We start from the raw sequence: 111,929 nt of genomic DNA, 5'->3' as shown, positions 1-111,929 counted from the left end.
CCCCGACCCCATGCCCACTGACTCATTTTCTGAGAACTTTTGGGAAGCTATGAGACAGGTACCAGGAGGGTATGAAAAGGGAGGGGTTCAGCCCTTTGCTGTGTGTGCCCACCACTGGAGGACTCAGACCACCAGACACACACACCCACCACCAGAGGACCCAGGCCACCAGCAGAGACTGCCACTGGATCCAAGACTGGTGATATATTTCTTTCTTCTCTAGCTTTCCTCTTTTTTTCTATCTTTGACTTTTTTGGCACATAAGGGTAATGTTGGTATAAGTTTGTCAACCCTACTATGTTCTGTGGTTTTGTGAAATCACACTGTTGAAACCTTGATGTTGTTGAAACCTTTTGCCAAGTCAATATGCAACCCCACTGCGCTAAAAGTAATTGTCTTTTGTAATTACACAAAACTTATGGAAGAGGGCTGAGACACATGCCCGGCAGGCCCCACCCCAGGCTATGCTTGAAATTTTAGATGGCAAGGCAAGCCAGCAGCCCTACTCTGTGCGCCTGTGCGAGCAGTGTCATGCGCAGATGAGGCTGAGCAACAGGTTCCAGGGTAGCCCCTTCTGGGTGGAGCTATGTGGACATGTTCGCACTTTCAGGCTAGTGCTATGGCAGGCCCCCTCAGACTACGTTTGAAGTATGAGGTGGCAAGGCATGCAAGCAGCCCCAGTCTCTGTGCGCCTGTGTGAGCAGTGCCATGGGCAGATGAGGCTGAGCAACAGCTTTCCAGGCTAGCCCCTTCTGGCTGCGAGCTATCTAGAGACGTACACACTTTTGGGACAGGGCTGAGACACACGCCCTGCAGGCGCCCCCAGGCTACGTTTGAATTTTCAGAAGGCAAGGCAAGAAAGCAACCCCAGTCTCTGTGCGCCTGTGCGAGCAGTGGCATGGGCAGATGAGACTAAGCAATAGCTTTCCAGGCTAGCCCCTTCTGGGTGGGAGCGATCTGGAGACGTTTGCACTTTCGGGGCAGGGCAGCGGCAGGCCACCCCAGGCTACGATTGAGTTTTGAGGTGCCAAGGAAGGCTCACACCCCCAGTCTCAGTGCTCCTCTGCGAGCAGTGCCATGAGTAGATGAGGCTGAGCAACAGCTTTCCAGGCTCGCCTCTTCTAGGTGGGAGCTATCTGGAGACGTTTGCACATTGTGGGCAGGACTGAAGCATGAGACAGGCAGGGATTCCGGGGGTACATTTGAAGTTTGAGGTGGCAAGGCAAGCCCGCAGCCCCTCTCTCTCACTGCTTGTGTGAGGAGTGCTGTGTCTACATGAGGCTGAGCAGCAGCTTTACAGGCTAGCCGATTCTGGGAGAGAGCTATCCGGAGACATGTGCACATTCAGGCAATGGGTGAGACACGCACCCAGCAGCACCCCCGAGGCTACTCTGGAAGTTTGAGTTTGCAAGGCAAGTACGCAGCCCCACTTTATGTGCCCCTGTGTGAGGAGTGCCATGGGCAGATGAGGCTGAGCGACAGCTTACCAGGCTAGACTCTTCTGGGTGGGAGCTCTCCGGAGACGTTGGCACTTTTGGGCCAGGGCTGTGGCAGACTGCCCCTGGCTATGTATCAAGCTTGAGGCAGCAAGGCAAGCACGCAGCACCACTCTCTGTGCGCCTCTGCGAGAAGTGCCATGGACAGATAAGGCTGAGCAACAGCTTTCCAGGCTAGCCCCTTCTGGGTGGGAGCCATCTGGAGACGTGCGCACTTTCGATGCAGGGCTAAGACACATGCCTGGCAGGGCCTGCCAGGATATGTTTCAAAATTGAGGTGGGAAGACAAGTTCGCAGCCCCACTCTCTATGCAACTGTGCAAGCAGTGGCATGGTCATATAATGCTGAGCAACAGGTTTCCAGGCTAGCCCCTTCTGGGTGGGAGCTATCTGGAGACGTTTGCATTTTTGGGATAGAGCTGTGGCAGGCACCCGGCAGGGACCCTCAGGCTATGTTTGAAATGTGAGGTGGCAAGGCAAGCACGCAGCCTCAGCCTCTATGCATCTGTGCGAGCAGTGCCATGGGCAGATGAGGCTGAGCTACAGCTTTCCAGGCTAGCCTCTTCTGGGTGGGAGCTATCCGGAGATGATCACTGTTTCAGGACAGGGCTGAGACAAGCGCCTGGCAGACCACCCCAAGCCACCTTTGAAGTTTGAAGTGCCAAGGCATGAATGCAGCCCCACTCCCTGTCACCCTGTTTTAGCAGTGGCATGGTGAGATGAGGCTGAGCAACAGCTTTCCAGGCTAGCCCCTTCTGGGTGGCAGCTATCTGGAGACGATCGCTCCTTTGGGACAGGGCTCAGACACATGCCCAACAGGGACTCCCAGGCGACGTTTGAAATTTGAGGTGGCAAGGCAAGCTCACAGCCCCACTTTCAGTTCGCCTGTGCGAGCAGTGGCATGGGCAGATGACGCTGAGCAACAGCTTTCCAGGCTATTGCCTTCTGGGTGGAAGCTATCTGGAGACAATCACACTTTCTGGGCAGTGCCGAGACACATGCCTGGAGCGACCCCCTCAGGCTACATTTGAAAGTTGAGATGGCAAGTTAAGCAAGCAGCCTTACTCTCTGACCACCTGTGCGAGCAGTGCCATGGGCAGATGTGGCTGAACAACAGCTTTCCAGGCTAGCCCCTTTTGGGTGGGAGCTGTCTGGAGAGGATCGCATTTTCTGGGCATGAAAGAAGAGGTTAAAAAGGGATTTTAGTAGAAGTAGCATTATCTGATAGTTGCGGTGCATTTAAACAGAACTGATAGTGCCTGTCTATTGTCTAAATTAACTGAAACAGAGAGTCTTGCATCTCCATACAAAGGGGCTGGTTCCTGATAGGGGCTGGGAGTTGCCTAGAACCGGTTAAGACCGACCCTGCTGTATGGATGGGAGCCAGAAGAGAACTGAGTTTATGCAGAAATAAAGGTCAATCAGGGAACACCGTGATGAAGAGGATGGGCCTTTGTCTTGGGACCCCTGACGACCACCACCAGGAGGCACTGCGCAAGTGCAGCCTGGAGGAGTCTATGGTAATTACTTCTTAGAACTATTTATAATATGGAAATTATTTATTGGAACTGATTTTGATATGAAATGGGGATAGATGCATATGTATAGGCGTATTAGGAAATCTAATGTATATGTAATATTTGATTGTATAAATTGAAGAGACAAGTTGCTGCTCAGCACGCACAACTTTGGTGGGACTACCCCACGTTCTGACCGGCGACAAATAAACATACGTTCTTTACAGTCTTACAGATTGTGGAGTCTGCTTTCCACACGTCAGGCAGGGCTGAGACACACGCTCGGCAAGCCCCTCAGACTACGTTTGAAGTTTGAGGTGGCAAGTCAAGCACGTAGTCGCACTCCCTGTGCACCTGTGCAAGCAGTGCCATGGGAAACCAAGGCTGAGCAAAAGCTTTCCAGGCTTGCCCCTTCTGAGTGGGAACTATGTGGAGATGGTCACTCTTTTGGGACAGGGCTACGGCAGACGCCGGGCAAGGACTCGCAGGCTACATTTTAAAAAAGAGGAAACAAGGCAAGCAAGTAGTGCTACTCTCTGTGCACCTGTGCGAGCAGTGCCACGAGCAGATTAGGTTGCATAACAACATTCCAGGCTAGCCCCTTCTGCGTCACAGTAATCTCGAGGGATTTGCACTTTTAGGGCAGGGCTTCGTAAGCTTCCCGTCAGGGACCACAGGGCTACGATTAAAATTTGAGATGGCAAGGCAAGCAAGCAGCCCCAGTCTCTATGCGCTTGCGCGAGCAATGGCATGTACAGATGAGGCTGAGCAACAGCTTTCCCGGCTAGCCCCTTCTGTGTGTGAGCTATCTGGAGACTTTAGCACCTTCGGGACAGAGCTGCGGGAGGCACTCGACATGGACACCCGGGCTACCTTTGAAGTTTGAGGTGCAAAGGAAAGCAAGCAGCACCATTGTCGATGTGCCAGTGACAGCGGTGCCATGGGCAGATGAGGATGAGTAACAGCTTTCCCAGCTAGCCCCTTCGGGGTGGGAGCTAACTGCTAATGTTTGCATATTTGGGATAGGGCAGCGGGAGGCAACCCGCAGGGACCCCTGAGCTACGTTTGAAGTTTGAGGTGGCAAGGCAACAAAGCAGGCCCATTCTCTGTGTGCCTGTGCGAGCAGTGCCATGGACAGGTGAGGCTAACAGCTTTCCAGGCTAGCCAGTTCTGGGTGGGAGCTACCTGAAGACGTTCGTGCTATCAGCGTTGTTGGAAGCGACTGGCAGGGACCCACGGGCTACATTTGAAGTTTGAGGTGGCAAGGCAAGCCAGCAGCCCCAGTCTCTGTGTGCCAGTGAGAGCAGTGCCATGGGCAGAAGAGGCTGAACAACACCTTTCCAGGGTAGCCACTTCTGGGTGCGAGCTATCTGGAGACGTTCGCACTATCGGGACATGGTTGTTGGAAGCATCCGGCAGGGATCCCCGGACTACCTTTGATGTTTGAGGTGGCAAGGCAAGCCAGCAGCCCCATTCTCTGTGTGCCAGTGAGAGCTGTGCCATGGGCAGATGAGGCTGAGTAACAGCTTTCCAGGGTAGCCACTTCTGCGTGGGAGCTCTCTGAAGACGTTTGCGCTATCGGGGGCAGGGTTGTTGAAAGCGACCAGCAGGGACCCATGAGCTACGTTTGAAGTTTGAGGTGGCAAGGCAAGCCAGCAGCCCCAGTCTCTGTGCGCCTGTGCGAGCAGTGCCATGGACTGGTGAGGCTAACAGCTTTTCAGGCTAGACCCTTCTTGGTAAGAGATATTCTGAGACGTTCGCATATTCGAGGCAGAGCTGCATGAGGCGCCCGGCAGGGAGTCCCTGACTACATTTGAAGTTTGAGGTGGCAAGGCAAGCCAGCAGCCCCAGTCTCTGTGCGCCTGTGCGAGCAGTGCCATGGACTGGCGAGGCTAACAGCTTTTCAGGCTAGACCCTTCTTGGTAAGAGATATTCTGAGACGTTCGCATATTCGAGGCAGAGCTGCATGAGGCGCCCGGCAGGGAGTCCCTGACTACATTTGAAGTTTGAGGTGGCAAGGCAAGCAAGCATCCCCAGTCACTGTGCGCCAGTGAGAGCAGTGCCATGGGCAGATGAGGCTGAGCAACAGCTGTCCCGGCTAGCCCCTTCGGGGTGGGAGCTATCTGAAGACTCACAATTCCGCGGCAGGGCAGCGGAAAGCAGCCGGCAGAGACCCCGGGGCTACGTTTGAAGTTTGAGGTGGCAAAGCAAGCCAGCAGCCCCAGTCTTTGTTTGCCTGTGTGAGCAGTTGCATGTGCAGATGAGTCTGAGCAACAGGTTTCCAGGTTAGTCCCTTCTGGGTGGGAGCTATCTGGAGACGTTCGTGCTATCAGGGGCAGGGTTGTTGGAAGCGACTGGCAGGGACCCACGGGCTACATTTGAAGTTTGAGGTGGCAAGGCAAGCCAGCAGCCCCAGTCTCTGTGCCTCTGTGCGAGCAGTGCCATGGGCAGATGAGGCTGAGCAACAGCTTTCCAGGCTAGCCCCTTCTGGGTGGGAGCTATCTGGAGAAGTTAGCGTTTTCGGGACAGAGCTGCAGGAGGCACCCGGCTTGGACCCCCGGGCTACATTTGAAGTTTGAGGTGGCAAGGCAAGCCAGCAGCCCCAGTCTCTGTGCGCCTGTGCGAGCAGTGCCATGGACAGGTGAGGCTGAGTAACAGCTTTCCAAGCTAGGCACTTCTGCGTGATAGCTATCTGAAGACGTTTGCGCTATTGGGGATAGGGTTGTTGAAAGCGACTGGCAGGGACCCACGAGCTACGTCTGAAGTTTGAGGTGGCAAGGCAAGCCAGCAGCCTCAGTCTCTGTGTGCCAGTGAGAGCAGTGCCATGGGCAGAAGAGGCTGAACAACACCTTTCCAGGGTAGCCACTTCTGGGTGTGAGCTATCTGGAGACGTTCGCACTATCGGGACATGGTTGTTGGAAGCATCCGGCAGGGATCCCCGGACTACCTTTGATGTTTGAGGTGGCAAGGCAAGCCAGCAGCCCCATTCTCTGTGTGCCAGTGAGAGCTGTGCCATGGGCAGATGAGGCTGAGTAACAGCTTTCCAAGCTAGGCACTTCTGCGTGGGAGCTCTCTGAAGACGTTTGCGCTATTGGGGGCAGGGTTGTTGAAAGCGACCGGCAGGGACCCATGAGCTACGTTTGAAGTTTGAGGTGGCAAGGCAAGCCAGCAGCCCCAGTCTCTGTGCGCCTGTGCGAGCAGTGCCATGGACTGGCAAGGCTAACAGCTTTTCAGGCTAGACCCTTCTTGGTAAGAGATATTCTGAGACGTTCGCATATTCGAGGCAGAGCTGCATGAGGCGCCCGGCAGGGAGTCCCTGACTACATTTGAAGTTTGAGGTGGCAAGGCAAGCAAGCATCCTCAGTCACTGTGCGCCAGTGAGAGCTGTGCCATGGGCACATGAGGCTGAACAACACCTTTCCAGGCTAGCCTCTTCTGGGTGCGAGCTATCTGGACAAGTTAGCGTTTTCAGGACAGAGCTGCAGGAGGCACCCGGCTTGGACCCCCGGGCTACATTTGAAGTTTGAGGTGGCAAGGCAAGCCAGCAGCCCCAGACTCTCTGCGCCAACAGGATTTGCCAGGTGGATAATGAGGATGTATTGTGGTAGTGCGTGACCTGAACGTGATGCAAACGGTATGGAATAAGGGGTGCAGAAAGTACTGGTTTTGGCTAGGATAGAGTTAAATTGCTTCACAGTAGCTTGTATGAGGTTATATTTTTGATTTGTACTGAAAACAGTGATGATAACACTCTGATGTTTTAGTTATTCCCAAGCAGTGCTTATGCAGTGCCAAGGCCTTTTCTACTGCTCACACTGCCCTACTCGTGAGCAGGCTTGGGGTGCACAAAATATTGGGAGGGGACACTGTTGGGATAGCTGATCCCAAATGGCCAAAGGGATATTCCACACCATATCATGTCACGTTCAGCAACAAAAACTGGAGGGGGGAGGCTGGCGAGAGGGACGCTTTCCAGGGACTGGTTGAGCATCTGTCAGTTTGTGGTGAGTGTTTGTTCTCATTCGTGTGACTTGTTGGGTTTTAATTTTCCTCTCCCTCTGTCATTGTTTTTTTTCTATTCTCCTCATAATTCTTTCTTTTTTTTTTTTTTTTAAGTATTAGACTGTTTTTATCTGAACCCAGGAGTTTCTTTCTCACTTTTACCCCTGCTATTCTCCTCCACTTCCCAACAGGGGGAGAGAGTGCATGACTGTGTGGTGCTTAGTTTCCAGCTGGTGTTAAACCATGGCACCTGGCCACACCTTAGGTAGTGTGTGTCTGTTTTGGAGATGGGCTCTGGTAAGGCTGAGGGGGTAGATGAGAGTTAGGTGGTAGAGCAAGCACATAGCCACAGTTTTGGTGGAGCTGTGAAGGGGCTGCCAAAGGAAGGTGAGGGCCACCAACAGCTTTCAGTCCTGGTGTGGGAGCCCTAGGTGGTGGTTGTCTGTTTTGGAGCAGAGGTCTGATGAGGTTGAGGAGGTAGCCGGAGATTAAGCCGTAGAGCAAACTCAGATCTCCAGTGTTTATGGGGCTGTGAAGGGGGTGCCAAAGGAAGATATGGGCTGCTAACAGCTTTCAGTCCTGGCCACTTCTGTGTCAGATCCATACCTGGCAACTGTGTGTTTGGAACCAGGGCTCTGGTTGTGGGGCTGGGATGAGGCTGCCAGTGGACGGTACGGGCTGCTGAAAGCTTTTAGTCTGGACTTTTTGGTATGGGAAGCATCGCTGTTGGCTCTAAGTTTTCTTTGTTTCTTGCTAAAATGAGGCCTTAGGTGAGGGTAAGGTGGTAGAGCATGTTCAGAGCTGCAGTGCTTGTGGGATGCAAAGGGGATATCACACGGAGGTGGGGGCAGCAAACAGCTTTACATCTAGGCCGCATGTGCCTGGGAGACACTATTTCTGCATGTGTGTTTGCCACCTGATCTCAGGCTTGAGCAGAAGGCACAGGTGAAATTCAGGTGGTAAAGCGAGCACAGAGCCCATGTTTCTGGAGCTTTGAACAGGCTGCCAAGAAAAGGTAAGAGCTATCAAAGTCTTTCTGTCCTAGCCACTTATGTGTGGGAGTTACAGCTGGCGTGTGGTCTGTTTTGAATTTGTCCTCTGGCTATTGTGAGAGTTTAGACCAGGGATGGGTTGCAGAGGAAGTGTAAAGACCCATTGTTCCTGGCTTCCAAGGGGCTCCTACGCAGAAGTGGCCACGATTGAAAGCTTTTGGCAGCCCTCACCTTTTCTGAGCAGCCTTTTCACATTTCCCGCTAACACTTGGGCTCTGCATTTTGTCTTGCACTTAACCCTAACACTACCCCTTTTTCCCACCCTCTTTAACCTCATGTCCATAACAGACCCTTGCCAGCTATGGCTCCCAGGAAAAAGTGGCCAGGACTGAAAGCTTGGGTAGCCAACCCTTTCCTTTACCAGCCCCTTTGCAGTCCTACAAACAGTGCGGCTCTGCTCTTTGTCCTGCACCTATGTCTAGGCCTCACTCTAATCCCAGCTAGACCCCAGATCCAGCAAGGATGATGCCAGCTATGGCTCCCAAGAAAAAGTGCCCAGGACTGAAAGCGTTTGGCAGCCCTCATCTTCCTTTGGCAGCCTTTTCATGGCTTCCCTAGCACAGAGGCTATAATTTGCCTTTCACTACACCCTAACCCTTTTCCTGACCCTCACCCTACCCTAAGCCCATCTCCAAAATGGAGCCTTGTCAGCAACGGCTCTCTGTCCTGCACCAAGTCTTAGCCATTCCTATCTTCATCAGTTAACAATACACTCAAAAAAGCAGTATAATTGAGCATTTCTCATGGAAGGACTCCAGCACAATTTTTAATAGGGTCGGAGACTTCATGACAGAAAAATAATTTAAAAATCTCTACAACTGACATACCAAAAGTATGCATACGCAACAAAAAGTAAAATGAAAGTTGATTCAATAAACCTTCCACAACCTCCCCAACTTTCCAGATTTTCTTGGTATATTTTGCTTTCTAAAACTCAGCTCCGTGTTATTTCCTCATAATCATCAGTAAAGCGTCCATAAAATAGTAAGGTTTTAAAATTCCACAGCAAAAGTCGGGAATAAGATGGGATCTTCTTCTTCAGTTTCAATTTTAAAATTTATATGTCTTAATAGTGCAGTCAAGGATGAGGTAAAACACAAGTGAGGGGACAGAAGTGATACAAAAGTGAAAGTGTACTACTGACTTCTTGTTTAATATGAAAAAGTGACTAGAAAAAGAGATGTAAATATATGTACACACAAATATGCAAAGATGGAACTAATATTTGTGTAGAGATTCCAAAGATTTAAAACAAAGGAGGAAATGAAGCCTTAACACATGGCATTACAAAAATTTCAAGAACATAATTATAATTCTAATTCCGTAACTTATAAGGGAGTATGACTTATTTTCAATGCTCACACTGCCAGTTCCTTCTTCAGTGCATGCAAAAAATTCATTTCTGGGCCTGTTGGGCAAACAAGTGTTTGCACACTCTTAGGGTCTAACACACTTCCTGATAATTTCAAGGTTAAAAACGGTACCTGCAATTCTAATGTGAGCTGGAAAACTAGGAGTTTCTTTTCCAGGAGTTTTGACAGATATTCTGAAAACATGGGGAAAATATGGTATGGCTTAAGCAATCATAGCTTACAATTTTTGCTAACCAAATAAACAGCCAATGCTGCAGTTTCATGAATTAAAGCATTCAGTTTGAATTTCCCAGTAACGTTTTTTTAAGTCCATTAATTTAAGTCTAATTCAAAGAATTTACTGTAGTTGAAAGTAGTTTAATTAAAATAGTATAACTTTTAATTATTAGTGCTTCTATTGTAGTTTATAACTGATTACATAATTGGATGGTCATAAGACAACAAGCAAGTCCGAATCGGCTTGCATGAATCCACAAAAGGTGCATTCAAATCCATAGTGAAATGAATAGAACAGATCTCCAGATAAAAAGGTATATTTACTCTTGCAGGTGTTGTATATATATGCTTTATCTCAAAAATAGCCTTCTTCAGTTGTTTTGAAAGAGATGCAGGTTGTACAGTAGGTGTTTCACCTTTCTAATACAGCACGTTAGGGTTTTTAGATCCTTTTCTTTAAAAGACTTTGAAGATCTGTCTCACAAGGTTTTTCAGAACAGTAGAAGATCAAATCATTAAAATCTAAATGAGAAGCTTTCCTAAAGCTTAATGTCATAAAGAGTGAGCAATTTTCACATGTTATACTGTGATTTGCAAGTTATCAGGCAAGGAAGAAACAGAAGTTTACCCAAATGAAGTGGCTGACATATCTTATTCATTGCAGACCCTCTGCAACAACCAGTGAAATTAAAAGTCAGTAACCAAAAGGGCACAAAGCAGTCTAACAGATGAACCAACTTGGAATAATGCAATTTTGTGCAGTTGCTCAGTGATCAATAGTGTAAAATCAGCTACAGTTCAGTGATTAATGATGAGATTCTCAAAAATGTCTAATATATTCAGAGTAAAAGTTCCAAGGTCACATCAGTGTTTCTGGAAATGCCATCTCTAAAACATTTGGGTTTGTTATATGATTTTTGTTCTCCATACCACTACCCAGCCACTTTATACATCAAAGGGTATACTGTTAGCATGAGATATTATTCTTTTGCATGTCTGGGTGTAACTCCTAAAGAATACTGTGAAAATAAAAATCGAAACTTAAATAAAATAGGAAACTTACTGATTTCACCTCAAACTGGTGTACTTTAGAAGATCCACTACTACTTATGTATCTGAAGTATTATTTTTTTTCACAACAGCTTCTATGTCTACAAATGTGGAAACCACCTACAGTCTTGCATTCAAAAATCTACTACTCAACCAGCAGCTTGCAAAGAAGTAACAGTTCATAGTTACTCTTTCTGATCCTAACTGTCCATATTATCCACTGCTAAGAAACTACAACACAACTCCAAATGAAAGGGCATATGTTTCAAATATAAAATTATATTTAATCATTTGTGCAGATGTTTGGTCTATAGATGAAAACAGTTACAGAATAAATACCTACATCTTGTTCATAAACGTTTCAAGAAAAATACAATTTTATCTGAGACATGCCCTGAGCTAGCTAGACTCGGTAATAGTGCAAACAATGTTGCAGTAGCCTGGTTTCAGCCTGGTTTTTGCAAAAGAAACACAGTAACTGCCCGCAGAGCTCCTAAATGGCTGACACACTGAGGCATTATGCCGACTACAGCAGTTCCTGCAGCTTTGCTAAGTTCCTGTCCATCCAATGGATATTGAGCTGAATTGTGTCAATGGCCTCTTTTACACAACGCAGTTGAGAACTCTCCTCTGATTTTGACTCAAAAAATGACTTCACCTGCATTACAAAAGAAAAGAAATAAAAGGAAAATTTTAATGAAAATCATCAACACTGGCCACACAAATAGGTTCAGAAGCAAAGACTACACATACGTTGCAGGAAATCCATTCCTGAGAAGCGGTTGTATCTGTGCAGTAAGCAAACCTTTCAAAGGAGTTCCCAAAACACAAATAAAGCATTTTTCACTGAAATTTCAGCAATAACACATTTGGTTTCTATATATTATTTCATTAATAAACAGACATCCGCTTATCATATTCATCACAGAGCAATCACAGAGCACTCAAAGTTCTGGAATAGCAATCTTGTTCTGAGACAAAGAACTGCTTGTTACAAGCAACGCTCTTCAGTGCTCTGGAATGACGCCCACACTCACTCATCATTGTAACTGTCAATGCTAACGCTTCAGACACTATAGATCAAACCACAAACAACTATCTTTACCAAATTCTCTGAATGAAAACATTTCACTAAATCATAAACCATTCTTGAGATACTAACTTCAAGGCCTTGTTAGGCAAGACAACAGAGATGTCTAACAGCTATCAACTAGCTCTGAACTGATGCCTGACCTCCACACTAGCTCCTTGGGATTGTTCACAGCAAAAATAACATGAAGCAATATTTACAGGACTCCATTGTACTCCAGAGATGCAGAAAGCATCCCTTACTTACAAAATCTAGACCAAATTTCTATCTAGACCAAATCACTATCTTTGGGAGACAATGTGTTCCAGTGAACAGGAAACCAAAACAGTAGAAACTGGGTTCAACTCTGTACGCAACTATGCCACAGAGTCAGCATATTATCTTCAATGTGTTTATGTATATATTTGCCATGTGTAAAATAAGGAAAGTAACAGATCTACATCCTTGCAAAAGGGACCTCAAGAACAGAAATAAGATGTGATTTCCTCCTCCCTCAATTAAATGAAAACAGCATAGGTACTAGAAAATATCTCTTTCTGGTAGATTAAGCCACCAACCTCAAGTAGATGCGCCTTCGTTGCAAACTGAGAAGTTGAACAGCTAATGATATTCTGGATAGTATACGAGCCCAGGTGAAACCTGAAATACAAACAAAGAAGTCATTTTTAACTAGGAGCCACTTTAAGATGCAAGTTCAGTACATGTACACATTCTTCTTTCTACATTTTTGGTTTAGTAGTTGGAAATCATTAAAAGCACTTAAATTCAAGTTCATGTATCTCATTTTTCAGAAGACACAGAACGTCTTAGAAGTCCAAGCCTCTAGTTCCCTAATACCTCTAAAAACTGAACTTCAGAGCAAAGACATGGAAATTTTCAAACTTCTTTCACAGCTCAAATACTAAACAAATGAGGATACCACACACTGAATACCAAGACCTGTGTTTGTGGTATGTATTCCAAAACTCTAGAGTAACTGAATTTACAACAGGTTTCACTTCAAGCAAAGTAATTTTTTACTATTGCTTATGAAGAGCTTGTCAGGGCAGGATTTTTCATCCAGAAGAAGCTTTTTTAGCAATGTGAAACCGTTCCAAATCCAAACTAGGATTTAGAAATACTGTCTTCCATGTATTATTGCTTTTTTGAGACTTGCAGGCCAGCTCTCCTGCTGGGTACCCTTCAAGGAATGTTAAGGAGAACATATAATTCTAAAGCAAGTGGGATTTCTTTGTTATTTGGTTTTGGAATTGCTGTAAAAAGGCAGAAAAAGTAAATGCTGAATGAATTCCCTGGGTCTGCTTTTCAATGCATTGACTTGCATAAGTATCCTGCATCTGCAGCGATCATCTTAGAGACAGCATCGTTTTAACAGAAATTAACATCAAGAATTTTTAGAATTGCTACGAGGCTTTAGAAGGCTCCAAAGTTCCATGAACTATTGGTTGGACTTCGAAGTTTATGTTTCAAGTTATTTTTGTAAAATCAGATTTTAAAACAACATTTACAATTTAGATACAAATCTTCTTATACAAATCTAACTATTTATTATCTTGTGCTTGAAAGAAACAAACAGGTTCTTTTGTCGATGTAGGTGTGAAATTTCAACTACATCAAAAACCTTACTTTCGTGTAAGCTTTTCCCAGTTCTCTTTGACAAAGTCCCAGGCCAGCAAATATCCGGGCAAACTCTGGCTAACAGTTGCTACAATATGTGTAAGCTCCTGTGCCCTGATGACTTCTCCTTCAAGGCTGTTCTGCATTAACCTAAAAGACAACGCATATGAAAAGGGACAGGAAAAACCATCTATTCACGTCTTCACATGATTCTCCTGATACTCCTGAAATAGATGGAAAAGACTATATAATATATCAAACAGCAAGCAACTTCTGCCATCTGGAACACACCAACTCTCTATTTTAACCATTTAATTAGCTTTTGTTGCCAAGTATCAGAGTGACCTTAGCTCTAAACCAAGTACCTGAATTTTCATTGTTGCTGGAAAAGATTAAGTAAATGTTAACAACTTGTAAAGGAAAACATAATACATGGAAAAGTTAAGAGACGAAAGCTGTAACAAGAATCACCTAGCAGGACAACCTTGGTATCCTCCATGCAGTACTGAGATTTGGTCTATAGAAAGGTGTTGGAGCATAATGTAAGGTGAAAATTTCACCCAAAGAAAGAAAGAAGAAAAAAAAAAGCACCACCCAAACCAACCCCCCCAACTAGTTATTATCATGTTTATAAAGATCTATCAATCTTTTCAGACTCCATAGAACAATCTGCAATTTTTTACTTTTGCCACAAGATCTGCAATTTTGTGCAACCAGTAGTGCAAAGCCTTTAAGTTGTTTTCTCTTTATGCATATTCAGAATTTGGCTTTTTGAACTACTCTGTTAAGTAAATTATTGTAAGTGAAAAATACCAGGTTCTTCATGTTTATGGAAGCCTGTGTAGTCTGTTGAACTCAGTATTATATAAGTATGCATAGTAGGTCAGTCTGACCTAACTATTTAGCTATAATATGTACTCTAGATTTAAGAAAAGGCCAAGATGTTGACAATAGTGGCTGATAAAGGAACGTCTAATGAGGAACTACTGTCCTTGGGAATCAAATATATCTTAGAGAGATATGCAAGCTGACTAAGGCGGTTTTGAACAAGTTACAACTAACAGCAGAATAATGATAAAGACTGCACTTAAATGAACTACCCTCACCGTAACAGTAAAAAATCACACTGCTTGACCTGGAGACCCTGGACTGAGCAGAGGCCCCTACTTACTGAGCGTGCATAGTAAATTTTAGGGGTACTGAATCTTTAAATGGAAGTAAGAAGAGAACTAACCAATCATAGTCAGGACGGTATGGCTAACAGATGGAACTGACATTTTTAACTGTATAACTACGCAATGTGATTGTAACCAGATGCGCTAGCTTTGTGGAGTTATCACCTAGCACCCATCTCTGTGCAGACACAACATAAACTGATATCTCAGCTGTGTGTGTGTATTGGATGTTGCAGATAAGGAAAGCAACTCCATTTGTGAGACAACACCGGTGCAAAACCCGAGGTCAGATTGTCTTTAATAATCAGAATTTTTTTCAATGGTAGAAATAAAGGCAATACTTCTTTTCAAAGAAGATTTTAACACTTTTAATTTACACAACATACAACTTCTTGACTCCTTCATACCAAATCAGCTTTCTGACATCTTCTGTGCTGGCCAAGGCTTCAATCATTTTACTTTTCTCTGCTTCAGAAACTGAAGAGGAGTACATCTTGAGGAGGAATTCCCAGCCATCACTAGATTTGGCTCCAGCTATAAATATGGCTTTCATAACATCACTAGGCAGACTACAGGGAAAAATAAAACCAATAACAAAATAAACCAACAACAGCAAGAACAAACAAAATGGGGACATAAAGATGCCCATGTGAGAAAAGAAAGAAGTCACAAAATAAAAAGACTAGCTTGAATGAGATGCCTCTCTTCTGAGCAATTTAATTCTGTACCAATCGTAAGTTTACTAGACTGAATTCATGCCATTCTGATACTTTAAATCATTGCGCTAAAACAAATCATATTAGTCACAGGAAAGCACAGTAAGATGTATAAATACCTAAGTAATTTTCTGCAGCTCAAAATACACGAGTCCAGAGCAGAACAAATTTTGCAAGATAAAAAGTTTGACGGTGCTACTAAGTATTCCTCCTTGAGCATGTAGCTTAGGAAATGCAGCTGGAACCAATTTGAGGTTTTGCAGTCACAGTTAATGAGACTGCAGACAAAATCTTAATTCTAGCACAGTTCCTCTCATCTTAAAACAGCAATTACTTCTACATGAGGAAGAGTAAAAGACAGAACGAAGTGCTATATCAATATTCAGTTGTTGGTGGTGTGGGTTTTTGGTTGGTTGGTTGTTTCTTTTGTCATTTTTTTCCCCTCAAAACAATGGTGGCAAGGTAACAGGTAGATAAACAGGTAGATAAAAGAAGTGGACACCTAGTTTTTGTGGTACCTCATTGTTCCATTAGACTTCATCCATTTCTCAAACATCTCAGTGGCTGTTGTTCTACAGTTTCTCATATCATGAGTGCAGGCAAAAGCTAGCAGTGTTGACCGGAGCTCTCGTTCAGAAAGCGTCCCATCATCTGACCAACGCTGTTGATCAATTTTATCTCCAAGTAGGTGCTCTATTCTATGCTAAAGGAGGAAAAATTATTAGCAATAACTAAATCTTCCCAAAGGGATTTTCTATATACAAAATTTGTTTAAAAAAAACAGAAGAAAGTTAAGTTTTAAAATTGTTTTTCATCTACCTATTCCAATTTACGTATACCATTTCTGCTCTGTATGAATAAATACCAAATACCACATAGAGCTGAAAGGTGCGTCAGGTCTACATCTTCAATTGCACATGGCTATGTGTTTGGCTACGTGTTCAGACTTCTATGCAGTCAGCTTACTACTTCAGCTAACTACAACTCCTGCGTGTTTAACTGGTTTTAACACCATCAGGTGATAGTTAATACACCTTAGTTTAGCACAAATAAACAAACCAACTCCTGTTTATAGGTTGAACACCCTGCATATTTGTAGATTTGTAGCTTGCCAAAACCAAGGCTAGATGCCTGACCAGCATCTTAGCTGAAACACTCGAAGTTGGGTATAATCTTATAGACGTTGCATTGCAAACCACAGCTTGGGCTGTTTATTGCAGAAGATCTGTAAACTCACTAATTATCCTTACCTAGTATAAAGAAAAATATCTGCTATTTTATCTGATTATTTAATAATTTTCCTTCTAGACTAAATCCCTTTGCAGACATTCTACAACATAAAGCTGCAAGGATCATTTCAAACCTGTAGATTAATATAGAGAGGAGGCTTCATAATCAGAAGGTAGACAGAGAAACAAAAGACATTTCCTCAGCAAGAACTGAGGCTATGATGCTAATTTCTTTGCTAAGTTTGTAGCATCTTATGGTGTTAATCTATTGCACAGCTGGAATGGGACAATGACAGCCATTCATGTGTTCCTATTTGTACACAAAATACTTCTGTGTTTTTTCCAACAGCCCTACGCAAAGCAATTAGATCTATGATCTTTAGCCACTCTAATAATTTGGAAATAACTTCTCTGTACTAGAAAAATGTCTTGGACTCTGCTTAATTACATAACTTTACTATGTTGACCTTCATAGCCACTATAGCAAATCCCCAGACACCTTTGTGTTCCCACTGCATTACACTTCCTACAAAACATTTCAGGTGGGAATTCGGTCCAAAAAGTTAAGCATTTCAGTAAGAGATCATTATTACTTAACAAAAGCAAGCAAGCCTGGCAACTATCTAGAATCCTCACCCAGCTCAGTGAGACTACAGAATATATTCAATAGTCAACACTTAAACAGCTAGTGTAACCGTAAGGAACATTACTGCTAATTATTTCAGATTATAATTTACAGAAAACTAAGACATACCATGACTCGTGCTGCCAGTTGTTGTTCACCCTTTTTCTCTAAAAGGCTGTATATAAAACTCAGCTGAAACAAAGCTTGAGTGAGTGGTGCAGTGCTGCTCTCTTTGTTAAGGTAATCAATCAGCTGAAAGGACTTTTCCAGAGACTCTTTTCCTAGACTATAGGTCAATGAATAGAAATATTAAAATGGTTTCCAAAACAAAAGCACTCACTGAAACAAGATCAGAAGTGGTGCTCTCCATTACACTAACAGAGGGATAGATGAATAGAGGGAGTAACATAAGAAACACTTCAGATGTAGAGATTTTTATATTGTAATATTAGTAGGATAGCAACAAAGCAACAATGGCCACTAACATGCCTTCAATTAACAAAAACAATAACAGGTAATTGAGCGTGACAATGATGCCTGAAAATATTTATCATAAATGAGCCTACTTACAAGCTGACAAAAGAAGCAGCTAACAAAGAGGCCATCCAGAACTCTCAGCCTTCTGGGCTTGTTCTGATGGTAGTGGTGAAGGACAAGATAGGGAGCCAGTAAAAATTTGAGAGGCAAATAGCTTGCTTCTCTAAAGCGGAGCACTCAGTGGCAAAGTACAGGAAAATAGTCTGCTAGACAGATTATCAGACACTAAATAAAATAGTGTCTTCTAGAAAAGGAAGCTATGATGTGGCTCCTCCTGATGCAAATAAATAGATGCTGCTGTAAAGAACAGGGAGATAACATCTAAAGCCAATATGGAAGCATCAGTGAAATAATTTTTTTTTTAAAGTTAGTGAATGGCAAACTGTTTCAATAGGTTAACAAAGACTAAATTAAAAATTTTCTGAAGCAGTCTTCTCTAAAATCTAAGTCTGATCTTAGACCTGGAGAAAAATTTAAACACATATTAACTAGGTTTTCCAATATGAAATCATACCCTGCAAGTTTGAAGATATTATTGATCAAATTGGCTCTGTCTTTAGGACTCAAAGCAGTGTGGTTTTTTCTCAACAGATCAATCAGCGTTTTCCAGTCTTCAGCATAGTGTACTATGTAATAGCCATTCATGTCCACATTGAATTTTATCCATTCCACCTCTTCTGGAAGTTCAATGACAGCTAATAGACAGACAATCAGTTAGCAGCAGAAACAAACATTTGGCAGTTGTTCATTGAAATCCAAATCTATGAAGTAGACTGACTCCAGAGGGTCAATAAATTCTTTTCTACTCACTAGTTCCTCCTACTATGAAGCAGGAATAGGCAGCACAGAAGTTCCACAAGAAGGCTCAGAAATTTCAGATTGCACTTCTTTGTCCTTCTTCCAACTTCTGATCAAATGAACAGTATCACAACCTGCCCTGAGTTGTACCTATGCTGCTAATTACTTCATGCAGCAATTTTTCTCCTTCTGTCCAGTTCTCCTTTCAAAAAACCCTGTCTCCTCTCTGCCCACTTTCATATACATGTAAAGAGCAGTTACACACATGATATAAAGAAATAGAGAAATGGAGATGGCATTAAGTAGATGAAAGGCCACATTCTAGTTTCAAAGTCAACTAGATACAACAAGAGAGGGGAAAATGTTCTTCATTTCAGTTGATTCTACAACTACCGACAAAAACATCAATTTGCTTAGCACCTACAATGCCTTTGAAATTTAGTAAATATTCTACCCCAAATGCATTTCTACATCTCTCCTACTCTTGTATTCTCCACATGCAAGTTTCTACAGTGAGGGAGGAATTAGTATAATGAACATGAGATCCACCTACAGGGTCTTTTAAGGTGAAAAAGGTTACTTACCTATTCGTTCAAGAACACATTCAATTAAAGAGCTTTAATTATCTATTCTGATAATTCATAATATTTTTTTCTAAAACTCCACCTCACATGAAAAAAGCCAGGAATAACTTGAAGGCTTTGTAAAACCAATGTCAGAATGACATAAACTAAAAGCATTTACTTTCGTTATAATACTTCTAAAGTCATTTTAGAGGGGTGGCAGTACATAAAAATCATTAAACTGCAAAAATGTCCAGATTAGCTCTAAGAATTTGATTTTAAATTTATATAGTTTTATTTCTAAGGGCAAGTGCAGGGTCCTGCACCTGGGGAGGAACAATCCCATGCACCAGTACAGGCTTGGGGCAGACCTGCTGCAGAGCAGCTCTGTGGAGAGGGACCTGGGAGTGCTGGTGGATGACAGGGTGACCATGAGCCAGCAGTGTGCCCTGGCTGCCAAGAAGGCCAATGGGATCCTGGGATGCATTAGGAGAAGTGTGGCCAGTAGGTCGAGAGAGGTTCTTCTTCCCCTCTACACTGCCCTAGTGAGGCCCCATCTGGAGTACTGTTTCCAGTTCTGGGCTCCCCAGTTCAAGAAAGATGAGGAACTACTATAGAGAGTCCAGGGGAGGGCTACGAGGATGGTGAGGGGACTGGAGCATCTGTCCTATGAGGACAGGCTGAGGGAGGTGGCAGAGCAACTCTCCTATTATTCACTCTCCAAAGGACATGCAGTTTGAGAGATTTTGTGCATGCATTGGGATGAAAAGAACACATGCTTCTGCAAATTCCAAACCTGTGCTTCTGCCCCACCTGCTACCATTTATCTGTACATATAAAATCTATAGGGAACCAACTCTCTAAAGATGACACCACCAGCTGTTCTTGGCTCCAGATCTCTCTAATTTTTTTGTACTACATATGCCTTCATCTTCACATCTTAAGTATGTGTGCGCTCAGAAAGATCAGTTATCTATAACATTAAGTAACTTGCTACCAAAGATTTGGGTCACTTACCTGACTTTTGGTCCAGTAAAAATGCATTAGTACAATGGATAAAGTTGCACCTACTAGTTATGTAGGTGAGAGGAATATGCCACAAATAACTGTAAAAGAAAGCGCATGTTTACTGACATATACACATATTATTTGTCTTGAAGGCTTTGATTTTTTTTTTTTAATTTAACTATTTTACTGTATCAGTTGTATTAGAAACACTGCATGCTGTGTAAAATAATGAAGTATAAATCTCACTCATATAATCATAACACACACAATTAAAGAACAGATGTACAGCACATACAGCAATTATCTTTTATTCCACCGTGCTGGGAAGTGGGAAAACTTCATGGAATCACAGAATGGTTCGAGCTGGAAGGCACCTTTCAAGGTCATTTAGTGCAACCCCCTTGCAGGGGACATCTTCAACTATATCAGGTTGCTCAGAGCCCTGTCCATCCTGACATTCAATGTTTCCCGGGATGGGGCACCCACAACCTTTCTGGACAACCCGTTCCAGTGTTTCACCACCCTCATTGTAAAAAATTTCTTCCTTGTATATAATGTTAATCTACCCTGCTTTGGTTTAAAACCACTACCCCTTGTCCTCTTGCTACAGGCCCTACTAAAAACTCCATCCCCATCTTTCCTTTAAGTATTGAAAGGGTGCAATAAGGTCTCCCAAGAGCCTTGTCTTCTCAAGGCTGAACAACCCCAGCTCTCTCTGCCTTTCCTCATAGGAGAGGTGTTCCAGCCCTCTGATCATTTTTTTGGTCCTCCTCTGGACCCACTCCAACAGGTCCATGTCCTTCTTGTACTGGAGACCCCAAGGCTGGACACAGTACTCCAGGTGCTGTCTCACTGGAGTGGAGTAGATGGGCAGAATCATATCCCTTGACCTGCTGGCCACATGTCTTTTGATGCAGCCTAGGATGCGATTGGCTTTCTGGGCTGTGAGTGCACACTTCTGTCTCGTGTCCAATTTTTCATTTGCGAGTACCCCCAAGTCCTTCTCTTCAGGGCTGCTCTCAAACGCTTCAGCCGCCAGCCTGTACTCATATTGGGGGTGGCCCCTAGCTAGGTGCAGGATCTTGCACTTGGCCTTGTTGAACCTTCTTCCTTCATGAGGTTCACACAGGTCAGCTTCTTGAGGTTGTCCAGGTCCTTCTGATAGGCCTTTCATCCGTCAGGCATGTCAACTACACCACTCAGCTTGGTATCAGCTGCAAATATGCTGAGGGTGCACTCCATCACACTATCTATGTCACTGATGAAGGCATTACAGTATTAAACAGTACTGGTCCTAATATAGACCACTGAGGGACACATTTGCTGGTACCTCTTCCTCAGTTCCAGCATACTAAGTAGCTTGTCCAAAGTCGTATGGACAGGAAATCTCTGTCTGTATCAGAAAGTCAGCCCCTATTATTATCACCTCAATCCCATGTCCTGTCTTCCTGAAATTTTAAAAGTTCGGAGTTTTTTTAAAAGCAATTTACGTTGATTAAAAGTACAAGACTCGCATTCCAAATCATGGTAATAGAAACCATAACAGATTGCATATCACAAAGATTCTCCCTAGTGAACTGCAAGCTGTAAGAATAAATGATAAGGTGATTCATAATGATAATAAGGACTTGACTATCTAGAGAAAACACAGCTTTGAGGGAGATGAAACAAGTTGCACATATTCATTCCAGTTTTGACATGGACCCCTGCTGTGTAAGACTCACACAGAGGGCACTTCTTCAGAAGCTTTTTATCCACTTCCCAAATTGATATCAACTAGAAACAGAGGAATAATGAAGCCTAACAATCCTTCCTTTACCTTTCAACCACACATAGCTTTCCTTCCTCCACATAACAAAAGCAAAACAAAGCCCTGTAACTTCCAGCATTTCAACAGAAAAATTCCTTTCACAGGCCTGATTCTGCAAGATGGTGCAAAGTACTCCGTTCCTGTTTAGACTTCAAACAACTGAATAAAACCACCAAAATCTCAAAAGGATTGAAAGTCACACATTTTGGTTTGTTACAAAATACAGTAGGGCTCATAATTTTGGACATATCTGCAGTAAATTCATTTTTACAATTTGCATCTTCCACATCTTTGCTTCTTCAGCATTTGCGTATGTACTTCCTGTTAGTTTTTGGTACAATGGATATTGCATCTCTTATATATTCAGCCATTTGCTCTCATGCATGAGCGCCATCTTAAAACTTTTAAGCCAATAAAGCTTTGATTCTAGTTTCTCTGCTTTCCTCTAACAAAGACCAAGATGTACATTGAATTTTGGCAGGAAGGAGCAGAGGCTCTAAAGAAAGACATATGCATCTGTAACTTCCGCACACTTCTGCAACCTGCCTTTCTTCAACTTCTCATTAACCACACAAAACTTTCTGAAATGAAAACTCTATCTGTGAGATCTGCCTTTTGGTATTAGAAAGCCTGAAGAATTCATTCTACTATTTACCACAACTCATCTCAAGCTTGAAAGCTTCAGAAAAGGATGCAAATAAGAAACTTAGCTTACAAAGGACGCCACAGATTTTTACCAGTTGCTTGGGTGGAAATAGATATGGATCTTCAGGAAGGTATTAGATGTGTGAATTTCTGTGTCAAAGTCTCTGTTACTATCTGCCTTCAAAGAAAATACTAGAACACCTGAATACAAGTGAGAAAGAAGAAAGATATCTGCAGGTAGATTTTAATGTGTAAAATGTCTTAAGAAGGTAATAACCTTGCATCTGATGTCCAATTTTCTGGTTCCATACGATATGAAAATTTCTCTTGTTGTAGAGAAATAATCTTTCCATTTCGGACAACAGTGACTAAAGGAAATCCTTTATGCAGAACCCAAGTTTTCATCAACTTTTTTACATCTAGTGTTCCATTGGTAATCTGTAAAAAACGATCATAACATAACAAGAAAAGAGCAAATGAAGAACATTTTTAAACCTTCCTCCTTCATTTACCAAGTAAGTAGTAGCATAATTCTGCATATGTAAACAACCACTTTGACACTGATCTTGTAAATTTCATCAGCAACGATTTAGAGGAGCAAGTGGTTTTTATATTCTTAGGTGGAGGGAATCCTAGCCAAGCAGTGGAAAGACAAATAAGAAACATCAGGTATGTTGAACTGGTATGTCATGAAAGTGGAGAAGAGAGTGTTACAGAAAAGAAAGTTGAGGTAAGCTCCCAAGTGCCCCCCCACCCTTTCTCTTTCCTTATTGGTATTCTGACACTATGCGGGTGTCTACGGTTAAAGAGCTTCTTTTAATTCTGAAATGAATATTAGAAATTGAATTAAAGTGACAGTGTTTGTATAAAAAGCCCAACATAACCTTTATCTTTTTATTTCCTCTGTCTTACCAGCCTGTCCTGGGTTCGGCCAGGACAGGGTTAATTTTCACCAGAATCCAGGACGGAACACACCTGGGCGGCCTGACCCAACCTGGCCAAACAGAGCAGGGTATTCCATACCATGTGCCGTCATGCTGGGTTCCAATTAGGGGGAAGCTGGGCGGCGGGAAGGCCGTCACGGCTCAGGAATGCATGCAGGTGGCGGCAGGTGGTGAGAGTGGCTCTGTCTGTTCCTGCTGTTTGTGTTGTGTATTCTCCTTATCTGTATCGTTGTTGTTGTTCCTGTTCCCTTTGTTTGCTGTTCTGTTAAACTGCCCTTATCCAGACCCACCAGTTTCTGCCTGTTTCTTTCCATTCTCCTCCACACTCCAGCGGGAGGAGGGGCGGCCACGTGGCACTTTTGTTGCTGGCCACAGCTAAACTATAACACAGCCTTTGCATAGCTTAACCTCCAACCTCTCCTAATCTTTCAGGAACTGTTGGTACTGTTGAGGGACAAGTACTTTATAATGTCTGCTCATCACTGTCTCTTTATTAGCAAAGCTGATCATCCAACCTGAAAAAGACAACAAGTCTCCTAACTTATGAAAATATGTTTGAGGTTGAGCGATCAGGAACATAAGAAAATTAATATACCATTATTCAAGTTACGTTTAACTTTTACCAACCTATACTGTGGCTTTCTCCAATTCACCTCATCAGCATCTTACTATCCACTCTTCTCTGTTCAAGGCAATAATAACAAGCATAGTTCACCCTCATGGGAAAATACCATATTATTTATGTAGAGCATGGCCATAAACTTCAAATAGGGTTTTCAATACCAGGGAAGTAATTCTCTATCGAAAGCTGAAAATTTATAGGATTTGAAGGCTACACTTTTTTTACTTTTTACATACTCCCAAAAACCACTCTTGGCTAAATCCTTTTTCTCTGTGTTGTTATCACAAGCTATCATTGTTACTGCAATGTTGTGTTATGCAATCCCTTCATAAATTTCCCAAGATGTGCTGAATGCATGCTTACACTTTCTTTTGCTACTGTCTTTTCCTTTCTTTCTTGTTGCACTTTGAAACAACCAAGAAATCTATAAGATCAATGCCAGCCAGTCAAAAAAAAAAAAAAAAATCAAAAAACCCCAAACCCAAGATGAGAAGAGTGTTGAGAGGTCAGGAACCTAACTGAGTCTAATACTTGCACCCTGTCAACTTGGCTGTTTTGCATCTCAGTCTTTCTGTGCTAATGTTATAGGCCACCCAAAGACTGGCAGAAAGATTTCTGTCTAATCTGTACAGAGATATGAGTAAATTTGAAATTTGCTCCACTGAAATAGTTCTGTTCCAAAATAAAACCCTCCCCAATCACCTGAAATTAAACCAATTTATTATAAATTATACGCTCATAATTTCATATCAAAAATTTTATTGACATTAATTGGTTTTATTGATACATGTTCTTTGAAGAGCGGCTCCTAACTCCAGTTAAAGCAATGCATGGAAAATTACTTCATCCTTCTTCCTTCTATGCAAGGTATACAAAAATTTGGCTTGCTGTGTTACAGATTTTTCTTTTAACTCACATGCAGTTTTCTCATCTTCACTCCAACTATGATTGTTGATTTCAACAGAGAAGTTAAGACTTAAGAAATGATTGTGCATTTTGCTGTGCGGACAGCGAAAACTTAAGATCAAAGAAAAGGCCACTTTTATGATTGGAATTTTCAGACACATTCAGCCTAGGCATAATTAATGGGAAAAAAAGCAAGTCAATTTGGTGAATATCATAGATTCATTTTTACTATTACCATAAATATGGGAAAGAACCAAGAAGGATACCAAAGATCTCAATACATGATAATTCTAACAACTTAATTGTCAATAAAGGGAGACCTGGTGAAATAGTTCCCTTCTAAAATGGGGAAGAATCAAGAGGTCCAGACAGAGATATGACCTCTTGTATTATGAAGATAAACGTTGAATGAAACTTTCACCATATCTGGGCACTGGTTAGCGTTCAACAACACTAATAATGGTATCATTCAAAGATCAGAGAGGTATACAATATTTTGTGTGAGCTACTCAGATTCATCTAATTCATATAGTTTTGATTATTCAGACATCTACTCGGGGAAAATAATACTGAGCAAAGTCTTTCCATCAAGTTCCTAGAGTGGATAAACTTTTGATACAAAGGGAGTGCAAGTAATCAGAGATGCAGCCTGTCTAAATTTGACTGTTAACCAACAGTCTGGCTAAGAATCTGAAGGTGAAAGACCATCAGAAAGCAAGAGAAACTAAGAATTCAAAATACAAAAAGAGAAATATTAAGACAGAAAGAATACGAAAACTAAGGAAACTGGACACAAGGACAGTATATTTCAGTAAATTCAGAGAGGCAATAGGTGAAAATCAGCAGAAAGAAAGTAGTGCAGAAAATACGATACCTGCTCTGGGAAGCAGCATTATAAAAGCTCAAAGCTAAACTAATTCATTGCAATACCAGACTAGTCCAGCTAAGTCACGAGTCTCTGGAGAAAGGGAATATGAAAGTGTATAAAAGTGCAGCAGGCTATGTGAATATACAAAATTAACAGCATTAACACTTATACATAAAAAACCACAAAACAAACCAAATACTCAGGCACAGAATGAGCTGCAGCTAGAAACGGACACAGTGGAAAATGCAACCTTTGAAACCAGCATCAGAAAACAAGGGCAACTTGTGCCAGATAATGCTGTTAAATACCTGGCGTCAGCAGGAATTTGGTGACTACCAAACTAGCACCAAATACAAGGGGTTGTTCCTCATTAAAATAGGAAACACACACTGAGTTCTGACATTAGATGTTACTAACTTGGTTGGATGCAATTCACTTAATAATACTTGTACAGGTTGGCCACCTGTGACAGCTGACCGTAACTAACAGCGGCTCCAGTTCTGCAGAAGTTCCAGTATCAGAAGGTAGATGCCAAGAACCAAAAGTAAACATTAAGTTAGTATCCTGCCTATCACTCAACTTCTGTGAGGGCCTCTCACATGTATTTCAGAGACTTTAATACACAGCATGCAGTACACACAATCACGGGGAAATCTGTTTCCTTTCCTTACACAACTACCTTGACACTCGCTGGAGATATTCAGCAGCTCTTTCTTCCTGGGATTACCCTCTCTCTTACACTGTCTCTTGCACGAACTGCCTCCCTCTCGCACGCTCCTTGCCTTGCACTCTCCTTCCCACTCTCTCCCCTTCACGTGCCCTTGGGAGCATTCCAAGCATCTCCCTTGCACTCTTCCAACATCAACCCTTCCTTGCTCTCCCTCACTCCTTCTCCCTCTCTTCCCCCCCCTCTCCTTCCTGCCAGCTCTCTCCCCTCCTTCAGATGCATCCTCTCGCCCCCACCCCACCTGGCTCCCACAGCCTTGCCAGCTCTCACCCTTGCTCTTTCCCCCCCATGCCCTTGCTTTCTTGTGCCCTCATTCTGTCTCCCCACACCCACACTAATCAGACACAGCCTCATGACTGCCTTACGATTTGAGAGCTGTTGAATTAAATTGTCCCCACAATCTGTTTTCCTCCAATTCCAGCACTGCATTGAAACAAAGTTACACTAGTAGAGAGTATCCCAAGACCCCTACAGAGGTTGAATTCAGCTATTCCTTGGAAGTAAAGTTTTGTCCTGCATTTAAGATTACTATTTTTATCCTAGTCTTAACATGCTAACATTGGAACTCTAGAGAGGATATGTATGCATTGACGTGTGAACACAATGTAGATATGCACGGTAGTGCTTACCCCTTTCCAGTGCTTTTTTGGGATTGCTGTAAAATAGGATGCATGATGTATAGGAGGGTATGTGATGTACAAGGGGGTACATGGTGTATAAGAATAATAAGGAACTTCACAAAGATTAAGTAGAAACAAAGGACTGACTATCAGAGGCCTCAGGTGAAAATACACCCAAGAACATGCAACAAGCACATCCTGAAGAAACACATCCTGAAGAAATGCAGGCATGCCAGCAGACACCAGTTGAAACCAAGTTAAGTAACTTGAGAAATCCACAAACTGCTCAGTGAGCCAACTCAGACTCAGAAGACGTGTAATGACTATGCAAATATGATAATTAGTTCCAGAAAATAGAATAAGTATGTATGAACATTGCAGAAAACTTCATGCACATGTATGTAACAGGGTCAAATAAGCTTGCAGTGAGGCAACATACGGCACGCATGTTAGGCAGAGCGATCCCCTGAGCATCCGGTGCCATAATAAAGAATTCTGCTTTTTAACGCCACATTGGTGTTAAGAAGTTTTATGCCCGATTTCGGTGACAGACTGAGGAGTCCTAGAAGTTACAGGAATCTGCATATCTACATGACAGAATTTTGGGCTATGATGAGCAGTAACTTCAGAGTATTTACCTGAAGTGTATTAGCTTATTTCTTTCATAAACAAGGAAATAAGTAAAAATTTACAAGACACTTAGAGAAGTGAAAATAAAAGAACAGCATATCAAAGATGGATACCTCATTCATGCTGTCCCACAAGTCATCACTCTGGGCAGATCCATAGTTGTGATTATGCAAGTATACCTCAATGCCAGCTTGGAAAATATCCTTAGTGAGAAAATGCTTCAGCATGAAAAGAAGGGAAGCCCCCTTTAGGGAGGAAAAAAAAGAAAGAAAATTGGTAAAGTTACAGAACTCGTTGAAGCATATGCATATTATAGCTCTTCCACAGTGCAAGAATAACTCAGAAGCTGTCAGATTTTATCCCAGACACTATCATCTGAATACTTACCTTACCACTCATTGGTTGGAAAAAGAGTTTTTTTAACGTATCATAAACTCCAAATACAGTTACAAAAAAGGCTAATACAGTTTGATTTTTTTTTTCCAGCTGCTTTGGAAAAAAGAAAAATTAATATTTCAAAGGCTTATCATGCAGTTACAAAACAGTCTAATAGATTTTGAAATTTTTTCCAATTAACATAATCTAAAAAATATTGCCTCCTTACTCATAAGTCTCTACTGGCTGCCATGTTTCATTAGCAATACTCTGCTGAATGGTACAGAACTGCACTTGTGAGACAATGTTTAACAGTCATACGATTTGCAGCTATATCAAAAACCTAAAAACAGAGGAAAAAGATGAGGTACACTTAGTAGGCTGGAATTGACTATAGAAGGACAAGTGCATTTTGACAGTGCTTAAATACAGCCATGTTCTTGTTAAAAAAAGTAGTAACTGACTAGGTCTACTACCAAAGTGGCCACGAATATGCAGCCAGACAGTCTTAGTTTTTGCTTTTTTTAAACATAGCTGAAAGCCATTTTCTTTCCATACAAATGCTTCTGTGTCACAGGAACCAATAAATAAATTGCCTGAGGACTTGCATACTGTACAACTGAATGCAGATGAACAGCCATAGACAGTGCAAAACTTAGAGGTCCACTTTGTATTTGTGGTAATATTTCCGAGAAAGGATCAAGAAAAAATTAAAAGGAAGATTTCAATGAGAGCATGTGTGGCTCTTACACATTCCAAACTCAAGTTTTGGAATTTAAGTAGCATCTCGCCTGAAACTGAGGGCTGTCTTGTTAGTTTAATTATTCATGAAACTGCAGGAATACCCCTTACTATACTTACGAATAATATGGTCATAATCTTCTCTCTTACATGCACCCATACCTAAGCTATGGCTCTACTACTTTGTTTTTCTTACTGTCATGTCCTCCCAAACACTCAGTTGTTGCAGGTGGATTATAGTCCCACCCCTGGTTGTTTACTTTTACTGATAGTCTGGAAACACCCAGCCTAAAAATAATTTTGTACAATAACTCCTATTCCAGACAGTAAAAAGTAGAGGCCACCTACTAATCTGTGTCAGTTAGTAGTACAGTAAAACAAATTAAGTTGTACAATTCAATAACAGACTACGCTTAGTTGATTAGGGATCAGGCTGCAATGTCTTCCCACTCAAATTGCCAGGAGATACAGGGCCAAGAGTAGCAGTATACAGAGACTGAACGCCTGAATGAAAAGCTATGCAATAAAAGTCTCTAAAACACAGAAAGCAGTTATGAAAATCTGTTTTTTGACAAATCAAGGGCAAAAATTCTCATTTGTTGCCTCCTAAACTCAAAGCTGTAGGTTGCCACATTTGTATTGATAAGGTGCACATACTTGTTAGTAGCAGTAAAGTAATAAAGTAATTTTCCAAACATAAAGCTTTACACATTGTCTGAAACTCCAGCCCAACAATTTATGGAATATGTCCATTAAAATTATATAGAATTGTGATCAGGCAAAGAGTGACAGAATTGTTATCTTTGAAGTTAGTTGGCTACAGACGTGATTGTGCATGATGCATGGCTTCCAGAAGCTCACCAAAAAGGGAATTGCTTGAAACAGCAACTCTGAAGTATGAAACAACAGCCAAACCTTTTGATATACAGTTTAGGGAAAGAAATCAAAGCCATCTGACAACCAAAGGAAGCTGAAAATCACAGATCTCTGTTCTTGACCTTTAGAAAACATAGACCAGAACAGACGGAAGCACATCACTACTATAGGTCCGTTTGGCATCTCTGACTACTCAAGGATGCTAGACAACACGTGTTGACCAGTTGTGACTTGCAAAAAGAAATCAGTGGAGACAAACCAAGACAGCTGTGGGAACTGCATTCCACTGAGCAGAGGAAGATCTAGTATTTGACTGTTTTTCAGAAATCACTAGCTGTCCCCATAGTTTCTTATTAGAGGAAAGTACAAGCATATACAGTTAGTGCAGGGAAAAAAACAACAGCTAATCCAAAAGGTATAAAAGACGTTCCTCCAGCACTACCAAAATCATGGGACACAGTACCTACAATCTGACACAACACGAGTACAAAAATTGGCAAATACAGCTCTCTCATGCTTCTTCAGGTGAGGCACTGTGAGGCTTTAAAAACACAAACCTCACACACAACATTCACCAGACTTTAGAAACAATCAAGTTGCAGACAACCAGGATATGCAGTGAAATAATTTTACATTCCAGATGCAAGCTTCCATCTCAGGAAGTCTCTAAAATGTTGTTTTCAAGAAGCAGAGAGAGTATAATAAGGAGCGATTGCTTCAGTGAGTGCCTTGTTGTTAATCTTTTCTTAAGCACTTGTTACAGTCTGCTATCAGAAGAATATATGCCTAACTGGATATTTTGTTCCACCTGCTGGCTCACCTCTTACATCTTTTTGTGTATTTTACTTTGTGCTGAAACATGCACCAAGCGAAAGGATGTTAAGTAAGGACACAAATACACATACATCATGTTTCCTAATTAAAAGCTATGTAGATGCTCAGAAACTCTACTGAGATGTCATTCATTGTTTGTGCTAGGTGTAAATTACACCCAAACAATCATAAGTACAAGCCTACTTAATCATGATTCCACATTCATGTTTTCAATAGCTAGTATATTACTTTCCAAATATTTTAACTTTTTTTATAAGTTACCTTGATATAAGAAAGTGCGTCAAACATTTCTTCAATTTGCTCTGATGACTGAACAGCAGAAGAGACTGGATGCGAAGAATCCAAGGAATCCTTCGTCATAGCCTTGAAAATCAAATTAAGGAAATCTTCATCCTAGAAGAGAAACATTTGTAAGTGTCTGAGAATCTAGAACATATATGGCAAGCAGAATAGTAAAAATTTGTCTCTGGTTTGCTCTTCCATTTGTCTAACATGCCATTGCTCACCTTCCTGCCAATGGAGGCAGCAAAAGAGTGGTCAGGGTAGCACCTGTAAAATCTACTCTTTCGCTGCCATGTTTTAGCAGAGGAATCTCACTCTTGAGTTTGCATCATTATCCAGACACCTAAGCTCCCGCCTCAGGTAAATGCATCACCAGCACTAGAGAAAAACAATGTACCTGTGAAGTAAGTATGTGTCACATTTCAGATTTGGCTTATCAATGTTTTCGATTCATTTAAAGGAAGAAGGGAACACAAAAGTATGACTTCTTTAGTATGTTTTAATATTAAAGCATGAGGTCTAGGGAAATTACTCTCTACAGTGATGTTTGTGTGAATGTAAACATAATCTTCTCTAGTGATCCTAGTACCATAGTCTCTTCCTTCTTTTATTCTAGAATGAAGATATTTGAATTTAACAAACTGTTACCAAAGTGAGACAACCCAAACACCGAAAATAAACTGTTTGTATTGCTATTTGTCCATTTCATTTCATTCAGACTTGAGCAAACAATTGTCTAAACAGCATCCTCTATAGAGTAGAGAGTTAAAAAAAACAAAACAAAAAAACCCGGTGTATGATACAACAAAGGTACCCCTCAAATTTAAAACTTTAAAGCTTTTCTTCTTGAATGTGGAAGTTCCGAGTGATTTTTTTTTATTTTTACCAAAAAACATTTTGACATCACCAACTGAAATGAGATGTTGGTGAAGGCATCTTGTCAGGCATCTTTCAGAATGAAGTATGCAAGTGTTAGACGTGTCCTTGTTAAAACATTACACTAGTTTCGTGTCCTCCTCTCACCTCATATACACCCAACAAGCAGAGTGGCTATACAAACATACATTCAGTGGCCATCCAACTCCACAACCAAGCTAGGCCAACTGAAAAGCTATTTAAACACCCAGCTGCCAGGACAGATTTCTACTGAACCAAGTTAGCAATCCATGTTACTTAATGCAGTAACAAGGGTGCATTAGGAACTCCAAACTCACACTCACTCTGAACGCTGAGAAGAACACAATCCAGCAAGCAGGAAACAGTCAATATGTGTCAGGTTTTTAAATCCATGACTAATGCAAGTCACTTAAACACTCCTGGAAGCTGGTTCCGGAGCCCAGTTATCTCCTCTCCTAGGAGATACTTTCACCCAGGATGCAAAAATAATCTTTCTCCACTGCCCCCTCTGTCTAGTTTCACTAATCTTTATTTCTCTGTCTGCATTCAGTGACAGGGATGGTTTACAGCAGTAGCTGGTATCGCTTTCTTGGAGAGGAAAGATCAAGTTTGAATCCTTGATGTTTTCCAGAGTCTGAAAAGCTAGGTCACTTAGTACCTGAGTGAGTTTTTAAATGATCAGTAGGTTATTACACCAAAAAGATTCTATCCTTCAGCCTTATGTGTAAACAGAAGTGCCTGTGGGAGCAGTGCTTTTGACTATTAGTGTAACTCAATGCTATCAGAATCCGTTGGGTGGGACCATATGCTAACTTTACACCAAGGCTCCTGATTTGTGATTCCCAGACTGATTCAGACAAAAGGAAGCACTACAATGATGGAAAGACACAGGAGTTACTCCAAGCGTAATTACTAACCTAAAGCTCTGGTGCTTCCTAAGTCTACTTGGTCAACAACACTCCTGGACTTTCGGTATAAAGATTTTAAGTTGTAATTGGATATATAAACTGCTACACATTTTAACACCTGCCATTTTGCACAGAATGCTTTAACCTACACTAAACACAAAGACTGCATGTAGACTACTACCAAAAACACCCACAAAAACAAAAAAAAATACCTGCACTAAGCCAACATACCCTTTCCAAAGCCCACCCTGCAAAATCACTTCCAGTATCATGAAAGTGCAAGAGTAGAGGAGATATAGTATAATCTCCCTGGTGCGCAAAGTGAATGTCAACGTTTATAAGTATCAGTCGTTTATGGTCAGCATTAAAAAACAGATCTTAGTGAAGGTACAGTAAGTGTAGTTACAGAAAGTACTTACTGCATGCAATTCTGGAAAAATCTCTTCCATGGCAAAGTACTCCATTAAAGTGGCAAATCCCTCGTTCAGCCAGAGATCGTTCCACCATTCCATAGTTACTAGATTGCCAAACCACTATGAAAGACCAAAACCATCATTCTTTTTCAGAAATAAAATCAAAAGAGTATAGTAGTTCTCCTTCCATTGTCAGCTTTATCTTGTGGCAAAATCAAGCTCAGTCAAAACAACAGTAACTTTTCTGCATGAACAACTCCCTAAGTATGTCATGATGGAGTTGCACTCTGCCTGTCGTACTAGAGAAAATACGCCTGCAGGTATTCTGTACAATACAATGCACAACCCAGTCACAGTAAGGGCTGGGGTGAATTTAAGGACAGAGTTGCATTAAAAAAAGAAACCACTACATTTAACAATGACCTCCCCAATCTAGTACCTGATGGGCAAGCTCATGTGCTATCACTGCAGTTATTAACTTTTTATCCCTTGCTGAAGAAGTATTACTGTCAAACAGAAGTGTTGTTTCTCGGAAGGTGATCAAGCCCCAGTTTTCCATTGCACCGGACTGAAAATCAGGAATTGCTACCAGATCTGGAAAAGATTTGAAAGATGCCTTTGAAAACTGCCAGTTACAGTAATTCTGTATTTCAATTCTACCTATTCTATTACATAATCCCCAAAAACCTTATTATTTAAATCCTGTGATGTGGACATGAGTTCGCACCTCAAGCATAGAAGCCCCATAGATTTATGGCATGTTTCTCTAGTGGCACTCTTACACAAACAATTTAAAGCCCTACACAGACGCTGCTTATAGATATTGCATGCACACAAGTAATGAGGAAATGGGGCTGCACCTACTGAAAGTAGTGTCTTAAAGGACAGCATTTCATTGTCTTTCCAGTCAAACTAATACATGCATAGAAGTCAGGCTGCAGATTTCACACTGGTGAACATGGTTCACAGACTGAGAATTCTGTATCTCCCTACCAAGGCACATCAGCTTAAATTTACACTGAATCATTTCTTTGATGTTATGTACAACTATAAGCAAATCAGTGTCAAAAGCTCACAAAAACTTTCCAGCTTGGGAATTACTTAATACTCATACTCAGTCAAACACATAATGTTATTTTTAAAATAATTTTGGGGGAACCTTATTTCACAGATATTTTAGGCTACCTCTTTTTTTTAAAGCTCTTTTTTTCCAGAACAGAAGCTCCTCTGCATTTATCAGAATTTATTAGGCCTTCTTCTTCTGCTTAAAAGAAGTTCAATAGAACTTACCTAATTTTTCAAGAGGGTAGTTTATTAAAAAGTACTTTTGATAAAATTCCAGAAGTTTCACTGCTGTGTTTAGTGCATACCCAACCTGGTTTAGATGCTGCTGTGTGGCATAGACAGACACCTAGTCGAAACAGAGAAGAGAAAATATTTTGAAACATACAACTACAAAAGCTTGAAAAGTACAAGGAGAGTTGGCAGAAGAATCTGAAACAGACAGGACATGGTTTTGGGAGTTACACGCATAAGTTACAAACACTAGTTATAAAGCTGTCAACAAAGAGTTATTTTTTTTGCTACAACATATTCACTAGTCATAATACAGACAGACTACCTAATAGACCAATGTGTATGCAAGAACAGTTGAAGTCTGACACCTTTTAGGAAGGTGTTCAAGAATGGTCTACATGAACAGAAATTGACCCATTTCCTTTTTTACTCCCTCATGAGTTACTAAGTGACCCTCCCTGCATACCTCTGGTAATCTATAACTAAGTAGGCTATCAGTATGAGAACACTAGTATCATGTGCAAGATATTCTCTCAAGAAATAATAACTGCCACAAAGCTCATCCATTCCACTTTCTAAGGTGGGGTGCCACATTAGACGTGATGTAAGAAGCATTCATAAAAATTGGGAGGATACAGTCTCCCTCTATTCATGTTGAAGTGGCTGTGTCAAGAAAATAACTTTGATTAGGTTATAGGTTGCTCCAGCTTAAGGATGTTCTTTCATACACAAACACAAAATATGTTGAGACTAATTCTACTGTTCTATTTAAAAACAGAAGAAAGTCTCTCTTACTATGCTACAAATAAGTAAGTAAATGACATTTCAAATAGATGTATAGAGTGACCTTTTAATTTTTGAATTTGAACCGAGCACATAGCAGTAAGGATCTAATCTAGTCTTTCTGGAAGTACAAAAGTACTATTACCTGCAAATTTTGAGCTTAAAACCAAAACATAAAAGCTCCCCGGGATCTTCAGGAGTTGAGAAAAATCTTGTGTTATGAAAATAAAGGATTTTTACTTCAATTCTAAGCTGTCTTATAACATTCATCACACAGAATCACAGAATAGTGGGGGCTGGAAAGGACCTCTGGGGATCATCTAGTCCAACTGCCCTGTCAAAGCAGGCTCACCTACAGCAGGTTGCATAGGACTTCATGTAGGCGGGTTCTGAATATCTCCAGAGAAGGAGACTCTACAACCCCTTTGGGCAACCTGTTCCAATGCTTTGCCACCCTCAAAGTGAGGAAGTTCTTCCTCCCATTCAGCTGACACCTCCTATGTTTCAGTTTGTGCCCCTTGTCCTGTCACTGGGCACCACTGAGGAGAGTCTGGCCACATCCTCCTTACACTCACCCTGAAGATATTTATGAGAATTTATAAGACCCCCTATCAGCCTTTTCTTCTTCAGGCTAAACAAGCCCAGCTTCCCCAGCCTTTCCTCGTAAGAGAGATGCTCCAGTCCCCTAATCATCTTCGAAACTCTCTGCTGGACTCTATCTAGTACAATAACAATAAACTCTTTCTCATATCCGTTGAATCGCCCAGCCGCAGATGGCTGGAAGCATTATGAGAACGTGATTCTTGGAAAATGTCTTTCTGTGCTTTCTTCTTACAGTCTCCCTTGGCCTACCAGACACTGCTGGCAACAGAACAACCAACTAGCTAGACTCTGGCCTTTTTTGGTATGACCATTCTTAAACTTTCTCCATTTAAGCTGGCAAGTGCTCATATATTGCTAGATCCTTTGTGTCTGGTGCCTTCTAAAGGTATGCCAGACTTCCCTAGCCTGGCCAAATCTTGCTTCATGGTCAGAATGAATGAAGAGCATAGTTAAAAACCACTTTCCTTAGTTAGAACAGATTACTCAGTCTTTTTCAGCCTTTTTCTCCTCTCCTACATGCCTCTGCCATAAAATAACTCTGAAGTTCTGACAATCCATGCAAACTAGTCTCACTATTGTGAACAAAGCAAGCTTTCTGTCTGTTAGAGATGGGCTATAAGGTTTTACCAGAATACTGTTCAAACAGAGACCTGAAGAGTTACCATAAGAAAAAGAAAAAAAAAAAAAGAAAAAAAAAGCAAGCAGTGGTCTAACTTTTCAGGTTAGAAGGTTAGACCACATGTCCTATTTGGCTATAATTAGAAATACTTGTCCAAGTCAGAATCAAAAGACCAGTATCTTTACTTGTGCATATCATATTAACGAAAGGGCTGCCTCTCCTTCTGCAGTGCTACTAGCACTGTTCCCTCTGGCTCTTTCTAGGTAGGTACTGGCAGTTCTGACATTTCACCACAACGGGGCAGTTCCTGATAGAGTCATGAAAATCATTGCTCCCATGAAACTTCTGCACCTTCTAAAATATGATTAAGAAGCATCTCCTAATATTACCAATTTTTTTCTTTAGTTACTTTAACTGCACACATTGTAGGAAATGCTCACTGACCCTGCAGGCCATAGTCCTGCGAAGGACAAAGATCATACAGTACTAACTGCACACATTGTAGGAAATGCTCACTGACCCTGCAGGCCATAGTCCTGCGAAGGACAAAGATCATACAGTACTAAATGTTTCATTTTTGGAACCTTCGTAAAAACAAAAACCCCACAATTAAATCATTGTGTTCAAATGACTAAATGCAGACTTCAAGTTAGTCTAAATTTGTTTTACTGAAGGTTTGTCCTTCTTTTAGGTGAATTATCTTTGCAGGTATAGAACATATTTGCAGCACTGCTTGAAATAGTATGTAGGCTTCCCTGGGAGCTGGGGTGTTTTTGTACATTATCTGAACAATTCTTCATCTGCATGACATCACTCCTCACAGATGAAGCATTAAAACTAAAAGTTTAAAGCTTCCAGCTCTGAAAGCTCTCTGGAATTTTAGATTTTGTAAATTTCCACTGTTAACAAGACTTCCTGCTGAGTCCCTTGCTGTAAAAGTCTTCTCCATCTGGTGTAAGCCCTGAAGTCAGACCAACCTGTAGCTTATGCCTTTTATCCCCTACCTGTCACGAGTACAATAAAACCAAGAAAATAAATAAATTTTAAAAAGACAGAGTTTGCTTGCTGGTTTGGGGATTTTTTTGTTTTGTTCTGTCTAGCTGGTTGTCTTGGGAGTGCTGAGAGAGACATTAAAGCAGAACAAACATACCAGACTTCCATTACTTTCCCTGCTGATGTTTTTCAAGTCTGCAACAACAAAGGCTACTAGGTAGGTGCTCATCTTCAAACTCACAAAAAACTCATCTTGAACAATCCCATTTGTCACAGAAGTTGTGGCTTTCTGCAGGTGAAAGGAAAACACTGTTCTTAACAGAAAAAAAAGAAACTAAGACATGCAAGGAATCAGTGTTAAATCAAAGAAATACTTCACACTAGGAAATTTATAAGCAAACTTGCAGATCATTTTTACATTCTGGTTCTGTTTAGTGCGATAGATGATATTCACAATGTACTCATGATGTAACGTAAGTTAAAGAGACACGGAACAGTTAAGCTGATACACCCAAAAATTATTTGTCAACCTTTATTACGCAGTATTACCAGATAACTACATTATTGGAGAAACCATGAATCTAACTTACTTCACACTTAAACGCCCAGTATAATCCAAAGTCAACATAAAATTTAGCATTAATTCAAGAGAGCCTTAGACTAGATCAGAGACACAGTTCAGCATAGCCTACTAAAAATACTGGTACTGCGTGAGCTAAATATTTATCTCGTCCCAGAAGCCTCCTCAAAACTATGTAGGCAGACACAGTCATTATCTTAAAACAACAGAACAAAACCCTCCTCATACACCCTGGCAACTCAAAAGAGATTGCATCTAAAAAAGTGAAGAAAACCTAAGATTTCAGTTAGTTCAAAGCAAAAACGTGTCCAGCTTAAACACGCACTCCCAAAAGTAACTGTCTGCTTGGTCTTCTGAAGTAAGATACCATGGTGTATCTTAAATCGCTTTTAGTGCAGAGGTTTTTCTTTAAGTTTAGTTCTGGAAAGGCATGCTATATGCCTAAAAGTGCTTTTCTGTATAGTCCTTTACACACATAAATTACATAAAGAATAAATTGAAATGTTTAAAACCAATGTAGTGCAGAATAGTAAAGGTCTGGAGACAGGAATGGTAGTTAGTGTGCCTTCTGAAAGTTCATAAATAAATTTGTTTCCAGAAACCACAAACATATAAAAAACAACTATAACCTTAGTTTTAGACAAGATAATTTCAAAACAATGATTTAACTGCCACTGAAAATTTAACTGTCAGCTTAAAGGGGAATAGATTTTTAACCCTGCAGATATAATCAGTATAATGATCTAGTCTGACCATTGCCTGTAACAGAATGCCATTGTTGAATTCCTGCAGTGAATTAATAGATTTCTGCCTTTACTACAGCTTCATCTTCATGAAGAGGTGAGATCCTATTAAGAAAATTTGCTGTAGCTGCAGATAAATTAGTTCAAAAATCAGTTACCTCCATTTAAAAAAAAACCAAGCAAAACCACAAAAGAAAACATGACAAGCTCCAAACACACACAGTTTATTTCTAGCTTTCTGTGTCACAGCCACTATATATTGACATATGAGCAATGTACATGCTAGTTGAGAAGGCCTGCTTGAGATCTCTTGCCTATGTAGGTATTCATAGAAAATGGCAGAGTTCACATTTAACCTTCTCATGGATAAACTAACAAGTCTCTCTGTTCAGCATAGCTTGTTACCAAGACCTGCTGTTACTACAGAAGAATCCATACCACTTCTTTTCCTAACAGGTGTTTGTTTAAATGTTTATTTTCATAAGAGAGCCTACCCTAGTGCTGATCTCACCAACGCAGTATACTTCTATCTTATTCAGTTTTCAGTTTTCTTTCTTTATGCACACAAGAATCAGCTCACTAGTCTGTACTTACTGCATTGGGAGCCTACACTACCTAACAGACTACCTAATTCCAGCTACGTCTAAAATGTAAGAAATCAGCATGTGCTAGAGCACTTGTTAGATCAGGGGCAAAAAACATGAAATAAATTATAAAATCATGCCAGTTAAAAGAAGCTTTGCATATAAAAAGAAGTACCATTATGAAAGAAATCACTGATACAAGAAATGCTCTTTGAGATAGCATACTATCTCGCAGAAACTCTTATGTCTAATTTCTGTATTTGTACAGTCACAAAAATAAGGATTTTATTGTAACTCACACATGAAAGTTATCTTGACAAATCACAAAACCCAAAGGAACCACTCCTGAACCCATTAACAGACTACATGTTTGGATCTCTTACAACTCCAAAAGAGGAATTACACAGTATCAAATTATCAGGGCATAACATTCAGGGACAAAACAAAAGAAAATAATATTTTTTTCAGTATAAACACAAATTCATAATTATCTTGGAGATGTTGTCCATTACTTGCTCTGTATGTTCTTATACCTTCTTGATAAATTCTAATTAAACCTGACCTGTTCTTTTGAAATAAACTCACATTTGGTCCCCAGCACTAAACGTACAACTTCTCTGCTTTTAATGTCTTTTTATTTTATATTATCTTTGTTCCATATCTGGAAGCTTTCTCAAATATTTGTTAATCGTACAGATGATATTACAGTCAAGTTTTAAAATAGAGATGGGAACAAGAGAAGAAAACGCAGATGAAATTAACATGCTTTTAAATACATGCTCACTACAAGAAGCTCAGTAAACATTACAAAGAGAAGAGTGGACAAACAGGAAGTTCAGTGAAAAAGGGCTGATACCAAGAACAAATGTAGCAAGACAGAGAAGGTGGGTTAAAAAGTAGAGAACCAGATGATGAAAAAGTCCGACAAGAAGGGAAGGTGGGAAAATTCTCAGCTTGAAGGAACTACAGGACCTTCTGCCTCTGGCATCTATAGGTAGCTGAGCAGAAGACACGTAGTACTACGCAAGGCAGAAGAGGAAGAAGTAGATCTGAACATAATTCAAGTGGCATGACAAACAGTAGTGGGAATCCAAACTCCAACAAGAGAAGCAACAGAGGCATGATGCAATTTAAATGGTAATTCATTATGCAGGAGCGGCACAAGTCATTGTAAGAACAATTCAATATAGAGAAAGATGAATAGGAAAAAGATGGGTTTTTTCTGTGCAGTACAGGAACAGCCAAACAACACATATCTAATGTGACCAATAGGGAAAATTCATAGCATCAATGTTCAGGATGACACAAATGTGCAATACTAACGCCTTTTTCACTGCAAGTAGAATGGGTACAAGGTCACATATGTCAAATGTTATTTTTTCAAATGTCTATCTCCTTGAAAAATGAGCAATACAATGAATGTTACTGTAGCAAGAAAGGCTAGAAACTTAAAGGTAAGTGGGTCCTGAAGTTAAGGAGGAAGAAAGAGATGCATTAATGACCTCATGGTAAAGGCAGTTCATCAGTGTGTTTTCTCCATGTGGATGATTCCTCATCGTGCATATACATCAAGTACACTACATTTGTATACACAGCACCGAAAGAGCTACCAGATGCTTTGTAACAACACTCAGAGTTGAGTAGGGACACATGGGATGGGGAGCAGCTCCTTCCTAAGCACAGAATCCCATAGACATATACTTTGCAGGACTGCCAACGCCAGGCAGAATTTATGGGACGATGCAAGACTATGGCACATAATATTTTTCCTTTTCCTGATTTAATACACATGTCCTGAGGTGTGACAGTCGGTTATTTCCAGACTAATTGGAGGAAGATTCTCTAGAAACAAATAATAACTCAATAAACAAGAAATACAGAGTTGTCCTTTCAGGGCATGTTGTTTGGACCAGTTAAGTCGCAATTCTTGGCAAGACAGAGACTGAGCTCTAAGTAGCTTCTCTGAAGAATCTCTCAGAAAGGCTGAAAAGTCTGCTTATATCTACTGACATTCACTGTTCACTGCATTAAGTGACCCACTTACATAGTTTGCAGGAATACACAATGTGACATCTCATAGTCTTGCCCAATGCCACAAACAGATGCAGCAGTTTCCCAGATTACTTCTTCCTGTCCATGCAAAGTTGCATAAAACTCTTGCACAGAAAAGGTGAAATCTGAGTGAAATAGTAGAGGAAAGTAAGGAAGGTGACTGAGGCTAGATTAAATGACTCAAAAAAGCATTTATTGAAGAAGGCAGCTTGGAGGTGCTGCATGACCACATATGGTGGGAAGAAAACAAAGAAAGTAGGTATGCCTGCTTGGTACCATGAGGGCTCTTGCTTATTCTTCTGGAGAACTCTATTACCACAACGGGCATCAGCAGAAATACTAAAGAACAGCTGACAGGACATTGCTATGGAAATAGCAGCACCTAGCAACCCCAGGAAACACCCTCCTTGCTCTTGAATTGTCCCCAAGCATTTTATTTCAATAGCCAACCACAAATGACAGTGAAGAATGGTTGATGGTTATTTTGCCTCCACTCCATCTGCCAATCATTATCAGCCAAGCTGGCAATGAAGATGCTAGATGTCAAACATACATCAGATAATTCTGCCTCAACTAACAGGGATGAAAATTGTCACAGAATATCTTTTTTCATCTTCTTTTTAATGGCGTCATCAGCAATGAGCAAGAGAACATACAGTATATACCAGAATTAGAGTACCAGTAAACATTCTACGCTAGTGTGGTGCAGTAGAAGAGCTGAAAACAAAAGTACCCCTGGTCTTCCAGAGAACGTTAGGTTCTTTCAGAGTACCCATCATCTGTGGAAGGTACACTGAAGAATATGACAGATTTTTAGCAACTACATGGAATTAGCTCAGCAATGTCTACTGCACACATGCAGCAATGGTAAACCATAGTTTACTTTTTACATGTGAAGAACTATGGAAGCTGTATAAATCTGCCTTAGCCACTTGTCCAACTCCTAGCAGAGGATAGTGAGTGAGCACCCTTTCTTGTTTACATAAAACACTTGTTTCTTCTTTCAGTCAAGAAAAGAGAAGCTAATAAAGTGCTCTTAGGCCTAGATGTAAAGCGCTGCAATCCTGTTACAGTAAAGGTTGAGAATCACTAAAGATCCAGGAACATAAACATTCATGCACTGTGAAAAAGATTATTTCAGAAGTTTGCAGTTATTAACTTGGTTCTCAAAAGCAGGGTAGCTTCATCAGCACCTGAGCTTTTGACTACCTTCTGGAACCCAAACTGCACAGTGTACATGTGTGTCCCACCAACACCAAGGGTGTAATTTTTTTAATTACTGGTTAAATCAATGTTCTGACCTAGTACAGACACAGACTAAGTAGTAAGTTAGCCTTGCTGGTCTGTCTGAGTGAAATAGGCTTCTACAAACGTTTCTCCAGAGGTTTAACGGCATAAAGCACCACTATAAAATGCAGATATACTCTTACAAGATTTTGCCTGCAAAACTCTAGCTGAAGGAATTTCAGATCCCTCATTCATATTCTGGGGCTGACTCTATTTGCACCCTGCTTCCCCTCATTTAGGCTCAAAAACACATCCTTCAAGATCAGGCATATCTTTCACTGAGACTGTTACTCGTTATACAAAATATTGATAAAGATAGTCCAGTATTCTGCACACGTGCAGTACCAGTAGACATAGAAAACTCAAAAGACAATTTTAAGGGCTGTCAAGACAACGTGTAGCCAACAACAAAACTCCTGCAAAATAGTGATTCATTTAAATGAATTCAACTGCCATTCAACTGTCCCCACAATCACATTCTACACTGTACAGTGCATTGAACAGTTGTTTTCTCTACAAAGTTACTAAGTTCAACTCTTCCTCAAAGAGACAGTTATTTTATTATAAAGTCATACATTTTATAGCTTATCCACTCATGTCAATCCCCTGGACATTAATGCAACAAAAACAAAATACAAAGCACTTTAACAGATTACTTAGGCAGCAGCTCTACTATAATTCCTCTACAAAAGCAAGTACCTTTGGCATATTTGACAGAGTGGAAAGTTTCTCATCTCTTATGATCTTGATTAAAAAAGTAGCTTTAAATGCTGGTTCGTCAAAGCATGGAAAAGCAGACCTTGCTGCCAGAGGTTCAAACTGAGTTGCTGCAAACCACCTAATGGGGAGAGTACAGAAAAGTAAATTCAGAATTACAAAAAGGAGAAAAATCAGCTTACTTATGACAGAACAGTCATTTTCACCCCAAACCATGTAACAGCTTGTTATAGGAGAAGCTTTCTGAGCAGTAGATGACAAGGCTGGTTCAGTCGAAATAAAAGTTTCATTGACAAAAGGTGTTTTAAAACCCCTCAAATTTATTCATTTGAGGAGTAATCTGCTTGATTGTTTTTTGCTTTCTTAACAAAGAAAAATCCTCACCTGGAATAACACAATTACAGAGCAATCAACAAAATACAAGCCAGCCAGTTTCCAGTAACAAGGAACAAAAAGGAGACTGAAAAATTAGATTAGTGAGTACGCCCACTAAATAAAAACTTTGAAACCTCAGCAGCAGATGGGTCTACAAGGAAGCTTTTTCACCTAACTGTCATGCCTCCTCCTGCAGATGCTCCTACAGTCCATGCAATCCTATGCCTGCTCCATTTATTGGCTAGTAGATGGATTCATGCACTGTCCTGTCTCTAATCCAACAGCTAGTCATCTCACAAGAGAAATCCTCTGAAGTCTATGTTTCTCCTCCAGTATTTTGATACTAACTAGCTGCAGAAATTACAGCTTTTTTTTTTCCTAAATAGCATCTCTGACTTGTATTCTGCTCGTACAAGACAGCCCTGGGAGCTCTACAAGAAGTTTGCGAATTGAAGTCTTGTATTTACTAAGCTGAAGAGTGGAGAGAACAGTGGTTTGCATCAACTTTTTTTTTTTTTTTTTTAAATGCTACTGTCAAGCCACCTACAGTTTTCTGGAGTTTTTATTTTCTTCTGCACCATGACTCCAACATTTTTGGACCTACAGCTTTTCTGAGGAGGCACACAGCTGACAATTCATAAGATTAATCTCCATGCCTGCTTTCATTTTCTTATTCTTCTCTTCCCCCTCACTAAAAATCTTGATGTTAGTGCAGTAAGGTTCTTTTTTCCTTCATCTCAGGATTTTACAGAAGAAAAACAAATAATAAAGAACTATTCTGCATAAAAACATAAAAAAGAACCAACTTTTTTTTTTCTCTAATATGCACCTGGCAACAGTGAGTTATTTTGATATTTGATGATCTTAATGGTTCTGTGGCAATACAAAAAAAGAAAAATCTTCAAAGGAAAAAAAAAATAAACTAGAAGACAAAACATTTTCTTGCAAAAGCAGCTCAAGAACAGCCCTTTTCATAAGAGGCTTATCAACTGCATTTTGCCTGAGAGATCTAAACAGTCATTTACATTTGCACCTCCGTAAAGCACACCCACTTTCATGAAAGATGCAGGCAAATTGAAACAAATCAGCAATCATTTAACCTAAACTTGTTTCTTAAAATTCTTGGTCACTTAAAGGACTACTTCACAGGAGGACAAACAGGAACACATGGTGGTAAAAAGGAGAGAGTTCCTGATCTCAGCTGCTGACTGGTTCAAGAATCCACTTAATGTTCCGCAGTTCATCTGAATGTGCCAGGTTTTGCATATATTTAAAAACAAATGTTGCAGCTAATGTATTTTCTTGTACACTTCGTCACTATGTCATATACTCACTAGGATCCAGATAAACAAAGTTTTAAAGGCAAACTGGGAGTAAACTTTAGAAAAATATAAGAGTTTTTGTCTAAATGTCTGTTGTTAATGCTCAGAGACGTGTGCTGAATCTGAAACAAAATATCTCAGTTTTTTGTTTAGAGAATAGAATAGAAATACATCTTTCTTACGTTATGCATCTTCCCAATAGTCTATGAAATTATCTTTACACTGAGTATCGTGTTTTGATTATTTTTCTAAAGATGAGCTACAGTTGAGGGACTTAAATAATTCAAACATTAGCCGTGTATAGTTATCATGTGCCACTGCAGATAGAAAACCATGACCTAGTTTGCCATACTCTGTTTTATTCTTTAAAGAATCTTGCTGAAAAAGTTTGCAACAGCTCAGTGAAGGGTCTTCTTTTACTAAAATAAATACAATCTCAGCGTTGCCTATATCGTCAATCTGTAAAAGGTTGGGTTGGTGGTGCCAATTATAGTTCCATCCTCCCCTTTCAGGAAACAATATCTCCTTATTAATATTTTTAGAATTTCCATACAGACTCTCTGTCATTGCAAATATTTGTAACACTGATAAGCTTTAAACCTTAGCTTTTCTTAGGTCAAGCTGGTAAGTGTTTTATGCCTTTACCCTATTTAGTAGTTGTGTTCTGTGCCCTTCAAAACTGCTTTCCTGTTGCCTCGTCTTGCACTGATTCATACCGCTCTTTCCATCTTTTATTTTTTGCACTGCTTTCTTTCTAGAAAACCTGTATGGACAATTTCATGCCATGAACAGTACATGACCAGTGTAAGGCCCATTTGAAGTGGGTGGTGGTGGTCATTAATCTTCCTGGTAAAAAGCACAGATTTACCCTTTTTGAGTGTGATGTTTCCTTTTTCTCCAGACCTGGGGACTTTGCCTGACTGCCACAAGTTTTCAAACATGGTTAGGACTGGCTTGACAATTACATCTGCTAGTTCCCTTACGACTGTGGAATCTCATCAGGTCCCATGGACTTGTGTATGTCCAGGTTCCTCAGATGGTCTTGAACCTGATCTTCTCCTGCTATGCTAAGACTATGTTCCTTCAATCCCTGCCAGGAGACAGGGACTTGGGAGTTGTGGGAAGAAATTCCAAAGAGAGAAATTAAAACTGAATAAACAAAAAAACACACTATCGCTACCTACAACCACTATGCTGCACTACATTTAACTGACAGAGAGGCTGCCCTGACTTAAACTCATCCATGAAAGACATTTTTCAGATCAATAAGCAGATTAAAGATTGATTTTGCTCAATAGGAATGAGTTGTATGAAACATGCAATAAAAAAAGCAACCCTTGTTATTTCTATTATCAAAGCACAATCTAGAAATGACAGAAGAGAGAAGCTGCATTTGTGGGCATACCTTTGCTTATAATTTTCATCCTTGTAAGAAATTTTGTAAAAGCCATAATAGGTATCTGCTAAATTAGATGAATATTCTATGTTGACAGTGTAATTGTGTCCTACAAGGAAAGCCTCAGGAGCCATGACTGCAATCTGGTCATGCAATGGATATTCCAGGAATTCAGCTGGCTTTGCTTGATGTCCTCCTGCTGAAGTAATGGTTGCCTTGGTGATATTAAGTCCCGAGCTGTGAAGTACAATCTTCCAAGTTACCTGGACAATGCTAACAACTATCTTTACAGAGCCTGCAAATTTCAGAGTAGTTAGGTTTGGCTGCAAGATGAGATCATAATGCAGTGGTACAACATCAGGAGGAAGTCTAATTTTTGCCCATGGAAATAGTTTTCCATTGGTTGCCAAAGGGTATATGAGTTCCATTGTATGATTTTTTAAATGGCAGCCTTCTCTGGTAAAGGTACATTTGGGAAGCAGATAAATTGCCATTATTAATGAAACTGCAATCACAAGAACAGCTATGCAAACCACCACAGTCCTCGTAGAGGGCACCAAACATGATCCTTTTGGATTTTGTCTGTAGACAGACATGTTGTTCCGGAGACTCGAGCTGCTGTTCATGAAGGACATCCCCAGCAAATTTGCTGATGACTCATAATCCTCTTCATCATCATCCATCTCATGCTCTCCAAGGCCACGCACCAAAAGCCGGGAGCTCCTTGGTTCATATTCCACTTCATCAGGCTCCAGGGGATGTAAACAAGGCTCTTTTGCCAAGTCAACTACATCAGGCTCTTCTTCAAACATACTGTTTTCAATCATATTCCTGGGTAAATGAATTCGATCTGCAAAAGAAAACACCAGATATTACACGATAAACAAAAGGCATGATTATAATACCTCAAATATAGTTTACTGAATTACAGAACGAGAAACACTTTTACAGCACATACAATTAAGAGCTCTTTCTCTCACAGGTTTCTAACCAGGAAACATTTCTGTGCTTTCCTGCCTGCTGGAATTTTTTGTTCAGTACCTTCAAAGTGATACTTCTATTGTGCATACTCGATCATGTCTTGCACCATAACTGGGAATCAGCTGCATCTCTGTATAGCACTCCCAGTTCACTGATGTCAGTGTCTTGGCTACATTTTCTCTACCCTAGTAAACTATATTTGTGTTCATCTAAACTAGTTAAGCTCGAATATTCTTTATGTTGCAAGGTAAAGCACAGCCAGCCAAGACAGTTCTAAAGGTGTTTCTAAATGTGTTAGTTACTGAGTTCTTAATAGGGGGGAAAATCTGTGTCCTGGGTTTGGCCAGAACAGGGTTAATTTTCACCGGAATCCAGGAAGGGGCACAGCCGGGGGGTGGGGGCTGACCCCACCTGGCCAAACAGAGCCCGGTATTCCATACCATGTGACGTCACGCTGGGTTCCGGGGGGGGGGGGGGGGGGGGCGGTGCGGCGGGAAGGCACTCGCGGCTTGGGGCGGGCGCAGTGCCGGTCCGGTTTCGGGAGAGCGGCTGTTGTACGGTTCGTGGTTGTGTTTTCTCCTTATTTGTATCGTTGTTGTTCCTGTTTTCCCTCTGTTTGCTGTTCTGTTAAACTGCCCTTATCCCGACCCACCAGTTTCTGCCTCTTTCTTTCCATTCTCCTCCGCACGCCGGCGGGGGGAGGGGCGGCCGCGTGGCGCTTTTGTTGCCGGCGGCAGCCGAAACCAAAACATTTAATTGGCGCCCAGACGTGGGGCAGGGATAACGGCAGGGCTGAGCAGCGGCTGTTAAAACTGTTTTCTTAGATTTGCTTAAATTTTGTTATACGCATTTTTCTGTGTTAAGTAGTCGCCGGTAAAAAAGGAAAAAAAAAAAAAAATGTTTCTGACTTTGATCAAGTGGCTCTGCTATGTAAATCCGTACTTGCATTATGTGTTCATTGCCATGCTGTTCATCATCACTGGAAAAAGGATTAAGATGATGATTTTGCTGTACTGTACGATATCGACTTATGATATGATAACATCACTGTGCATGAAATTAGTCTTGTATTTGCATGCGGCACTGCGGTCATTTCCGTACCTCGGATCCTATGTCTTAGATTTTGTTAATAATCAAACCCAGTCTGTGGGGAAAACCGAAGGGGATACCTTCCCCCACTCTTTCGCCCCCCCTCTCTCCTTCAGGCCAGTTCTAACGGCTTTTGAGAATTTCGAGTACCCGTGGGATGCTCAGGGCAGCACTCTCCTTTTGTTATGCCTCCTGAACGGGTTTTGGTTTTTGTTTAGGGCTAAGCAAGTCGTTAAGAACATCGTGCAGAGACCTGCCCCGGGGCTGGATAGCTGTGAGTGGCTGGGTGTGTGGGACAGCATGGGCAAGTACCTAGGGCAGTGGGCACCTCCGGTGTTTTTTAAACTCACACCTGAGGAAGTACAGGATCCGGACAAACTAGTAAAGTATCTGCAAAAAGTGTGCAGCCACCCTGGGAACTCCAGAGAGACACAGATCACCGCAACGTGCTGGGGTCTGGCCCACGCCTACCGAGCCCTGTTCAACACTGTTCAGTGCCTTAGGAGGGAAAGGGGGGGAAATGAAGCGGCAGGCACTGCAGCTGGCGCTGCCTCCCCAGCCGGCCCTGCAGCCCCTCCAGCCCAGCAGGCAGTCCCAGCCCCCCCGACTGGCACCACGGCTGCTGCAGCCACAGCTGCAGGGTCTGCCTCGATTTCCCCAGCGGGCACAGCAGCTGCTCCAGCCCCAGCTCCAGCCACAGGCACAGTGACTGAGCCCAATGACCAACCTGTGCAGGTAGCAGTCGCCCCTGTAAAACTAAAGAAAGACGCAAAGAGAGCAGATCGCTCCGGGAGGGATGATGATGAGCCAGGGTCATCACGGGAGATAGAGACAGAGATCATCACCCGGTCCCTGTCCCTGGGCGAGCTGCGAGACATGCGGAAAGATTTCAGCCGCCATCCAGGAGAGCACATTGCCACCTGGCTGCTGCGGTGCTGGGATAACGGGGCCAGCAGCTTGGAGTTAGAGGGCAAGGAAGCCAAGCAGCTGGGATCCCTGGCCAGGGATGGGGGCATTGACAAGGCCATTGGGAAAAAGGAACAAGTCCTCAGCCTCTGGAGGAGACTTCTCTCAGGGGTGAGGGAGAGATACCCCTTCAGTGACGATTTTGTATGCTATCCTGGCAAGTGGACCAATATGGAAAGGGGTATTCAGTACTTGAGGGAATTGGCTGTGCGGGAGCTGGTTTACTGTGACACAGACGATGAGCAGGTACCTACAGACCCAGATGAACTCCAGTGCTCACAATCCATGTGGAGGAAGTTTGTGCGGAGCGCACCCTCCTCATATGCCAACTCACTGGCAGTTGTAAACTGGAAAGGTAAAGACGTACCAACAGTGGACGAGGTGGCTGTCAGACTCCGCCAATATGAGGAAAGTCTCTCTTCCTCCCTTGTCTCAGCTGTGGAGAAACTGGCCCGGGAGGTGCGGCAAATCAAAGAGAACATGTCCTACTCGCCACCTGTACGGGCCAGTGTCTCAGCTATTAGGGGCAAGCGTTTCTCTGCTCAGGAGAGGGAATACAGAGGCTATACACCCCGGGGCACCCTGTGGTTCTACCTGCGTGACCACGGAGAGGACATGAGGAAGTGGGATGGAAAACCCACCTCAAGTCTAGAGGCCCGAGTACGTGAGTTGCGAGGTAAAACAATCACAAAACGGGACTCTGTTAGGAAAAATGCCGCTCCAGTTTCCAAAAGCCAGCTCTCCAGACCACGTAGACAGTTTGACCTTGATTCCGATCCTCTGGAGGGGACCTCCAAGTCATTTTTACAGCAGGTGAGCAGCAATTTCTCTGACGAGGATTAGAGGGGCCCTGCCTCCAGCCAGGTGGAGGAAAGGGACAACCGTGTCTATTGGACGGTGTGGATTCGGTGGCCTGGCACGTCAGATCCACAAGAGTATAAAGCTCTAGTGGACACTGGTGCACAGTGTACTTTAATGCCATCAGAGTTCAAAGGGTCAGAGCCCATTTGCATTTCGGGAGTGACAGGGGGGTCCCAAGAGCTGAGTCTACTGGAGGCTGAAGTGAGCCTCACTGGGCAGGACTGGCAGAAGCACCCCATTGTAACTGGCCCCGAGGCTCCGTGCATCCTTGGGATAGACTATCTTAGGAGAGGCTATTTCAAGGACCCAAAGGGGTATCGGTGGGCTTTTGGCATAGCTGCTGTGGAGACGGAAGAAATTAAACAGCTGTCCATTTTGCCTGGTCTCTCGGAGGATCCTTCCGTTGTGGGGTTGCTGAGGGTTGAAGAACAACAGGTACCCATCGCAACCACAACGGTGCACCGGCGACAGTATCGTACCAACCGAGACTCCCTTCTCCCCATTCATCAGCTGATCCGCCAGCTGGAGAGTCAAGGAGTGATCACCAAAACTCACTCACCCTTTAATAGTCCCATATGGCCAGTAAGAAAATCTACTGGAGAGTGGAGACTGACAATAGACTACCGTGGCCTGAATGAAGTCACACCACCGCTGAGTGCTGCCGTGCCAGACATGCTAGAACTTCAGTATCAGCTGGAGTCAAAGGCAGCCAAGTGGTACGCTACAATTGACATCGCTAATGCATTCTTCTCCATCCCTTTGGCAGCAGAGTGCAGGCCACAGTTTGCTTTCACCTGGAGGGGCATCCAGTACACCTGGAATCGACTGCCCCAGGGGTGGAAACACAGTCCGACCATTTGCCATGGACTAATCCAGACTGCACTGGAAAAGGGTGAAGCCCCAGAACATCTGCAGTACATCGACGACATCATTATATGGGGCGACACAGCGGAGGAGGTTTTCGAGAAAGGGGAGAAAATAGTTCAGATCCTTCTGAAAGCCGGTTTCGCCATTAAGCGAAGTAAAGTCAAAGGACCTGCACAAGAGATCCAGTTTTTGGGAATAAAATGGCAGGATGGGCGCCGTCAAATCCCAATGGATGTCATCAACAAAATAGCAGCTATGTCTCCACCAACCAGCAAAAAGGAAGCACAGGCCTTCCTGGGTGTTGTGGGTTTTTGGAGGATGCACATCCCAAATTACAGCCAAATTGTGAGTCCTCTGTACCACGTGACCCGGAAGAAGAATGATTTTGAATGGGGCCCTGAGCAACGACAGGCATTTGAACAGATTAAACGGGAGATAGTTCATGCCGTAGCCCTTGGTCCAGTCCGGTCAGGGCAAGATGTTAAAAACGTGCTCTACACCGCAGCCGGGGAGAATGGCCCAACCTGGAGTCTCTGGCAGAAAGCACCAGGGGAGACTCGAGGTCGACCCCTGGGGTTCTGGAGCCGGGGATACAAAGGATCCGAGGCCCGCTATACTCCCACTGAAAAAGAGATTCTGGCAGCATATGAAGGCGTTCGAGCTGCTTCAGAAGTGGTCGGCACTGAAGCACAGCTCCTCCTAGCACCACGATTGCCGGTCCTGGGCTGGATGTTCAAAGAGAGGGTCCCCTCTACGCATCATGCCACCGATGCTACGTGGAGTAAGTGGGTCGCTCTTATCACCCAGCGCGCCCGAATGGGAAACCCCAGTCGCCCAGGAATTCTGGAGGTAATCATGGACTGGCCAGAAGGCAAAGATTTTGGAGCATCGCCAGAGGAGGAGGTGACACGTGCTGAAGAGGCCCCACTGTATAACAAGCTGCCAGAAGATAAGAAACAGTATGCCCTGTTCACGGATGGGTCCTGTCGCATTGTGGGGAAGCAGCGGAGGTGGAAGGCTGCTGTATGGAGCCCTACACGACAAGTCGCGGAAACTGCCGAGGGAGAAGGTGAGTCCAGCCAGTTTGCAGAGGTGAAAGCCATCCAGCTGGCTTTAGACATTGCCAGTCGAGAGAAGTGGCCAGTGCTCTATCTTTACACTGACTCTTGGATGGTGGCCAATGCCTTGTGGGGGTGGCTGCAGCAATGGAAGAAGAACAACTGGCAGCGCAGAGGCAAACCTATCTGGGCTGCCCCATTGTGGCAAGATATTGCTGCCCGGCTAGAGCAGTTGGCTGTAAAAGTCCGTCACGTGGACGCCCACGTCCCTAAGAGTCGGGCCACTGAAGAACATCAAAACAACCACCAGGTAGATCAGGCTGCTAAGATTGAAGTGGCTCAGGTGGATCTGGACTGGCAACATAAGGGTGAACTCTTTATAGCTCGGTGGGCCCATGACACCTCGGGCCACCAAGGAAGAGACGCGACATACAGATGGGCTCGTGACCGAGGGGTGGACTTGACCATGGACACTATTGCACAGGTTATCCATGAATGTGAGACATGCGCTGCGATAAAGCAAGCCAAGCGGGTAAAGCCTCAGTGGTATGGAGGACGATGGCTAAAATATAAATATGGGGAGGCTTGGCAGATTGACTATATCACACTGCCACAGACCCGCCAAGGCAAGCGCTATGTACTCACAATGGTGGAGGCCACCACCGGATGGCTGGAAACCTACCCTGTGCCCCATGCCACCGCCCGGAATACCATCCTGGGCCTGGAAAAACAAGTCCTGTGGCGACATGGCACTCCTGAAAGAATCGAGTCGGACAACGGGACTCACTTTCGCAACAGCCTCATAGACACCTGGGCCAAAGAACACGGTATTGAGTGGGTGTATCACATCCCCTACCATGCACCAGTCTCGGGAAAGATCGAACGTTACAATGGGCTGCTAAAAACCACTTTGAGGGCAATGGGGGGTGGGACTTTCAAAAATTGGGATACCCATTTAGCAAAGGCCACCTGGTTGGTCAACACCAGAGGGTCCACCAACAGGGCTGGTCCTGCCCAGTCAAAACCTCAGCGCCCAGTAGAAGGGGATAAAGTCCCTGTAGTGCACATGCGGAACATGTTAGGGAAGACGGTTTGGGTTAGTCCTGCCTCAGGCAAAGGCAAGCCCGTCCGCGGGATTGCCTTTGCTCAAGGACCCGGGTGTACCTGGTGGGTAATGCGGAAGGATGGGGAAGTCCGATGTGTACCTCATGGGGATTTAATTTTGGGCGAGAATAGTCCATAAATAAATTGTATAAAGTTAGTTGTTAAATAACCCTGTCACTGTCTGTTATCACTGTTATAATTGTTATATTTTGTACCAGTAGTAGCATAGTAAGAATCGTCCAGATTAAAGAAGGATGGACTTTTTCGATGAAAACCTAGCAGAGCACAGCGATGATGGAACTGGACCTGGTTTTCAACAACTAGCATCCAGCAACTTCATCAAGATCAACATCTCCTGCAGACTGTGGGCACGGGCCGCACCAGATACATCAGCCGTGAGCTCCGGATGCAGCAAGTGACCGCCCATCACCACACATCACCTCCCCTGCCACGGAAGACCATTACGACAGATGGAGCCTGAAGTCATGGATTAAATGAACTCAATGGACACTTTAGAGTGATGATCCATAGACTAAAGGAATGATATCTGGAGACAGGAGAAGTGGTGGTGATCAACTGGACAATGGGGGACCTGGGCATGACGTAGATGGTATGGAATAAGGGGTGGATAATGTCCTGGGTTTGGCCAGAACAGGGTTAATTTTCACCGGAATCCAGGAAGGGGCACAGCCGGGGGGTGGGGGCTGACCCCACCTGGCCAAACAGAGCCCGGTATTCCATACCATGTGACGTCACGCGGGGTTCCGGGGGGGGGGGGGGGGGGCGGTGCGGCGGGAAGGCACTCGCGGCTTGGGGCGGGCGCAGTGCCGGTCCGGTTTCGGGAGAGCGGCTGTTGTACGGTTCGTGGTTGTGTTTTCTCCTTATTTGTATCGTTGTTGTTCCTGTTTTCCCTCTGTTTGCTGTTCTGTTAAACTGCCCTTATCCCGACCCACCAGTTTCTGCCTCTTTCTTTCCATTCTCCTCCGCACGCCGGCGGGGGGAGGGGCGGCCGCGTGGCGCTTTTGTTGCCGGCTGCAGCCGAAACCAAAACAATCTGGCAATGTGCTGGCAGCTGTACAAGTAAAGTATCTATTTGATATTTTTAAACTTATTTTTTCACACACTCCCCCAAAAAAGCTAAAAAATATTTCTCACATAAAAACGGCAATATAAAAACTACAGTTCCAATTGACATGTTCATTTAAGATCTAGCTCATACAACCCTTGAAACAATCCATGCAGGTAAGAAGTTAAATCAGTGCCAATCAGACTGTTTGTCTCCATAAAATTTATCTTTAATAAATAACAGATCACCAAGCATAAAAGAAGGATTGAAATTCATACCAAATTTTAAAAGTATCAGATAGTCTCATATACTACATGCAGTTATATTTTAATCAAGCTTCTGGTCATGTTTATAACTGTTAATGTAAAAGTTGTATTTCTGCTAACCTGCCCAATGGAAAATGGAAAAAATTAAAAAACACTGCTGTAAAGAAGTATATACAGGGACTGGGACATTCACACACAGAAGTAGCTAACTTAGGAGCAACGAACTTCTTGTCATACTGTATTTAATCCAAAGCATTATAAATAACGCAGAAAGGATGTTGACTGACTTTTGTCAGGAGACCACAGGGTTGTCTAGAAAACAAAACAACTCAAATGGAAAAGCCATCTATACAGAGATTGCTCTCCAAAAAGCCCAAGAACTCCCATTACCAACTTTTTAGGGCCTTGAATTACAGTGAATTGGAATTAGTCCCTTGTCACAGTTTGTATCTAAGGAACTAGACAGAACTTCTGTCCAACTGCAAGGCTTTAGAAATGAAACTGATATGTTTCAGACATGAAAGTCTGCTGGTAACTGAACAATAATCACATCACACCTCTAACGTCCACATTCTATGTTTTCAGAATGAGAAAGATTAATTTTTCTTTGGATTTAAACATACTGAAATGTAGGTTGACTTTCATTAATTTATGACAAGAATATGCATTTTGCCACTCTAAACACAGCCTAGAACATCAATGTTTCTATAATACATTATGGATTATTGTCTGTATGGCTAAGCTACCATCCAATAATTCAGTAGAATATTATATAGAATTTAATTACACTAATGATTTCAGGAATATAACTATATATATGATAACTGTAAATGTAACAAATGTAACATGTAGGGGATGTTATCACTTCAGGTGGTCAGAAACAAGTCTTGGTACTTTGTGAATAATTCGGATGGTTGCAAGACAAGGGACTCCTGAATAATCCCTTTAGGCGCCTGGGCCTTGGGAGAACAGGTATGCAAACTACAGAGATAAGGAGGCTGCAGGATAATCTGAAGACCCCTGCCGAGAGATGCCAAACAAACATGTGCGATGGACATTACCATATATTAATGAATTCTCGGAAAAGCCATTACTATGATAAACATTTCTTGGAAATGTAATGAATATGTATGTTAACATAGCATAAATACCTAGTAACTGTGTCTCTTCGGTGCACACGTTTGGAGGAGAGATCCCCCGTGTGCCCGGCGCCGCAATAAAGAATACCTGCTTAATAGTCTGCCGACTATTGAGTCTTCAATTCTGGCTTTTCACGGCATCATTTCTGGCGACCCAGGTGGGACCCGCTCTGCTCGGCTGCAGGACCCGCTGAGAACAGGACTCCCTAGGGTACCCCTGGGATTTCCCGGAGGGACTCCTCGCCTCACTCGGATCACTGCGGGAGCAGACAAGGACCATCTAAACGAGTAAAGGTATTCTTTTTTTTTCCTTTCTTTCTCTGTTTTGGTATGTGAGACCGGTCATTTGGAGAGTTCTCATAAGTCGTAGGAGACGTCCTACGCTGAGCGCTGTACACCAGGCTACTAGTGCCTGAGGGTGTACGTCTTGGTACTTTGGTGCAGGCACGGGTTAAGGTTTGCACTTCTGTAATAACGTGCTTTTGGTAATTGTGCGTTGGTACAAGCATGGGTTAAGCTTTGTACTTCTGTAATAACGTACTTTTGGGTATCGGTGCGTTGGTGCAGGCACGGGTTGTGCTCTGCACTTCTGTAATAACGTGCTTTTGGTAGTTGTGCGTTGGTACAAGCATGGGTTAAGCTTTGTACTTCTGTAATAATGTACATTCGGTATGGTACACTTAGGAAACCCGCTTAAGTTGTACTTCTGGCGATACGGATTTGTTGGTATTGAACTCGGATATCAGATATCTCGGATACTGGCTTGTTAACATACCCATCAGGCATCGTAAAACCAAAAAAAAAAAAAAAAAAAAAAAACCAAAACAAAAAAAACCACCTTGCACGGTGAACCTCTTTTCTTGTGACACGACAGATTAAAATTGTTAAGATAAAGACTAACAGAGGTACAGAATCAACAAAGTAAAATGCGGGACAGCAAAGCAGTGGTATTTTAAAGAAAAGCCCCTTAGGATGTATTCTAGCACATTGGAAAGCTTGTGTGACTGTATGAAGCCTCTGTGTGAAAGACAAATAAGTCAAAAAGAAAAAAAAAAAAAAGAAAAAAGAAAAAAAAAAGAAAAAAGAAAAAAAAAGAGAAAAAAGATGGTGAAGAAAAAAAAAGAAAAAAACACCACGTACGTTTGGTATGTTCTGCTGATTTCCGGTTTTTGACTTGGGACTGTTGTATTTGAACTCTGAGTCTTCGGGGCCGTGGTTTATGATTTCTTAAGTATCAGTGCAGGGTCTTCCCGTGGGGGGGATTTTGAGAGCCTCTCCCAGGATCTAGACGGCAACATTGGGAAAAGTAGGGGGAGACCCCTCACTCAACAACGTCTTAATAATGTATGGGGTTTGGTTTGCTTAAAGAAAATCGGCATGATTTAGGAATTGAATTGGGAATTTGGGGATTGGTTTTAAAATACAAGTTGGTATATATTGTGGGGTTACAAGTTCTCTAGTTATTTGGCATTAATCGATCATTTAGGGACTCTGGTTTTGGGGTATGTATTAAATATACTGTATATATTGTTTTGAAAGAGCTCTATGTATATAAACATGTTAACTGAAGTTGTTTGCCTGTATATATTGTTGTACTTAGGTGATACAGTTTGTAAACAGAAGGATTTTAAAAGATCGCTTCTAGGTTGTGTGTGTGTGTGTGTGTGTGTTGTGTTAACCGATTGGCGGAGAAGTTGAGAAGTTATTTTATTGTAACATGAGCTTCGGAGGGAGGTGATCCCCTCACAAGGAAACAATTAATTGAATTATGATATGTTGTTAGAATTGATGCGGTTTTGTGGACAATTAAAAAGTATAGGAGATGAAAAGTTTAACGCGGTATTGAAAAAAAAAAACAAAAAAAAACCCAAAAGGAAAACCCGTCTGGATTTTCCGAAGGGTTGTGTAAAGTGATTAGAACAGAAAGGTATCAAGTTACAAGCTGCTTTGCTAGCTGCTGCTCTAAATGAAGAAAAAAAAAAAAAAAAAAAGCAAAGTTCTTAGAAGTTAAGCAACAGAAAAACGAAATGAAAAAGAGGGGAAACAAGGTAACTTTTTACAGTATGGACTACTAGTGCAGTGTGAATCAGAATACAATACTCCTGTGTTACCACTAAAAAAAAAAACAAAAACAGGTGGAACTTACTGGGTAGTACAGGATTTAAGAGAAGTGAATAAGGTTGTTAGGGGCATACACCCTGTGGTAGCAAGTATGGTTTACGGTATTGGATTTAAATGATGCATTCTTCTGTCTGCCTTTAGCCAAAGAGAGTCTGAATTTATTTGCATTTGACTGGGAAAATCCTACCACGGGTAGAAAAACCCAGCTTACCTGGACAGTGTTACCCCAAGGTTTTAAGCATAGCCCAACGATCTTTGGAAATCAACTAACACGAGAACTTGAAGCATGGAACCCGCCCTCCAGAGATGGAACCCTTTTACAGTATGTAGATGACATTAATAGCAACTGAAACAAAACCTGACTGTATACAGTAGACTATCAGTTTGTTAAAGTTTTTGAGATTAATTGGGTATCAAGTCTCTCAACAGAAAACTCAGATGGTGCGGCAACGGGTAACCTACCTTGGATGCAAGCTGTCTGGACAAAGAGAACTAGGAACAGAACAGAATGAAGCCATCTGCAGGACTCCCCTCCGTCAGACGGTAAAAGAGCTCAGGACCTTTCTGGGACTGACAGGTTGGTGCTGGTTATGAATTTATAATTATGGAATAATAGTGAGACCCTTATGTGAACTTTTGAAAAACAACCCCACTCGATTGATCTGGTCCAAAGAAGCTCAAAACGCATTTCAGACACTTAAGCAAGATCTAATGAAGGCCCTGGCTCTGGGCCTGCCTGATGTTACTAAACCCTTTTGGCTGTTTTCTTATGAGAGACAAGGCATAGCTCAGGATTCTAGCTCAACAGCTGGGACCCTAGAAAAGAGCTGTGGCCTATTTTGCTAAACAGCTGGATGGAGTAAGCAAAGGATGGCCAGGATGTCTGCAAGCTGTGGCGGCGGTGGTCTTGACTATTCAGGAAGCCCGAAAATTCACCTTGGGCAAAAGATCAAACTACTGGCTTTCCCCATCCCAATTTCCACGATACCAGGCAGAGGATATTAATATTGTAGTAACTAATATTACAAACCCAGCTTCTTTTCTCAGCGGGTCAATCTCTGAATCATCGGTACATGATTGCTTAGAAACCATAGAGACTGTGTACTCCAGCAGACCAGATCTGAAAGAGGAACCCCTGGAAGATGCACAGGACTCCCGGTTCATGGACGGAAGCAGCATTGTTGGACAAGGTATTCGAAAGGCCAGGTACGCAGTGACAACAACAGATGAAGTAGTTTAGTCTCAGTCACTACCTGCTGGAACATCAGCTCAAAAGGCTGAAACTGTTGCCCTAACTAGGGCTCTGGAGTTAACAAAAGGAAAAAGATAAACATATGGACAGATTCCAAATATGCCTTTGGAGTTGTCCACACTCATGGGACAATTTGGAAGGAGCGAGGACTACTAACTGCGCAAGGGAAGCACATTATATATGCTGAGGAAATCCTTCGACTATTAGAAGCTATTCAGCTACCAACAAAAGTTGCCATCGTGTACTGCCGAGGACACCTGAAGGGTAACACTGACCAGGAAAGAGGTAACAGGTTGGCTGACTCTGAAGCTAAACAGGCAGCAGAGAGAATGTAAGAGATTTTAGCCTTAATTCCAGATTATAGAAATAGAAACCTGAGTGACCAAGAAAATGTTGAGTATTCTAAAGCTGATGAAGAATTAATAGAGGGATTAGGGGTCCAAGTTCCATCCCAGGGGTGGGCCTACTTAAGTGATGGCAGAATTATAATCCCTGCTAAACAGATATGGGGGGTGGTTAAAGAAGAACACAATAGGACACACTGGGGAGCGGACTCCCTGTACAAATTTTTAAATCAGAAATTAATAGGGAAAAATTTGTATACTACAGTCCGACAAGTAACCCAACAGTGTGAAACATGTTTAAAAAATAACCCAAATACAGGTAACCGGGTACAATTAGGAAGTATTGGGAAGGGAAGTATACCTGGTGACCATTGGCAAATTGATTTCTCTGAACTTCCAAGAAAAGGAGGGTACAAGTACTTATTAGTACTTATGGATACCTTTTCAGGTTGGCCAGAAGCATTCCCTTGTAGAACAAATAAAGCAAGGGAAGTAACTAAGGTATTATTAAATGAAATAATACCTCAATTTGGGGTACCGACAATTATCTCCTCAGATAGGGGGACGCATTTTTGTGCAGAAGTAGTGCAACAGGTCAGCAAACTGTTAGGAATCAATTGGCAGTTACATACGCCCTACAGACCACAAGCCAGTGGGCAAGTAGAAAAGATGCAAAAATATGCCAAAAAGCAAATCTATATTGGTACCAAGCATTGCCTATTGCACTACTTCGGATACGTGTAAAACCTAGGGCCAAAGAAAATTTGAGCCCTTTTGAGATACTATATGGGAGACCATATCAGGCTAAATATCAGGGGGAAGATTTGAACCAGTTGGGAAATCAGTATCTACAGAATTATGTTATATCCTTAGGAAAACAATTAGAAAGGATTAGTAAAAATGTTTTGGGTACCAGGGCTAAAGGGGTAGATCACTCGATCCATCCATTTAGCCCTGGAGATTGGGTTTATGTTAAGAGAATTTTTCAGGTGATCCACTGAGAGAGAAGTGGAATGGACCTTACCAGGTATTGCTGACTACCTTCACTGCAATCAAGATTAGAGAACAACCGGCCTGGATCCATTATTCCCGAGTGAAGAAGGCTCCTAAACCAGGATGGATGGTCGAAAAGGCTGGCGGTTTGAAACTATGATTGCGGCGGTAACTTTGTTAAACCTAGGCTTTTTAGGATACTGCGATCATGACAACTCGAACTACATGACTGGACCAAGATGTGACCTACAGATATTAGATAACAACACCCAGATATTGGTCAGCAATAATAGCTGCCTATGGAAAGCAAGATCCAACACTTGTTCGTGCTGACCCCCTTCCATACACACAAAAATTGTACTTGCAGAGATGGGTGGAATGATTATTTGATCAACAAAACTACAGTAGAAGTAGGAACTTGGGATTTGAAAGGGACAGGCGCGATATATATAGATTTTTGTAACAGAACCCAATTAGAAACCTATAGCCCCTCGAACTGGGATTATTTTAGGAATGCACCAAATGGCTGGGTAAACCGCGGAGCATTTTGCAGAGCTAATCTCACAGCCACTGACGGGGCCCTGTAAATTACACAACACGTATTGGTGGCTATGTGGTGATGGCATTAGCAGAAAGCGACTCCCTGCGGGTTGGAAGGGAATGTGTACCATAGGTCATCTAGTCAGCCAGGACCGAATATATAATCAGTCCCAAATACCTAAAGGCATATTAAGAACATCATGGAGACAAGCCAAACGGGAAGACAACCCACTTGTAAGTAGGGGAACAAAATTTAACCTCTTGGCTCCCCAATTTAGAGTGATTGAAACAATTGTTCATGGGAATGATCACACTGGTGGTTTTGGGAATACTTGTTTGCATGTCTCTCAAATGTTTCCTTTGGTGTTGTCAGGGCTCAGTTGAGACATACAGTGACTGGAAAAGGAACAAGATTAGGCACCAAGTAGAAACTGGAAAATACTTTTCCCAGAGCCTTGGCGTGAAAGACTAAAGGAATTTGAAAATAATACCTACAAAAAAGAATAGTGAGGATTCATAGCTTTCTAGCTACAAATCCTCAAAAGAAAAGGAGGGATTGATAACTGTAAATGTAACAAATGTAACATGTAGGGGATGTTATCACTTCAGGTGGTCAGAAACAAGTCTTGGTACTTTGTGAATAATTCGGATGGTTGCAAGACAAGGGACTCCTGAATAATCCCTTTAGGCGCCTGGGCCTTGGGAGAACAGGTATGCAAACTACAGAGATAAGGAGGCTGCAGGATAATCTGAAGACCCCTGCCGAGAGACGCCAAACAAACATGTGCGATGGACATTACCATATATTAATGAATTCTCGGAAAAGCCATTACTATGATAAACATTTCTTGGAAATGTAATGAATATGTATGTTAACATAGCATAAATACCTAGTAACTGTGTCTCTTCGGTGCACACGTTTGGAGGAGAGATCCCCCGTGTGCCCGGCGCCGCAATAAAGAATACCTGCTTAATAGTCTGCCGACTATTGAGTCTTCAATTCTGGCTTTTCACGGCATCATATAGCTACTTCATAGGACTTTAAATGTTGAAACAGACTAACAGAAGATATTGGGAGGGTACAGATTTATGGTTTGGGCCTTCCCCCCCACCTTTTTTTTTAAGCCAGGTTCCCATATGACTGAAATTCTCAAAGGTAAAAATAAAACATCTTAAAGAAAAGATGGCAAGAATCATTTCAAAACAGATATATCAAACTCCTCAATATTACGCTACGATGTATCAAGACTTCCTGTCTCAAGGCCACAAAGTCAGAAAATATAGTGTCAGCAGCCATACTCTGAAAAAGATGGAGCAAGGATTTTTATTCTAGCCTGTGTTTTACCAAGCTTTTCTCTTTGTGCGATGTCTGTGTATCAGACCTCCAAAGACACTTGCCTGCCACTTATTTCAGAGTTAGACTGACAGATCATTCAGATACTTTAAAAACAAATAATAGCTTCATGAATCAGCACATTGCATCTCCAACAAAAAACTAACGCGTTACTTAAAAAAAAAAAAAAAAAAAATCAACTTTAAACATTTCACTGCAAAGGCCTTAAAATAAGAAAAAAGAAAATGAAAATTCCTGCCCCGGAAAAGTCAGTAAGAGAAAGGTGCACTGGTCAGTCTGAACAAGGAATACAGAGAGGGATGAATGCAGGGAGTTTGCTGGTATTTGGATCTACCTGTTCACCCTTTGTCCCTCTGTAAACACGCTGCTCTGACTAAAAATAGCATCATAGGGTCACAGGATACCTGAGGTTGGAATTGACTTAGGACGCCATCTACTCCAACCTCCAGGCAAAAGCAGCTTCTAAAAGCTTCTGTCCTTATGGCATTTCCCAGTAAAGTGCTCACGTTCCAGCCTTCAGGCTGTGGTTGCAGTTCAGTAGTCCAGTACTACGGTCTCTACGTTGGAGCATGTGCATGCATATATCAGATATACTCAGAAGAGTAAAGAAATAGGATAGAAAGCTAAGTTACAAGTGAAAACACATAGACAGACTAGTGGAGAAAAAAAAGTGCAAAGATAAATTATTGTGCAACAGAAGCTCTTTACAATTCCTCTACCTATGAATAGTTTATCAAGACTTCACAAAACTACTTCTAGCAGAGATTCTTGTTGATTTATCCCTCAGCTGCTTGCTTTTCAAATCTGCTGGCTAGCTTCAATCAAATTTAAAACCTTACTCAAAATCAAATTTCTTCAAGTCTCAATGCATTCCCACGTCAAATCAACCAGCTGCTGGTGGAAGACACCCAAATCAGTATCTGCTATGTAGAGAAGGCAGGTATTAAGACTCACATCTTAACCACTCCAAAAGGTATCAGCCAATCAGTACACAGCTCCAACCCCAGCCATGGCATGTGCTGCTGCATGGCCAGCAAGAGAGGCAGAAGACAGAGGAGGCACTGCAGAGGGAAGGAGGAGAAAAATAAAAAGCATAAATCTGGCAGAAAGTAGGCTTCATCAGCTCTGCTGCTAACAGAACAATTTGCTTTTTGAAGAGCTTATTCTCTAATAAGTGTCTTGTAAGGTCAACTATCTTAATATTTTCAAACTTGCATGCAGGCACTAATAACTCTTTTAGTAAAAAAGAATTATACAAAAAATCTTGAACTGAAACCAAGATAGATAAGATAAACAGACGTTCTTACCAAGACAATTCACAGTATTAATACCTAAAAGACATTAATATCTAGGACAACAAGAGTTAAAACCAAATTCTAAGGAAGTATTTGAAAAAGTTAGAAGCAATCAAAGTCTTGATTGTACTGTAGTGCTGAAAAACTGTAAGATCAGAACTTTACTGAAGATCCACAGCATCACCAGACTATTATTCTCCACTGGAAAGCACACAGACTAAGTATCGAAAGGTTACTGCAGTTATTTATGCTGACATAGGCATTCACAGAAGCATGGAAGTCAGGCTACTTTTTGGAGAGGAATCATTACAAATGTGTTTAAAGCTTTTGCATTCAGATAAACTCTGGACTTTTTGCTTCATGGTGGTTCACTGGAATTTATAACATGATACTGTGAGTCACCAAACGTGTGGATTGAACTCTTGTGACCTTACAGCTTTAACCCATGAACTACTACAATACGAGCTAAAAAGCCCATAGGAAGGACAAAAAAAGGTATTCTTAAAATGAAACAAGCCATTAGGAATAAAAGCAGCAGCTTGAAGAATAAGAATGCAACCACCATATTTCACTATTATCTTCAGCACAAAGTACGGCCAAGAGGCAAATGTTCCCATTGTAAAACATACTAAAGGCACATTAATTCAGATACTCAAGCAGATTAATTCAGATTCCAAATATGACTCAGTAAAAATTAGCACAACTGCAAGACTAGAGAATTTTAACTTGTAAAGAAGTTGCATGGTTTGAGTGAACTACCACTACCATGCCAGAGGCTGCAGGTGCACTACAGGTATTTGTAGTCACACTGCCCCACAGTTAAGGAAGTACTGATCTGAGCTGCTAAAATGTGCTACAGAAATTATCTGTCATCAGGCATGCATGGCACTTTAAATCTAAATCTTTACTAAACATAAGCTTAGTGTGAGAGTGAACAAGCAGGTGGAAAAAAGTCATGAGGCTGAGTCTTGTTACTCTCTAATTAGCACTAATGAAATGATGCTAAAAGCTTTAAGCTTAAGCTTTTAGCTACAGCAGCTAAAAGCTGAAACACACCAAAGTAAAAGTGATTTTACACAATTCATCCACAAGTTTGTAATCTGAAAATTAGAGATATTCGACACCTTCCTCAACACATGATCTATTATAACATCTAGTAGACAACAATGTGAATACTCACAATTTAGAAACAATCTTGAGAAGAGATGTGAGGTTAAAAACTAAATATGATAGACTAATCCAGAAAGCCAGTCCTTCTAACATCGCGAATTTGAAAAAGGCAGACATTTTCTCAAAATCTGTGGTTTTAAAGATTTTTTTTTTTACAACTGCCTCCGGCAACTCAGATACCCAAAAACCTATTGCAGCATATCTCCTTATTACAATATTCAGAGGACCACAACAAACCCTGTCTGTTGTTCTCTGTAAAGAGGACACAATGCTTGGACATGAACTTCAAATGCAGCTTACATCAGGACAAGCCAACAGTGCAGTAAGTTTGCTGTACGTACTGCATTCTGTATTAATATGAACAAGTTAGTCATATCTAGGTGGTAAAAAGTGGCATGACTTAAGGACACAGAAATGAGTGTCAAAAGGAGGTCCATTATATTGTTCCTATAAGACATACACCTTTCACTCCTATACACTTTGGCAAAATAGTCTTTTAACTTACAAAGCAACTTTACTACAATACTCCAGTTCAGTATAAAACATGATCATGCAGGGACAATCAGGGGCTGCAGTAAAACTGTCTATCATTTGCTCCAAGTATTTATTTTGTCTGAAGAGCTCCATTCCCTTTAAGGAGGGGAATGTAAGCTTTCCCCTGAAGTGTAAACCCTCACCTGACACAAGTAATGAAACTCAGTGTGTGCAACAATGAAGTATCTCACAAAGTTTTGGTTTTGGAACCCATTACACATATTCTGCAGAATACAGAAAGTCATTATTCCTGTTTTTTTCAGAGTCAGTATCTTCCTGTAATGCTACTGACGCCTCTTTATGATGCTTGAAGTATGTAGGTTTCCCTTGTAAAACAAAATCAATTATCTCTTAGTTATCAGGATTCATGTCTGGATATTCTATTTCAGAACTAAAATCTCAACAAAAATCTCAACATTCAAAAGTCTTCTGTGAATCTAAGTGACCCATTCCTCAAGTTCTTGTCTTTTTAAAATGTAAGCAGAAAATGTTCAAAGGCATTAGTTCTTTTTTCAACTTTCCATACGTGAACTAAGAGGTTAAAATTTAAAAACTGCACAATTCAAACCCAACAAATCCTATTGGTAGAATCAGGCAGATGGTTGCCATTTTCTGAGACTGAAGTTCAGCACATCATCTTTAAATAATGAGCAAGTATCACACAGTATTTTTACTGAAATAAATGCTAAAAGAATCGCAGTAACACCTGGCAAACAAACCCACACTGCAGAGATAAACATGGGAAACTTTATATTATCCTGGAACAACCTAGAAGGCAAACAACTACTAGGTAGCATGTTGTCACAGACCAGCAGATGTAACAAAACCCAAGGCCAGACAAAATGTCCCTGTATAAAGTGTGCCTACTAGCTGGAGTAAAAACTGATTCCCGCAATATGTAAACTACTTCAGTTGAATTTCAGTAATGGGATAGAGGGTGCAGAGTTACTGCTACCTAAAAATGGGCATGTACTAATGTGTTCATAAGTTCTGTGCCTGGTCTATTAGGAAAGAATGCACAAAAACTATGACAAAGTACTTGCTTGGCTACCTGACGTGCTACCAAGAAACTCACTGATATTATGTCAGAGAATAATTCTGTCCAATGATTTCAGGAATATCTACAGGTGTTTAACAATGCAGTGAATTATTCAGGGCCATAATACTGTTTAAATGCCCAACTTTTATATCCATTCGTGAAAGCATTGGCCTTTTCTTAGCAGAAGAAGCTGTTGTGCAAACAGCAAATTCCATAGACAAACCACATAGATTTTGTTCCTACTACAGACTGGTTGCATTTGCTAAGACCGTCCCATGGGGCAAAAAGCAACTTTGAGGTGTTTTCTTCCTTTTGAGGATCTTTTTTATGTTCTATTTTGTGTTTCTGTATCTGTCTAAATGTCACCTTTTCTAGAAGTAGTGGCAAAAACACTACTTGGATTTTTGCATAAAGAGTAAGCTCAGACTGTGTGATTCCTAATACATGAATGAACCTGGTACCATGATGGTAAAGTGAGTATGAGAAAAAAATGCCAGCCATACCACACAGTCTAACATGAAAAGAGCAAAGGCTCCACTGTTCTTTAAGCAATGGAAAATAAGTTTCACACTCTTTAAGTTTTGGCAAACAGCATGAAACTATTTGTTTACAGGACTTTAAAAAAGATTCGAAGCACTTACAAGCACTTGCAAATACAGTCTGTATGGAAGGTAAGCACATTTCAAGCAGACAGATGTAATGTCATAAAAATAGTAACATGAGTTATAGTACATGGAAGCCAATCTTCTCTCCTTTGTTTGGACTTCGGGACTAGTAATAAAGGAAAGGAATGTGACAGTGAGGGGTAAAGCAGGTCACTGATAAATAGCCATAGATACAAAGACAGCACTTGCTGCTGCTCTTTAAGTTATTTAATCCTTGTCAGTAACTAATATTATGTCACACAGAAGAGCCAATGAAGAAACTTTGCAGAAATAATACAAGTGAAGTCACCGCATTTATATCGAAAGCAGTATACTTAATCTAACCATGTTCTGAGCAAAAGTACAAAAAATGTTGAAAATTAGATATCAGAAGAATGTTTGCATTAAAAGGCAAGATTCGTATTTTGCTTAGTGAAATAACTGTTGGTCATTGCATCTGGAAAAAAAAAATATTGAAGCACTCCACAATTTAAAAAGAACCTATTATAGCCAAGACAAATGTATTAAATACTTGTGAAGCAGAACTCCCTTTCATCTCTGCTGAATCAGAGAACTAAACAGTAGCAATACGCTACTGACTGGAGCCAGTGGAGCTATGCAGCCTGGTTCTTGTTATCACAGACAATCAAAACAACTGATGATCAATCCAGACAGACTTTACATGCAATTTTCTTCTCGAAAAAAGAATCTGTAGAAATATGAACCTGAACCCAAGTACTGCAACTCCTTTCCCTTACGTTAGCACCATCTTCTGTCTATTTCACCAATTACTCACTGCCTCAAGGAAGAAGTCTTCAGCATAAAAACAAAAAATCAGTGCAGTGGAAATGAAATATTTATTCAGTAGTGCACTCTCTTGGAAAATTTCTGTAGTCAATTTGCTAGCAATATTCCGTGTTTGGTATGGAATTATTCCCAGAACTGCAGGTTTCCTGTCACTACCTAGCATCCATCCTTCCAGGATTAGATTTGCCATTTGTATCAAACCGTTGATTGCTATGGTCGAATGTGTAATCTTTTCTTGATGAATTGTATAAATTAGGATACTCAAAATCAGTACACAATGGTTGCTGCAGATTGCTTTATAAATACCCCCCAAAAATTAGAAATTTGGAAAAAAAAGACAGCTGTTTTACATATTTAACAGAAAATTGTCATAAGAGCAGTTCATCAGACCTGTCCTTATAAACAGTTAACAGAAATGCAGTATGATTTCATCTGAGAGGTATTCATATTTGAAAGAACATTATTTTAAATTCTTCATACATTGTTTGCTGGTAAACTTTTCTGGGCAGCGCTGGGTGAGCAGCATTCTATAAATCTGTGTCCAAATGTCCAAGAGTATAAAATTTTGGAAAAAAGTTCTGACCAGCTCAAAAAAAAAAAAGTTATTTCGTATGATTTACAGACTCTTTAATCTATTTAGGAATGAGATTCCTGCTTGAAAGACTTTTGCTTGTATTTTAACTACATTGGGAAATAGAAATTGTTCCAAGGGAATTGGCCTGAAGGTTTACTATGGCCTGTAGGTTAGTCTATAGTGAGAGTAGATCCCTTTAGTGACACCTGTAGAGACAGAAGCAGGATTTTAAGGTTTGAGTAAAAGTTAACTAAACACAGATGGTTTCTATCAGCTAAACAGCTCTTGAAGTTGTAGAGTAAGTATTATAAAGTTGCCTCTGCCGAAGTGTCTACAGTATGATTTCTGAAATTGCTGGTGCAGACAACAGGAAAATAAAATGAAAGGCTTTGATTGGCAACAGCTGTCTTATGTTACCAGCTCTATTAAAGATACAGGCCTCTCTCCTCTTCTGTAAAACAGAGGTTTAAAAAAGAGATAGGGGTGTTACTTGATAGCTCAGCAGCGATCTTTTCTGACACGAATTAAGTCTCAGCAGCCAAAGCAGAAACAGTGTCTCCTTCACACACACCCCTCTGTGCAGCATTTTTAATACCCTTCAAATTTCTTCTGAAAGAGTAATGCAGTCTTGTGTTTATTGATCCATTTTCCCTGTCCCATAGTGCCATTTTTTTAGTTTCATAGTATTTGAATTTCAACTAAGGCAGACGAACAAAAATACAAAGAAGACTATTTGTTACTGACTTTTCCATTTTTCAGCTTTTGTAGCTGTTCAGTTTAAAACTTGCATGAAAATACCCAGGGCTTGTTCATACAGATTTCTGCTTTTATCAGTTAAAATCCATCAAAAATGGGAAAAGAATGTGTTATTAAAAAACAAAAAAAAGAAACAAGCAAACAGAAGTCTGAAATTACCTTGCTGCTGAAAAACAAAACCCACAGATTAGAGGCTTGACAGATAACTTTGTCATTTTCACGCCAATACCTAGCTTTCAGAGTCTGACTTACTGTATGAACTTAGGGTCAAAACATCCAAACAAGTGCAACTTACACGTTCATTTATTGTCACAAAATTTTTTCTGGAAAAAAACATGATTATAAGTAAGAATTTTATTTTCATAGGAATTACAACAAAGAGTTACTTTTATTCAAGTTACTACCTCCATCAACTTACAAAGCCACTATTGTATGTTCAAGATGAAGGAACCCAAGTCAGTATATGGATTTAATGTTTTCTTTCTACGAATTAAATTCTGATTTGGTTAAATCCCTTCTATCTATTTACTTGCTGACCTATCAACAGGTAAATTAGTCTAAATCTAAGGCAGCTGAAGCAATGGGGACAAATTTAGAGCCAAAATGCTGAGTTATTTAATTGTATGACAGTTCACATTCATGATAAATAACTTCCAGTTTTAGATCAAATTTCAGTTACACATTCTGGAGGAAAAAAAACCCAAAACACCACAAAACCAAACCAACAGTCCATTAAGAAAGAAATTTTCCAAGTTATTTAGCTACTGAAGACTGAGAGGTGCAGTCATATCAGACGTGATGACACCGGGAAATAATGAACTGTCCTTTTTTCAGTGAGGGACAGAAATCAATACAATGTCTTCTGAACAAAAGACTCTGTTTAATAATTTTCTAAAAATATAATTATTAAATAAAGTTAGATTTTTCTATAAACAAAAGATATTTTGATGCTATTTAAATGTAATTATATAACTGTAATACTAAATGAAATTAGTCACAATTTGCTCTCATGATACAGTGAGTCAGGAAAGTTAGAAAGTTTGAAGAAAAAAATCAGTTAAAATACATAATTTTGAAGAATTTTCCCTCTACTGGTTTCTTAGATAATGAAAACTATCAAAATATAAGATACCGGAAGCATGTCCTGCTAACTACCAGGATCTGGTAGGGGTGACAAAGATGACAAGCAGGTTGATTCTTCTGAATGACTTCCATGATGTAGACTTGCAAAAGGCATGGCACTGTGTCTTCAGAGGAGGCAGTGTAATAAAGCCTCCTCCCTGCACAGCTGACAGGCAATATAATGGTCTTGTGAAGAGGTATGGTCTGGCTTCAGCTGAGCTTCATAAATCCTGCTGGCTTCATAATCCAAGGATGAAGGATTAGCGATCAGCTACACACAAGTCTATAGGGCCAGATGGCATTTACCAAAGAGTACTGAAGGAGCTGGCAGACATGCTTGTAGCACCACTTTCAACAAATTTATCAGCAGTCTTAGCTAACTGGGGAGGTCCCAGTTGGCTGGATGTTAACAAATGTGATGCTTATCTACATGAAGGGTCAGAAGAAGGATTCAGGTAACAACAGGCCTGTCAGTCTGACTTTGGTGCCAAGGAAGGTTATAGAGCAGATCGTCTTGAGTGCCATCACATGGCACATACAGAACAACCAACTGATCAGGCCTAGTCGGCACAGTCCTGCTTGACCAACATGATCTCCTTCTCTGACCAAGTGACCCACCTAGTGGATGAGGGAAAGGCTGTGGATGTTGTTTACCTGGATTTTCGTAAAGCCTTTGGCTCTGTTTCCTCACAGCATTCTTCTGGAGAAACTGGCTGCTTATGGCTTGGACAGGGGTACTGTTTACTGGGTAAAAAACTGGCTGAATGTCTGGGGCCAAAGAATTGTAGGGAATGGAGCTAAATCCCGTTGATTGTAGGTCACAAGTGATGTTCTCCAGGGCTTGGTTTTGGGGTCAGTCTTGTTTAATACCTTATCAATGATCTGGATAACGGGATTGAGTGCTCCCTCAGTAAGTCTGCAGATGACACCAAGTCGGGTAGGATATTGATCTGCTTGAGGGTAGGAAGGCTCTGCAGAGGGATCTGGACAGACAATCAATGGGCTCAGGCCAGCTGTATGGCATTCAACAAGGCCAAGTGCTGGGTCCTGCACTTGGGTCATAATAGCCCCATGCAAAAGTACAGGCTTGGGAAGGAGTGACTGGAAAGCAGCCCAGAGGAGAAGGACCTGTGGGTGCTGGTTGACAGCCAGCTGAATATAAGCCAGCAGTGTGCCCAGGTGGCCAAGAAGGCCAAAAGCATCCTGGCTTGTATCAGGAATAGTGTGGCCAGCAGGAGCAGGGCAGTGATAGTCCCCCTGTACTCGGCACTGGTGAGGCCACACCTCACTATGTTCAGTTTTGGGCCCTTCACCGCAAGAAAGATACTGAGGTGCTGGAGCACATCCAAAGAAGAGCAATGAAGATGGTGAGAACAAATTGTATGAGGAGTGGCTGAGGGGACTGGGCTTGTTAAGTCTGGAGAAAAGGAGGCTGAGGGAAGACCTTATCGCTCTGTATAAATACTCGAAAGGAGGTTGTAGCATGGTGGGTGTCAGTCTCTTTTCCCAAGTAACAAGTGAGAGGATGAGAGGAAACAGCCTCAAGTTGCCCCAGTAAGAATTTTCTGTATCAACATGGTTGCCAGGCATTGGAACAGAGTGCCCAGGGAAGTGGTTGAGTCACAGTCCCTGGAGGTATTTAAAAGACATGTAGACGTGGTATTTAGGGACACAATTTAGTGGTGGTCTTGGTAGTGTTAGGTTAATGGACAGACTCCACGGATCTTAAAGCTCTTTTCCAACTTAAGTGATTCTATGATTCTGTAAATTAATTGCTTACCTTGGGGATTTTTAACATCAGGTATAAGTCTTATAAATCTGACTTGATTAAGTTAATTGCTCAATAAGCACAGACTTTCTTGATTTATTTGCAGATGGCATACTCTATTCCCAGCTAGTAAAGCTGGTAGAACAGCACATAGTGAACATCATTGTGCTGATTCCCTCTTCTAACTCACCACTTTCACCTCTAACAGAAAGATACCTCATCCTCTTACCACATCCAGCCATCCTTTCCCAAACGCCCGTGTCCAAGATAATGCAGAGACAATTCTGTTTTCCATTCCCCTCTTTGTTCCTCTACTCATTTCAGAGTAGCAGCTCTTGGGCTTCCTACTGCTGCTACCCAACAGAAGATGAAATTATTAAGAACGTGAATAGGCTCTCCCTACTTCTCCTCTGATCACTATGTCCACAGGTTCACTACAAAGACTGTGCACCTATTTCCAGGAGCATTTAACACAGAAATTACCTTCTGATTCCTTAATTAGGAGCCTGGCATGGTCACAAACTCTTAACTAGATCTGCCTTCCTTTAGTTTCCAAGCAAAGACATAGGATTCTCTTTAAATTCTAATTCCTCCCCTCTCCAACTGCCAGCTCTCCCTCTCTGTCACAGTATGCTTTGCCTTGTCACAGCTCGGGAACAAATGCCTCAAGACTTTGGAGGAAACAATAAAAGAAATTAAAGTGGAAAAAAAGTGCTTAAACATGAAACATTAATTTTAAAACCTCCTTTGTTGTTCTTCTAAAATACCACCCAATGGAAGTTACATATGATGTCTTACATTTTGCCCATGGACCATTGATTTACAGCATAGTCAGTAAATAAACCCTGTTGCTATTTTCATGTGCAGTACATAGACACAGCTCTCTGGGACACAGGAAGTCACTTTCAGGAAGACTAGAAGGGCATTGGCACAGACCTTTGATGTTCACATGCAAAACCACTCAATATACTGTGAAACCTATGCAAAATTCTAATCAAAACCTCATGCCTCGGCAGGTCAGGCAAGCAGTAACACTTCTGGTTGTGTGTCCGTCGTGTCGTCCGTCCCCCCCCCCCCCCACCCCCCCCCCGAGAAAAGTGAATAGGAGGGGGAACCTCAAACAAAAAGTTCTGTTTATTTAGAGTCTGCCAAAAAGTAAATTACTCATCTTAACAGATTTCTGGCCATTAAGGTTACAGAAAAACTCCACGCACTGCATGGATCCTCTGGAAGACAAGTGGAACCTCTTAAATTCAAGACATGCTCAAATCTCTGAGTGCACACATTTACAAGAAAAAAAAAGAAAGTGAAAACTTAGCTAGGAAAACTGATTTTTGAAAGATACAACACTTCGTTAGTGGAACACCATGTAAGCAAAAAATAAATGTCCATATTTTCAAAACTCTTGTTGCATAACTGCATGTTGCTATAGCAGTAATAAAGGTCGCTCTGTGTAATCACTTCAGTATTGCATATCAGTATGTCTTCTTGTGGATAAGTATCAACAGGTACATCATATATTCAAAATTATAGAAATCAGCAAAGAAGGGATTTTTTTAAAATGCAGGCTTTTCATTTTAAAAATCTTTTCAGCTTGCTTTAAACCAGGTACTTCTTGCTTTATGCTCATTATTTCTTATTCAGTTCTTTCTTCTACAATGCAAAACACTTCCTGCACTGTTATGCTTTGGGCTGTCTCCAACTCATGCATAAAAAGTTTTATTGCTTTTTTGGAGGGGGAAGGTGGGGCAGGAGGTTGAAGGGAAGAGCTTCGTTTATCTAATAAGCTTGTTCAGAAAACAAAGCCTACATTAGCAAATATATTAGTTATGCTAAGATTCTGCCTGCAGGTTTCCTTCTTTTCTATGTCTCCCTAAAAGTTCTATGCATTTCAAATTCTTTCTAAGCAAGAAAATAATTAAATTCTATACAGAACAATTATTTATTTTTACTAAAGAAGGAGACTACACAATGCCATTCATGTAATTTAAAATCAGCATCTATCCACTGTAAGAAAACACATATTTATAACCTTTACTCAGCTTAGAAACACGGAGACAACTAGCCAGTGGAATGTCAGGGAAATCAGAAATCCTGCCTGAAAGTATTTTGCCTTTATTTCACCATGATTTCACCTACCACCTCGGACCTGGGACACAAGGACGACAAAGGGAATTAAAAGTCTCAATCACAAAAATCAAGTGAAGCAGGGAACACCTGAGAAAAAACTTGGAATCCACAACTCCAGAAGTTACGTGTCATCTTAGAAAATCCAATCTGCCATCAAACTGCAGTTCCCAGCACAATCAGTTGTAGATGCAAAAAGATGCAGTCAGAGGTTCCAAATGAACTCACATGCAACAAGGTGTTTGAAGTCCCCAGTTACTATGATATTTCCACAGGTACAACTAAAGGTTCAGTGGCTATATCTGAAACATCCCTCTCCAGACAAGTAGGATCCAACAAACCAACCTACGCTTCCTTTATAAAGGCATAGGAAAAGCCTGACAGATTTCCTAGTTCTGTGGCTCATCTATTACTGCTTCATTTGGATGCAGGGTCACGCACACATCTTCCAGTTGTGGAAAGAAAATCTTAAGCCAACAGAATCTTCTAAGAAATGTTTTTTACCCAGACAGAAATACGATCAAAATTAGAGCTATGTATAAGATTGCATGGGGTCCTTGAAAATGCATGCCAACTGATGGCTGTAAATACTTGCTTAGGATGGAAATATCTATGGAAACATTACATGGACTATTCTGAATATTCAAGCTATATGTGTTTTCAGTCACAATGCAGAGAAGCAGGAGACACTGGAATTACTCAGAACTGGACGTTACAGAGTGAACTCAAAAACTTTCAAAAAAGCTTAGGCATTTTACTCACTCAAAATAGTGGCTTACATGTATTCCATACTCTCTTACAAGTATTTTTAGTTAACTCCACCGGAATTAATATCTACAATCAAGGGTTGTTGATACAGCAGCTCATAAAACAACAAAAATTACTAGTTCAGTTATAATGCAAAATTAACATTCAAATAACAAAACAGATATGCAAGTACCTCCTGAAAACAGTAATACAAGACAGATCCATAGGAATCTAGTATCAGAAGAGCAGAGTCAGTTTGCAAATGTCCCCCTTGATTTGTGAAGGTCTAGTGAAGACCCCTAAAGTTGATTTAGCACAAGTTTCTCTTGTGCTGCGAACAATTAGCATGAGTATCCAGTAGCTATGCCAAGACATTTTGCAAAAGAGCCCTGAAAGTTTAAAAGGAAAAAAAAGAATCAAATTAAATGCAATGTACTTCGGTTCCGTCTTCCAAAATTGTAACTGATGTTTTTCTGCTTTCACCATTTGGGATTTGAAGAGTTTTAATCTGAAAGGAAAAATTGCACATTTTTAGACCTTGCCAAAGCAGTGGACAGATTTTGATTCACTTGTCCTGATGACCATGAGAGCTGTGCTGCTAAATTCCCACCTGTCTGAGGATTATATATACACCTCACTACGTTTCCTACTGGCCTAACAGCTACACTCTTGCAACTGTATGTTGGAAACTCACACCTTCGTAATCCACCAAAGAAAACAGTCATAAAGGCATGAACATTATAGTTAGAAGTTGGGAAAAGCAAAAAAGAAAAAAAAAATATTCCCACAAGGAAGTAACCAGGAGACATGAGAAAGCTAACAAGCACATGCTTCCTCCCTCCTCCTGCCCCTCCTTATTGCCATTACATAGCTTCAGACCTAATTCAAACCTCTACATTATTATGACTGTATTGCTCCCCTTGCCATTTTAAGAAATTTGCAAAAGGGCAGGCTAGTACAGTCCTAAGGAGAACTACATTACATTAAACCAGACTAAGAGAGACAGCTCTTACAGAAAAGCTAGTGCTGCATTTTTTATATATGCTTGCAAGTGTTTTTTCATCATAACACAGTATGACAAAATACAAAACCATACACAAATGAAAGGATGATGGAGCATATAGAGCAGCAATATACACACAAAGCACTTCAGCATTAGCTCTGAGCATCACATAAATATTACTAATATCTTAATTTTTTTTTTTTAATTACAGAATCACAGAATGTTAGGGGTTGGAAGGGACCTCCGTGGGTCATCTAGTCCAACCCCCTGCCGAAGCAGGGTCACCTACAGCAGGCTGCACAAGACCTTGTCCAGGCAGGTCTTGAACGTCTCCAGAGAGGGAAACTCCACAACCTCCCTGGGCGCCTGTTCCAGGGGTCTGTCACCCTCAGAGGGAAGAAGCTCTTCCTCATGTTCAGATGGAACTTCCTGTGCTTCCGTTTGTGTCCGTTGCCCCTTGTCCTGTTGACGGGCACCACTGAAAAGAGTTTGGCTCCATCCTCCTGACACCCACTCTTGAGATATTTATAAGCATTTATAAGGTCCCCTCTCAGCCTTCTCTTCTTCAGGCTAAACAAGTCCAGCTCCCTCAGCCTTTCCTCATAGGACAGATGCTCCAGTTCCCTCACCATCCTCGTAGCCCTCTGCTGGACTCTCTCCAGTAGCTCCTCATCTTTCGTGAAGTGGGGAGCCCAGAATTGGACACAGTACTCCAGATGGGACTTCACTAAGGCAGTGTAAAGGGAAAGGAGAACTTCCCTCAACCTACTGGCCACACTCTTCTTAATGCACTCCAGGATCCCACTGGCCTTCTTGGCAACAAGGGCACACTGCTGTCTCATGGTCAACCTGTCGTCCACCAGCACTCCCAGGTCCCTCTCCGCAGAGCTGCTCTCCAGCAGGTCCGCCCCAAGCCTGTACTGATGCATGGGGTTGTTCCTCCCCAGAGCCAGGACCCTGCATTTGCCCTTGCATTTGCCAGGTTCCTCTCTGCCCAACTCTCTAGCCTGTCCAGGTCTCGCTGAATGGTAGCACAGCCTTCTGGTGTATCACCCACTCCTCCCAGTTTTGTGCCATCAGCAAACTTGCTGAGGGTACACTCTAACTCTTCATCCAGGTCATTGATGAAGAAGTTGAACAAGACTGGGCCCAGTACTGACCCCTGGGGGACACCACTAGTTACAGGCCTCCAACTAGACTCAGTGCCGCTGATAACAACCCTCTGAGCTCGGCCATTCAGCCAGTTCTCAATCCACCTCGCTGACCACTCATCCAGCCCACACTTCCTGAGCTTCCCTAGGAGGATATTATGGGAGACAGTGTCGAAAGCCTTGCTGAAGTCAAGGTAGACAACATCCACTGCTCTCCCCTCATCTACCCAGCCAGTCACACCATCAGAGGAAGCTATCAGATTGGTCAAGCACGATTTCCCCATGGTGAATCCATGTTGACTACTCCTGATAACCTTCTTTTCCTCCACTTGCTTGATGAAGACCTCTAGAATGAGTTGCTCCATCATCTTTCCCGGGATGGAGGTGAGGCTGAGTTAAAAAAAAGTGGGGAACACCAACTGACAGACTTGAAAGTTATGGCCTCACAATCAGATTAAATCTGAATTGAAGGTCCACAGAGAGACATTTTAATCAATATCCAGAACATTTTACCCCTTTAAGAAGCGTTTACTTATCTTAGTATGCTCCTATATGGAATCCATTAATTCAGAGCCCCATGTCAGTAGGGAGTACATTGATCACTGCTAAGGTGCATAAAATGTATATATGTCTATACAGTAATTAGTCCTTGTTTATATCGAAAAGGCAATTGCACTGCAAAATTGTAACTGTGTCATTTTGCAGTCCACTGTTTCCTCTTGCTCTGTTCTGAAGTCAGTTTTGGCCTTTAGCAGTGTGCTGTGTTTGGCTGAGATAGAGTTAATTTTGTTCATAGTAGCTGGTATAGTGCTATGTTTTGGATTTGTGAAAAAAAAAAGTCTTGGTAACATTCATTTTTTAGCTATTGCTGAGCAGTGCTTGCACAGTGTTAAGGACTTCTTTTCTGCTCGCATTGTTCTGCAGTGAGCAGGCTGGGGGTGTGCAAGAGGTTGGCAGGGAACACAACTGGGACAGCTGAACCCAGCTGACCAAAGGGGATATATCATACCCAACACATGGTGTCTGGTGTCATGCTCATTGGTAAAAGCTGGAAGAAGGAGGAAGGCGGAATGTTCAGAGTTACAGCATTTACTTTCCCGAGCAACCGTGGTGCATGACAGAGCCCTGCTTTCCTGTTGATGGCTGAACACCTGCCTGAAGATGGGAAGTAGTGAATGAATTCCTTATTTTGCTTTATTTGTGCCTGCACAGCTTTTGCTTTCCCTATTAAATTGCCTTTATCGCAACCCACAAATTGTCTCATTTTAACCTTTCCAATTCTCCCACCCACCCCACTGGGTGGGAACGAGCAAGCAGCTGCATGGAGCTTAGCTGCCTAACAAGGTTAACCCACAACAACAAAGTTTAAGCAGATTTTTTATTTACTGATATAGCCAGTGTATAGGTGCAATGCATAGCCCCCTGCAGGAAACCACAAATCCTTGAATTCAGAAATAAAAGTTTTCATGCTTGTGGTTGTTTTAAATGTGATAAATCTTATTTTTAGAGCTTTTGGATGCGAAAAAATTTCTGAAAAAAAAAGTAGTTCGGCTTCTACGGGACAGATGTTACTCCTTGCTCTCTTAAATTACTGAATTCAGAAGAGACAAAGTGAGGAAGAGATGTCCCTGGTCATGGCAGGGGGATTGGAACTAGATGATCTTTAACGTCCCTTCCAACCGTTACCATTCTATGATTCTAAGGGAATAATCCAATGGAAAAAAGCACAGTCAAGAAATATTAGGAAAAATGAAGTATAGCTACAAAAATCTCTGTATCATCCATGTGTCTTACCTGCTTATCAGAGACAACAGAAGCAATAGGTAGGCTAACAGCATGTCCTGAAATCCCATGATGCTCCAAGATTACATATGCACATTTTTAATAGATTGAAAACACATATATGCATATATACTTTTATATGCTGAATGCAATCATTTAAAAAAGAAACAGAAACATTAAAGTCACTTGTGTTTCCTGAGGATAAAGAGCCTAAACCAGTGTTTTCTAGTCATCTTAATATTACTTACGTACAAAAAACCAAAGAATGGTGCACATTGACTCAGGCAGAACAAACCCCATAAAGCCTTACACAAACAACAAGCTTGCTGGACTAAAGCAGGAGTTTTTCTGTTTCAGGTAAGACGTCACTGTCCTTCACTAGTACAGATGACAGAACTTCCATTTGGTGTGGTGATAAAAACCAAGACAGGTTCTGTTGATTTTTGCAGTGTCTTTACTTACATACAAACATATATGATGACTCTCTGTACGATTTTACTGTAAGCTCTTTTCAAAAGGCAGGCATTACATGAAGTCTGTCTATGACTTGAAGCACATCTTAGTGACAAATGGCACTTTGCAAAGGTTTTGTTTCAGGAGACAGAAAAGGTTGTAAGGCTAAGTGCAATCGAACTGTAGAGGTTTACATAAATCTGTCTAGTTAAGCACATACTGTGGCCTCCGTAAGCAATTCACGATGGACAGACAAAAAGCACACAAAACAGATGCTGGTACAATTTTTGTACCATCCTAACTTGAAAATGCATAGTTTTCCCTGTGTTGCAAAGGAGGAAAAATACTGCTTTCCAATCCAAAATGGGCAAGAGAAGGTAAGTTCCAAGCCGTACAAGGTCACTCCCCTACTCTACTTTCTCTCCTTCAGCCTATATTGGAAGGTCTACTTTTTCTGTTTGTTTGATTATTTACGGAGGTTTTTTTAATGAATGTGAGATCAAATATTGCAATAGCAAGCTTCTGCACACATACTGGAGCAAAATTCTGCTGATCGGGTTGTATAATGGAAATTAAAACAATACACGACTGTGTATTTTAAGACCCTCTATTACTTTAAGTGGCCATAAGAAACAGGAGCTAAGAGTGTAATCTTATGTAAGTCACTGTCTATTAGTCTTGGGTGCTTCTAAAACATTTTCTGAAGATCTCTTCCTGATTTTTTAGGAAAGCACAATTGCATTTTCTTCAGCAGGACCTCAGGCTGAAGAACCACATAAATCAATTACATTTTAACATTTACCAGTTAAGTTTTGAAGTAGATTATAAGACTATTCCTGATATGCCTTTTCAAATCTTTACTTTCATGTCATCAACAAAAAGAAAGTACCATGGAAGTAGAAGAGAGTGTTGTTCATTTACTGAACACTCTACCTACTCAACTGACAAAAAAAAATCTGTCACTTTTTTCATAACTATTATTCTGGAGGTCAATGAAGTTAACTGGAGAATTTAAGGCTAACCAATACAAGCTTAGTCTGGATTTTGATATCCAACACAGGTATATCATGTGCATTCACATCTTACCAAATTTTTTTCAAATTTCTACCTACAGTTTAGGTTTCCACAGTGAAAAGGGGGGGAAGTGACGGGAAGGGAAGAGGAGGATGTTGTTTTAAATGACACTTTACTCTTTGAGTTTGCTCTCTTTACTGAGAGAAAAACCCTTCTACAAGTCCCAACAACATTAAGCCAGTGTTCCATCCTCAGCCATTGGTTGCGCAAAACACAGGATAGGAAAGAGGGCTCTGAACTTTAATTTTAGAACACGGGGTTTTAGTTTCCTGTTTCAAATCTGATCAAGGGTATGTTCTACAATTAAAATGATAGAAGATGTTTAAACCTAGGGGTCTAATGAAAAGGTTCTGAGTCTTAGAGACAGGCAGGAAGCCGTCTCTCAAAGTTCTCAAGCTACTGAACTCCCATATTCAGAAGCACCAACTATCTTATTTACTATCTGTCCATCAACTTCATGGCTGATAATACCAGGCTCGTCGCAACTGAAGTTACACAAGATTTCTCTGCCAGTATCAGTTGTTCTGAGGAAAAATTTTAGAAAACTTTGCAAAACATCTAACGGACTGTCAGACACACAACTTGACAGACTGTATACAAACTGATGCTTGCCTAGGATTTTTTAAAGCTATAAAGTTGAATTATCACACCTCCTCATGTTGAACAGTTTCTAAGAAAACCACCCAACGTGCCTTCCACACTACTATTGTAACTTCATACACACTTGACAAGTCCAGTGCTAGTACTATACAAAACCATTTGTAGGTCACAAGCAAGAATTGCATGTTCACTGGTTCATAACTGGTATTTCAGGTCACAGAAGCAATAATGTCTAAAGGTTATTGCCTATGACTCCAATACAGTAAATTTTGTAAGGTCTTAACAGAGCAACAATACACCTCTTTAAATTTTTGTCAGTTTCATTACATAACAAGACAAAAAACCTTGATAGAGAAAGAAATATTGAGATCTAAATTGCTCCAAAACCCAACCCATGTATCACATATCAGCTTTGAAATCAGCTTCATTACAACCACCACCATGGGGGCAGGGCAGCTCAGATACCAGATCCTGGGGTCACCTCTTTCTCCAGTTCTCACCATGGAAAAAGTAGGTGGGAGAGCTAGAGACGGCACAGAGTGCCAGACCAACCTGTATAGCAGATGAACATGCCCTGCAGGGCTTGCAAAACTTTTCTGCAGAAACACCAGCAAGGTTACTCTAGAGCCAACCCAGAGGGAGCTCCAGTCAACAAGCTGGGCATAAGCAGCTATTTGATCTTGCGAGTACTCTGGGTTGCTTTGCCCAGCAACCTACACATTCTTGGCTGAATCACTGTTACCAGAATGTATATACATTTCAGAACACATATGCTGCTACCAGGAAAAGAAAGAAAATTACAAAATGAAAGGAAAAGATATGACAGAAATAGTAAAGACAACCCTTGGTTCCTTTCTTGACAAAGCATATTTTTAATCACCAATTTTTATTTAGAAGTGAAGAAAATCTGTAGATCTCAGCCCTGCCAATGATATAATTTCTCATAATAACAGTTCCGTTCTGCTCCACACATGACCTTTTTGTCTTCATTGATCTTAATCCCAGAATCAAAATTTTTACAGATGAAAGTTACCACAATAACTCTGCCTACTCTTCCTGTGAAAAGCACCCAAGTTTGGCAAAGACAAGATTTAGAATCTACATATTGTTCTTTTAGATTCTCCACACAAATGGCTTTCAATGCTTTATGGATAGATAGTGGTGGTGGGGGGAAAATCACAATGAGCTTTTATGTTTTAAGGCTATTGACCCTCCTGCATTCTAATATTTAGTGTAGCCCCTTCTATTTCACGCACCACTCCTCAGCGCAACACTACCCTGAATCCACAGAGTTGCCAACAAGTCACTTGCTGTGGTGGAAGTTGCTAGCCTCATCAGCGTACATAACACAAGGCAAGCACAGAATTCCTACCACTGCAATACAGACCAGCATCATAGTAGCATCACAATATTATAATCACAGAAGACAAATATGAAGGAAGATTTAGTCTGTTTCCTCATGTTTTGTTTTTCATTTGTTCCAAGTTTAACAGGATTAAACAGGTTAAACATTGTTAGTTCTTATTTTCTTCTCATTTGTGTTTTTAATTGCTAAATGCAGATTTTGTAAGGGCTCCTTTAATTATTTTCAAGCTGTTTGTAGAATAGTAGTTTGCATACAAGTATTGACACAAATATTCATTTGTACCAAAAGAGACACTGAGGCCTCATTAATATCTCTGTCAACTATAAAACCCAGAAATTTGGATAAGTAAACTGACAGTTTATATGTGCTATATTCATGGGTCCATTTTCTGAAAACCTGGCCTTTGTCTTTCTCTTATAATGGTTTACAGCTCAGAAGTTTCGCGGCTTCTAAAGTGTTCTGAAGATTTTTGGGCTCCCACAAATACAAATTCGGCTGTTTCCAGAGAGATTGGTTTACACGTATGAAAAACACTTGAAAGTTCTTCTATTGATGTGTTAATAATTCATTATTACTGTAGAAGAATTTGTCAGATTTTGTACAAAAGAAAAGCTTCATTAAACAGCAGTGTTAGGTCCTGAAGCAGTAGGTAAATTAGGCACATCCTTAGTTTTAAACACAACTGGTTCTCCATAAAAGTCAATGGCACTGTGATGGAAGTATAGTTACACAAGAACTCCAGTGTTTGCAGAATTGATTCCCCCGATCTCAAACAGTGATTATAACACAAGAAAAGCTCTCTGTACTCAGCTACACTTGCCAAAGCACAGTGAAACAGACTCCTTCAAACAGTTTAGTGGGAGTTTTGGTGGGAAAAAAAGGCATTCCGAAATCAAAACCCAACTTATTTCCACACAAACAAACAAAACAGAAGTGTCTCACATTTCAGTAGAATCAGGATTCCCCTCTCTCATTCTTCACTAGCTGCATGAAAAAAGACCACTGCTGCAGTACATTACTACACACTCAGAATAATCCAGTGGAAGAACTGGGCACTGAGATCTTCTTTGAACATCTTTTGTGAGTCAACTCGCACAATGGAATAAAACTTCAGCTGTGCCCCAGGGATGCAAACTGAGCAGAACTCGACACACTATATTGCTCTGAAATTCTTGTCTCTTTGATCAAATGAATGAGTTTTCCATAGCTGTTCCCTCCCCTCTTTTCTTCACGTTTCCTTGAAGAGTCTCCGTCTGTTCTCTCCCTTTCTTCTGTTCTATAAAGTACACAACCTTTTCAGTGATTCCTACAATTTAAGGTTAATATACTTCCACTATTTAAAGCAGTATCAAAAATAGTAAAACCACAGCTATTAGAAGGTACATACGTACTCTTTTAAAACACTTGCAGTCAACTAAAACCCAGCTCAGAAAAAATGCTGGTGTATTTTAAAAGTTAATTCGATGTTATTCTAAGGTGGTGTTGGACAGAAGTCTAAGCACTAGCTGCCTTGCATACAAATTTCTCTTGTAGACAAAGGAATAATATTGGTCTCACTCATACAGAAATGTTAATGTTTTTGCTCTTCTACACAATCTTTGCTTTTGTACTTAATGAAAAAAAAAATATTGTTCAGCAGAGTTGGAAATTCATTGAACTTCCTTCACTCAAATCACTAAGTGAAGGAAGAAAAGGAAGGCTTGAATTCTTTGAATGCAGCTGAATTTGTCACTACTGAAATCAGAGACATGCATTACATAAAGGTAAATTCAGCTTCTTTGTAGGTAATTATTATACCAATGTCCATCAAATATGAAAAAGATATTCTGATTAGTTAAACAGAAGTGGTTTTATCCTAGCTTTTATTAGTCTTCATTACTTTCAGTCATTATGCTGTCCCCATTATTGCAGTCATTATGGAGCTTTATCTAGCACATGCACACATAGCCTTACAAATGTCAAACATGGTTGCCAGACTTTGCGTCATCTTCCCAAGAAAGATGACAAGACAGTCCTGGAATACTCCTACAGGTGGATATTGAGGTCAACATAAGCTTTCAATATTTTTGACTCATGAGATATCATGCAGATAATCAGTGGCTTATTTGTTCTACAAGTGGAATACCATCTCCTTATTGGAAAAATACTCATAAACAATCCATGGTGAATTTCTCCACTGTGATATCCAGACATTACTTTGACAAGGAAAGAGATTTTCAGTCTCTTTCTGGCTCACATTGTTTGGTCTTGCAAAAAGAAAACATTTCAAGCAGATTAAGTTCATTTTTTCTTCATACGTTCATCTACCTCTCTCATTATTCTGATTATGAAATCACTTTTTACTTTATAACAGGTGCTGGAGTACTCTGTTCCAGACGCGTTGCTAATATATCCAGATCCCAGCTTGTACTGTAAAGTGCCAGCGAAAGAAAACATGTAAGTCTTGGTCTGTACATATATATATATATATATGAATGGAGCCCAGAGAGGGATGATTGCTCTCTCACCTACACAGACTGCATCTGAATTACTGAAACCATTTCTGAGCATCCATTGCTGGCCAGCGGGTTCACAGAAATGCAGTGAAGGCAAATACATACCCAACTCATTCAGAAAACAGATTTCTGTTTAGTTTAGCCGACACAGGAACACAAGATACAGATGATAACAACATGGCTTTGTGGGAAAATACTATCCAGCAACATGTACTTGAACAACATAAACCTCACATTTGGAAACAGATGCAATCAGCATTCTTTTCTGTCATATTTGACTAAAGTAAAATGCTGAGATATGCAAAACACGGGAGAAAAAAATACACTGAGAACAGACCTCATATTTTTTTATCTACCACCTTACCAGAACAAATTACTCAGTCTGTTGTTTAGGACTGAATAACACAGTTCAAAAAAACCAGGAACCCTTCTGCTCCAAGATACTACATTATACACTACTGACAGTTAAGGGTAGTCCTGTTGCCCCCCATATACTTCCACTATGCACAGAGAACATGCATCTGCAATCTCCAATACATTTATATACTGAACAAAACTAAGGCAAAGAAAGAAAATATTTTGGAATTGACAGGAACTAACTGAAATAGCTAAATCATGCAAATGACATTTTTCATTTTATAAATGACATTACCTAACCTGGTTTACTTCTACCTTCTACAAAAAACCTCACTTCTTCCCATGAAAGCCTTCTTATTCTGTTCATAGTTTAGTTACATAATTATTTGTTTCATTTTGCTCTGCGAAAAAAAAAAGGATAAAAATAATTCAAGAATGTGAGTTAAAGTGAATGTTACTTCCATTTCAGATCATCACTAGTTATCTCTCTACAGTTACTTGTTTATGCACTTCATCTGTCTTCAGTGAGAAACACTGTAATATCCCACTTCTACCTTTTCCTTTCTTGTCAAATTGAAAAGTTCCATGCTTAAGGTATGAAACATGGAATAGTGAAATGATCTTTCAGAAACACATAAAAACTAAAAATACAAGAAAAAAATGCTTGCAAAATATTTCCTAATATTGTCCAAAAGAGAGAAATACCAAATTACATGACAAGTCCCCTTTCGTAAGTACTTTTTTTTTTTGTTTTTTTTAGTGAAACTATTTAGGTAACAAATGATTAGTCAGAATTAACAAATACTGTTCATTAATTTGCAGTTCCTAATTCAGAAGAATTTGATATCATACGACTTGAGAAAATAAATTATGTGCAACAACAAGTCTTCCATGCACTTTTAATTACGCTTGGATTATTCATATTTCTGGAAAGGCCTCAGATTAAGAATAGTCAGGTAAAATAGAGGAATTCGTCTCAAAAAATAAAATCATTTACTAATTTCTAACACTTCTAACATTTCAGGGGAAGTTCAGATTGGACACTAGGAAAAGGTTCTTCACTGAAAGGGTCGTCAGTCACTGGAACAGGCCTGTCAGAATTCAAGAAGTGTCTCAACGATGCTTTTAGTCATTTGGTTTAGTTCTAAGTTGTCCTGCAAGGAGCAGGGAGTTGGCCTATATGATCCTTATGGGTCCCTCCCAACTCAAGATATTCTATGCTTAACTCTGTTATTCCAGGCCCTAAAAATAGATCTTCAGTTAATTGTACTTCCAGAGCTACAGACCTCATATATTATCTCCAGCTAAACTCCTGGGCATGAGGGAAGGCATAACACAGATCTCTTCAAAGAGGACTACGCCTAAGTTTCCAGTATGGGTGGATGTGTGTGTGTGTGTGTGTCAATTATATAACTTTATTTACTTTACCCATGTATTTCCACTGAAGAAACTATTTGAACAGCAAAGATTTCAGCATGCCCACTAGTGTTTCTGGGAAAGAATATGGGTTTCTTCAACTTTTGAAAAGAATTAAGGCTATCTTTTTGCTTTTATTTAAAGAAAAGAAAAAAAACACCAAACACTGAGTTAGAAAAACAGTGATTTTCCATATCCACTTTTGTGAATTTGCTGCCTTAAAGACTATTTTAAGATACATCTCCATTCTGCCACAACCTTATATTCTAAAGTAAAGCAAGAAATTGTCTTCTTGCCAGTTTGACAAATAGGGATCAGACTTCTGAATCCAATTGAAATACTTTTGGAAAATCTTAAGATTCATTCTGTTCCCTCCATTTTGCAAGGGTAAAAGAACTCAGAGACCTACAAATATAATATTGTAAGTTTCCTGTGACAGCCATCTTTTCCTCTAACTTTACACAGCACTTAGCACAGGAAATCAACATACAGACTCACAAACAAAACCCTTTACTACCGTGTAAGACAAAACAAAAAACTTTTCATTTACCATGAAGCACAGTTTATTTGAAAGATTTGATACCCACACAAGCTTCCAGAGCACCAGCCATGGAAATGAAAACTCTACTCAAAAAGGCAATAGTGCAAGCATTCTCTTCAGATTTTAGCAGCTGCCTTTGAGCACTAAACATGTCTCAAGATTATGAAAATAATGAGCAACGTCTCTGCTCTAAAATTTGCACACTCTCTTTAGTGTCTCTCCCAGCAGAGACAGCTTTCTGTAGGAAATTTATTGATCAGTTTCAGCTCCTTATTTTTCTTCAAAACAGTTTCACCATCATTTCCAGGCTTTTCACTTTGGGGAACAAAATTAACAAGCTCTGTGCATGAACATCGCTTCTCAGTAGTAGCACAGCATACCTTTGAGGTGTTTACTCAGGCCAACACTGCTATTCCTTCCAGTTGTATGGACAAAACGCAGATTTTTTTTAATGTTTTGTTGCACAGTGCATAACAGTATTATGTCAAACAGACTTTTAAAGTGATAGCAACATGATGGCTGTCTCTCTCAAATGGAATGGACTAATGGACTTAGCAAGACAACTTTAAAAGAAATACTCCCCAGAACTTCATTACTATTACAGGCAATGTCTTTTTACCGTTCATACAGGAATGCAGATTACACCTCTGTAACTGTAATAAACTGTAGTTGAAAGATCTAGTAAGGCCAGAATTAAGTACAAAACAAAAAACACCAACTGCTTGTACAATCTGCAATTTTAACATGACAAAAAAACCCCTGCTGCAGAGTGCAATCTAAATAAACAAAAACAAGGAAAAAAAAAAAAAGGTCTATCTTGCTAGTTAAACCAAATATGCCCAGAGCTCATAACTTTCATATTCTAATTATATAAAAGATAGGGAATTTCTACTGTATTTGAGAAAAGGGAAACACAAAGCCAAGACAAATGAAAGTACATTTCTCAAGGGAAATAGAAGATTTACGTTTTACTGCATGGATTTTTTCTAAATTTGCCGTAAGTTTTGTACTCTCATCTGGTGGATCACTGAGGAGTTAAAATATAATGCAGTAAATTCTACTTCGTGTTTTATCTATGGCCACAGAGCATGATTGTCATTTAACAGACCAAATCCCACCTGCAGCAAAAGCACTGCATTTTCAACAGGAAGGCTGTTGTTTTTACCCAGTGTCTTGTCCTAATTCCATATTTGGCTATGGACTTGAATCTAATCAAATATACTTTAGTTTCGGTTTGATCCGAGAGCTTCATTTCCTCCTCTGTCCTGGGCTACTAGAATGTGTTACTAATACAGAGGCAGTAGTAACAAGGACTTCCCATGGCTTCATTTCAGGCATAGGCACAGGTTGCATACACACTTCTGTATCAAGAAACGCTCCTGTACACTTATATCTCAAAGCTGCAACCACGTCGTCATCTCAAGCAGTTCGGTCAATGAGCTGACAGTTCTGCAAGCTTCCTGGCTTCCAGAAATACCCTGAAACATTGCTTCAAACACCCTAGATCCTCATGTATTTTTTCTCCTTTCCCTCGCTGGGAGGAGACATTGCTTACAGTGCCTCGATTACGAGGATCTGGTTCCTCAGTCCCAGAGAGTCACGGTACCTTTGGCACTGCAGACGTATATAACCCTCTTTCCTCAGAGCACTGCACAGCGAGAGCACAACTCGGTATAGAAGTTGCCCTGGCTTCGTAGTGTCCGTAAGGACTGTGGCCGAGCAATAAAAAGCGCAACCGTACCGAAAAAGACAAGGAGCCTTCTCTCACCTTCTAGGTCAACACGTGTACCTAATTAACTCAGATGAAACAAAATCTGAGGTAATTTCCCAAGCCGCGGACGACGGGGGCGGCACGACTAAGAAGCCTCCCCTGTTCCTGTGGGCAAGCACCTCCTGCGAGAGCCCCAGCTGAGCCCGTGCGCGCCTCTGCCCGGAGGCAGGGAAGGCCTGCTGCGAGGAGGCCGCGCGTCCCAGCCCCGGGCTCCGCCGCCGGCTCAGGAAGCGCCCGCTGGCAGCGCGGCGCTGCCGCCGTACTTACCGCTGGGATACGGCTCCATTTTCCTCCCGGAGTCTTTCCTCAGCCCGCAAGAGCGAAGCCCTGGCGAGGGGGAAGAAGACGACGCGGAGGCGCAGCCACGACTCTTCACTCCTCCTCCCGGCGCCGCATGCTTCCAGGACGGGCACCTCTTTGGGCTCCGCCGGGCCGCTGCGGCCCCTCAGGCCGCTGCCACTGCCCACCGACCCTGTACCGCCCCTCCAGCGGCCGGAGGCCCAGCAGGCTCAGACCGCGGCTCCCCGCTCAGCGGCTGTTTCAGGGAAAAGAGCCCGCGCCTCGGCGCCTGCTTCCTTCTCGCCCACCGGCTGGGCGACGCTGTACCGCCTATTCTTCACAAAGACCCGCCTCCCCGTCCGCCTCCCTCCCGGGGAGGCTGGGGCAGGCGGTCGATCGGCGGCAGAGACGTGCGCGGCTCTCTGAACGCCGGGAGAACGAGTGTCGGGATGCGGGTCCTCTGCCCGCCTGGGCTATTTCGCGCGTGTCAGCCGAACGCCGGCTGCCGATCTGCCGCTGCAGAGGCGGAACGACCCTGCCGCAGCGGGATCTGGGCCCTGCTCCGCAGGCTGCCGTGTGGCTCTGGGGCTCGCCGGGCCGCTGCACAGGGCCCCCGCAGGCGCCTGACGGCCGCGGCAACGTCGCCGGGCCGGGCCAGCTTTGCTTGCATCTCACGGCCGTGCTCCGTTCGTCGAGATTTAACCTTGATTTTTGCTTATAGCCTTATTACTGCCTTACCTGTCCCCTCCTCCCTGACAGGTACACTTTGCTATCACGTGGCTGACTACCGTTTTTTCTCTAATACGGGAAATTTTTAACCTCTTGTTTGTTGGAAAAGGAGTTGATTACTCCTGAAAAACTCAAAACCTAAAAGCCGTATATTTATCAAAAAAAAAAAAAGAAGAAATAGAAGTTTAACTGTTCTGTGGGGGCGGGAGGGAGGGGACAAGGGTCAGAGGTCCACAAGGGCTCAGGCCCTATTCCCAGTCCTGTAGCTGTTTATACTGTTCATAAATTTAGAAAGTAAACTTTTGCACACCTTAGTGTAAGTTACACACTGAGTTACATTCACAACCCTGTAGCATAAACTTGGTCATAGTTGTTTTACACTACGTCCTTGGAGTTTAACACTAGCCCTAATGTTGGACACAGAGCTGTATGAGTTTTAATGGCCTTTCACTCACCACCATGTTCGTAGGCATTTATTAACAGATGACATCAGCCCATTCTCAAAAGAAAAACTTGTATTATTAAATCAGCAAAGCATTTCTTTTAATAGGAAGAGATGTGCTGAGAGGTCTAGGAGAGGCCTGAATAACTTCTTGAGCTCCTTACCACTTGCTTTCACCATTCCTCATTTTCACCAATCCTAAATCCTTAATTATCAAGATACCTCTCTGTGATGAAGAAGAGCTAAACAAATTCATGCTTCATTACACGTGCAGAAATTTCCACATCTCGATTTTCTTATAAAATCCAGTTTTAAGAGAATACAATGGGAACTAACTCTGCAGATGAAGTTAGATACAGAGGTCATTTTCCAGTAGTACCTACTTGCATCTGTCCAATATTAGAATAAGGATTTCATTGCAATTTTAACATTATTTAGAAAATAATAGAGCAGAACCCAAGCTTCAGCTTTGCTGGAATTAAAAAGCTCGGATTTCTACAATATGATTTAAAAAATCCGTGTCCAAAAGTTGCAGATCCTTTTCACTTTAAAATACAAGTTTCAGTTATAGTTTAATAGTACAAGCTATTGACAAAAGTGAAGAATACTAAATTGGTTCTTATTTCAGGCTTTACGTCAACTATTACCACAATGTCTTTTTTTTGTTTTTTTAAGATGCAGAATAAAACATTTCTTTAATTGCTCAAAGCCAGAAACACACCCTTAAAGCATCTGCAATGACTTATAATTCGCCTTTTGTTGGCAGCCTTGATTCAGCAATATCTTAAATGAGTCTTTTCCATGTGGTAAAATATGCTTGCTAGCAATGCTGCTTCTTTCTCATCTTTGAAGACCTGCTTTCCCTAGAGAATGCTTCACATATTTCAGCTTTTAAACAGCAGGAAACATAACTCAGACCTGCTTTGCTCTAGTTTATTTTTCTGGTGAGAGGAACAGAGATTTGGTCACGTGAAAATTACAGGTCAGGTAGACAGCTGGGTGCCTTTGACACAGTGGAATGTCTCCATATGTTTTCAGCCAGATCTGCACATAATAAGAAGCTACACTGTAATGGGATGTACAGCTTTGTAGCTGAAAAATTGCCAGAACTCCAGGGGTTTGAAGACAAGGGTGTTACTTTATCAGTTGTGCTAAAGCATGTCAGAGGCAGCTCAGAATCAGGTGTGGGACTGGTGAACCATTTGGCTGATGACCTTAAAAGGAACTAAAAAAATTACCCTAACAAATACTTGTGCCTAAAGCTTGAGCAGAGATATGGAATGTGAAAGTTCTCTTTATTCCTTGGCTGAAACTACTACTTGGCTGAAACACTACTGATTAATTTCCTCTCTAATGTAAGGTTTCATATTTAAAACTAACATTGTTTCATTGTTGTGCACATGACTACGTAAATCTGACAACCTCATCCCCTGCCAGCAGGAACTATAGCTGTTGGTAAACAGTGTCTGTTCAGAGTACTATCCCAAGCAATCCACAGCACAGTGCTTACAAAATAAATATCCTCATGTATCTATTTCCACAGGTGTATCCATACCTAGGAGAAGCAGTTTATTCCACACAATAGTCATTGCTGTGTATTTTATGGTGTCACACTGTAATCGATGGTCTTGCTGGACTTGTCAATGCCAGACGAAAGACATGGTTGGACTCAGGCATCAAGATCTGAAGAGTTAACAAATGGAGCAATTAACTTGCAATTATCAGACAGAAGTAACGGGGGATAGCCCATCACTGTAAACCAAGTGATCTGTGGGGCGCAGTGGAGGTCGCGCAGCGAGAGATTGCTTCAGATAAAGAACAGATGGCCCCCAGAAGCACATACCAAGATGGCCGCTCCAAAGGCGTGTCAAACTGGCAAGTCCCGCTTCTGAGGACACGACATTCCATGCCAAGAGCCAATCGATACACAATAAATGACTTAGTCTCACCTCACAAAAAGATTTTCCAAACATATAAAAATTGGCACTTGAAAACTCTCTTTGGGAGGAGGAGCCAGGTGAGAACTTTACCTGACGGACGGGTCGACAGGCCTGAACCTCTCTTCCCCCCCCAAGAAGGGACGCCTTTTTGGTAAGAGTCGCACCTTTGACTTTATCCCTGGGAACACATTGTGAACTAAAGCGCTAAACCATTACTTTGAGCTCAACTTTTGTAGACAGTGCATTTATCAACGGCAATCCTGAATCTGTGATACCTGTCACTTAAATAAATTACCTGTTGTTTCAACTTTGCGAAAATGTTTCAGTGGAAGTCCTTGGAAGGGCTCTGACAGGCAAGTTGAATCTGAGAAGTGGCTACACACTTAACCCTTTAGACATAAACTGTTGACCACGTCTGGGACTAGGAGTAGATCCAGCCGCACCTAGACTCCCCTCTGAGAGAGAGTTTAGAATGCAAGGGGGTCTGCTCTGAACCTTGTGACTCAATGGGAGGGCTCTCCTTTTGCTGCTTATCAGACTCCCTTACCCCTTATAACATGACACACACAACCTACCTTTCAGCAATACTTCCTAGATTTACATTCCTTTTTTAGCAGAATGTGGTTAAGTTTACGCTGTTACTGTGCCTCTGTCTCTTTCAGAATCTTCAAAACCACTTGCATTTATCTTAAGGAAAACATCCCAAGGGCAATAAAATTTCTACCAGTCAGATGAAAATAGATCATAGCTATGGTAAGTGCCTCATAAGAATAAATTTTCCAGTGTGAACTCTACAACAGAGAATCCTTGCATAGGAAAACTTGTAACAGTGCTTGTAGAAGTGCAGAAGAGAGGGAGCATTTAACGATGCTAATGCAAGCAAAGTTTCTATCAGGAATTTGTAATGAGTTAAGATGTGCAAAGACAGCCACGTATCATTTAGTTCCATTGCTCGCAAAATTATTTACTTTAACTGTTTAACTGTGTATTTTTTTAGAATGCAGCAATTCTTGGATTCTGTATGTCCTAGAACAAGGATTTGGTAGGATGCCAGCTGCAGTCCCGTTCTCAATAACCATGTAGAAGTAAATGAAAGTGATACATGAGCCTCTGGATGGATTACAATGCTGCACTACAGATGAAAAAACAAATGCAGATGTATTCTAAGGAGGAATAGTCGTGACAGGGCTAGAAAGTTAGAACATTTTCTTGTGGTCTAGACACTTTGCCTGTAAATGCTCTTCCTGCTTTGCCGTTTTTAAGTCATGAATATAAAGTACTGTAAGAACTTCCGGGCCCTGAAATGAAATCAACATATTTTTCTCTTTTTCCTTGGAATACTTCTAGTATGTCTGTATCTCACCTCTAGACTGTAAATAATCAGATCTAATATTTGTTTGTTTGTTTGTTTGTTTAAAGCGTGTAGTAGCTAGAAATTATCACGTACTATTCATATATCCTCCAGGTAGCACAGAACTTGCCAGCTGTTTTTGATCAGAATACTACAAGGAAGGGTTCTAAAGTTGCTTTTCCTCAGATGAAATTAGAATATGGTTAAGCACGATGATTTAGGACGACTTGACAAAATTGCTATATCCTTTTCCCTGCTTTCCCTGCCTACACTTACCTCATACTCTTACTGCTTACCTTGCACCAGTTCTTGTTATATTAGAATCCTAGAATCATAGAATCATAGAAAGTTTTGGGTCAGAAGGGACCCCTAGGGGTCATCTAGTCCAACCCCCCCACAGCGAGCAGGGACACTGCTAACTAGATCAGGTTGCTCAGAGCCCTGTCCAACCTGGTCTTGAATGTTTCCAGGGACGGGGCCTCCACTGCCTGTCTGGGCAACCCGTTCCAATGTTTCACCACCCTCATTGTAAAGAATTTCTTCCTTATATCCAGCCTAAACCTACCCTGTTTAAGCTTAAAACCATTACCCCTCGTCCTGTCACTGTTGTCTCTACTAAAAAGATTGTCCCTATCTTTCCTATAGGCTCCCTTTAAGTACTGAAAGGCTGCAATCAGGTCTCCCCGCAGCCTTCTCTTCTCCAGGCTGAACAAGCCCAACTCTCTCAGCCTTTCCTCATAGGAGAGGTGCTCCAGCCCTCGGATCATTTTTGTAGCCCTCCTTTGGACCCACTCCTACAGTTCCATGTCCTTCTTGTGCTGAGGGCTCCAGAGCTGAACGCAGCACTCCAGGTGAGGTCTCACCAGAGCAGAGTAGAGGGGCAGAATCACCTCCCTCGACCTGCTGGCCACGCTTCTCCTGATGCAGCCCAGGACACAGTTGGCCCTCTGGGCTGCCAGCGCACATTGCCGGCTCATGTCCAGCCTTTCGTCTATCAGTCCCCCCAAGTCCCTCTCAGCAGAGCTGCTCTCGATCCTTTCATCCCCCAGCCTGTATTGATACCGGGGATTACCCCAACCCAGGTGTAGCACCTTGCACTTGGCCTTGTTGAACCTCATGAGGTTCACACAGGCCCACCTCTCCAGCTTGTCCAGGTCCCTCTGGATGGCATCCTCTCCTTCTGGTGTCTCGACCGTACCACTCAGCTTGGTGTCATCTGCAAACTTGCTGAGGGTACACTCGATGTCGCTGTCCATGTCATTGATAAATATATTGAACAGCACCGGTCCCAGTACAGACCCCTGAGGGACTCCACTCGTCACTGGTCTCCATCTGGTCATTGAGCCGTTGACCACTACCCTTTGGCTGCCACCATCCAACCAATTCCTTATCCACCGAACGGTCCACCCATCAAATCCATGGCTCTCCAATTTAGAGAGAAGGATGTTGTGGGGGACCATGTCAAAGGCTTTACAAAAATCCAGATAGATGATGTCCATTGGTTTTCCCTTATTCACTCTTGTTGTTACACCATCATAGAAAGCCACTAGGTTGGTCAGGCAGGAGTTGCCCTTCGTGAAGCCATGCTGGCTGTCTCGAATCACCTCCCTGGGCTCCATGTGCCTTAGCATATCTTCTAGGAGGATCTGTTCCATGATCTTCCCAGGCACAGAGGTGAGGCTGACAGGTCGGTAGTTCCCAGGGTCTTCCTTTCTACCCTTTTTGAAAAGGCGCACAATGTTTCCCTTTTTCCAGTCACTGGGGACTTCCCCTGACTGCCATGACTTTTCAAATATCATGGAGAGTGGCTTGGCAACTACATCAGCCAGCTCCCTCAGGACTCTGGACTGCATCTCATCAGGTCCCATGGACTTCTGTACGTTTAGGTTCCTTAGGAGGTATTCCTCTGCAGGTTGATTCAGCTCTTCAACTGCCTAATCTTGCAGAAAACTTCTTTAGCAAAACAATAGATAATCTAATTCTGGGTTACAGAGCTTTACCAGAATCTACGAGTGATGTGAATAACATCAGTAAAACGAGAGCTCATGAACATGCAGCTAAGCAACCTCAGCTCAAAGCGAGTGGCAAAGAAGAGAAGGAAGATTCCCCACTCTTTCCAGTGGTAAGCTGTCTCCGGCAATCTCCCCCTTAGGGTTCAGCTCTTCATATTTCTACATAGATGGATTTGACTCTCTTTTTGCAAAGATTCCATTCCTGGCTCAAGTCACGAAGCAGTCAGTTCCTCTTACCTACTGAAGGTAGGAAATCTAATCAGAATGAAGTCACACTGAGCATTATAAAAGCACTCAGATTGTTGAGAGGACTTTTTTCTTATTGAAGTCAACACTAAATGACATCAACGGCAGTAAAGCCACAGCAATGGTCATGAATTTCAAGAGCTTCTACCACTGTGATTAATGAAGAAGTTATGAAAAGGATGCATAAGTACCCTATTTTTTACAGCCATAGTAACATTGTGGATTTTAAGAAGTCATCCATGCTCACAGCTCATCTCTGCAGCACCCCATTAGGCAACTGACTAGTATTATTTTCTCCTTTTGCAAACTGGAAAACTGCGAAAGCACTATGAACTGAAGATAGCACCCGGTCTCTTAATGTCATTTTTTAATTAATTTTTGTGCTAGTATCACAAAGTTAAGTGCTGTGAATCATGGAAGTATTGAATTATGAATTATTGAATTATATGAGACTGCTGAACCATGCAAAGTAGGTAACTGTACTTCAGATAGGCATGTTCACCGAGCACAGCATACCATAGGGTACTATATTTGTTGATGTGTTCTTGACCTTCCATACAGCAGGAGCAAGCACAAGACATAGTAGAACAGCCAGGGTACTGCTACAGAAAATGTGCATATTATTGCACATACTTCTCTGAAATGTAAAGTGTTGACATCCCTAATTTGATTTTTTGCACAAGGCTTTCATGAATACAAAAACCTTTGCAATCATCTGAAGAGGATTATAAAAGAAAATTTTAAGAATACTGTGGGAATAATACTTCTGTAGCAAAATAACGGTTTTTAGTGATGTATTCTCACAGTCTTAAACTATGTAGAAGGCTGTAGAGCTTTTACTTGCTATGAAAATATAACCTTCAGCCAGATAAAGTATGGAACAGGACAGAGATCACAGCATGTGATAAACAAGATGAACATGACAGTGGATCTTTTATACCATGATAATTTAATTTACAGCATCTCAAGGCAACACGAAAGCAGAAAGTCTCGCCAAGGTTTTTAAGCTCTGATTTATGTGTACATTTAGCAGCTAGAGTTCTATCTGCTTGCCTGTGGTGATTTTTCTGGTGTTTTATTTATTTCATTGAAAGTCCATCCAACACATGTTGGCAGTGTTACTTTAATCTTTGAGAAAAGCAGGTAAAAAAAACCTGGTAACACTATGTTGAACAGACATATCATTGTTTCTAATCAAAGGCTATAGTTGCTCTGATATGTTTTTAAATAAAAAGTGAAAAACATTTCAGAGATTAATGTAACGCTTCTTATTTTCTCTATTTCAAGAAAGACTTCATGCTTTTAGTGTCTTTTTATTCCTGTTGTCCATTATAAGCAAATAGATTGAACTTAAGGTGGCTTATGTGGTGCTGTTTGATGCCAGTTATGCTCATGTTGTGAGAAACCAGTTATAGAATTTTTACTGGTATTAAAATTTTAGTCTACATCCTGTCCATTGGAAAGTCTATGTCCATACATTTATTCCACAACCACATTTAAAAAACACTGATTTAACGTGATTCTTGTTATTAGAGTAGCAGTATAATTACGAGATTTCTGCAGAGAAAGACAATGCAGCCTGAATCACAAAATAGTGCAGTAAATAGTCATGGATAAGACATGTATTCACACACAGGTGTGTGAACTTTGCAGCTGGTGGCAATTGGAAAAGATAGTTCTGGGTGGTGTACAAAAAGTTGATCTAAAAATCAGCGTGCCCCTTGGTCAGGATAACTTTGGACCAGTAAATGGTATAGATGTGAAGAGACAGACAATCCAAATAGCTAAAAAGGAACATGGCTTACCAGAGGGATACACCGCCAGACAGAAAAAGTTGCTATGGGTTAGAAATTCATCATCCCCACACCTCTGGCTCCAAAGGCAGGGAATAAGTACTGGTTATTAAAGAACCAATAATGCACAAAAATGTTTCTGGACTGAAGACATAGTAGTGAATAACAAAATTTAATCTGGAACAGTTTTCAAGTATTGACAAGCCCTTGTACTAAAAAACAAATAATTTTGCGGTTCAACTTCACTGAAGAGATTTATCTGAAGAGCTCAGGCTCTTCGGAGTGAAATGAATGGTGCTCCCTTTGCTGTCTTGGCACTTTTCACTCTAGTAGCTCCTTCAAGACAGATTCATACAGTAAAACAAGATATTGTCACAGGATTCAAAGATAAAGAAATAAAGTATAACTTATATGAGAATAAAATAACATAAAATGTCCGTCCCAAGGACTCAGAGTTAACCAGTTCTGTCTAGTTTTATTCCATTATGCAATGCATTCCATTAAGTGCATCAAGTTTTGAAAACTTTTTAGACAACTCCCAATTTTCAAGACTCTCTGTATACTATATATTGTGTTAATGGGCCACACTGTCGATATGAATGGGTAGACTGACATAGCTCTACAGGACTTCAGTAGTTTTACAAGGAGTTACAAAAGCCAGGTATATAACTCCGTAATTTCTAGACTGAAGACTATAATTTCTGAACTGAAGAGTAGTTTTCCCATAGTATTTTTAAGGAAGGTGACGAAAATTGTCCAAGGGCTCAGGCACCTCTGCTATGAAGAAAAGCTGAGACAGTTAGGGCTGTTCAGCCTGGAGAAGAGACTGCTGCAGGGAGACCTTACTGTGACCTTTCAGTACTTAAAGGGGATGTATAAGAAAGTTGGGGAAAATATGTTAGCAAGACCTGTTGTGATAGGAGAAGGAGTAATAGCTTTAAACTAAGGGAGGGTAGATTTAGACTGGATATAAGGAAGAAATTATTTACAATGGGGCTGGTGAAACATTGGAACGGGTTGTCCAGACAGGTAGTGGAGGCCCCATCCCTAGAAACATTCAAGGCCAGGTTGGAAGTGGCTCTGAGCAACCTGGTCTAGTTAAAAATGTCCCTGCTCACTGCAGGGGTGTTGGACTAGATGACCTCTAAATGTCCCTTCCAACCCAAAGCATTCTAAGATTCTATGATTCTAGTATGGAAAATTGCTATATTCCCTGGAAATGAAACTGTGGAAATGATGCACACAACTACCTGCACACTAATTGCATGAATATGTTCAGTTCTCATGCTGATGATTTCTGTTCAAGTGTAAAATCATCACCATTACAACGCAATAAAATCTTTCCAGCGCATATGACAGTTGCCAGCTAAGGTAGAGGACAAAGAGAGCACTGCGTTTCACAGCAATTTTAACTGTCATGATTTGGTGACATAGGATACCTCACTGCAACAGTACATTTCCAATTCAGTTTCCAGAAGGGGAAAAAAAAATTACCATTCTCTGGAATAACCAACCACAAGTATGCCTATGCAATGACTAGCTGGCTGTTGCAATATCCTAGCTAGCTTCCCACAATACCCACAGTATGTCTGGCACTTCTCAGTCCCCATCACAATTAAAATGGTGTTCTTTCTATCCTAATCTCTCCACTCACATTACCTTCATTAGAGTAAGAAACCTAGGCAGAGAACCTAAGAGATGGTTCAGAAACCTTGGACCAAGCTCCTGAGAATGGGGAATAGAAAACAGCTCACCTGAAGCATACAGCTTTAAACTTTCCCCACTAACCTCTGGTCTTCTTCAGTCGCACATCAGCAACAACAACGACCCAGTAGCGTGATGCCAAGATGTTATAGTTAATTCAACAGTCTTAGGAAGTGCATTTCTGTTGAAAATAAAACATAAGGTTGTGAATAACACCTAAGAGTCTTATCATCGTATTTCTGAGAAATTCACATGACTTCAGTTGTGTGTGCAGCAGCCTCTTGTATGCAAATTTATGCGAACATTAGCACTCCTCAGTGATGCCTTGGCTGGACATTGAAAAATGGCACTGTCTTGAAGGAAAAGAACAGAGTATGGGCTAAAAGAAGACTGATAAGACTATGCTGTATCTGAAACTTTCAAAGTGCTTTTCATGTCTGCAGGGGATCTTACAAAACACTTAAGGAATACTACCAGATGCACAGAATATTGGAACAGAGCAATGCTTGGTAGGGTGTCTGGCTGGAATGCAGAGTATGTATTTTGAAACATCAGTGTGCTGTGAGGTGATGTAATACTAGGAGTATGTAATATAATCACCACGTAACAATATCAGGGGTAGCTGACTACACATTCAACAACTGCCTTGGCTCACTTAATACTGATACACAGCAGTACGTTTCAAGGATAAATAATACTTTGAGACTGCCAAATGAGAAGACAAACTGCAAACAAAAACAGTCACAGAAATATGAGAAAGCTACTAAAAAAAAAAAACTTCTCTGTAGGCAGCAGACAAGGCATTGCTTCCATATTTTCACAAAAAATTTCGTAAGATAAGCTTGTGCCCAAAGGACATTGGTATCTAATGACAGCATTGCCTCACACATGTTCTTTCTATGGCAAAGGCATCTGTTTACACCCACATACAGCAAAGTACTTACATGCAGAGAAATCTGAACTGATTATAAACAAGTCAGGCTGGGGCTGGGAAGCAGTGGGAGCATACTGTGTCCTCAAGAAAGTCAGCTCCATGGCACTAATGTGGCACCAGAGCTGCATGAAGCACTTCGGCTAAATTACTCAGAAGACACTGGAGTCTTCTGCAAAGGAGCTTCCTTGCATCCAGAAGCCTTCTAAAAAGGCTTGCAAAGTCACTTGCTTAGCTTCTTACAAATCCAAGTGAAAAGAAACTGGATAGGAAGATGAGAAGTACTTAGGCACATAAGAAGACCAAAACTCTCTATGCATGCTTTGATGGTTTTGCAAAATGTAGATTGGTTTGAGATTTGAATGCACTTAGCTTTAATTATCTTTGCTTCGTTGCTATTCCCATAAGCATCAGAAAATACCATCTTAACAAAAGATAGTTGCCAAGGCTAGGAAAAGAGCTTTTCTGTTTGTTTATTTTTAATTTAAGGCAAGATATTGGCAAAAAAATAGAAAAAAACCCATTAATACCTGTGTTTACACCAGCAAGATGAGATGATGTCACATCAGGTTTATTTTAAATCTCCCCTTCAAGTGTCACCCAATCATCACAGGCCAAACACATAATGTTCTCAGAACAACCTTAACAGGTAATGTACCTGATAATATTGAAATAACTGTTACTGGCCTGACTGCCTTCGAGATCCAGTTACTGTTTAGCGTATTTTGTCATCTTATGGACAACATAGTCAAGCTACAGAATACACAGAAGTTTCGGCTATTAGGAAATTGCCAGCACCTTGACATATGTCTTGTATGTTTATGCTTGGAAATGCTGATAGTGATTAATAGAAAAAACTTGCCAAACTGCATTTTCCTCCCAGAAATGTATTGTTGCCAATAAAATGTTAGTTGGAAAAGATTTTTCACATCAGATGTGAAATTCCTGTTGAACCTAAAGAGAAATTAGTCGAACCAATTACTTAGCAGTTACAGTAGTCATCTAAAATGCAGATGTCTTAGGATATGCCTTTATTTGGTATTTAACTAACACTCAGAGAAGGCAATCTTCACCTGTCCCAACTATGAACTAATGTTTTTGTGCTGTCCACATTAGGCTTTCTACTCTGTCCTTCTTTCTGTTCCTATCACTACAAACAGAATCTGGAGAACAGCGTGACTGGAGGCAGAGAATTGTAGGACTTGCATGTGCTATGTCCTCTGGCTTGGTGTGTGCCTGTAAAATCCACACAAAAGAGAGCTGATCCTAGATCTAAATGATTGTCTAATCTGCCAAGATATTACCAAGCAACAGTAAAGGTCAGCTATACAATTGTCCTGAAATGTGGATGTGAATTTAAAGAGAGCAAAGACTTGATTTTAGGCTTTTGTGTTCTAGTTAAGGCACCAATTCTCGCAGTCTTACATGCAGTGCATATGATGGCTGAGACTGTTTAAAGGTCAAAATCTCTCCCTAATAGATGAGTTACTAAGGTCATTAGTGAGACAGATGTGTGATTCTGCAATCCTGAGGTTGTGTCATCTAGTTGCATTTGTCACATCTGAGTCAGGCAAAACAAGGACTGTAAACTGAGTATGCAAGATCTAGGTAAGTGTCCTGATTACGAGCAAATGAATAATATAAAACTTTCTCTTATTTTTTTTCTGCAGGGGAGAAATAACTTCTAACATTCCTAAATTCAACCTTATGTAAACCACAGTATTGTTTCTAAATTTCAGAAAAGTTGTCGTTCAGTGTTCTCTCCTTTCAGTCCTGACATTACACTTTATGCAAAAATTCCTAATTAGTTTACTGGGCAGAAGGGGAATGTGGAAATGTCACTAGCCGTAAAGCCAGGCAATCAGAATGTTACCACAGCTTAGTAACCTACATTCAAGGCAGATTCACTTGATCTATTTTATTTATGAGACTACACTTGTGCTCACAATCATTTATCATGTATACAATGATTCAGCAGTAGCTTATTACATTATTTTAGCTTGATCTCTGGCTTGATGCCTTCTCTCTAGGACTTCAGAGAAGACAGGTGTAGTATTGTCAGTGAAAGTATGTTCTTTTGAAATTTAGTTCACCTTCTCCAAATACATCACTCTACAGTTCTTTCCCACAAAATTACATAATATGAGGAAAACATGAGGTAGATAATGGAACAACGCAACTACAGAAAATGGAGAAAAATGACACAATGACTGGCTGTTGCCAATAACAAACTCTCTGATTCTGAATGAATGCCATTTGGCAATGGCATTCATTCAGAATTAGCAGGCTAAACTGGCAATGACTGAGAGGAGAGAACAGCTGTCATCAGGCAGATTTGTACAGACAGTGAGTAATGTATTTTCTAGTCCTCCCAGAGAGGACTATTAGGGCTATTAGGTGGTTTAAGTTTTTGTAAAATTTTCATCTTATTAACTGTAAAGAAAAATATTGCTGTATACAGCAATATTTCTCAAACTTCATAACAAGTGCAAGGTATCAGATACTGTCAGGCAGCAGACCCTCACTTCTCCTTATTTGTTAGCAATTTGATTTTTCCAGCATATACAAATGAGAACTGGCTATAATGACTAGCTGTCAGGTTCTTCACTAGCTACCTACCTTCGCTTGCTAGTGGCAGAGCACTACTCCAGCAGATTAGAGTGACTGTGATCACATGCAGCCACCAAAGGATAGTAGAGTCTCACCTCTTTCCAGCTGATGCTGGAAATGATAGATAAGCTAAAAGCAGACGAACTTGCAAAACATCCATAGAAGACTGTTTGTGTGTTGGGTGTGGCAAAACCAAGATCTTAAAGAAGGTAATAATTTATCTAAACCTCAAGTGGAAGATGAATATTACGTAATGATGTAAAAAGCAGCTAGAGATAACAGTGAAATCAGGTGACAGATAAGCATCGTAGAGCTCCCAGAAACCCCAGAGGGAGTTGTAGTGCTCAGGACTTTGGTAAAAGGATGTTTTAGGTTGGGTAACCAGACTGAAGCATGTAAAATCCTTTGACATTTTGAAAACCTAGCTGCACAGTCTTAGCATTTCATTATGTGAGGCAGCTGTATGCTTCATGAGAGTGCTTTCACAGGAATAAATCCATGTCTTTCTATTAAAAGCCTCACTGTATTAATTTCTGAGAATGTTAAAAGTAAGAGTGAAAGCATGGTAACTCGTGACTAACAAGAATCGCTTATATAGTGTGATTTGTTGGCTAAAAGCCTTTAAGGCAACATACAAGTGAAAGACTTTAGAATGCTGTGCTATGGGTTATTGAATAAGCCAATTGTCTTTTTGTGCTTTTTCATATTGCTCATTGATTTGGGGGACATGGGAGTGGGTGGAAACAGGGTGTGTTATTGTACACTGTTTATCTATCTAACCTATTAGTTCTTTAACTATTTTGAAAATTCTAAATTAACAAAGTGAGGAAACACACTGTAGTTTCAGCTAGGGGAGAAGCTGAATCAAGAACATACCATGTAGGAAAAGATTTAAATACAGCATAATCTTTTTCCCAGGTTTCTGACATTATTAATTCTGGTCAATTTTTCAGGCTAACTCTGAGAAGATATTCTATTTTAGACCATTGCTGCAGAGAAAGCTTTCAAGAGAAATTTTAAATACATTGTGAAATATTGTCAACAGAAGCAGATGGAAGGGCTTGTGGAGAGACAAATGAAGAAATTATTTGACCTGAAGACATATAGCATGTAAATCACTGTCCTGGGTTCGGCCAGTACAGGGTTAATTTTCACCAGGAGCCAGGAGGGCACACAGCCGGGCGGGCTGACCCCACCTGGCCAAACAGAGCAGGATATTCCATACCATGTGTCGTCATGCTGGGTTCTGGCTGGGGGGAGCTGGGCGGCCGGAAGTCACCCGTGGCTCGAGAGTGCGTGGCGGCGGTGGGCGGTGAGAGTTTCTTTCTGCCTTCTGCTATTTTGTTTTGTGTATTCTCCTTAGCTGTATCATTGTTGTTACTGTTCTCTTTTGTTTGCTCTTCTGTTAAACTGCCCTTATCCCTACCCACCAGTTTCTGCCTGTTTCTTTCCATTCTCCTCTGCACCCCTGCGGGGGGAGGGGTGGCCATGTGGCCCTTTTGTTGCCGGCTGCAGCCAAACTATAACAATCACAGAGCCAGAAGTAGAATTAAGATTCTTTGACAGATGGTCATATGTTTTCTACTGGACTACTTCTCTATAGCAAGTCACTTCTCTGTGGAAGCACCTCTTTTTAATCTGTTTTCTGTACTCTTTACCCTTCCAATCAAGACAGTTCAGCCTACACCCAAAAAACTTTTAGTAATATCATATTCATTTTTTTTCTGCTACTGAAGCCATAGAAGGCAAAAATAATAAGTAATTTGAAAAACAGAACAAAAAGAAATGGGAAAAAATATGTACTCAATTTCCTACAACAAAGCTGTAAATAAAGTATATCTCCAGGACGGTATTTATAGCATCTTGTAGTGACAAGAATTTAACCTGTTCGCAACCCCTTTTCTGCATCAGATCTTCTTTCCAGACATACTTGCCAGTTTTGAACCAGGGAAAACTTCTCAATTTTCTTTCAGATTTGTATATGCACATTTGCACTTGCCAGCTTCACCAGATTTGACTATTTCTCCTGAGGTTTTCTTTCTGAATGAACACTATACACAACTGATGACCACCAGCAAGGAAAAGAAACACTTCATTACATCCTTTCTCATTTAGATCGTATCCATTGGACATCATATCAATCTCTTTACAGACTGGATTCAGCGGCCTGTTTCTGAGGCTATGGAGATTCTTCTCCAGCCATCTGATGCTCCTAATGATGGTATCCAACACAATCCCATTGGTTTCCAACCATGAACCGTGACTTTCCAGAGGCTTACAGACAAGCTTCATGTGAAAAAGGAAATGTTAATCAATACCTGGTCTGCATCAGCTTTAGTCAAGCACCTGTATCAGAAGGGCAGCTTCTGTCAAATGTAGTAGACAAGGTAAACAATGTGTTTAAAATATGTAACCATATTAGTGAGTTGGGAGCTTTCCTTATCCTGACCTCCAAGGCACTGTATACGAGTAGTGGCTTGCATCTTCATAACGTGCCACTGACTTGTGAAAATACACAAGATCACAGGAGTGAGATCAGTTTGTTTTTCTGTAAAGCAGTGCTCCAGCCTGTTATGGCTCTAGTTTGTACTAGTTCTGCTCACGTCTTTTGAGAACGTTCTTTCTTTTGTGTCAAGGAACAGAGGAATCACACAGTACAGCACCCACTGAATTTTGTACACCACTTTTACAATAATTAAACTTGACAGTTTTCTCAATAAGAAAGTCACTTTGATTTTAATAAGAATTTAATAGTACAAGGACTACCTTTAATACAAAACCTTCTGGCACCGTATATGGTCTCTAATGGTCCCTAATTGCCAGTGATCAATGAATCAATATAGGAAACAAAGGAGAAATAGATATAGACATGTACACAGAAACATTGTCTATGTTGTCCTGGTTTTGGCTGGGCTTGAGTATTCTTCCTGGTAGCTAGTATAGTGCTGTGTTTTGCAAGTAGTGTGACAAGAATCTTGCTAATACACTGATATTTTAGCTGTTGCTGAGCAGTTAAGGACTTTTCAGCTTGTCAATGAGAAGGTGGGGAGTGCACAAGAAGCTGGGAGAGGACACAATCAGGGCAGCTGACATGACTGACCACAACAATATTCCATACTATGTGACTTCATGCTCAGGGTATAAAGTTGCGGGGAAGAAGAAGGGAGGGGAGGGGGCATTTGGAGGTATGGTATTTGCCTTCCCATATAACCTTTATGTATGACGGAGCTCTGCTTTCCTGTAGATGGCTGAACACCTGCTTCCCAAAGGGAAGTGAATTAATATCTTATTTTGCTGTGCATGTGCACACAGCTTTTGCTTTACCCATTAAAGTGTCCCTATCTCAAACCATGAGTTTTCTCACTCTTAGTCTTCCAATTCTCTTCATCGTGTTGTCGTGGAGAGAGGGGGGGAGTGAGCAGCTGTGTGGTGCTTAGTTGCCAGCTGGGACCTATAGAAATATACTTTTTCAGCTTCCAGAAAACATGTGTGACATAGTGATTTTTGGTCAGATGCATGTCTATGTTGTGAACTTCATGTTTTCCAAAGCAAAGACAGAACACAAACACAGTTATTGGTAGATTAAATCTCCTTCTGTATATATTAAAAAGGTTTACAGGTACTACAGTGAGAAACATTGTCTACAGCAATACTTTTGGAGGACACTAGGTTATCTAATATTATACAGATAAAGACGTGACTAACACAGAGATTACACTAAACTGCTACCAAATGATTAGATCAATATCCCAACTTTGCCTCATGTGCTTTCCCTTTATCATCCAGACATACCCCAATAATGAAAGATAAAAAATTAATGAGAGTAATTGTGGTATTCTATACTTATACTTTGTTTGTTGGTATGTGTAAATATATTCTAGCTCATCCACATAGAAAAAGTAAGATATATTCCCAGAAAAATTCGTTCTAACAGAGAAAAAACTATTTCAAACCTGTGAAGATGAATATGAACATTTTTCAGCAACAATGTAGAATATTGGAATTGTATCCTCACAGTGTTTCTCATAATTGAATATATTCTTAATTTCCTTTTACTTAAGGCAACATTATTCCTGTTAAAGCATATGTCTTTACCCTGACAGCTAGTAAGAGTGACTTGTGAAACAGAATTTTTGTAGATCTAATTTATTTCTTACTGTTATAAGAATACTCTGTGTCATTTTAGTCTCCTGATATTATGTAAATTAAGTTGAAAATGCTGACTTTTATCTAGTTCATAGTTCTTTTCCCACAAGGATGTATAGACTGAATGTGGAAAGCAATTGGTAAATATTTCCCCTGAAGATGCAACAGATAATCACCCATATTTTCATCTTCAAATTGCCCTGTGTTATGGTTTGGCTGTGGCCGGCAACAAAAGCACCACGCGGCCACCCCTCCCGCCTCCGGGTGCGGAGGAGAATGGAAAGAAACAGGCAGAAACTGATGGGTCAGGATAAGGGCAGTTTAACAGAACAGCAAACAAAGGGAACAGGAACAACAACGATACAGATAAGGAGAATACACAACACAAACCCCAGAACAGAGCCGCTCTCACTGACTGCCTTTGTGCTCCCGAGCTGCGAGAGAGTTCCACCCGCCCAGCTCCCCCCCACCAGCACCCAGCATGATGGCACATGGTATGGAATACCCTGCTCTGTTTGGCCAGGTGGGGTCAGCCTGCCCGGCTGTGCCCCTTCCTGGATTCCGGTGAAAATTAACCCTGTCCTGGCCAAACCTAGGACACCCTGCTTCTGTGATAAAGACAGATCCTTGCTCCTGACAGCTGTCTACGTTATGAATAACTGATATAAAGTAAAGAGCAAAAGATTAAAAAAAAGAAAACATAATTTATTAAAATCTGACTTAGGACAAAGCAAAAAAGCTAGAATTACATTGAGAATCACTTCTCAGTGTAAATCTCCATTCCTGGCTATCCCAGGAGGTAGGCGTACCTTAGATAATACAAAATTGCCTGTCAGAGATCGTCTAAGGAGAAGACAGCACCTACAGCTTCCTCAAAGTTTACAAAGAGAGATGAATACCATCAGTGATCATAGAATCAGAGAATGGTAAGGGTTGGAAGGGACCTTAAAGATCATTTAGTACCAACCCCCTGCCATGAGCAGGGACATCTTGATCAAACCGTTTTCATGTTCATAGGATTTTACAGAGTTGACATCACTTTACAGACATATATTTGCAAGTGTTTAAATTTTTCCTTTGAAGGATGATGGCATACTGTAAGTGCTGCAAATCCCTTAAAATCAGGTGAGAACATCTGCCACTGAAGACAATTTACTAGGCAGTTCAAGGTACAGACTTCTTGTTGGTACTAGTCATCTCCAGCATTTTTAAGTCTCATGGGCTGAAGGAACAAGAAGCATACAGTGTTACAGCACACCAGTCAGGAAACAAAAAAAAACTTTTACTACAATAAAAGCAAATTGATTTAGAATTGAGTTAGCATGGATCACACAGAAACCGGAGATGCAAAGAGCAAGAAGAACTCTCCCATTGTGTCCTGGAGGTTCAGAGCGGACCACTTTGCTTTCTAAGCTCGTTAGAGAGCCTAGGTGCAGCTAGGTCTAATCTTAATCTCAGACTTAAACAATGGTTTATGACTAATGGAATTCTCTATACAATGTTTGTAATAATACATGGATTAACAATGTTCCATTAGTATTAATTCAGCATCTTATCAGTCGCTTACTGAGGATCTGTTGTGAGTAAGAAATCTCTCTGCCTTGAGTAGTGAAGGATCTCTTAGTGTCACGTAAGAAATCTCAAACCTCAAGAGGTGTCCTTGCTCAAGTGGAAAGTCACCTGGTGTGCAGTCCAGCTGCAACTTAGGGAACCCATCAGGCCCTTTCTGATGGTAATATTTATAGACTGAAGTAATTGGCTGCTAAGTCAATAGTGTAGACAAGATAGATGTCTTCTTTTAGCTCTCGTATCTTGTTCTTGTATCTTCAGTTATCTTGTATTTTGGGGTTTTGAAACTACCTTTTGAAATATTTTTCTGAGGCACCTTCACTTCCTTGTACATGAGCCAGGAGCTTTCCAGCATGAAGGTTCACCACGGGGCTTGAGGCCTGTTTTCACTTAGCCAATCTGAACCAAAGTATGGCTAGGGGGTCAAGCATATCTGTCACAATCAATCACAAGAGCTTAACTTACATAATATTTCCTGTGATTTTTCTTAATGCTTTTTAATGTACTACATACTTCTCTCTCTCATACTCAGAGGTAAAGTATCATAAAACTTCATATTTACATTCTGAAAATATCTTGGAATGAGATGACTTGCTATGATGTTGTGCATTTTTTCCATGAAAATAATATGGATTTTATAAAAAAGTAGGAAAACATTCAGAGTCTTAAATCTGCAATGTAAATATTTTACATATATCTAGCCAGATCACATTTGCACTCAATTTTAACACTGCTATGGATTTACATTCAACCAATACAAAAGACTATCTAGTTTTCATTTTAGAAGCTAAGGATTTCAGTTCAAGCTGAATCCACATGCATACTGCATTTTTTCAAGCAGTTGGAAAACTGCCCAATATTCAAGTCAGAGATGATTCCACCAGCTACCTGTCACTCTGCCTTTTTGGCAGTCTTTCCTTCCTGGGCAACCTAACTGTTACCCAACTATGGCACTCACTGCTGAGCTGCAGTAGCCTATATTAAAAGTCAAGCTAAATCTTCCTAGTACAGTAGAGCACAGAGGCAAGGAACTGTATTCTGGTCGATAAATAGCGAAGAAGTAAACATCTGAGACATGAGAGTTTTCGTTGCTCAGCAATGAGCAGAACTGTTATACCGTACTCTTTAAATGTACCAACTAGCAGAAAAAGGGGATAAGAAAAATCAGTGAAGGCATTTGGATTCGTATACTACATGGCAAGCAGAAGAGCAGCGTTACATCAAATTTGGCCTTGTGTGACATTATTACAGCTGACAAACAGTAGCTGGAACAAAAGAAGACTATCCTTAAGGACATGCTGATATTAAATATTAACCAAAATATAGTTTCTTCATACCTTAATCACTCTGACAAATTTACGTTTACCCTCTAACAGAAAGACAGTCATTTCCTTGCCTAGCTGAGCAGATGTTCACTGTTCTCTTTGTCATTTCTTACTAACATAGGATAAAGAGTTTCTACTTGCTTGGCCTTGGAAGTTTTGTGATCATTTTGAAAGCATTTATTGCTCTGTTAGTAACGCATTCATCAGCAGAGTAATATTATGATTGAAATCTATGATGTACTTTACTCTACACAAGTCATAGAAAGAATACTTGGCAGGAAAAATACAAGGACACACGACTCCTGAGATGCAGCTGCGGTTTAGACATATAGGGCTGAGGTAGCAGATCATGGTTCAGTCCTGAAGAGTCATGTGTAATATCTGTATATATAATCTCTTTCAAGACAGGTCCTCCAAATAATCTGGAAAATTTTTCCAGCACACTGGAAAAGCAGGAGAAAAAGGATTGTGAATGGAAAGGGAGAAAGTGCTGAAAAATATTTGATAATAATAACTTAGGTTTTACTCTAATTATAATTCACACACACACAAAAATATTGTTCATAATTTTCCTACTACCACACATTTAAGACTGCTTGAAAAGTAAACCATCTAGTCAAAGGACCTGCTTTCCCACCATTTCCAATCCACTTGCTGAAAAGCTGATTTTCATTCCTGTACACAAGAAAGTATGGCAAGTCACAAATGAGCATGAAGAGTTCAGAAGGAAGCATTCTGCTGGAAATGGATCTTTCTTACTACTGGTCTGCCTGTCATTCACTGGCTTAATCTACTGCAGAATGTACCACTGCACAGACAGCGTGGAGTGGTTAGTTAGCCCTGTCTCGCAAGCTAACTGTAGTCCTCTCTGACCATAAAGTGAGTGACTTACTCAAATACAAATACTGTTATTGTAACCCTTTCACCATGTTAATACTCTTGAACTCATCCTGGCTAGGACACCCCATTAAACACTTCCACGATATATCCAAAATTCCTACCACTTCCCCCAAGATGTGCAACCCCAGGATCCATGGATTTCCCCATTATCTGACAGGGTCAGCCGAAAATGAGAGAGACAAAGGCATAAGCTTTGAAGTCTTTAGCAGACAATTGCTCATAAGAGGAGGTCTGCCTGCTAGCCAGTTTTATTAGCTCTCCAGATAACACAAGGGCAGCGCAATGCACAATAATTACAAAACGTTGTCTCCTTTGAGCAGTGAGAAATGTAACCCTTACACCACTCCACACAGGGTCTGCCCATCTTCATCTTTCTTTGCACCCAGCTTACCAGGATGATAGGCTTGAATCCCATACCTTAGCCAGGCCATGTACCTCCAACACCGGCCCCTAGAACAATCCTCCATGTTGTACTCTGCCCTATCAGTCAAATCTGGAGGGTATCCTGGGATATCCAGCAGTTCAAGATAGCTGGACACAATATACCTCTGGTCCCAAACTCACTGCAAGGGATCTCGATGAACAAGTTTTAGTAGGGCGAAGTGAAGAACAGGGTGAAGCCTGAGAGCATGCGGAAGCTGCAGATGAAAAGTAAGCTTACCCAGGCAGGGATTAAAACCACAATGTGCATTCAGATGGTCTGCGGCATGGAAGAGTGGACATGACTGTTGCAGGCAAATTCTGCTAGCAGAAACAGAGACCCAGTCATCCTGATGGTAACTAATACAATGGAGATACTGCTTCAGGATTCGGTTCACCTCCTCCTGATGACCATCAGACTGTGGATG

The 111,929-nt window shown here is 41.2% G+C and overlaps 1 protein-coding gene across 2 annotated transcripts; it reads right to left on the bottom strand.

The window, feature by feature from the left end:
• Nucleotides 1-10,968: 10,968 nt before the first annotated feature.
• On the bottom strand, nucleotides 10,969-89,764 carry LNPEP (leucyl and cystinyl aminopeptidase). 2 transcript variants are annotated; one of them, XM_075411442.1, is made up of 19 exons: nucleotides 89,372-89,764; nucleotides 63,467-63,573; nucleotides 46,521-47,361; nucleotides 43,401-43,539; nucleotides 37,613-37,744; nucleotides 34,452-34,572; nucleotides 33,601-33,755; nucleotides 33,168-33,281; nucleotides 30,923-31,054; nucleotides 27,949-28,080; nucleotides 22,796-22,956; nucleotides 20,073-20,161; nucleotides 18,209-18,389; nucleotides 17,287-17,443; nucleotides 15,822-16,006; nucleotides 14,995-15,156; nucleotides 13,422-13,562; nucleotides 12,353-12,434; nucleotides 10,969-11,363 (listed from the first exon to the last, which is right to left on the bottom strand). In XM_075411442.1, exons 3-19 carry the CDS (start codon nucleotides 47,336-47,338, stop codon nucleotides 11,232-11,234), a joined length of 3,033 nt encoding a protein of 1,010 aa, XP_075267557.1. In that variant the 5' UTR covers nucleotides 47,339-47,361; nucleotides 63,467-63,573; nucleotides 89,372-89,764; the 3' UTR covers nucleotides 10,969-11,231. The 2 variants fall into 2 exon arrangements, with proteins under 2 accessions (XP_075267557.1, XP_075267556.1); XM_075411441.1 differs by lacking the exon at nucleotides 63,467-63,573.
• Between the last annotated feature and the right edge of the window lie 22,165 nt (nucleotides 89,765-111,929).

This window comes from Opisthocomus hoazin, chromosome Z (assembly GCF_030867145.1).
Source record: "Opisthocomus hoazin isolate bOpiHoa1 chromosome Z, bOpiHoa1.hap1, whole genome shotgun sequence".
Classification (NCBI taxonomy): domain Eukaryota; kingdom Metazoa; phylum Chordata; class Aves; order Opisthocomiformes; family Opisthocomidae; genus Opisthocomus; species Opisthocomus hoazin.
This window is presented reverse-complemented; position numbering and strand designations above follow the sequence as displayed.

Coding starts and splice junctions, on each gene's coding strand:
- LNPEP (XM_075411441.1), bottom strand. Junction 17,444..18,208: donor AATATCTTCAAACTTGCAGG/GTATGATTTCAT, acceptor ATTGACCTATAG/TCTAGGAAAAGAGTCTCTGG. Junction 13,563..14,994: donor GATGTCAGAAAGCTGATTTG/GTATGAAGGAGT, acceptor GTTGTCTTTTAG/GTTAATGCAGAACAGCCTTG.